The 144,179-nt window shown below is 40.7% G+C and overlaps 2 protein-coding genes and 1 long non-coding RNA gene across 4 annotated transcripts; 2 read left to right on the top strand and 1 right to left on the bottom strand.

Annotated features, from left to right (window-relative positions):
- Nucleotides 1-30,138: 30,138 nt before the first annotated feature.
- Nucleotides 30,139-69,513, top strand: LOC310642230. Of its 2 annotated transcripts, none has more exons than XR_014492853.1 (8): nucleotides 30,139-30,476; nucleotides 31,197-31,295; nucleotides 38,693-38,783; nucleotides 39,520-39,665; nucleotides 55,917-55,990; nucleotides 61,689-61,744; nucleotides 65,322-65,438; nucleotides 69,344-69,513. It is a non-coding gene; the product is annotated as an uncharacterized lncRNA (long non-coding RNA). The 2 variants fall into 2 exon arrangements; XR_014492854.1 differs by having other exon boundaries at nucleotides 61,689-64,173; nucleotides 65,317-65,438.
- PDGFB (platelet derived growth factor subunit B) lies at nucleotides 63,872-97,672 on the bottom strand. Its single transcript, XM_083365784.1, has 7 exons — nucleotides 96,724-97,672; nucleotides 77,320-77,416; nucleotides 74,288-74,377; nucleotides 73,552-73,757; nucleotides 67,348-67,483; nucleotides 66,908-67,075; nucleotides 63,872-64,088 (listed from the first exon to the last, which is right to left on the bottom strand). Exons 1-6 carry the CDS (start codon nucleotides 96,811-96,813, stop codon nucleotides 66,939-66,941), a joined length of 756 nt encoding a protein of 251 aa, XP_083221910.1. The 5' UTR covers nucleotides 96,814-97,672; the 3' UTR covers nucleotides 63,872-64,088; nucleotides 66,908-66,938.
- Nucleotides 97,673-104,748: 7,076 nt separating this feature from the next.
- On the top strand, nucleotides 104,749-118,389 carry LOC310642228 (uncharacterized protein). Its single transcript, XM_083365785.1, has 7 exons — nucleotides 104,749-104,886; nucleotides 105,529-105,636; nucleotides 106,199-106,279; nucleotides 109,072-109,135; nucleotides 110,308-110,497; nucleotides 114,432-114,615; nucleotides 118,024-118,389. The coding sequence occupies exons 5-7, from the start codon at nucleotides 110,485-110,487 to the stop codon at nucleotides 118,334-118,336; spliced, it is 510 nt and encodes a 169-aa protein (XP_083221911.1). The 5' UTR covers nucleotides 104,749-104,886; nucleotides 105,529-105,636; nucleotides 106,199-106,279; nucleotides 109,072-109,135; nucleotides 110,308-110,484; the 3' UTR covers nucleotides 118,337-118,389.
- Nucleotides 118,390-144,179: the final 25,790 nt, after the last annotated feature.

The raw sequence follows: 144,179 nt of genomic DNA, 5'->3' as shown, positions 1-144,179 counted from the left end.
GCGGCAATTTGACAGCTGTCAAATTGCCGGTAGCTAATACGCAGGCGCAACGTTGACAGCTCCACACGCGGACCCGAGCTGTCAGAAACCAACGCAGACGATTGGCCCATCCGACAAGCGGGAAAGCAGCGGGTCCAGGGATTGGCGGAAGCAACGAACAGCGGGCTATAAAAAAGGAGCTGTAACCCCACTGCCTTGACTTGGTGTACCTCAATAAATCTAAGAAGCTGAACCTGCTGTCTCTGCGCAATCCTTGACCCACGTATCTACCAGCCTGGGATAGACTGCATTAGGGAGAGCAAGGAATGGGGTGATTAATTGATTCACTCTCTTAATGACCATCTCGACATGTGACCATAACAGACATAACAATACTATCATAGGTAGAGGAATACCTATAACAAGGTTTGTTTGTTATAACAATTATGTGGTTAAAAATAATTTATTCTGCAAAGGAAATTCCCATCTCTTATCATGAGACAGAACTTTGCAACCAGTCTCTGCTTACAACACAATTTTGCAAGTCTTACTTCCCCTTTGGTGGTTTGTTTGTTGCTATTTATTTACCACACTATTTAATCACTAATTCAAGCAACCCCAGAGCATTCTCCAAGTGATCTCCAGTCCACATGCTCAGAGAACATGGCTTGAACTTGAATAGAATCATTGTTTTCTTTGAATTTCTAACACATAGATATGTCTTAGGGGGGGAGGTATAGGATATCTAGTTATTTACATAATTATTAAACATTGCATATTTAATTATTCAATTTGTATCTCCCTCAAATCCAGAGATTCTCAGTGGTAATAACAGGACTCAAGTGGCATTATTGTGGCTTCTACCAGGTACTCGTGATCCAATATCCACCTTTTTTTTATCAGCCAGGACATCTACACCTTCCTTCCATTCCATTTTCTGTGTTATGCTGGATAAAGACTTTTAGCCACATTGAGCATATTCTTTATTTAATGCATGTTTATATTGCTTCCTATGCAAATACATCTCAAAGTGGTTTACCAACTATAGAATCCAACCATAAAAAACAATCGATTGAAGGAATATATCCAGTAAAATGTATTTAACAAAAAGGAAAGAGAATCAAAAGACACATTTGTGTTGGCATCCCATTCATGTGGGGAAAATCCCAATGAAGAGACAGGTATTTAGTACGTGCCTAAGTAATAAAGAACCACTCACTCACCATTTCAGAGGGAATTTATATTCCAGAATATAAGTGCCCCAATGAACTAGACCCACAGGTACCAGTTAGTTCTCCATGACTGTTGTAGAAGACACATGAAATGGGCAGGGCTTCAACTGTGCATTTGCCATCTTTAATTTTTTGATATTTCCTTTGCCCCTCTGATGCCTTTGGTCTAAATGGATGGACAGAAAGCCTGAGAGGAAGCTTTCCCATGTAGTCCTTTCATCTGTCCCTGATCTACAGTCTCAGAGCTGGAGTTTAGACATGTCTGATATACATATGACTCTTCAGACAGTGCAGGTAGTCCTTGACTTACAACCACAATTGAGCCCAAATTTTCCATTGCTAAGCAAGACAGTTAAATGAGTTGCACCCCATTTTATGATTTTTTTTGTTACAGCGGCTCAGCGAATCACTGCAGTTGTTAAGTAAATCGTGCAGTTGTTAAGCAAATCTAACTTCTTCCATAGACTTTGCTGGTAGGAAGCCAGCTGGGAAGGTTACAAATGGTGATCACAGGGACAGTGCAATTATCATAAATACATGCCAAGTGCCTGAATTTTGATCATGTGACCATGGGGATGCTGCAACAACAGTCATAAGTGTGAAAACTGGTCATAAGTCACTTTTTGCACTGCCATCGTGACTTTGAATAGTCACTAAACGAGTGGTGGTAAATCAAGGACTACCTGTATATCCATTTCCTGCTTTGGGGCAGTCGTATCTGCTTATTGTTTTCGATTCTGATTCATTCTTCAGTTAGCCCCATCTTGAGTCTCTTGACCTCTAGTCCAACAAATGCATGTGTAGCTGCCAGGGTAAGGAAAAGGAAGATTTGAATGGTGTATTGTAATAGGTTGGGACATGAAAATATTTCATCTGCAGTGTGGGAAAGCTTTTTGTTTGGTTTAGGAAGCAATTAGGACTAAAAACGTTACCATATTCTGAGCCATGTGTGTCTTTCTCTCTGCGTGTCTGTATAAATATAAAGTATAAGTGTAAAGCCAGACTTTTTATGATATTTTATTAGAATCAACTGTTCTTGTTTTTTTCCTCCATGTGCTGACATGTCTCAGGGAGGATATTTGATTGTACCCTTTAATTTTTAAGTAAAAATTCAGTCATTTGTGAAAGACAGAAGTGGAAAGAAAAGGAAATCAAGTTTTCATGATGAGAAAAGTGGAGTTGGGTGCCAAATGGATTTATTTATAAACATTGTTAGCCAGGAGAATAGAAATTGTTATGTTTTCTGAATGGGAAATCATGGCTATCTACATGATTCTTTATAAATGGGGTAATGTTATAGCATTACAGCAATTAAGGGGATGGGTCCTTAGTGGGGAAAAACCCCCAAAACAAAATATGGAATTAGCATTTTATTAGGTCCAACAAAAATACAAAAAATTGTGCAAGCTTTTGAGGTTCAAGAATTCCCCACATGCACAAAAAAGAGGCGAAAGAAAATAAATCTATGAATTTAAAGCTATGTCTGCCCAGCGAGCTTTCATTCTGAGTCGTAACCAATTGGTATTAAATTGTGATTAAAAAAAATTCTAGGAAGAAACAACAAAGAAATGAAATAAAAATAGTGTTTTAAGAACTCCTAATGTTATAACAGATAGATTACAGCCTATAAGTTTTCAATCACAATCCTGAGAAAACAATTTGAAGGATCCAGAAAGGAGAATCAAATATAGTAAAGAACAGTAAAACTGCATTAATCAAAAGTAGACTTTCAAGGTTCTAACAGGCTCTAGTTCATTAATATAACTGAGGAAGCCCACTGTTGTACTGGAGTACGTTCTTCTACTTTGTATCTTTAATCACTTTCCCAATTTAGCATACTGGTTAAGCTGTTTATCTTTGATTGGGGTGTTTCAGGTACAGCCTTCCAGGATTTTTTTTTTAGTGGGGGGAAAAGATATCCTCTAAGCCGCTTCGAACACCTGGAGGAAAGATAAAATGTAAACCTAATTAATAAAGGAATACAGTACAGGTGAAACAGTCGTGGTTGGCTGTAGAGTTATTGCAGATTTTCAATAAGCCTTGCTAGATTCCAGTAGAACAGAACTTGGTGGAGCCTTGGTGGAGCAGTGGGCTAATGCCTCCTTAAGTAACACCAGCTGCCTGCAATTATTGCAGGTTCGCATCCCACAAGGCTCAAGGTTGACTCAGCCTTCCATCCTTCCAAGGTAGGTAAAATGAGGACCCAGATTGTTGGGGGCAATTAAGCTGACTTTGTAATAATGCCGTGTGAAAGCCCTAACAAGCAGGCATATACATAGAATGAAGGCTACTGCTAAGCTTGTAAGCCGCCCTGAGTCTTCGGATAAGGGCGGGATATAAATGGAATTAAATAAAAAATAAAATAAACTTGGATTTAATGTAGTCTGGTCCATAAGAAATAGGTGAACATGTTATATTCTAGAATTCCTCAAGTAAAATCCTGACATTTACAAATCATTTCTGTTTGGGATGACATACACTCTCCTAATTGCTCCTGCATGTAAGTAGCCTTAGTATAAAATTTCTGTCAGTGTTAACACAGCCTTTTATTTTAAGACCTAACTTTTTCCCTTATTTCTTTGCCACAATTTTTAAATAATAGATTTAATGCTTCTTTCCCCCCCCCCCCATCTACTTATTGTATTAAAATAGCTGATACAATAGATTTTTTGGAACAGACATTTCTGTTAAACAGCTTTTGGCTAGCTGTCTGGATCTTGCAAGTCTAAATGACCTCCAAATTTGTATTAAAGCTACCCAGTCTAGTTCAGCAATTGATACTCATCTTTCTCTCTCCCTCTTTCAGTTAGTATGTCAGGTTCTTTACCTAGCCAAGCCATAGGTTAAGAATCAAATACGGACACTCCAAATTCCAGACAGAATCTGATTTAAAACAGATTATAAGTCATATTCCAAAGACTTACAACAAAGCTGTTCAGTGGCATCTTCAGATAATTTGCTGCTTAGACTAAGCAATTAACTCAGATCCTTATAAATAGAGCAAGGCACAAAATGGCCTTCCAAAATTCTCCACCAAACTTTCAAAGAATTTGGGTGGATGATTTCTTAGAATTTCTCCAACAATTTCTCAAGGTTAGGAATGCTGTTGATTGCAATAAAACTGTTAAATCTCCACTCCTAACATTCCTTGCTATTAACCAGGATGGGTGGGACGGCTGTTGTAAGATGTGACAATATCTAAAGGGTCACAGATTTTATAACTAGTGTTCATATCTTAAAAGTCTTCTCTGTCGTATCCAGCCAAATAGTCACTTTCAGGACTCAAGTTAGAATGCTATGGCTCCATGCACAGATGCATTGTGTAGTAGTTCACTAAGGCTATGTATTAGAATATTTCCACTGATGATAAACTAGCCTTACTACAGCTTGCTGATTAGGTCTAATTTCACACCTACTGCCATCCAGCATTTGAGCAAGACATTGATCAATGTGTGGGTCTCTAGAAACTGTTCAACTCTAAAACTCACTATTTTTAGCTGCCATGGGCAACAATAAGGGATATGGAAAGTGAGTTGAACTTTTGAAATGCCACATGTTGCTCATCCTGAGAAAAATATGACTGATCATAGACAGCAGACAACAGGGAACATGTGTAAAGCCTTGACTTTGGCATGGATGCAACATTATAGAACAGGTTTCCCAACTAGACTGGTATAGACTATTCTAATGTATATGACTCCTTAGTTTCAGTATGGCATCACAGAGCTCCCCCAAATACCTGTTAAATTGACATCATACTGAGAGACCTGAATATATAGAGTTTAGCCTTTGTTTCTCAAAATAATCTCTTCCATATAATCTCATATAAATAAAGACAGAACTGGTAGAAACCAGTTTTCTGGTTCACTGTTTAGAGATCCAGGATATCATATATTTTCACTTATTCCTTCCTTTCCTTCTGTAAAACTGAATATAAGTATTCAAGGAGAAAAGAGGAAGAGGGGGCAGCAGTCTATGGATGAACATCCAAACAAGACTCCTAGAATAAAATGGAAAGTGTGTTTTGTTCCAGACATTCTGCCAAAATCTTCTGAATTATATATGCTTTACCAAGAACAAAACCTGGAACATTTTTATGTTTGGGATTTTGACCATAATAAAACCTACAAGAGTCTTATAGTGATTTTATGAGGAAGGTAGGATAAGGTGGATATGCATTACTTCCCCCCCCCATTTCCTGCTCAGGAGCTTTCAGTACCGTAATATCATACCCCACAGTTGTCCTTCAGTCTGCTGTTTCCATTTCGAGCCCTTTGTCAGACTTTTGAAATAGTCTCTTGTCTTATCCCCCGTCTTCCTGGGAAACTGCCACTTCACTGTAGTCCATTACACTATACCTCAAGAAAGCAACTTGGGCTTGATTGTTCAGAATGCCTTGGAGGATGAAATATAGATGGCCTCATACATGTGGCATTTGTTTTGTTAGGGCAGCATTTTCATAGTGCATCAAGAGGCAGATGTCTTTTTATACTGCCATTTAGCAGCTATAACTGATGTGGTCCACAGGCTTAAATAATAAACTAAGTAATAAGCAACAGGCCTAAGTAATAACCAAACAATAGCAATAAACAAACAAACAATAAAGTTAGCCACTGGGATTTTCTTGGCTTTCTATTTAGGCAGAATGCAAGAGAATAAGAATTTACCATTAAAGTCTTATCATTATCAGAAAACCCCTGAACTGTTTGCAAACAATCTCTCCCTTTGATATCAAAGAACATCTGCGATGGAGTAATATGCAGTTGTAAAAATAACAGCCTTTGATTTCACTCCTCAGTTACATAAACATAACCACCTCCCATAGCCTTCTCTCTCTCTCTCTCTCTCTCTCTCTCTCTCTCTCTCTCTCTCTCTCTCTCTCTCTCTCTCTCTCTCTCTCTTGAATTTTATGTATGTTTTTCTGTGTGGTGTCTGAGATTTGAGATGCATGTGTTTCTTCACTCCGTATCTGAGATCCCATTTATTCAATAGGATTTCTTCAATGGGAACAAATTAATTGCTGGGGTTCACATACCATATGAAGGGAAACTCAAATATACCCTATTTTGGCTTGTGCAATGGCTGTCTATCTCTCTTTCTCTATCTACCTAGCCACCTTATTTGGTTATTTACTTTACAGACAGTATTCGTAAACTTCCCCAGTTATACTTACTCTTGAGAATGTCTACTACAAAACAGAGTGTAATGAAATAATAACAGAGGCAGTCACCCCCAACCACCTAAAACTAAAGGCATGCTTGAACAGTTCAGTTTTCAAGTGTTTACAAAAATATGTTAGGCGGGTCAAGGCCAAATGTACCTTTTAGGAAGAGAACTCTAAAGCAGTCTGACTGTCCATTCTGTACCAGCTGCACCTTCAAAAGGAGTCCTACACAACAATCTGTGGCAGTCATTTAGCTACACGTAATCAGGCATAAATTACTACTGCAAAGGAATCCTAGCCTAGGTAGGACCAGGGCTTTTTTTCTCATAGAACGCTCAGAACGGAGTTCCGGCACCTTTTTTGGATGGAACCTTGTAGGGTGTTGTGTCTAGTCGGTTGGGCGAGTGAACACGCTGAGACGGACTGCTGTTATCTTGTTTATTCAAGTACACGTGGCCGAACTGACCCTACCTGCCCCGTTGCTGGTATTTATATGCCCGGCGTGCCCGGCGCTGTCCAACCCGCAGGCTCAGGTTTCCCGCGCTGCCCCTGGCCACCCAACCCGGTGTCCAGGAATTCCCGCTGCGCGGCTTGGCCAATCAGGTGACCGGACAGGTGTGTACCTTACACCCCTTTCCCCCCAATTGAAGCTGTTATTGTCTTATGTAATCCTTTAAGTAAGCTGGGGCCTTGTGCACCCTGGTAGGGTATCTCCCTGTTGGTCTGGCTGGCTCAGGCCCACCTTCCTGGGTTGGTTCGGATGCCCTTAACTGGTCCCTGCCCTGATCCAGCCTCGTTGGCAGTAAGGATTCCGTGTGCTCCCCTTCCCCCCCGTTGGTGATGGCCTCAGGTGTCCCTGGGTCGGATGTGACATCCCTGACTCCCCCCGTTCCAGACGTCCTGGACGTGGGTCCTGTGTTGGCCTGGTGTGGGGTGAATGGGAGTGTGGCTATTCCCCCATAAGCGGTGTTGGGTGGATGCTAGGTCTGCTTATGTGGTGTGATTTCTGGGGCCCTTTTCCTTAGTTGGTCTATGTGTCTCCTGACCTGGGGTTCCCCTTCCCCCTCAATGATGTAAGACAGCGGCCCTAGCTTGTCCACCACTACCCCCAGCAGCCACTTGTCCCCTTGGCTATAGTTCCTGGCCCACACTAAGTCCCCAATGTCCAGAGTCCGGGCTGTGCAATCTTGCTCCACCTCTGGTGTTGTCCTGTCAGGATGGAGCCTGTCAAGTTTGGTGGTGAGTTTCTTGCCCCACCTCATTTCTGCCGGACTCTTCCCAGTGGCTGTGCAGGGGGTGGTGTGTTGTGCCAGTAGGAACTGAGCCAGTCTTTGGGGCCAATCACCGGTGATGATTCTGCGTAGAGCATCTTTCGTGGTCCTTACGTTCCTTTCTGCTAAGCCGTTGCTGGATGGGTGGAAGGGAGCCGACGTCGCGTGCCTAATCCAATTGGCCTTGAGGAAGTCCTGAAATTCATTGGATGTGAATTGGGGCCCATTGTCAGACACAATCACGTCAGGTAACCCGTGGGTGGCAAAGAGTCCCCTCAGGACCTGTATGGTTTTTGCTGATGTTGTGTGTTTGACTGGCACTACCTCTAACCACCGGGAGTAGCTGTCTACCACTATTAGGAATGTTTTTCCTTGGAAGGGCCCTGCGTAATCGATATGTATGCGTGACCATGGGTTGTGTGTGGCCTCCCACCTATGAACCGGTGCATGGGCTTGTTCTGGCCTGGATCTCTGGCAGAGGTAACACCCTGCTACCCTCTCTTCAATGGCCTTGTCTAGCCCTGGCCACCAAAGGTGACTTCTGGCCAGGGCTTTCATGTGTACTATCCCCTGGTGTCCCTCATGTAAGTCACTGATGACTCTTTCCCTTAGCTCCTCTGGAATTATTACCCTGTTCCCCCACAATAGGCACCCTCGGTGGGTTGATATTTCGTCCCGCCTCCTTAGGTAGGCCTGGAACTGTGGTTCCTGACTCCCTTGGCTCCACCCGCCTAGGACCCATGTCGCCACCCTCCTTAGCACCGGGTCCTTACTGGTGGCTATGGCAATGTCTTTGGCCATCACCGGGCATTCAGGGAGCTCTTCTATTGTTAGGATCTGACTGGCTGGGGCTGGGTCAGTGTCAGTTTCTGGTAATGGTAATCTGCTTAGTGCATCCGCGTGGCCCATGTCCTTCCCCGGTCTGTATTGTAAGGAAAATGTGTAGGCTGACAGAAATATGGACCACCTCAGCATCCTAGGTGACATTATTTGCGGGGTTTGTTTGTCTGTGGTGAATAACCCTAGGAGGGGTTTGTGGTCAGTGAGTATTATGAATTCCCTACCATATAGGTAATTGTGGAATTTCCTTACCCCTGCCACTATTGCTAATGCCTCCCGGTCTATTTGGGCATAGTTGCGCTCAGCTTGGTTAGAGTTCTGGAATAATATGCTATGGGCCTTTGATGCCCGTTGCCATCCCAATGGCTGATCACGGCTCCTACCCCATATGGTGAAGCATCGCATGCTAAACAGATTGGCTTCCCCTCAATGAAGTGTGTCACCGCAGGTTTGCTGGCTAGTATGTCCTTAAGGGATTGGAAACTTTTTTTATGTTGTTCCTGCCAGTGCCATGGTGTTTTGTTGTCCAAAAGCCTGTGTAGTGGTTCAGCTATGGCAGCCTCAAGGGGATGAATGTGTGATAAAAATTAATCAGGCCTAAGAATGCCTGTAATTCTGCCTTGTTTTTCGGTTCTGGGGATGCCTTGATTGCTTTTATCTTTCCCTCTGTGGGATGTATGCCCTGTGCATCTATCCTGTATCCCAAAAACTCTGTGGAAGGTACTCCTATGGAGCACTTCCCCTTCTTTAATTTGAGTCCAGCCTTCCTAAACCTTTCTAGGACCCTTTCTAATCTTTCAGCTAGTGTCCCCTCATTTTTTCCTGCAATAAGCACGTCATCAAAATAGGGGCACACCCCAGGTATACCTTTTAGTGTCTTCTCCATCACTTCTTGGAAGATACCTGGGGCTGTAGCAATTCCAAATTGCAGCCTGTTGACTCAGAACGCCCCCTTGTGGGTAACAATCGTCTGAGCATCTGCCGCTTCCCTGGTGACTGTGAGTTGCAAATACGCCTGCGCCAAATCGAGTTTAGCGAAGATGGCGCCGTCCTGGATGGTAGCGAGGACTTGCTTCACCGTTGGGACCGGGTAAGCATGCTGCTTTAATCCGCGGTTTTGCGTGGCTTTATAGTCCGCGCAAATTCTCACGTCCCCGTTAGGTTTAAGGGGGGTGACGATAGGCGTTTCCCAGGGCCCCCTGTCTACCGGTTCTAGCACCCCCTGGCCTACTAGTTTGTCTAGCTCGGCTTCTATCTTTTGCTTGAGTGCGAATGGCACTCGCCTGGCTTTAATTTGGATGGGCTGTACTGTGGGGTCTAGTTTAAAGCTGATCAGTTGGCCCTTGTATTTCCCTAAGGTGTCGTCGAAAACATCCGCGTATTTGTCGCAGACGGCCTGCAGGGTCTGTGTTTGGATGGAGTTTATTCCCCGACCCATATGCCTAGCGGCTTGAACCAGTTGAGACTGATTAGGCTGGTCCTCCAGCCCTCTGTAACTAGAAGTTCGAGGGGTCCATTGAACCCCTTGAAACTGACGTCTATTGTGATGGACCCGCAAACTTTGATGGGTGATTTTTGGAAGTCTGCCAGTTGTATGTGTGATTGCTTGACTTGGACCCGGCCCCTGCTGTTGGCCTCGATGCGGGCCAGTGTCTCTCTAGAGATTATAGACACGGCCGCTCCCGAATCTACCTCCATTTTGCAGGGGGTGCCCTGTTACTGGACCTCAACTTGTAGTTTGGGCCTAAGTACTTGGTTGATGGCCCTTGCCCCCCCGGTCCTGTGTGTGCGTGCGCGGCCTAAGGGGCCCTTTGCCACCATTTCGGGGGGTTACATTACCTGCGGCCCAGGCGTCGATGTCATTCAGGTTCTCCCGCGGCTTGCTCCTGCAGATGCTCTGAATGTGACCGGTTTTTCCGTAATTCCTGCATTTGGCGTTCCTCAACCGGCAGCTTGCGCGTGGATGGTTGCCGCCGCAGCTACCACACTTGGCTTCGGAGTCCCTGTGCCTGTTCGGGCCTTCCCTCGGTGATCTTGCTTGCGGGGAAGGTGGCCTCCTGTTCCGATCGCCGTCGTCCGCTCGCTGGGGCTTCATTGTGGCCTTACCGAACCGGCGGGTGACTTCGTTGATGTCTGTCTCCCATTGGTAGTCCTCCACCCCACCGTCCACAAGGCACAATTGGTGGATGGACCCGGTCGCGCCATTGCTGTTTTGGGGGGGTCGCATTGGCCGGTGCTCTCATAGGTGAGCAGCTCATCAAGGACTTCTTGTAAGTTCCCCGTGGGCTTGGATATGATCCTGTTCTGGAGTTGTTTGTCGCGTAAGCCCAGAACCACTCGGTCTCGAATGCGCACCTCCAGGTTATCATACTTGCAGCGGAGTGCGGCTTCTCTCACTGCTGCCACGAACTGCGTTATTGATTCCCCCGGTTTCTGGTTGCGTTTTTTGAAAATCCTCCTCCAGAACAGTTCGGATCTTTTCAGGGTGAAGTGCTCCCGCAGTTTCCCCAGGAGTTCGGCATAAGAGACGCTGGCTACCGCTGCTGGCTGGCACAGTCCCACGGCGACCTGGTAGACTGGTGTCCCGCTAATCGTTAGCAACGCGGCGGCTTTCTTCCGATCCTCCGTGATTCCGTTCACCAGCATGTACCCCTCGACCTGTCCCACATATTCCTCCCAGTCCTCTGGGTACTGAGGGTCGAATTCCCGGATTGAGCCGACTTGTGCCATTCTCTTCCGCAGGGTTCGGGGTTTTCGCTATTGATGTCTCTTTGAATTTCCCGCTCCGCGTTTGCTCGTCTCGCGCTCTGTCTCTGCTGCTGCCGATCCCACCTTCGTCGCCACTGTTGTGTCTAGTCGGTTGGGCGAGTGAACACGCTGAGACGGACTGCTGTTATCTTGTTTATTCAAGTACACGTGGCCGAACTGACCCTACCTGCCCCGTCGCTGGTATTTATATGCCCGGCGTGCCCGGCGCTGTCCAACCCGCAGGCTCAGTTTTCCCACGCTGCCCCTGGCCACCCAACCCGGTGGGTGAATTCCCGCCACGCGGCTTGGCCAATCAGGTGACCGGACAGGTGTGTACCTTACATAGGGTAGGCAATGTGGGTTGTATGACATGTGTGAGTTCCGGCACCTTTTTCTTTTACAAAAAAAGCACTGGGTAGGATACACTGGTTGAAGTAACAGGTCATATTTTCCACTTCCTGGCTGGGGGGGGGCTTGTTCCCCAAGTCTAATTAAGGGACTTACAACCTTCTACACATCATAATATTTTTGTATAGTATTTTTTATTAACAAAGCATTTTCATCTGAACTCAGTAGAAGCAAAATAAAAATGTAACAGACCAAAATCAACAATATCATAATTTATAGCATTTCCAAGTCCTTGTACATTTAATTTAGAACCATTGATACATACTGCCACTGCAAAGAAAGGCTATTATCGCTTCACAAAAATCCTGTAGAAGTTTAGAGTTTATAGTTGTTAGTATATGATTGTTTATGATTGCTTTTTATATATATACCTTGTATTTAGCTCTGGGAAGTCGGGGGGGAGGGGGGAGGGGGGGAGGTAGGGGGGGAGGAGGGAGGGGGAAGGGGGGATTTTTTAAAGGAAAATTGTATCTTAAAACTTTTCAATAAAAAAAAATCCTGTAGAAGGAATCTTTTAGGACCCCTTTTAATCTCAGAGGATCAGAATGCGACACAGTTCAAGGAGGAGCTGATTTTGAAGGACAGGAGCTAGATGAGAGAAAGATCTAATATGTAAAGTGGCCATTCTGTTGGAAGGAAAAACTAACCAAACTTGATTTTATGAGTGAGACAAACTCAAACAAACATTAATAGTAATCAACTTACTTAAATAACTGGGTGTTCCTGTACAAATGGCTCAAAGGTTTGCATCAAAACTTTAAACTGGTTAATTATCAAGACCAATGTTAGTAGATTATTAAAAGGTTTATGGGTATACAGCAGCTTTGTCTTGATAGGATTTAATCTGACCTTGTTTCTCCCATACAATTTCTAATAGCCCTCAAGAACTAGTATAGAACTTCTACATCTCAGACTTAATCTGGGATGGAGAAAGTCATCCACGTAGAGATGATGCCAAACTGATAGGTGACTTTCCCTAGTGATTTCCTGCAGAAGTTGCATAGATTGTGAACTTAAAAGCAGGAAACTCTTTCTTAATCTATAAGCCAGTTTTAGAGCTTTTTCAGCAGAATAGCAGAATATAAATATTTTAAATAAAATAATGATAGTAGAATTCAGATTTGGATTCTGCCCACCGTCTCCATGGTCTATCTACATCTTACCATGTTTTGTCCTTGCTCTGAGTTTTCTTTTTCCTTTTGAGTCAGAAATCTAAAAAGAATACAAATAGAATACAAATAATAAAAAGAATCCACTCTTCAATAGAACTTGGTCTAAGCAGGGAATTGGCTTACAGGACTTCTAAAGTACTTTCCAATCCTATAATTCTATGAAGTACTGCACTTAGAAGCAGGAGAGGAAACAATATATTATGCTCATCAGTATTTTTCTCTATATTTGCATTGTAGTTTTAATGTTGTCAGATATGCTTTGTGCATAGCAATAAGTACCTGTCTTATCTTTTGTATGTATGTGTGTGAGAATGTGAGGGTGTATGCATGCCTTTAACGTAATGTTGACTTCTGATGACTGCCTTGACTAGTCCCTGCAGTTTTTGAGGCAAGGTTTTTCAGAAGTGGTTTGCCATTGCCTCCTTCCTAGGGCTGAGACAGAAAGACTGGCCCAAAGTAACCAAACTGGCTTTGTGCTTAAGATGGGATTCAATCTCCTGGTTTCTGTCCTGGCACCTTAATCAGTACAATACAGCACACTGGCTCTCTTGTCGTAGTAGGGCACTTCTTAATAATACTAATAGTTTTCCATTAACAAGAGTGTCTGCAGACTGAGGTCAAAAGAGTCAAGTGTAGTGGCTGTGATTATGTACTTGAGGCTGCCATCTTGACTCTTTTGACTGCTTCTCCTTTATGCCCCTGCCTATTTTGCTCTTCAGTTCAGTTCAGGGACTGGTAATTTGAAATAGTTATTGTAATATATGTGAGTTTAAACACTGTTAAACGTTAGAAAAGCAAGTGACAGCTCTTTTGACAGCTGACAGCTCTACACGCAGTTTCCGATGACAGCTCCACACGCAGCTACAGATGACAGCTGAATCTGACAGCTGCACACGCGGTCCGCACGGATTGGAAGAAACCGAAACGGTGGGAGAATCCAAGGTCTGGGATTGGCTAGAGGCTCGCCAGCGCCTCTATATAAGGGGGGTTCAAACTTGCTTGTTCGTTCCTGTGAGGCAATAAACAGCTGATCAAGTTCAAGCCTGCTGTCCTCTTATTTTACCAGGAACCTGCTGCAGACAATACATCTGGCGACGAGGGTGGCACTGCTTCACTGAGCTATATAAGAGCGAAGTCACGAGCTGACTAGTCACTGAGCAAAGTCACTGGGGAAACTAATTCCCGAAATAACCATGAAGCAGTGATTACCGAGACAGCATGGCAGCAGTTGGACAGATCAAGGAGTTCGACCTCAAATACCCAGAGCGATGGGAATCGCACCTAGGACAAGTCGAAGGCTACCTCCTGTTCAACAGAATAACTGAAGACCACATGAAGGCAGCGGCTCTACTTTGCCTCAGCAGCTCAGCCGTATATGATGTCGTGGCCGGCCTCTGCAATCCAGACCCAGTCAGCGCCGTTCCATATGCGGAGCTGAGGGATATGCTGACAAAGCATTTTGTACCTGCCTGATCGGAGCTCTACTGGCGGCTCCAATTTACCCAGCGAACCCAGCGGTCCGGGGAAGCTGCAACCAACTTCGTTGCGGCCATTCGACATGCACGCTGGTGCCATTTCCCGGACCTAGAAGATAGGATCCGTGACCAGATTGTCCTCGGACTCCTGGACAAGCGGCTCCAAAGGAAAATAGTCACCAAACCGACCATGAGCCTCACTGAGGTAGTGAGCGAAATCCGGGCATTCGAAGCCACGCACAATGAACATCAAGACCCCCCACCAATGGGGCCAACAGGTCAGTCCATCAATGCCTTCAAGCCAAGAGCGAGGAGGAAACCATGGAGCCAGACAATGAAATCAACGCACTCCAACAGCAATATACGAAGTCTCAAACACAACGGAATGACAGAAGAGGCCCTAACAGACCACAGATTCCCCGCACAGCAAACTCAGGGCAAAGATGTGCAAGCTGCAGAGCACCTCACCCACGGGCATCCTGCAAATTCAGGAACGCCAGATGCCACGAGTGCGGCAAGACCGGCCACATCTGTACCGTCTGCCGCAGCAAGAGCCCCCAAAGCCCTTGGTACAAACTACAAATTGGCCAGGTAAACCTGACAGCCGTTTAAACGTCCACCAACTGCTGAGGCCCAAGATTAGAATCAGGGTCCAATTACAAGGAGTTCCTTGTGAAATGGAGGTGGACTCTGGGTCCTCCGTCTCAATAATCTCAATGGACACTTTTAAAAACATTTGCGGCCTCAGCAAAAGGAGGATTTCCCTTAAGCCCACCCCCATGAAACTGGCTGATTTTCAACAAGCCCCAATTAGAATTAAGGGAATTGCTACGCTACACGTTAACTATAAAAGATTCCAGGGGCCCCTTGAAGTCCTTGTAACCCAGGGAAAGGGGGCTAGCCTGATAGGACTTAACTGGTTCCAGGCTCTGGGCTTTTGGGTAGGAGGAGTTCACTACACCCAGGCCAAAAGCCTCGAATCCATCTGCAAACAGTTTGCAGACATATTCGATGGCTCCCTGGGGAAATACACAGGAGCCCCAATCTTCCTAAAACTCAAACCCGAAGTCCTCCCTTTTAGAATTAAGGCCGGAAGGGTTCCATTCACCCTCAAGAAAAAAATTGAGGACGAACTGGAATGCCTGATAAAACTGGGGGTGCTTGAACCCGTGGAGGGAGGAACCTGGGAGACCCCTATTGTCACCCCCCTGAAACCTAACGGGGAAGTGCGTATCTGCGCAGACAATAAGGCCACCCTCAACCAGGCCCTGAACCCCCATGCTTACCCTGTTCCTGCAGTGAAGCATGTCCTCTCGGCTATTCAGTCTGGCACCATCTTCTATAAACTAGATCTCGCGCATGCTTACTTGCAGCTCCCTGTCACCAGGGAGACGGCAGATGTGCAGATGATAGTTACACACTGCAGGGCTTTCAAAGTTCACAGACTCCAGTTTGGCATTTCAGCCGCACCGGGGATTTTCCAAGAAATCATGGAGCGAACCTTGAAAGGCATCCCAGGGGTGTGTCTGTATTTTGACGACATCCTGATAGCTGGGGAAAATGAAGAGAAGCTAGCAGAGAGGTTAGAAACAGTGCTAAGCAGATTTCGAGCCACAGGGTTAAAACTGAAAAAGGAGAAATGTTCGATAGGAGTACAATCCACAGAATTTCTGGGATTCAGAATAGATGCTCAGGGGATTCACCCCACAGAATCCAAGGTTAGAGCAATAAAAAAAAGCACTGGCACCAAAAAACAAAGCAGAGCTGCAAGCCTTTTTGGGGCTCTTAAACTTCTACCATACCTTCCTCCCTCACAAAGCAGCTAGGGCAGAGCCTTTACACAGGCTTCTAGATAAAAACACCCCATGGGAATGGACCACCATCCATGAAGCTTGCTTCAGAGAACTGAAGGAGCTATTGTCCAATAATTCGACTATTACCCATTATAATGAGCACAAACCCATCTGCATAGCTTGCGATGCCTCTCCATATGGGGTTGGCGCCGTACTTAGCCATTTAGAGGAGGGAGGGGCCCAGAAACCAATAGCATACTATTCTAGAACTTTATCAAAGGCAGAAAGGAATTATGCCCAGATCAATAAAGAGGCATTGGCCATTGTCGCTGGGGTTAAAAAATTTCACGATTATTTATACGGTTGGGAATTTACGATCTTCACCGACCACAAACCCTTATTGGGACTCTTCACTGTCACCAAACAAACCCCCCAAATTCTGTCCCCAAGAGTCCTGCGTTGGTCCACATTCCTGTCAGCTTATTCATTTAAATTACTCCACAAACCTGGTAGGGAAATGTGTCATGCTGATGGACTAAGCAGGCTCCCCTTAGCTGATTTTGAGCCAGACCCTGCACCCGGGGGACAAATCCTGGCCATCGACGAACTTCCAGATTGCCCCCTGCAGGTTAAAGACATAGCCTCAGCTACGGCCTCAGACAAACTTCTAAGTAGAATACTAGCATGGGTAACCTCTGGATGGCAGGGCCATTGCCCGGGGGCTGAGTTCCAGGCCTATTACAATAGAAAGAATGAATTATCAACACACCAGGGATGTGTTTTATGGGGGAGCAGGGTAGTCATCCCTGAAAAACACAGAACCAAGACCCTCCTAACACTGCACGAGGGTCATCCGGGCATAGTAAAAATGAAAGCTTTATCTAGGAGCTACCTGTGGTGGCCAGGCATAGACCAAGACATAGAAAAGCACGTAGCTGGATGCTACCCATGTCAACAGTCCAGACCTGGGCCCCCTCATGCACCACTACACAAGTGGGAGCCTACGCACAGACCCTGGTCAAGGATACATAGAGATTTCGCTGGACCCTTCCAAGGACAGCTGTTCCTTATTGTAGTGGACAGCTATTCCAGGTGGCTAGAGGTCATCCCAGTTAGAAGTCTGACCACAGCCAGCACTGTACAAGTGCTTAGGGGGCTCTTCGCCACACATGGTCTCCCAGATATTATAGTGTCTGACAACGGACCACAATTCACTTCTGCTGATTTCCAGATTTTCATCAAGGCCAACTTAATTAAACATGTCACCTCGGCTCCCTTCTGGCCTTCCACTAACGGCCTGGCAGAAGTTATGGTGAGAGCTACCAAAGACTCATTATGCCGTATCATCTCTGGCAACTGGCACCAGCGTCAGGCACAGTTCCTGTTAGCACAACACTCAACCCCCTGCATAGCTACTGGCAAAAGCCCTGCGGAATTACGTTGGGACCGTCGCCTAACCACCAGACTGGACAGACTGCACCCGGACAGGGTAACTACTGGACCTGAACTACCAGCCCCACTGCTTCAATTTAACATTGGGGATCTTGTATGGGCCAGGAATTTCGGACTGGGAGACAAATGGCTGCCTGGGGCAATTATTCTACGCACAGGGCCAGTTTCATATCTGGTTGAGGGGGAAGGGGGCTGGCAGATAAGACGTCACCTTGACCAGTTAAGAAAGAGAGGACCGAGTAACCACCCCTCGGGCCAAGAGGCACTCCCAGTTGCAAGGGAACCTGTTCACATTACCCCTAGCACAGTGGAATCGCCTCAACATGAGGAAAACAGGAACCTCCCAGATCCAGAAGAAATCCCTATCCCACAGACAAGCCTCACCGCTGCTCCTGGGCACCCAGACAACCCAGAGCCTGCAACGACCATTCCCCTACCCCCATCCGGAGAAAGGACTAGGGACCAACCCCTACGTCGCTCCAGCAGAACAAGAAGACCACCGGCATACCTGCAGGACTATGTTTGGCTGAAACCCAAGGGTCAGGCCAAATGAACGTCAGAACACAGCACCTTGTAAATAGTTAACTGTTTAATTGTTGGGGGGGAAGGGATGTAATATATGTGAGTTTAAACACTATTAAACATTAGAAAAGCAAGTGACAGCTCTTTTGACAGCTGACAGCTCTACACGCGGTTTCCGATGACAGCTCCACACGCGGCTACAGATGACAGCTGAATCTGACAGCTGCGCATGCGGTCCGCGCTGATTGGAGGAAACCGAAACGGCGGGAGAATCCAAGGTCTGGGATTGGCTAGAGGCTCGCCGGCGCCTCTATATAAGGGGGGGGTTCAAACTTGCTTGTTCGTTCCTGTGAGGCAATAAACAGCTGATCAAGTTCAAGCCTGCTGTCCTCTTTTTTTACCAGGAACCCGCTGCAGACAATAGTTACTGAGTGCTAAATAGTGCTATCAAGGCCTTAAGTGTAGGTATGCATCAGGGCTTCTAGGCAGGAGAAGAAAGTAGAGGGTTTGGATTGTGCTAAAGGGAAGAGTTCACTGCTAATATAACAGTGATAACAAGAGCAATAATCCAACCCCTCAGTACCTTTAATATAAGCAAAAGCCAGTAAACATTTTCTGATAATAACACTGAGAAATGAAGAACAGGTTGGTGTAGACAGAAGGATTCTTTCTGGCAACGGAGGGCAGAGGGCTTACACAATAACCCCCTGCTTTCTGGTTGGCAGGAAATCTTTAATATGCATTGTTCTGAGAAACAAAACAGAAGGTCCTTGGCCTTTCTCCCGTTATTTGGCTTCCCCCCCTTTGTTTTCTCTAATTGTTCTTGTAAGTCTGTATGTTTGTGCTTGAAAGACCTGACAATGCCCATAGCAATTTCTCAACACACTTCCTGTGTTCTGGCATGTAGAAAGCCTGGTCATTAGGCCTCACTTCCCGTTGCAGAGACACTTTCTGGAACAACAGAAGAAGATGGCTGTCTGTGTTAGGAGGAGAGAATAGGTTACATCATCACAATGGCAGGAGGCTCTTGTTTGGTCTTGATTGTCTTCAGGAGAAGAGTGGGAAGAAAGAGAAAATGTGTCAGGAGCGGTAGAATTGGAGTGACTCAATACCAAAAAGCAACACATTTTTGAGAGCTGACTCATTAGCTCTTAGGAAAAAATTCCAATCACATTTTTCCCCAGAAAGGTAAACAAGGTCATCACAGTTAGCAAGATCCTGTTTACCTGAAAATGGACATGTTTTTCATAGCGATAAGAATACTCATAAAACCTGGTATGAGTCAGTAAAGTAGAGGTGTTGTATTTTACCTGGGGAACCGAAAGTTTAATTCTTTGTCAGATATGTTTTATAAAGAGCCAATGACACTTGTTTCAGCCAAATTCAGAAAGTACTGTGAACATAAATAGAATATGGACCACAAGTTGTTTTTTTTTGCATTACACATACCTCTCATCTTATTCTCTACTTGTGTGAACAAGGAAAAGGAATAAATATAGTTTATCTGTAGTAATTTAAGTCTTATATTGAAACATGATCTGAGTTTTGCATATGCAATTTAAAGCTATTCTTGGGGCCTAACTTGCCATAACAAGATAGTTGGAATTATGTTTCTCCTGCTTTTTAAAATACAAAATAAAAAACTGTCTCACACACAATTTTATATGAGGACAGCCTTACTACTACTGTTCTCCTACATCTGCCTGAAGTTAGTAATGAACAACAGGGAGTAAAATATTACATGATACTCTCCTCTCTCATATTCCACTTGACACTGATGATACGTTTTGCAATAAAAGTATAAAAAATGTTTTGCAAATGAAAAATGGGCATCTTGACATACTAATAAGACAGGATTTATTGGGAATTACATGAGAATTTAGCTGCTACACAAAATAACTGAAGATTTTTCCTTTTAAATGCCCATAAATTAAATGATTTCACAGATGCCTTATAATGTGGAATGCTTCAGTAAAGCATTTTTCCCAAATTGTTGTTCTCCTTTATATACTGATAAGAAATTCTGAAACTGTAATTAATTACATTGGTAGGACATAAGATTGGGTAAAATTGCTTTACTGAAACATTCCTTTGCACAATACCTGCATTCAAATATGTTGGATATATTCTCACATAAAACTTAATGAGGATTTATTAAACTATAATTGAACAAGCCATTGTGCTCTTCCAAATGATGGTCTCTCTGTCTATTCTTCTAAAAGGTCAGCAAACCAAAGGTTCAAATTATAATTTATCATCAAAAATAACTCTCACCTCCTTTTATGGAATAATTTATATATTAGCCTAAGCCAAAACTCAAAAGAACAGTTTACATAAATTAGTGTTATTCATCAAACAGGCTACAATGCCTTCTTATTACAATACGACTGATATTTTTGTTGGATAGCAACATGCTTTGTTCTCTTTGAATTTATACATAGATATTATATATGAGTTTTGGATAATCTGGATAAACATTAGATGGCAGCAAAGAGAAAGAGACAACTCTTGGCTACCACCTCATGGTTGTCTTAAGATTTTACAGTCCATATATGGTAGCCCACCTTATATTCCACTTTTATGGCAGCTAACAGTTGCTGAGCCCTTGCCAAATACTTTTACCAAGATAATATGTACAGAGTTTTAATGATCAAACTGATTGCCACATGATTCATCAACATCTAATCCAGACGCTGACTGGGTGTTTTTTCCTGATAACAAGACTTGCCTCTTCTATGACTCTGCCCCCCACCCCCTTGTTGGTGTATATCCTGTCCTTGTCCTCAGCTCTAGCTGGTGCGGGAAATTGTAGAGTGACTTCACATTCCTGGAATTTTTGGCAGACAGTCAAGGACCTAACTATAGCTAAGTGGCTTTGCAGGAGAAAGCGTGGCACACCATAGCACTAACTGGATGTACCTGGAAAAACAACTTGCCCTTGAGTAACCAGTCACAACTGTATGAGCCATTATTGTCCCCCTCAAAATGGGAATCCAGCTGGAAGGCTATAGAGTTATCAATGCTGCAAACAAGCTATGTAAATTTTTCAAGAGAATACTTTTCATATGCCAACAGTCCAGAGTGTGTAACTGATTTTTGCCTCTTCAGTTGAGGAAATATGTTATTTTCATTTCAAAATAAGAAATTAAGTGCCGAAGACTAATAATTAAATATGCCTAGTTTTAGTGAGATTTTGATGTTCAAACCCAGCAAGAGTCTCTGCTTTTGCACTGCCTGATTCTGCATAATGCTAAAAAGAATTACTGTAACTTCAGATGTTTAACATCTGTATTTATTCATTTATATAGATTCAACAGTTACAGAACCATTTTATCAATTTTTGAGAACAGGTTTATAAACTAGACCTTATACTAAGAAGCTGGATCTACCTGGACTTAAGTGAGAGAGATTCAATTATTTGATTTCCTACTAGCAGTATGAAAATGAGATTATCTGATCCAATAACTGATAGATCATAAGGGGCTTCTGTAATACTGAATTCTGAAAAGAACATAGTTAAATTGACTTTTTATACCATCCACATCATGATCCCTGGCACCAATGACATCAACACTGATAACATTTTACAATGTAAAAAGTGGCAAAAAAATGCCTATTAACTTGAGGAGAGTCAATTCTCCATTTCAGTCATGGAAGAAAACCAAAAAGCTTGAATTTTGAGAATTAAAGGGTGAATTTACAGTAAATTCTAAGGTATTTGATTTGCTTATAGACTTTTTGAACCTAGCCAGCTGTGATATATTCAATAAACTAGGCTTAAACAAACTATGACTTAACACAACATAGAAATACACAATAAAAATCAACATTATGTTCGTAGTGAGAGGCAAAGCATGATGTGTGTAAAGGCACAGTTTAGATGCTTACTGTGAGGACAAGTAGAATACTTGATTATAATTTCTTTTATTAATAGCTTGATGCAATAAAAGATTTTTAGCCATACGAGGAATGATGGAAAATATAAAAACAGAGCAAAATTTGGAAAGTTAGCATAATTTCCTTAAAACAGGAATGGAGAGCTTCTGAACCTTCAGATATTAAATGCCAGATGGCATAGCCACTTTTCAAAATTGCAAAGACAGTGAAATGTGAAAATCAAAAGTCTACCCCTATACGATTTACAGTGCAAACCCTCCATCAATCTTAATAACTTGTGCTCATTTCTAGGGGGAAGGTTACAGCATACTGAGGAAACCCCCCTCCCCCCAGTACCAGAGAAGAAATACTTAGTTATATAAAGCTCCATATTTCTGGTGAAAGAGGGGAACTAAGAGCCTGCATGGATGGATTTTAGGAATATTCTGTATAGGAACATCCATCAGGGATTGTCTAACAATGTTAACTGGCTAGCATAACAAATTTGGTATGGGAATTCTAAAAGTAATTCTCTGTGGGATTCTAATTTGCATGCATTCCATTGTATACTTTCTTAAAGCTCTCTTTAGATATGGAAAGAAAAGCAATTGTCTCAATAATTTGACACTGAGGATACAAGTAAAGTGTATATTGATTCCTTTCAATTTTGAGAATTCAGAAACAATTATTTCAGTCAAATATTAATTAAATATTAATGATTTCATGGATTTGGTTTTTTGATCTATTTAAAATTTCACTGATGCCTGTATCATTACCTATGAGGGGTTTTTTTAAACAATATTATTACCAATAAATACATAATGCTGATATTTTCCACTCCAAAAAAGGCTATAGTGAAGAAATGTATTTATAGCAATGCAGATGCATGACTATGTATTTACTGTTATTGCGTTCCTATTTAGCATGCCAAAACCACAACAAAATTCCTACTCTCTCTTTTCCAGTTTTGATCCAAAGTGGCGTTTTAATGCCTAGATTATAATGTACCTAATACCCTTAGATAATGATTAAAGAAACCTGCAATTTTGGGGGATAACATTTTTGTAATACTGCATTGCGACATAAAATAAACTGGTGTCAAGGGACTTGGATAGTTTAAAGCTGCTGGTAGTTGCTAGGCAACAACATTCTGTTCACAGGCAGATGAATTGATCAATTTCCTTAGTGATAATGTTGCAGGGCTAAGAATGTGTTTGATGGAATAGGTGATCATTTATTAGCAGTTAGAACCTTGTTTGTAAACAAATAATTTCAAATATCAGTACTTTGCTTTAGAGAGCATTTCTCTTAAATAGGTTGGTATTCCTCAACCTTGAGAAGGCTGACTGAAATTTCTGGAAATTGAAGCCCACACATATTCAAGTTGCCAATATTGAGAAATGGAATAAGCAACATGGTTTGTCGTCCCCCCCCACACACACACATGTGACCAAAAATGCCTTGTCCCATTCTGAATTACAGCTTGAACAGGTCAGGAAGATTGACAACCGAAATTTATATTTGTCTCCTCACAATTCTGCTGCGCCACATTAATAAAAACAGTTTCAGCCCTGTTAAAAGTGTGGATGTAAAGGTGTTATGTAGCTGCTTTTCACCATAAACCAAAAGCAAACAATAATAACCCCTCCTGGAAAATTCTTTTGGAATGGACAAATTATATCATTTTAAAACAGAAGTGATATTTTCTGTGACACATTTTGGATTTTCCTCTTTTAGACAAGTGTTGCTTTCTTGATCCCATCTTTGATTTTAGTAACTTTTTGAATGAAAGACAGATTCCTGAACTCTTACTATTTTTAAAATATGTAGAGAACTAGAAAATGAAAAAGAACTAAATTGTGTGTTCACCAGTTGCAGGTCTATGTATTTTCAGAGAGGAGGAAATGTAACAAATAGAAAAAGAAGGATTTTAAATAGTTATGCAGGGAACATGATTTATAATGAACTGTAAATATGATTTTATAAATCTCCACTCAGAAAACGTTCATGATGTTTTAGGAGCACTTTTCAATGGCATACAGCTTTGATGCTGATAAAATTTATTTATTTATTTATTTTATTTTAATTCCATTTATATCCCGCCCTTCTCCGAAGACTCAGGGCGGCTTACAAGCTTAGCAGTAGCCTTCATTCTATGTATATGCCTGCTTATTAGGGCTTTCACACACCCCCCAAGCGGCATTATTACAAAGTCAGCTTAATTGCCCCCAACAATCTGGGTCCTCATTTTACAAAAGAGAAATTGCTAGTTCTCTTTTCTTCCCTACAAAAGACCAATTCTTCAAAATGCAATCTAAGATGTTGCTGAAAATATATAAAAATCAAATGTCCTGAACTGCAGTGGGTCCCATTGATTCTAAAAGCTTTGCAGGGTGGTTATGCTAGATTTTTTCCTAATTCCTCTTTTTCTTTATTAGCTATTTTGGAAAGAAGAAATTTTGTAGTAGTGTTTTTTATCCTGGCAACTTTAAGATATGTGAACTCCAACTCCCAGAATTCTCCAGCCAGCTTGTTTTGTACAGTATTGAATTATGGAAATTGAAATTTATTCATCTTGAAATTGCTATGGTTGAGAAGCACTGGTCTGTATAGGGTGGCATAGGTGAGGGTTCCAGACTGGTTGCCTCTCAGGAAAATGAAGGAGATCATTCCAACAGTTACCCATTTATTTATTTTTTTGTGCAGGTATGGAAATTGGAGTTGGATCTTTTGTTCAAGATCCCAGGAAGTGCACTCCTGTGCCTTATCCCATTTTCATTTTTTCTTTTGCATTTTATAATTGAATTATAAGTCTTCATTGTTTGCTGTACTTTCATAAGTTTTTTTTAACCTTCTATATCTGAAAAACAAAAATACTTTTCCAACTCCAGATTAAATGAATAATGCTCAGGATCACTGCAGACATTTTGTGTCTCAATGAATGTTTGCAATGCTTGCAATACTTGATATGGGTTCTATGAAACTGTTTTTCTTGAATGTAAATAATTGTCCTATCTCTGTTTAATTTTTTGTCAAGGCTTTCCTTTTCTTCTATGAGATTTAAGAATATGTTTTTCCTTGGTTATCAGTTTGGTTTTGGGGAGGGGACAGGGGGAATAATGTTGAAATAAGCTATTTTTCCCTTTGTGTAATCTTTTACAATTTTTCTGATCACTTTATCCAACCATAATTACAAAAGAAAATGTCAGAAGGTACTCAGCTACATACCTTAGCTGATTTTATCATGCTACTAGAATAGTCCATGGCATTTTGATAGCTTGAGGAAGGAAAGCAAAAAAGATTCCACATAGAGAAATGGATGAGACTCATGGCTGAATTTTAGTTTAGCATCTTCAGACCTATATAACAGAATAACAGAGTTGAAAGGGGCCTTGGAGGTCTTCTAGTCCAACCCCTGCTCAAGCAAGAAACCCTATATCATTTCAGACAAATGGTTGTGTTAAGTATCAGGATCGGTGAGGCATTGACGAGGCGGTGGTGAAAAGCAACAACAGGTTTATTAAGTTAACACAAAAGCAGCCTGAACTGCCACTTAACTTCTATTTATGCAGACCACGGCTAGGCGGTGGCCAATGGAATTAAAGCAGTCTTTCCCACTCAAAACACAAATAACAATTCTGGAGATAAGCAGTCTGGAGTTTAAACACACACAGCAGTTAACTAACAATAACGGTTTCCAAGTATTTTACATCAATACATAACATCCCTTCCCCCTAAATAGTTCACAAGGTCAAGTATTGAACATAGTCTTGCAAATACTTTGGTGGTCTTCTTGACAGTTCCGAATGTCTCGGAACCATTGAAGGTTCCCAGTCTACCAGTTCGCCTGCCAGATTGGATAGACTGGAACTGTGGGATCCGTTTGCTATGGGTAGACTTGAGTCTCTTTGGCTGGTCTGTCCGGGTAGACCTGGGACAGAGTCTGCAAAACTGGAAGTTGGGACCATCTGCCTGTTTTGCTCAGGGGATGCTGACTCTGCATTCAGGAGCGACTCGCTGTCCACTAGTGCCCCGTCTCCTCTTCTGGGAGTCTCGCCACTGCTTGACGACCCCGATGCCCGGCTGCTGTCATGCCAGCCCTGAGTTTGACTTTCATGTAAGTCCTGAGCCAGTGACTGGTTCGCTAGTGTCCTGTGCAATTGGTCAATGTGCCTTTGTGCACTCAACCGTCTTCCAGGACCACTTCATAAGAAAGTATCCCTGACACCTTACCAACCACAGCTACCACCCACAGTGCCCCTGGACCATAGTTTTGTGCCCAAACCCAGTCACCAACTTGCAAGCTTTGTGGTGATTTTGGCTGTGCTGAGTCCGAGGCAACTCGGTCTGGATGCAAACGATCCAGCTTAGTGATTAAGCACCATCCCCATCTTAGTTCTGCTGGGCTTCTGCCCGTGGAAGTGCAGGGAGTCATGCGTTGGCAAAGTAAAAAGTCTGCTAACCAGTGCTGCCAAACGCCGGTTACGATTCTCTTTAACAACTCTTTTGTCGTCCGGACCATGCATTCCGCTTGGCCATTTGTAGATGGGTGAAAGTGGAATGAAGTGGCATGCCTGATCATGTTAGCCCTCAAAAATGACTGGAATTCTGCAGTGGTAAATTGAGCCTCGTTATCTGCAAAGATCCTGCACAGTTCCTGGATGGTCATGTTGACCCGGAATTAGGGGACAGTATGTTGTTGTTGTTAGCTGCGAAGTCATGTCCAAACTATCGCAACCCTATGGACAACATTCCTCCAGGCCTTCCTGTCCTCTACCATCTTCTGGAGTCCATTTAAGCTCATGCCTACTGCTTCAGTGACTCCATCCAGCCACCTCATTCTCTGTCGTCCCCTTCTTCTCTTGCCCTCAGTCTTTCCCAGCATTAGGCTCTTCTCCAGTGGGTCCTTCCTTCTCATTAGGTGGCCAAAGTATTTGAGTTTTAGCTTCAGGATCTGGCCTTCTAAAGAGCAGTCAGGGTTGATCTCCTCTAGGACTGAACGGTTTGATCGCCTTGCAGTCCAAGGGATTCGCAGGAGTCTTCTCCAGCACCATAGTTCAAAGGTCTCAATTCTTTGGCACTCAGCCTTTTTTATGGTCCAATTTTCACTGCCATACATTTCAACTGGGAAGACCATAGCCTTGACTATATGCACTTTTGTTGACAGGGTGATGTCTCTGCTTTTTAGTGTGCTGTCTAGATTTGTCATGGCTTTCCTCCCGAGGAACAAGCGTCTTTTAATTTCTTGGCTACAGTCCCCATCTGCAGTGATCTTGGAGCCCAGGAAAATAAAATCTGTCACTACCTCCATTTCTTCCCCATCTATTTGCCAGGAATTGAGAGGGCCGGATGCCATGATCTTGGTTTTCTTAATGTTAAGTTTCAACCCAACTTTTGCATTCTCCTTCTTCACCTGCAACAAGAGGCTCTTTAGTTCTTCTTCACTTTCTGCCATTAGAGTGGTATCATCTGCATATCTTAGGTTGTTGATGGTTCTTCCGGCAATCTTAATTCCAACTTTTGATTCATATAGCCCTGCCTTTCTCGTGATGTGCTCTGCATATAAATTAAATAGGCAGGGCAACAGTATACAGCCTTGCCAGACTCCTTTCCCAATTTTGAACCAATCAGTGGTTCCGTGTCCAGTTCTCACTGTTGCTTTTTGGCCCACATATAGGTTTCTCAAGAGACAAATAAGATGGATCTGGTATGCCCATCTCTTTAAGAACTTGCCACAGTTTGTTATGATCCACACAATCAAAGACTTTAGCATAGTCAATGAAGCAGAAGTAGATGTTTTTCTGGAACTCTCTAGCTTTCTCCATGATCCAGTGTATGTTGGCAATTTGATCTCTAGTTCGTCTGCGCCTTCGAAATCCTGCCTGTACTTCTGGTAGTTCTCAATCCACATACTGCTGGAGTCTAGCTTGTAGGATTTTAAGCATAACTTTACTAGGATGAGAAATGAGTGCAATGGTGCGATAGTTTGAACATTCCTTGGCACTGCCTTTCTTTGGAATTGGAATGTAAACTGATCTTTTCCAATCCTGTGGCCACTGTTGAGTTTTCCAAATTTGCTGGCAAATTGAGTGTAGCACTTTTACTACATTGTCTTTTAAGATTTTGAATAGCTCAGCTGGCATACTGTCACCTCCACTAGCTTTGTTGTTGCTCAGCTTTTCTCAGGCCCACTTCACTTCACATTCTAGGATGTCTGGCTCAAGGTCAGTGACCATCTCATTGTGATTATCAGGGACGTTAAGCTCATTCTTGTATAGTTCTTCTGTGTAATTTTGCCACCTCTTCTTAATCTCTTTTGCCTCTGTTAGGTCCCTGCCATTTTGGTCCTTTATCATGCCCATTTTTGCATGAAATGTTTCCTTCATCTCTTCAATTTTCTTGAAAAGATCTCTGGTCCTCCCTATTCTATTGTTTTCTTCTATTTCTTTGCACTGTTCATTTAAGAAGGCATTCTTATCTCTTCTAGCTATTCTCTGGAATTCTGCATTCAATTGGGCGTATCTTTCTTTTTCTCCCTTGCCTTTTGCTTCCCTCCTTTCCTCAGCTAGTTGCAAAGCTTCCTCAGACAGCCATTTTGCTTTCTTGCATTTCTTTTTCTTTGGGATGGTTTTAGTTGCTGCCTCTTGTACAACGTTGCGAACCTCTGTGCATAGTTCTTCAGGCACTCTGTCTATGAGATCTAATTCCTTAAATCTATTTTTCACCTCTACTGTATATTCAACAGGGATATGATTTAATTCATACCTGAGTGGCTTAGTGCTTTTCCCTACTTTCTTCAGTTTAAGCCTAAACTTTGCAACGAGAAGCTCATGGTCTGAGCCACAGTCAGCTCCTGTTCTTATTTTTACTGACTGTATAGAGCTTCTCCATCTTTTGCTGCAGAGCACATAGTTAATCTGATTTCTGTGTTGACCATCTGGTGATGTCCATGTGTAGAGCCATCTCTTGGGTTGTTGGAAAAGAGTGTTTGCTATGACCATCGTATTCTCTTGACAAAATTCTATCAGCCTGTGCCCTGCTTCATTTTGTACTCCAAGGCCAAATTTGTCTGTTATTCCAGTTATCTTTTGGCTTCCTACTTTAGCATTCCAATCCCCCATGATGATAAGGACATCATTTTTTGGTGTTACTTCTATAAGGTGCTGTAGGGCTTCATAGAACTGGTCAATTTCATCCTCTTCAGCACCAGTGGTTGTGGCATAGACTTGGACTACTGTGATATTGAATGGTTTGCCTTGGATGCAAACTGAGATCATTCTGTCATTTTGAGGATTGTATCCCAGTATTGCTTTTCCTACTCTTTTATTGACTATGAATGCTACTCCATTTCTTCTGAGGGATTCTTGCCCGCAGTAGTATACCTGATGGTCATCTGAATTAAATTCACTCATTCCTGTCCATTTTAGTTCGCTGATACCTAAGATGTCGATGTTCAGTCTTGTCATCTCTTGTTTGACCACATCCAGCTTTCCTTGATTCATGGATCTTACATTCCAGGTTCCTATGGAGAAAAAATCTTTACAGCTTCGGACTTTCCTTTCACCACCAGACACATCCACAGCTGAGCGTTCTTTCGGCTTTGGCCCAGTTGCTTCATTCTTTCTGGCACTACTAGTACTAGCCCTTTGCTCTTCCCCAGTAGCATATTGGATGCCTTCCAACCTGAGGGGCTCATTTTCCAGCGTCAAATCATTTTGCCTTTTGGTACTGTCCATGTGGTTTTCATTGCAAAGATACTGGAGTAGGTTGCCATTTCCTTCTCCAGTGGATCACGTTTTGTCAGAACTCTCTGCTATGACCTTTCCGTCTTGGGTGGCCCTGCATGGCATAGCTCATAGCTTCATTGAATTACGCAAGCCCCTTCGCCACGACAAGGCAGTAATCCATGAAGGGGAGGGGACAGTATAGGAAATATCAATTGTGAATGTGCAGATGGCCCTACTGTCTTTGGCTGTTGCAAAGTCCTGGATGGAGGGTCATGAAAGGCCAGCAAGGAAAATACTCAATGTCCTAACCCACCCAAGAACATACAATATCTTTAGGGAAACACCCCAAAGGGAACATGTTTGTTACTTCTGCTTTCTTATCTACAGTATGCCAGACTTACTGAGTGAAATCTTTATCATATGCGTGTCAGCTTTGCTGGATGGCTTGCTTATGTAACCAGAAAGAATGAATACAAGAATTTCTTGTCTTTCGGGGCTGCTCTCATTTAGAGGAGCCCGTCTTTTTGTTCAGCTGAATAAAAATGTAAAGCTTGAAGGCAACTTCTGGTTTCCTGTATTTTTTACCAGCAAAACCTCAGAACCTGCATATCATTTTTGGCGAGCCTGGTTTCCAGGAGATGTGCTTGGTTGGTCCTAGGGAGGCTCAGGAAAGGGGAAGGCACTGAGTGCGGTCCGGGATTTCCTGGAGGTGCCCCCTTCTTGACTCTTCATTGTGGTTTTAACAGGAACCAATTTTTTTCTTCTTTTTGGTTACCTTTTACTTGGTTCCTGCATACTCAGGAGGGCTGAAGATAAGGTAGGACACACAGATATACATTACTTTGTTACACTGGCTTGCTTGGTGTGTGTGTGTGTATGTGTAAACGTGTGTATGGTTCCTTGAATTATTTCCCACCATTGACCAGAGCTGGGCGGAAGGGTTAATGCCAGCTGCACCTAGGCCTCCCACTCTTCTTTGGGGTTCTAGGGGCAACTAGAAAGCAAGGAGCATTAATCTTGTACTCTCATGCTCCAACGGGTTGTGAGTGGTGTGTGGTTTGAGGTTTGTGGTTGCTCCTTATATATATATATTTCCCGCTGTTGACCAGGCCTAGCTGTGATACTGATCTTGGCTGAAGGTCAGTGGATCTCTTGTGGCCCAACAGGCTGTGCAAGTGGTGTGAGTGATTTGAACACATGGGCTCAGCTCAGAAAGACCAGTTAGACTGAATAAAAGGACAGTTAGAATGAATAAAAAGAAGGGATGTGTCCTCAGCCCCCTTGACTGTGTCATAAGGAACTTTGGTAAGCTTAAAACCTATTGGGATATGAAATTGAAACTCTGATTAGATACAATGCCCTCTGACACCAGGGCATACCCACTGTTTGGCCCACAGGGGAATCCATAAATTTGTGAGTTTTTGAAACCATGGAGACTGTTCTTAAAGAGGCATGGATCATGATCAGCAAACTTCATATGCTCTTTTGTCTTTTTTGTTTTGTTTTGTTTTTCTGGACCTTACATGTGAATAAGCAGGTGCTTAGAGACTGTGGGCTGTGGTGACCTTCCACAGCACCGCCTTTTCCTGATTTGGCTTCTGCTCCACCACCCATGAGGGGATCTACTCCCTCACAGGCAAGTAGCTGTTGGGGGGGGAGACACTGATGAGGTCCTGGTTCGTACTCCCTTCTCCACATCTGATCTTTATGTATGGGAGGACTGATTGGGTTCTTACACTGACACCGCACACAAATATTCTGAATTGGTTCTGTTTACTAACTAACCATGCTAGATGTCTTTTTAACAACAGAGAAGAGACATCTGATAGGCAATGCTACTAAAATGAAGGAGGGTCCTTGATCTGCAACTTAAAGGTTTCCAAGATATTATTGTCACTGCATTGCAGATTGCCCTCCCTAAACAGGAAATGTGGGCATAATTTATGATGTTCATCAGTTGCCAGCTGAAAGTCCCAGTGACTTCCTTGAGCGCTCCAGATGTTAAGTGTGAATTACAGAAGGTGGAGGGGACTTCAGGTGATGATAGACAAGTTGTTGGAAGGAGCGTATAAAGCCTGCATGACATGGCCAGAAGTGATAACCAGGTGGGCTGCAGAGGGTGAAAAAAACACAGTATTGTTTTGCTGGCTTAAGCTCTGTAACAGGTGCCCTGGTGCGCTGCTTTTCAACCTTTTCCCCCATTGTATTGCTTTTTGGATACAATATTAGTTACAATATTTGAGGATACACCCCCAAAACTCTTATGCAAACACAATGCATCATGTCAGTTGTAGGACAAATAACATGAGCAAGCATTTTATTTCCTCCCTGGATACAGTTCCTGCAGCTGCAAAAAAAGCAGCAAATGTGGAAAGAAGGGGATCTGCATTTCCTTGCTGTAGACAGTGCTTTTTTGTAAAAAAAAAACACAAACAAACCAAAAAGGTGCTGTCACGCAACCCGCCTTGCCTATGCTGATCTGTATGCCGGGACATTTTGGTCATTGTGATACCTGTGCCTGCCGGGCTTTTACACGGGCGATTTCTTCTCACTGGCTTCCTGCTTACTTACATCGCGGACTTCACTTCTCTCTCTCTTGGCTGACATCTGGTTTTTTTGTTTGGGTTGTTCATCCTTTCTTTTTTGGTACTCTGTCTTGTTTTTCTTTCCCTACTCCATGCTCTCTTTTGCGGGGGGATTATGGGCAGTGGTCAGGTTCAGTTCGGGGAGGTGGTCCCCAATTTCCCAGTCCCTCTTTGGGGGCTTGGGACTCCAACACCCATATACTGGATATGCAAGCATGAATTCAGCATTTGAACATAACAGATTGCTGAATCTGCATACTTATATCCCCCACTGGTATACATGGATTGGCCATGGAAACTACACCCTTGGAAGCCTTCATGATGGCCAATGTAACAAGGGGCTGGACACTTCCTGTGTTTGGGGCAGGAAAGTTCTTCTTCCAGAGATAAGTTAGGGATCTATACACCTTGCACAGTCACATCGAAGGTCAGTACTGGCATGTGGGATGATTGGCATAGATGTCATCAGACCTGTGGCCTTGACTACAAGAAGGTCCCCTCTGCTCTTTGTAGTTCGTTTGGAGCAATGGGACTCATGACTTATATGTCTGGTGTTAAGAGCTTATATGCCTAAGGGGTTGAAAGGCGAACCAGGCATTTATCTTGCTAATCACTCAGACTGGTGGTTCCTTTGTGATCAGTTTGCCTGTAAGTCTTTGCCAGCTTACTGATCTGGTACATGTACCATAGGGATTATCTTTCCCTTTGTTCATATTATCTAACACAAGGATACCATTCAGCTCATGGAGGAAGGAATTAGGAATTACCCTAAACATCTGAAGATTTCTACTGATACTGTATGGGGATGGTTTAGGGAATTATTCTTGGTACTCTTTTTGTAGTATTCCTTATTCTTGTATCCTGTTGTGTCATTCACTGCTTGCCCCTATTCACCTCTGCCTGTCCTCAACAATGTGGCCTGCATACTACAGAAGCCCAGGGCTTTTTTTCTCATAGAACGCTCAGAATGGAGTTCCGGCACCTTTTTTGGATGGAACCTTGTAGGGTAGGCAAGGCGGGTTGTATGACGTGTGAGTTCCGGCACCTTTTTCTTTTACAAAAAAAGCACTGCAGAAGCCTATCCCATGTTCATACTTTTGCGCACTGCTCTAAGTATGAAAGGGGGGATTATGTTGACCCGGAATTAGGGGACAGTATAGGAAACATCAATTGTGAATGTGCAGATGGCCCTACTGTCTTTGGGCTCTTTCAAAGTCCTGGATGCAGAGTCATGAAAGGCCAGCAAGGAAAATACTCAATGTCCTAACCCACCCAAGAACATACAATATCTTTAGGGAAACACCCCAAAGGGAACATGTTTGTTACTTCTGCTTTCTTATCTACAGTATGCCAGACTTACTGAGTGAAATCTTTATCATATGCATGTCAGCTTTGCTGGATGGCTTGCTTATGTAACCAAAAAGAATAAATACAAGGATTTCTTGTCTTTCGGGGCTGCTCTCATTTAGAAGAACCCGTCTTTTTGTTCAGCTGAATAAAAATGTAAAGCTTGAAGGCAACTTCTGGTATCCTGTATTTTTTACCAGCAAAACCTCAGAACTTGCATATCAGTCCTGGCAGTAGTCATAGTTGCGACTTAACCACTTAGAGTTACTGTCCACCACAATGAGGAACAGTTGTCCTGTGGGAATGACCAGTTTTTGGCCTCCTAACCTTCAGCTTTCCCAAACGTTTCTTATCGGCCTGTACGTGAATTACAGTGATGAGCACACTCTCCTGGTTCACACAGGATGGCATGTGGAAGGTTTGGGAAACGCTATGATAGAGCTTTCACATATATCTTTTAGTATCTTATTTTTGTAATGATCTCATAGGCACCTGAGTAGTTCTCACTACGTATCCAATTATCACTATGTATCCTATTTTTTTGAGATTGATGGGGTTTATGTAATGTTGTATTTGGTATTCAGAAAAAGGAGGTGAATAAAAGTTCAGCGGGCAGTTGCTCAGGATTTTTTTAGAGAGACGAGGCTGCCTTGCTGGTTCAGAGCATCTCTGTCGACCTGGGTCTGAATTCTTTTCCCTACATGTCCCTGAAAGGGTCCTGCAAAATCAGTGTGGATTCTTGACCATGGGTCTTGCATGGTTTCCCAGCAGTGGACTGGGGCTTGGGGCATTTTGGGCCTGGATTGCTGGCAAATGTAGCAACTGTGTACTTGGGCCTCAATGTCTTTATCCAACCATGGCCACCATAGGTAGCTTCTCATGAGTGCCTTCATCCTGACAATTCCAGGATGTCCCTTGTGCAGAGATTCTAAGACCCTGGTCTTCAAAGTGTTGGGAACTATGACCCTACTACCCCAAAGAATGCAGCCTTTGTGAGCTGACAGCTCATCCTTCCTCCTACTGAAGCTCTGGAAATTAGGCCCCGGAGTAATGTCCGGCCATCCTGTGAGCACCCAGTTCAACACATGACTCAGCGTCTTGTCAGAAGCTGTCTCAGCAGCCACATCCCCAGTGTAGAGGGGAGGCTCCGGCAAATCCTGGATAGCCAGGATGCAAGCAGTTGGAGCCGGGTGTGGCTCTGAATGCAGCAGGGGCAGCCTGCTAAGACCGTCCGTGTGACCCATTTCCCTGCCCGGTTTGTGAATTAGCCTGTAACTATAGGCTGAAAAGAAGTTGGACCACCTCAGCATCTGTGGGGAAAGCATTTGAGGTGTTTGTTTGTTCGTAGTGAACAGGTCCAGAAGTGGCTTGTGGTCTGTGAAGACCATGAATGGGCGACCATACAAGTAGTCATGAAATTTTTTGATACCAGCCACTATGGCAAGTGCCTCCTTATCTATTTGGGCATAGTTGCATTCTGCCAAAGACAGAGACCTTGAATAATAAGCTATGGGAGCTTGTCTCCCGACAGCCATTAAATGGCTCAACACAGCCCCTATTCTGTACGGGGATGCATCACATGCAATGCTGATAGGCAGCTGTTCCTTAAAATGTGTCAGAACTGAGAGTGATGACAGCAGTGATTTGACTGCCAAGAAACTTTTCTCGTGGACGCTCATCCACTGCCACTGTACTTTTTTCTCCAAGAGCCTATGTAAGGGCTTTGCCACTGCAGCCTTGTGTGGAAGAAAGGCATAATACAAGTTGAGTAGCCCTAAGAATGCCTGAAGCTCCCCCTTTGACTTAGGAATGGGAGCCTGCTGAATTGCTTTAAGCTTGGATTCAGCTGGATGAATGCCTGCAGCATCTATGTGGAAACTAAGGAACTCAGTTGAATCTACACCTATTTTGCATTTTCCCCTCTTCATTCAGCCCTGCTTCGTGGAAACACTGAAGGACGGCTTTGAGCCATTCTGCCAAGATTTATACTGACTCCACAGCTATGAAGATGTCATCAAAATAAGGGCACACACCTGGAATGTTTTTTAGCGTGCACTCCATCACACTCTGAAAAAGCCCTGGGGCTACACTGACCCCAAATTGTAGGTGTCTTACCCTGAAAGCTCCCCTGTGAGTGACTATGGTCTGAGCTTCCACTGTGGCATCATCCACAGCCAGTTGCTAGTAGGCTTGGGCCAAATCCAATTTGGCAAATAAGTGACCTCCCTGTAGAGACGCCAGAATATGGCTGACTACAGGCACCGGATATGCATGTTGTTGAAGTGCTCTGTTTATAGTGCACTTGTAATCCACACATATGCACACCTCACTGTTGACTTTAAGTGGTGTAACTATGGGTGTCTCCCACACACTGCTACCTACTGGCTGCAACACACGTTGTTGCACCAGCTTGTCCAGCTCTGCATCTATTTTTGGTTTGAGGGGAAAAGGTATTCTGTGAGGCTTGATCTTGATTGGGGTTACGGTTGGATCAAGGTGGAGGGCAATTGGAGGTCCCTTGTACTTGCCTAAGCTAGGGCTGAAAACATCAGCAAATTCCTTGCAAACTGCCGACAGGTTCGCTGCTTGTGTTCTGTTAATGCCAATCACATGGATGCCCAGGGCATCGAACAAGTCTAAACCGATGAGGCTTGTGCAGTGGTCTTCGACTACCACAATGTCGAGGGGACCCTCAAACTCCTTGAATTGAACCTTGAGCGTAGCTTCTCCCTTAACCACTATGCGGCAATTTTGGAAATCTGTTAACAGCAGATTTGATGGCTTGAGTTTAACTCTTTTGCCACTGCAGTTGCAAATGTTGTTAAAAGTTCTTTGAGAAATTATGAACAGGGCTGACCCTGTGTCCAGTTCCATGTGGGAGGGAATTCCTTGAAGCTTGACTTTAATTCTAAACTTTTCTTTAAGGGGGCGATGGGCGCCTGTTCTAAAAACGTTCCTCCTGCTGGAGCAATAGCCAACTCTGTTCTGCCCTGTACCTTTCCTGGGGAATTCTTCTTGTTGAACATCCCTCTGGTGACCTTTGTAGATGGCAGCAATGTGGCCTTGTTTGCCACATGCCCGGCACATTGCTGTACGGAACCTGTACTCTGAACGCCTGTGTCTGCCTCCACAGCCTGCACATCGAGTGAAGGGAACTGCCTTCTCAGATGGCCACTGCCCTCTATCTGGTAGCTTCCACAGCCGTACAAACTCATTGTCCATGTCAGGGTCATCGGCTTTTTTGGCATCCTCATGGTGGATGGTTTCTGGGCTGGGAGTGTTCTTGGAGGGCTGTAAGGCTTTGACGGCTCCCCTGGCAGCTTCTTCAGCCATTATCTCTTGGAGCTTGTCTTGGAATATCAAGGTTTCCTTCAGAAACAGCTTTTGCTGAAGGTCCCTTTCCTCAACCCGCATACCAAATGGTCTCTGAGTCTCTCTTCGAGGTCTGTGAAATTGCAGAGCGGGATACCTGTTGTAGTACAGCTATACATTCGGCAGCAGACTCTCCTGGTTGCTGCTTCCTTTGCTCGAATGCGTGTCTCCATGCAATGACAGAGAGCTTCAGCTCAAAATGTTCCTTGAGCTTTTTCTTGAGCTCGGAGTAGGCGACTGACTCTATTGTAGCTGGAGTGACTAGGTTTTTGGCTATATCGAATGTCGCCTGGCCACACATGCACAGTAGTGTTGCGGCCTTTAAGCCATCTTTCACTAACCTGGTTAGCTCGCAGATAGTTCTCAACTCGTGAAACATACAAGCTCCACCTCTCGGGATGTGACACGTTGAACTCTGACAGCTTGCCAACCTTGGCCATGGTTAGCTGTTACCGACCTCTCAATGACTTGTGCTGCTAAGGGCTTCTGTGTTGATTCTAGGGATGGGTCACTTAGGATGGGGTTGCCTCCAGTGTGGCTTGCTGGCAGGCAGGGGGGGAACGTGGTTCCTACCAGGGTGCAGATGCCTGGTCTTACCCCTAGTGACTTTTGGCTCTCTCTTCCTCAGCAGCACATCCAATCCTGGTCGCCACTGTTGAGTATTGGGTTCGGTGAGGCATTGATGAGGTGGTGGTGAAAGGCAACAACAGGTTTATTAAGTTAACACAAAAGCAGCCCGAACTGCCACTTAACTTCTATTTATACGGACCAACACTAGGCGGCGGCCAATGGAATTAAAGCAGTATTTCCCTCTCAAAACACAAGTAACAACTCTGGAGACAAGCAGTCTGGAGTTTAAACAGACATAGCAGTTAATTAACAATAACGGTTTCCAAGTATTGTACACCAATACTTAACAGGTTGTTCAATTTCTTCTTAAAAACCTCCAGTGTTGGAGCACTCACAACCTCTGGAGGCAAGTCATTCCACTGATTAATTGAGCCTAGCTCTAGTTGAATTACCTACAAAGCCTGATTTTTAAACAGGCACATGATAGAAGTCAAGAAAAACAGCTGACGGTCCTTTTTTCCCTGTATACTAACTCAACCCAAGCTGAAAAGTCAGAATAAACGGGACTTAGTTTTTGTTTCCTCAAAAACCTATTCAATGCAATCCCATTTATAACGAGGGCAAGGCAGAATTAAGAAAATTAAAATGTCCCTTTATAATTCCATCAAAGCTCATTTACTGGGTTTATACTAGTATAAACATTCTGATTTGTTGGCCACATCAGGATTTCATATATGGGACATTGTTTTTCTATGGGTGGTCTCTCCAAACAGGCTTATTTTCATTATGTCCCCCAATCACATTCCCATTTCATAAAACTGGGAGTAAATGCTGAGAGAAGAAGCAAAAGGAAAGAAGGAACCACCAGCAATGTTTTACTTATGAAAAGCTAACAGGAGGTCCATATGATCTTTCTCAATCAGTCTATCACTGCTTTAAATAGGGATCTGATAGCTGGGCTACAAAAGCCTTGAACATCCATTATATTAGATACTGAAAACTCCAACTCTGTCAATTAATGGCTCACCAGACATTTGCAACCCAGGTATGAAAATGTGCTGAAATATATTCAAGGAAATTACAACTAACTTAGCTAGGTCGCCTGTACTGACTCTACTTTGAATTCTGTGCATTTTTATTGCCTTCCCTTGTTTTCCAGTGAACCCTCTGAAGAAGAGGCCTGCCAGGGATATTTTAAATTATCCCCCCTTCTGGTTTGTAATAAGGTGCTCCAGCAGCTGCCATTTAAGGTAACTGCATCACTCTGCTTAATGGTATAATCAGCCTTTTATTAGGGACATCCTCCTTTTTCCTCTTCTGTGTTTTTTATGTAAACATTTCCTGAAAAAAGAACAAAAAACAACAGCAACCCACAAACCCCAGACCCTGGGGTTGGTTGATTCCCCCCCCTTTTTCAGGAAATGTTTACATAAAAACACCAAAGAGGAAAAAGGTAGAGGATCTCCCTAATAAAAACATTTTTGTAATCAAATAATTGAAGTTTTGCAAGTTTTTAGCTACTTTTTTCCTCAAAAGGGCAAGATTAATTTAGGTGACGCTGGAAAAGACCATTTCTGTAAGTTGAAAGATACATCTTAGTGAGGACATAAAGTGGGAGAAATCCTCTTGACTACTGATGCCATGATCAATAGATGGCTATGATATTGTATGAAACCATAGACCAGGGTTTCCAAACACTTCAGCTCATTGACCCCTTCATAAAGTTTCAGATTGTTCATCAATCCTCAAACGTTTATTTATTATATGAAAATAATTTAATAAATACTATTTTAACCATTACTATCACTACTACTACTAATAATAATAATGAAAATTCAAGGTCATTATTGACCCCATGAATAGTCCCTTCCACACTTTGGGGTTGAAATTGAGCACTTTGGGGAAACCTGCTGTAGACTGTATAGTACCGATAAGATACTGATGATAAGAACAAAAATAGAAAATATTGTTATATATTTATTACAGTTTTCTGCTATGAACAAGGACATCCACGGGGATCAGAAAACATCAAGATGGCAGCTGCAACTGCACAAAGATCTACCTCTTTTTGCATGTATTACCTGTCTGGAAAACAAGGAATCCTCACATTTTTTCCTGTAGAATTCTGTGAGGTAAATTAGGTTGTGAGATAGTGACTAATCTAGAGTCAGTCATGGAGCTTCAATCATAATTCCTATAGACACCTTAGACTGGCTGTTTCCTTTTATGGTGTGTCTGATTTCTGTGAGTTTCCTCTTTTCTTCTGAACTATTTTTTCCTTTTTCTGTGTCACTAATGGTTTTCATGGTGCTAAAATTAAATATTAGCTAGCACACTTATGCAATGACAATGTTGCAATCTTCACTGATTTAATTATTTGCTCTTCTGCAATATATAAAGACAACAGCACACAGAAACTGCTTGGGTTGAAATTTCCTCTTTCAATTCTGCAATTACTTCTCCCAGTGATTCAGGCCTAAACAAATAGGAACAATCCATAATGAGGAGGTGAGACTATGGAGTTTCGTAGGAAGAAACTATTCTGAATGTAAAAGAGAAACAGCAAAGGAACCCCATCAGGTTAACAACCAGGGAATTTTCTTTGTAGACCTTTTGCCCTTTTGACAGTGTCTGATGGCATTCATATTTATTCCTTTTTCTTCCCTCTGGGAAGGTGTAAGGCAATTAAGTTTGGGAACTTGTTAGGGGGGAAACTATCCATGATAAAGATTCGCCATAACAAGAACAAGTATAAAGACAAAAGCAATCTTTCACAAATCAAAACTGATTTCTGACAATTACATGGATACCTTTATGCTGTTTTCTTGGCACTTTTCTTTACAGAGGTCACTTGTCATTCTTCTGCAACGTTATTTCAATGTCCTAGGACCTAGCCTATCACAGTTATCTATGTAACAAACCACAATAGTATCAAAATGGCACTATGGGTATTCTGACATCATTATCCAAATGCTGCAATTATGCATTTTGTCCTAAGGTCTGATACAAGGGCATAAGTCATAGCAATTGTATGATGATGTCACTTGCTTGCCTCTATTCTGGATGCCCATGTTCTGCAGTTTGGGGTTTTTTTCTGGTTTCCCATGTAAATAGCAAACAACTAACCCAATATGGCTTTGTTGAGAGTAGCCAAAGTTAATTAAATATTACTCTATAACCTGAGCAAAAGCTTCAGTGCAGGATACACAATGACATTCCCCATGGCTTATTGCAATCCTCCCTGAAAACCCATGACTCTTAATTACACACAGGATAGAGAAATTGGTAGAATTTTGGATGATCTCATTTCGGCTGATTCTTCATTTTTTATCAAGAGCAGTAATAAAAATTTTGGGCCATTACTATTCCTCTCAATTTAACTTATGCAGTTGAACTGGAAAAAAAACCCCTGAGGATATTCCAGAACAGATATATACATGAATTACTGTGATTACTAAAAAGGTAGTTTTCAGTGACTGGAGGCAGTTTAGACAGTTATCATTTATACTGGCTGGCTGGCTGGCTTTCTCTCCAGCTCAAGCTAGAGTTACACTGCCTGGTGTTCAGAGACCTGTTCCAGCTGTGGAATGCCTCTAGTCCAGTTGTGACACTTTGCTTCATAGCCAACATCCACTTTCTATTTCTCCCTGAGCTCCTTGATGGCTGCAAGCTTCTGTTAGGCAAAAGAAAAAGAAGGCTGCTACCTTCTGTTGACTCAAATTGTGTGTGATAATTTCTAGCAATGGCTTCTAGGCGTTATACAAATGTTTTCAAATGATAAAACACAAACAAATGCCTAAAAGCACAATATAAGTCTGCCAGAAGAAAAATATAGACGCAAATGCAAAACAAAACCAGTTGCTTGTACTGTTATAATGCAAAGTCAATCTGATAAAATTCAGAGTGAATTAAGAGCTAAAACCAGCTGAGAGATAAAATGACAGGTAATTTTTGTTTCTTCCATCTACAAAATATATTAAATTTAAAATCCCATCCAAACCTCAATCATTACTAAACATGTTCTTAACTTTTAAACTGATGATTTCAACAATTTTGGGGCTACATGGAAAATAAAAACTATGGTGAATAGGAGAGAGTGCCACACAGTATAGATTTAATGTTAATGTTATATTATCTGACAGTGGAGTCACTTTTCCCAGCCTTGGATCTAGGCTGACTTTGCACAATGAATATGTGGAAATAAAAGTTCCTGCCTTTCAGGTTTGAAAGGAGAAGACTCCGTGGTGTCCATTTGTTCTTTTTGTGATGTATTCATCACTTTTTTTTGGTGAAAAATGAAGTTACACACAAAATGTACTGCAATCCCCCATGGAATTAACAGCGGGAAGGGAGAAAAATAAGAGAGAAGCCTTGTCAATGAAAAAAACCTAACCCCTTTGATTGCTCCTTTCTCTTTCTTGGAGTACAGTGAAAAGTACATAATTGAACTATTGTACTGTTCTTACCCTTCATAGCTGAGCCAAGGAAAGGTTTTCTGTGCCAGAATTGAAGATGGCCAATTTCAACCTCTGAAAAAGACTGACTTTATTATTTATCTGTGACATCAGGATGTTTCGGTGAAATTTCTGTCACAAGATATTTCAAGGTGCAGTTCTTGAATATCATCGCTCTGTCATATACAGAATTAATTATTCAAATGTATGCATTATTAATTTGAGCATATAATTAAATCAGTATTTTTCATCTTTGACAAGTTTAAGAGGATGGACTTCAACTCCCAGAGTTCCCAACCAGTGCCAATACCATCAGTGTTCTGCTTTTTCAAAGTCCAACTTTCACTTCCATAGAGTGCCATAAGAATAACATAGTTTGCACAGTTCTGATTTTTATAGATAAAGACACTTCATGACATTTGAACATCTTTTCCATGGCTGCTCTACCAAGTACGAATCTGAAGAATATTTCTTGATTGCTTGTTCTTTTACTGTTGATGGTTGAACTTAAAAAGTAGATTCTGTCCATCAGTACCTTCACTGTCAGTTCTAAGGTTGGTTGTTCTATTGTTGTCATTAATTTGATCTTCTTGATATTTAATTTAAGTCCCATTCTTTTCACTGTGCTCCTTGACCTTTACTACTTGAGCTTCCAGATTCCTGCATTTTGGCTATCAATGTAGCGTCACTAGCATAGAGCAGGTTATTTATGTTTCTGCCTTCAGTTTTAAAACCACATTCAACTTTTCCCAATCTAGCTTCTCCTAATATATATTGAGCATATAGGGTGAATAAATAAGAAGAGAGTACGCAGCCTTGTCTCATTCCTTTGCCAATCTGGAAGTAATCTGTTTCACTATGTTCGGCTAAGCACATTGGTTTGTGCTTAAATTGTAAGCCGCCCTGAGTCTTCGGAGAAGGGCGGGATATAAATGGGATTAAAATAAAATAAAATAAATAAATATTGTGGCTTCCTGACCTATAAGTTTTTCATAAGGACAATATAATGTTCTGGGACTCCCAAATTACAAATTAGGATATCTAAGTGGTAATTTCGGCTAATTTGAATTCTGGCATCCATAAATCTTCTTTGATACATCCATTTTGTCTATGATATATCCTGTACATTTCAAATCAATAAATCTTAACCTGGGAGTAGCAATGAGAACTATGCCAAAACATTCATTAATCTGGAAGGCATGCTCATACATTGTAATTCACCATTGTTACAAACATTGCTTTAGGCTTTCCAGTACAGAGTTTATTTAGGTTAAAATGTTTTGCCTGTGGCTATCAAGTTTATGGGACATCAGGGATCCCTTCCCTTCCGTTCCTCCTGCTCACCAGACAGAGGGTTTTTGTTGTTTTATTCTTTATTTTCTTGATTAATGGAAAAATCTGTACATGTAACGTGGAAGGGAGGTATTCTTTCTTTCTCTTCTCAATCATTAGTAAAACAAACACTTTCCATTATAACAAGGAAACACACTCTTTCCATGTAAAACGTTCTCCATCCAGCTTTAAAGAAACAGCTCACACTTTTGCACAACTCCATTCTACTTCCTCTTAGAAATTATCTGACAGTTGTAATGATGCAGTTCATTGGGCATCTTTTTTGCAGGGTCAGTTGTTCATGGCCTGAATCTAGCCACCCTCGATGTATTTGAACATTCCATGTGCATTCCCAGATAGTTTCAATCTAAATATTGCATTTTACTTCTGAGATAAGCATAGAGAGAAGTCCTCTAGCAATTTCAAAGGTGTTATTTCAAAGCAGCCAGTACAGCAGCCAGTAAAACACAATTCCCATGATGCATTTTCTGTGCCATTTCTTGCTAAGCATTTTTTGAGTTAGTTTTTCTTACCTTCATTTTATTCTCCAATGTTTGTGGCTAAGAGGCTATAGCAGCTTTCACCAATCTGGCGTCTTCTAGGACAGGGCTTTTCAACTTTTTCACCGATTGTACCACTTTTAGGATATGGCAATATTTGAGAACCACCTAGCAAGGTGTCAAAAACTTGAAGACCAAAAAAAAGGAAAAAAGTGATAAAGTACAGGTAGTCCTCGACTTACAACAATTCAGTTAAAAGTCCTGTTCTAGGATATTTTGAACTAAAAGCGCCATCAGTTGCAGTTGGCGTGAGAATAAAGTACTAGAATTGTGATCCAAAACATCTGGAGGGAACCAGGCTAGAGAAGGCTGGATTATGGAACATCTTGGCCCCTGGAGTGAGGTCAGCTCCAATGCTCTTGACCTCCCACAAGAGCTTAAACCCCTGCCTCTACCAGTTGGCTTGGGACTCCAATAGGGCGGATGCACATTGGAGGTGGTTAACAGATTAATAACAGATCCCACCTCCCATCCCACTCATCCTACTCCCTCCTTCTCTGTTTTTTAGTTAGTTAGGGCTGAGTACTTATATTTTAATAGTATTGTGTTCATATTGTGTGTAGCTTTTGTATAATTTTATCCTTTTAATATTGTAAGTTGCCCAGAGTTATCCTGTGGTAAGATGAATAGCCAATAAATAAAGAAATAAATCTTACTAAAATGGGCAGAAGTTCATATCTCTATATCTAACTTATGAGTCTGCTTCACTGCAGTTTATAAAGTACTGACCAACTGCTGTGGGGTTATGATGTTTCATTAGCCAGTGCTCCAATATGCTCTTTTGCATATGTGATGGGTTTGCCAACCCAGAGTGACATGCTTGCCTTTTGCAAAGATTGAAGATATTACATGCTATTAAGATGGTAGGTTGTGTTGGTAATAAGCCAGTGGTTGTGTTGTGCATTAGTACTAATGGTATGAAAGAAATTAATCAGCCAATCTTAAAAGTCAAATTTAGGTTGATGGATAGAATATTAAGATACAGGACTATCAAGTGGACTTCCTCAGAAATGCTCCTTGTGCAGAGCTAATTAGGAAGAGTGAACAGTCTTAATTCATGAATGAGTTGATGATGCCTGGAGGATTACTTAGATTTGTGAAGCATTGGATACATTTCTAGCCAAACAATAAAATGGATTGGCTGCACTTTAACCTGGAAGGTGCATTAGAGCAACCAACTTTTAACTGATTACAATGAAAAAAGCCAACAGACTGAAAATGATTTTGGAAAAATCACTCCTGAAGGATGAAGGTAAAAGGGACAGTGTCAATCTAGGAAATGATATACACACTCAGAAAGCCATACAGGCACGTAGACAAACACACACACACACACACACACACACACACACACACACATACACACACACACGGTAAGTTTGCATAGGTACTTACAGAGCATTCAGAAATTATTCTGACACCCTTCACATTTGTCAATTTTGTTATGCTGCAGCCTGATTCTACAGTTGTTGAAATTCATTTTTTTCTCATTAATCTACTCTCAGTACCCCATAATGACAAAGTGAATACAGAATTGTAGAAATCTCTGTAAATCTATTAAAATGAAAAAACTGAAATATCACATTGGCATAAGTATTCAGACCCTTTGCAACAATACTTGAAATTTAGCTCAGGTGCCTCCTGTTTCTCTTGATTGTTCCTGACATCTTTTTACACCTTGATTGGAGTCAACCTAAGGTAAATTAAATTGATTGGACATGATTTGGAAAGGCAGACACCTCTTTATGGAAGGCCTCACAGATGACAATGCATACTGTAGCATAGCAAAAGCCATGTCAAAGGAACTGCCCGCAGAGCTCAGAGACAGGCTTATTGCAAGGCACAGATCTGAAGAAGGCTACAATAATTTTTTTGCTGCAATGAAGGTTTCCAAGAGCACGATGGCTTCCATAGTTCTCAAATGGAAGAGGTTTGGCACAACCACAACTCTTCCAGGAGCTGGTTGCCCGGGTCAAACTGAGCAATTCGGGGAGTATTTAGTAAAAGAAGTGACCAAGAACCCAACAGTCACTCAGACTGAGCTCCAGAGATCCTGTGTGGAGATGGGACAGAGTTTCAAAAGGACAACCATCAGTGCAGTCTCCACTGATCTGGGCATTATGACAGAGTGGCTAAATGGAAGCCTCTCCTCATTGCAAAACACATGGAAGCTCACTTGGAGTTAGCAAAGAAGCACCTGAAGGACTCTCAGACTGTGAGGAACAAGATTCTCTGGTCTGATGAAACCAAGACTAAACTGTTTGGCCTCAATTCTAAACATTACATCTGGAGGAAACCAGGCACCTCTCATCACCTGCCCAATATCTTCCCAACAGTGAAAAAATGGTGGTGTCAGCATCATGCTGTTTTTCAGTAGCAGGGACAGGGAGACTGGTCAGGGTTGAGGGAAACCTGAATGGAGCAAAGTAGAGGGATATCCTCAATGAAAATCTGTTCCACAGCACTCAGGACCTCAGACTGGGCTGAAGGTTCTCTTCCCAACATGACAACAATCCTAGGTATACAGCCAAGGCAACACAGGAGTGGCTTAGGGTCAACTCTGTGAGTGTCCTAGAGTGGCCCAGCCAGAGCCCTGATTCGAACCCTATTGAACATCTCTGGAGGGACCTGAAAATGGCTGTCTAGTGACAGTTGCCATTCAACCTGACTGAGCTTGAGAAGATTTGCAAGGAAGAAGGGCAGAAAATCCCCCAGTCCAGATGTGCAAAGCTTCTTGTGTCATACCCCAAAAGACTTGAGGCTGTAATTACTGCCAAAGGTGCTTTAACAAAGTACTGAGTGAAGGGTCTGAATACTTATACCAATGTGATAATTTCAGTTTTTCTTTTTAATAAATTTACAGACATTTCTAAACTTCTGTTTTCACTACGTCATTATGGGGTACTGAGTGTAGATTAGAGAAAAAATGAATTTCAACAACTGTAGAATCAGGCTGCAGCATAACAAAATTGACAAAAGTGAAGGGTGTCAGAATACTTTCTGAATGCACTGTATATGCAAATTGTTCCAAGCCAAGGTGGGAATGTAGAAACACTAGATGTTAGACGGAAATATAGATACAAGCATGAGAGAAACCTGGTGAAGTGGATATAAACAATGGGTTATAGTTTGCTCTGGATATAAGATACTCTGAAGAGACAAGAAAGAGCGTGCTAGGGGCACCGAGTCTCATAAACCAGAACCTAGAAATGGATAAACTATTTCATTGAATCACTGCAGACATCCACATTAGTCCCTTAAAGCAAGTTACGGTAGCATGCTATCACCAAGTAGCTAAAGTTAGGTTACAAGTTAGAAAATCAAATTAGAAAGTGACCTAAAAACAATAATAACTGTAATGGGCAAATTCATTGCCCTCAGATAGCCTGGGATAATGCATATTCTGGACATGACTTCTTAAAAAACTTTAGCATGAAATCACCGATAAAAATATGCAGTTTCTAACCTTGCCCTATGTTTCCAAGTGCTGGAAAATAGCCAGTTTGACCTATAATTTTAAAAGGGGACTTTGCAATGGTAAACTTTATCTCATTAACTTTCTAGAATGTTTTGAGAGTGTCAGCAGGTATATCGACCAAGTCATATCGATAATTGTATACTTGGATTTTCAAAAAACTTTTGAGAATATAGGTCTTCACCAAAGAAAATTCATCTGCGGTGTGATAAGAAAGTAGGTACTCTTGTAGACTGGTGACAGGTTTAAAACAGGAAGTAGAAATAAACAGGCCATTTTATATTGACAAGATATGCATTGTAAGATCCTACAGGGATTATGCTAGGGTTGTATATAAATAACCTGGAATTAGGATTGAGCAATGAAGATACTAATACTAAATTGTTTAAAGTCAGAAAGGATTATGAGGAGTTCCAAAAGGATCTGGCCAAATTATGAGAGTCAGTTTCAAAATGGGAAATGGCATTCTGAGTAAACAAATATAGAATTGAAATAAAAATACATTAATGGGAACTGACAAGGAGCCCGTAGGAGTCATGGTGAGCAGCTTGATGAAAATGTAATACTAATGTTAAAAAAAAGAGAGATGGTGGCAAATTCATGCTTGGAGTCATTAGGAAGGAAAATGAAAATAGAATGACCAATACAGGTAGTCCTTATTTAGCAACTACAGTTGGGACCAACAACTCAGTCATGAAGTTGCTTCAGCTTTCCTTTGCTTTACAACTTGTGAAGGTCATCATGGGCTGCCAATTCAGACAGCCAGGAAGTTCCTCCTGATGCCTGGCCTGAACCTACTTCCCTGTAATTATTCCATGGATTTGGTTTACATCCACTCCCTCTTGTATGTGATAACCCTTCAGATATCTGAAGCTGCTATTTTACCTTTCCTCACCATACCTTTCATAGGCCAATATGGATGGTTTTAAAAGGAAGAGATTTGCAGATCAGGCCATCAGCACCTAATAAGATTTGGTGGCTGTTTGCTACTCTCCAAATCATTAAAGCATCCATTTAAGTACAGTTTGTTGGGAAATAAAAATGGAAAAAGAATCCAGTCTAGGATTGAGAGCAGTTTGAATGCATTTAGTTGACCACTCAGAGACACAGAAAGCTGAACTAAAAGGACTTTTACACTAATCCATGGAGCACTTCTTATATTTGTTTATCAGACCAGTGGTTTCTTGAATCAAATGGGGTTAAATGAACAGTTTAGCATAAAGGTGTCTAGCAGAAGCCTTAAAGCCATGCAGCCTTCAAAAGCCTTGAGTCGAATAGCTGCAGAGATCACCAACTCTGAACACCATAATTTTTATGGTGAAGAGGAAAATAATGTTTGATTGGAGAATAGTCGTATTAATAATCACATTATCTATGTTAAGTTTTAAGTAAATATAAATGTCAATGAAAGTAAATCTTTTCATTTTGCCTTGACTAAATTCTGCCTGAAAAGAGTTAAGCAGTCCTGGCTTAGCATGATACAAGAAATTTTTCTATGTCTGTCTGTTTAGCCATTTATATATTCCACAATCCTCTAGAGTGCTTTTCTTCTTTAGAAAACAAAAGGCCATGAATGTGAAAGAAAACGTTTTGATTCTTGTGGAAATGGGAAAAGTTCAATAATAAACAATGCATTTTTTTTCTTTGGAATTGAGCATTATCTTTGGTATTTCCCCAACAAATCAGGAAATGTAGCAGTACATCCCACCCCACATGTACATATTGTAACTTCACATTGGCATAGTAAAAACATCTCTGAGGTTCTCAGGAATTGAAATGCTTTTTTGGATAACAGTTTCCAGGTAGAGATTGAATAGGTTAACTAAACTGGCAATGTCAGGCGTTGAATAAATTGGACAGAATATTGGCTGACCAATTTAGAATATTATACTATGGAAAAAATAATGGATTTGTAACATAACAAATTATTTCCACATTATTACCAATGGGTTGTAAACATTTTATGTTGTTTTAATTAAATGAAACCTGATTGATCCCTTTCAAAGTAAACTATAAGAAATAAAATACCAGGGTTATCTGCAAGGATGATGAAAAATGTTAAAATGGCAGCTTTGATCTTATGATTGTGGCAGCCATCTTGTTTTTGTTTTCTCACCCATCCCTCAGTGGATATTCTTAAAAGCTGCCCCATGTTCTTCTATGTTCTGCTCCTTTATTAGTGATCTGGAGATCTATGGAAACCCCACAAGCAGGATGTCCTGCCCATATTGAAATGATTCAACTGCTTTGGCACAATCCAGATTTCAACAGTGGAGACATTGCTGCTATTCAGATTCAAAATGGAAATGCAGAATTAGCATTTCAGCTTGAAATGTGTCCTATTTCTCTATGATTTCAGACAAATTTCCTCAAAACTCAAGAAACATTTGAAATTAAATAAGAATTTACTATCAGTGTTCTAGTAACATTTGGGCTACCAGATATCCATGATTAATCACTTCCAAATTCAAAGTTCCTGGAGCACTGGGGAACTACCAGAGAACTGGAAAGAAGCTGATGTAATTCCCAACTTCAAAAAAGGAAAAAAATGGATCCAGGAAACTACAGCCCTATCAGCCTGATCTCAATATCTGGGAAGATTCTGGAAAAGATAATCAAGCAACAAATCAGCGAACACCTAGAAGCAAACAAAGTCATTACCAAAAGCCAACATGGTCTTGTCAAAAACAGATCACACCAGACAAATCTTATTGCATTCTTTGACCAGGTGACAAAATTAGTGGACCAGAGGGATGCTGTGAATATAAGTAAGACTTTAGTAAGGCTTTTGATAAAGTAGACCACAACCTACTACTTGATAAGATAGAAAAATATGGGTTAGACAGTATCACCACCAGATGGATTCGTAGCTGGCTGACAGGCATGTGGTCCTCAATAGAACTGCATCTACATGGAGGGAAGTGTGTAGTGAGGTGCCCCAGGGCTCTGTTCTTGGCCCAGTGCTCTTCAACATCTTGCTCAATAGTAGTAACTGTGAGAGGGATCTTGGAGTCCTAGTTGACAAACACTTAAATAGGAGCCAGCAATGTGCTGCAGCTGCCAAAAAAGCCAACACAGTGCTAGGCTGCATTAACAGAGGGATAGAATCAAGATCACATGAAGTGTTAATACCAGTTTACAATGCCTTGGTAAGGCCACATTTGGAATACTGCAAACAGTTTTGATCACCACGATGTAAAAAAGATGTTGGGACTCTAGAAAGAGTACAGAGAAGAGCAACAAAGATGATTAGGGGACTGGAAGCTAAAACATATAAGGAACAGTTGCTGGAATTGGGTATGTCTAGTTTAATGAAGAGAAAGAGGAGGGGTGACATGATAGCAATGTTCCAATATCTCAGGGGTTGCCACAAAGAAGAGGGAGTCAAGCTATTCTCCAAAGCACCTGAAGACAAGACAAGAAACAATGGTTGGAAACTGACCAAAGAGAGAAGCAACCTGGAATTAAGGAGAAACTTCCTAGCAGTGAGGACAATTAACCAGTGGAACAGCTTGCCTTCAGAAATTGTGGGTGCTCCATCACTGGAGGTTTTTAAGAAGAGACTGGACAGCCATTTGTCTGAAATGGTATAGGAGAGGGTTGGTCTAGATGATCTCCAAGGTCCCTTCCTATTATTATTATTATTATTATTATTATTATTATTATTATTATTATTATTATTATTATTATTATTGTTGTTGTTGTTGTTGTTGTTGTTGTTGTTGTTATTTTCTTATCTGAAGAGGGCATCATCGTACAGTATGTACTGTAAGCTTCTGTTCAATTAGGGGTCCAAAAGAGAGCTTGCTACCTGAGGAATGAATCCCAAGATCTGCTGAACTAAAGTTACTGCTACCCTTTATTTACTTAGAGATGGCAGAGGAAGTACAGCTTCTAATATAGTGGCTTGCCACCATATCATCTTATTTGTCCGTGAGATATACAGTGTTTACAAATATAAACTATTACTTCTTTATTGGAATAGTTTTATATTCCATATACCACACCAAAAACAATGAAGTTGCATTATATCTTAGTATGTGTGAATCGTGGCCATATGCTGAGAGTTCAGGCAGAGGAAAAAAATGGGTAGCAACAAAGCAATAAGGAAAGCTGACACAAAGCTGACCAGAAAAAGAAATATAATTCATCTCCATGTGTCAAGCCATTGATAAGTCTTTGGACAAAGACTTCAAAAGACACTGGACTATATTCAGGATGAATCTGGACAAACAAAAGAATAGAAGTATTGTGACTCAGAACTATCTGGCTGCTTATAATGTAACTGTCTGCCAACAGTCAGTCTGATGTAGACAAAAGAAGTCATTGTGACTCTGCTGTGAACTTTATGGCAAGGTTTCTCAATTCTGTTATTTTCCTCACTAGAGCTCTGGATTGGTCATTCAAAAGCATCTTGAGTGTGATGACTCTAGTAATCCACTACAACTTTCCTGTCTATCCATCCGATGGGGTAGGAGGTGGGGGTGGGGGTGGGGGTAGAGAGAGGTGTATATCTTTCCTAATTCACTGTAGGAGAACCATATTAATCTATGGCAGCAAAAGATCAGAAGGAGCTTGATAATACCATTTCCAATTAACACATTTTATTAAAAGGCATACGCTTTGGTGAGCTGCAGCTCTCTTCCTCAGATGCAGAAAGCCACTAGATTGATGTAGTAACAATATTGCATTCGGATTGCAGCTAAATAGCAAGCTAATGGTTAAGGTTGGGTTTTCTGTTTTGCCAACTCTGCTAATATTCTGTTTTCCTAATGAGTTTTATCAACAATCTCTGTAATGGAGAAATCACTGATAAAATCTAATAGTAAGCTTTTGAACTAATGGGATCATCAGGACACAGAATCATTGTTATTTTAGCTTCAGTTCCTCCTTTCAGAGAAATTTAATATCTGTACAGCTCATACATTTATGAGGTATTTGAGTGTACATGTTTTCAGATGCAAAACAATCCACATGTATATGAAACAGAACAATCGAGTTTATTCCCGTTTTTGAGAAACCTTTGTGCACTGCATTTTTTAAACTTACTGTCTCTAAAAATTAATCTCATTTTGAAATATGTGAATGCAATGAATATTATCTATTCTGTTGCCCTTCACTGTCATATGCTGTAGGTAATCATGCACCCAAGATTGCAATAGTCTTGGAGAATATCCTTAAGCATCACTAGCACCAGCAGTGGCAGACTAGGCAAGGTCAAATAAGCAGTTTAGTCTGCAGAAGTAGTGAAGGCATGGCAAATATCTCAAAAGGGACCCACCCTGATTTCTTGGATTGTAAATGGGGGGGGGAGATATACTTTCAGACTTGCAAGATCCTGTTATTGTAATCTTACAATAAAGCAGTGGTGGGATTCAGCCAGTTTACACCACTTCGGCAGAACCGGTAGCTGATTTTTTGTTGCCCAAGCCCCGAATGGACTTCTGGAAGTGGCATCCACACAGAGAAAGGGTTGTTCACATATTTGAATCTCACCACTACAATAAAGGTAGTGTTACTATTTATGATTGGTGCTTTTGCCTGGATTACCTCTAAGAGCTGACCAAGTTGTAGATTTATCCAAGATGTAGACTGCAGACATAGAAATCATTTGTGTGAATACTTCTTATAGCAGAAGACTAGACAATGCCACATACCATGTTGATGAGTGAACTCGGTAGATGTAATATACCATATCTTGGTAGAGCTTTCATTCATTATGCAGCATTGAAGCAGCTATCAGGATGGATAGTGCAAGGTGAGACAGGCAGCAATGAAATATTGGATGAGACAGTTGTGTATGCGGTATGACCTGCCCTGTGCTCTCTAAACTTTTCCTGCAGTTCTTAAACTTGATGAGCGGCACATCCTACACTCAGTGAAAAATTCAGGAAGGGGCATCCCCCTGCAAGAAGCCAACCTACCCTGAGCTCCTCCTGGGAAAAGCTATTAATTGTTCCCCACCTCCATTAAAGGAAGGGAGTAAAGGATAGGAGATGCTATATTTCCATTGCACCCAGGCACTGTGAAATGGTCTCCCTTGGAAAATTATATCTGTTCTTTAATAAAAGGCATTCTGAAAAGTGTTAAAAATAAAGTTTTTCCAATGCAGAACTGTTGCCACAGTTTTATTTGGATTATTCTGGGTGTATAATAATTGTTTTGGGAATTGGTGGAACAGTTGATGGATTGATGGATTGGTTAATTTTAAATATATCTGTTTGAGCATTTTACATCTTTCCTATGTACAGTATTTTTTATTATTGTAAACCCTGGGTATCTGCAGGTGATTTGGTGAGTTATAAAATTAATTAAGAAAGAAACTAGCGAAATGTCTTCTCAGTTAACTAAACTGCTATGGAATGGTGGAGGCAACATCTTATCACTCCTGTAGCGAGCTGGAGATCAAACAGATTCCTAACCAACCTAGCTGACAACTTTGTCATCCAAAAGGTGGAGGAGGGAACTAGAAGCACAGCTATACTGGACTTAACTCTTACTAATAGAGAAGAAGTGATAGAGGGGGTTGAAGTTGCCAGAACCTTGGGTGAAAGTGACCACACCATACTGGAATTTAATATAATGCAAACATTAGCAATAGAAAACAATCCAGCCAGTGTCTTAAACTTCAAAAGAGCTGACTATAACAAACTCAGAGAGAACCTAGGAAAGATCCCATTGATGAAAATCTTAAAGGGGAAAACAACTCAAGAAGCATGGGAAACTCTGAAAAATGTTATCATAAAAGCCCATACCAGCACAATATCACTGAAAAAGAAAAACAAGAAATTCAAGAAGAAACCAGCATGGCTGCACAAAGATCTCTCTGACAAACTAAAAGACAAAAAGGACAAATACAAAAAATGGAAAGAGGGGCACATAACTAAGGCCAATTATCAGCAGACAACCAGAACATGCAAAGATGAAGTCAGGAAAACAAAGGCTCAGAATGAACAAAGACTTGCAACAGAAATCAAGAATAATAAAAAAATCTTCCAACATATTAACAACAAGAAAAAAGTCAAGGAAACTGTAGGCCCACTAAAGAGAGAAGATGGCAAGGAAATAACAGGCAACAGGGAAAAAACAGAACTGCTTAACTCATTCTTTGCATTAGTCTTCACACAAAAAGAAACTATAGCCCAACATAAAACCCTAGTAAGACCACACCTGGAATACTGCAGCCAATTTTGGTCACCATATCACAAAAAAGATGTTGAGAGTCTGGAAACAATTCAACTAAGATGATCAAAGCCTGGAGACTAAAACATACAAAGAATGGCTGCAGGACTTGGGTTTGGCTAGTCTAAAGAAAAGAAGAAATAGGGGAGGCATGATAGCAGTATTTGAGGGGCTGCTACAAAGAAGAGGGGGTCATGCTATTCACCAAAGCACCAGAGGGCAGGACAAAAAACAATGGTTGGAAACTGATCAAAGAGAGAAACAACATGGAATTAAAGATAAACTTCCTGACAGTGAGGACAATTAACCAGAGGAACAGCTTGCCTCCAGAAATCATGGGCGCTCCATCACTGGAGATTTTCAAGAAGAGGCTAGACAGTCACTTGTCTGAGATGGTATAGGTCCCTTGATGTACCTCAGTAGTGAATTTTCCCACATCCTTCTGAAATATGTTGTTATTCAGTTGTTAAGTCATGTCCAATTCTTCACAACCCCATGGACCATAGCACACAAGCCCACATGTCCTTCTCTGTCTCCCTGAGTCTGCCCAAACTCATGCCTATTGCGTCGATGACACTACCAAATCATCTCTAGTTAAATCTCATTATCCTCTGCCATCCCCTTCCTCTTTTGCCTTCAGTTTTTCTCAACATCAGGGTCTTTTGCAATGAGTTCTCTCTTCTCATTTCATGGCCAAAGCATTTGAGCTTCAGCTTCAATATCTGTCCTTTCAAGGAACAGTCATGGTTGATGTTCTTTAGGATTGACTGATTTGATCTCCTTGTAGTCTAAGGGACTCTCAAGAGTCTTCTCCAACATCAGAATTTGAAAGCATCAATTCTTTGGTGCACAGCCTTCCTTATGGTCCAGCTCTCACAGCTATACATTATTACTGGGAAGACCATAGCTTTGATTGTACACGCCTTTGTTGGCAAGGTGATGTCTCTGCTTTTTAATATGTTGTCTAGGTTTGCAATAGCTTTCCTCCCAAGGAGCAAGCATTTTTTAATTGCATGGCTTCAGTGGTCTTGGAGCCAAAGAAAATAAAATATTTGATTGCTTCCATTTCTTCCCCTTCTATTTGCCAGGAAGTGATAGGATTGGATGCCATGATTTTAGGTTTTTTTTAATGTTTAATACTTTTTAGTAATCAAGCCAACTTTTGCACTCTCTTCATTAAGAAACTCTTTAGTTCTTCTTCACTTTCTGCAATTAGAGTTGTATCATCTGCCTATCTGAGGTTGTTGATATTTCTCCTGGCAATGTTAATTCCAGTATGTGATTCATCCAGTCTGGCATTTCACATGATGTTCTCTAAATATAAGTTGAATAAGCAGAATGACAATATACAGTCTTGTTGTATGTTATTGCTTTTCACAGATTAGGCATTCCAGATTGTGAGTGAAACCTCTGAGAAGGAACATTGACAGATTCCTCTTTCCATTTCACATAAGGTAAGCACCTTCTTGCCTTGGAAAATAGCACATGCTGAATCTCTGCCAGGAAAGATGGTTTACTGGGAGCTGAGCCATGTAGAGCTTTAAAGATAATCACCAGCATTTTGAACTGGATCTGGAACAGATTGAAAACCAATGCAGGGAGTTGTTGTGATTCAGGGTCAGCCTGTGGGTTCGGCAGTTGGGTCGGACGACTCAGAGGAGGAGGGGGTGTTGAAGAGCTTGCTGAGGGGGTTGGAGAGCTTGCTGATGAGAGCCCTCAGCCAGGCCCCTCCCACCTGGTCACGACGCAGACTCAGCTGTGTGAGCCTGACAGTGTGGATGAAGATGACCCACAGCTGGCCCTGTTCAAGGACGCCCGACGCAGGAGGCAGTCAATCGGGAGTAAACAGAGGAAGGCAATGGGGCACCTCGGAAGGAGGCAGAGAGAAGCCACGCCCTGAACTGTATAAAAGGGGAATGCGTGGGAGGGCTGGTTTGCTGAAGGCAACCGCTTGAATAGCTCCTGTTTCATGGTTCGTGTCTTGTTCTGTTTGCTTTTGTATCCATAAATTTGGCAGGCTTAGTTCCAGCCTCTTGCCTTCTTGTAAAAGGGGTTGTCCCTGCCTTTTCTGCAGGGCCGGTAGCAGGCTGGTACAGAACAGGAGTCTAGCCTTAGTGTGTAGTACTAAATCTGCTATCCTTGATTATCAATCACTCAACCTTACTTTCACTCAACCTTAGGAACGAAGCAATGGCAAACCATTTCTGAAAAAACTTGCCAACAAATTTCAGATAATTTTGAACAAATGTATTTCATAAAGTTAATTTCCAAAATGACTTTCTGGACAAATTCCAGAAAGATAGCCATGTTAGGGAGATCACCTATATCGGGGTAGGCAACCTTGGTCTTTTATGACTCGTGGACTTCAACTCCCAGAATTCCTGAGCCAGCTGGCTCAGGAATTCTGGGAGTTGAAGTCCAAGAGTCCACGAGTCATAAAAGAGCCAAGTTTGCCTCCCCCTGATCTATATATTCATCATTTAGTACTTGATGAGTCCATGCTAACTGTTTCGCACTTTAAAAATTTAGGTTGGATCCAGACCAAGTTAGTTGCTCTTTGTTTCATTGACATCCATAAAACAAATTAGCCATGGCTAAACCGCACTGAGCTTATAAGGATATAGTTCAATGATAACTTAATCAGGACTCTACCAATTGTGTTTTAGGTTTATGAAAACATTTAATATGTAATCCCATTCCTCATAAATCATGCATCACCTGATATTGGACTCATATTAAAGCAATGGACTTAGTCTCACAGCATGTATTTTGGAGGTCTGAGTTTCCATCCTTAGTTCTGGAGTGTTGTCTAACCAGTTTATTGAAAATGGATCTACATTTTTCTGCTTATTCTGGACTTCTTTCTGAAGCTTGTCATGGTATCCTGGGGACTGGGACTGTGCATTCACTCTGAGCAGGCTGTTGGTTGTGCCTCCTGTATTATTTTCTTGCAGGGGAGTGCCTCATGATGAGAGGCCAGGACAAGGTGCAGCTTAGAGTAACACTTTCGTAAAATTGCAAAAGTGTATCCAATTCCCTTACATTGAAGTGTGAATGACGAAAAGTAACTGTGCTTGCAAATAAGGAGAAGAGAAAATGGGTCTGGATTGGTTTGTTTAAAGAGATGTATGTGCCCTCTTCAACAAAATGTTGCATTTCATTTGCAAACAAGAGGCGGACGGAATAAGAAAAGGACCTGGAACCAGTTGTTGGAACTGTTCGTTGCCTAGATCAGAAACACCCGTTTGGTGCTTCATGGAACATCTGGCCAAGCCAGTATTGAGACTATGAGGTGTTTTCAGATGTTTAAGATCTCATAGTTGTTCAGATGAAATGTGTATGTTGTCTCAAACATCTAGACCAGGGGTAGGCAACCTCGGCTCTTTTATGACTCATGGACTTCAACTCCCTATGCCAGTGGTAGGCAACCTCAGCTCTTTTATTACTTGTGGACTTCAACTCCCAGAATTCCTGAGCCAACATGGCTGGCTCAGGAATTCTGGGAGTTGAAGTCCATGAGACATAAAAGAGCCAAGGTTGCCTACCCCTGCCCTATGCTGACTTAGGAATTCTGGGAGTTGAAGTCCATGAGTCATAAAAGAGCCAAGGTTGCCTACCCCGATCTAGACAGAATCTGATGAGTCAGATAAACTAATGACTGGCTTCATATTCATAAAGCAGCTTCATATTATGACATATAACTTGAGTTCTTTTTTGCAGTAAAAGAAGAAAGGATGCAGCTGATACTTCTACTCTAGAAAATCATTGCAAACTTTCCCTATTTCATTTAATATGAGTCATTTTAGGCAATACATGTATTGGGAGGTCAGGTTGCTTGAAGTACAATAGACCAAAAAAACAAACAAACCCCAAGCCTAGAAACAAACATGGTAGAAGTTAGCAAATTATTTCCACTGTCATGCACAAAACCAAATGTCCATTTCAAAAGATCCTATTAAAATTTCAGATTTATTTTTCAATCTCAGACCAATACTGAAAACCCAATGTTGGGCAAGGGAAGTAGTGAAGTTTTTTTTTTAGAAAAAAAGATTCCAGTTGCATTAACGGAGCAGGGTCTTAAATAGGCCAATACTATTGATATCTATCTATATGCTAATTGCATTCTGGCATTGGCTGGCATACAGATACCAATATATGGAACTACATTCTTTACATAAGAGGAAGTGACACAACATGGACTTTTGAACTCAGATGAGGTGATTGTCTAGACACTAAGGCAAATGCATTTGCTTGTTTGCAAGGCTTTGAATAGCTTAAAAAGTAAAAGGAGACAGGTTCTCAGGACTTTCAAATACATTACGGCAAGGACTAGAATGAAAAAAGTGGTCATTATTCTGAGAGCTGAGATGAAAAAGATTATACAATAGTGAAGATATACTAGATTGTCATTTCAATTTAGATGTGTTTTTCAAACTATCTTCTAGGCTTAGAATGAGGACTTCTAAAGCTGGAGCTTATAGTTGCAATTTGTTCTGTGGCACTGAGTGTGAGGTAGGAATTGCAATTTAAGAATAGTGTACTGAAACAGGTTTGGCCTCATGACCTTTAAACTTAATTAAACATGTGCAATATATAATTATTCTCTAGCTATGTATTTCAGAATTTTGTCTTACAAACTCAGTGGATTTGTCCATGGCTAATTTGTTTTACAGATTTCTACAAAATAAAGAGCAACTTTGAGCTTGGTTGTTTTCTTGCAGACATTGCATTGCCCAAACTAGGTAACACCATCAGTGCTAGTCTAGACAGTGATAGACTAGACTAGCACCGATGATGTTACCTAATTTGGGTAATGAACCATTTATCAGAAAACAACAAAGCTCAGAGAGTGCCAAGGACCACTCATTTCAAACCTGAGATACAAATATTCTCCTTTAAAGAGCAACTAACCTGGTCTGGATCCAGCCTAATATTTTCAAGTAGAAACCAGTATTATTGATGCATCAAGTACTAAATGATGAACATATATGTAAACATGCCTAACATGCCTACCTTTCTGGAATTTGACCAGCAAGTCACTTTGGAAATTAACCTTATGTGATACAATTGTTCAAAACTATCTAATCTTCTGCATGGATAGATGCATCAGTCATCCAATGGTTAATTTATTCTGTTGTACCAATGGCTTGCACATATTGAAACATTTTTATATGAGATCGCTATTACCATAGGTTAAAGGAATACACTGTGAGCTCTGCAACATTACAGTTCATCATGTGGCCAAATCATGCCTAATTCACTTAGTACAGCACATTTTTCCTATGTTGGCTTCACCAGCACCAATTTCCAAATGCCATTGGTGTGATGGTAATCACACTGTCCAGTGCGCTCCCACAGAGAGGGCCTCCTCAGGGTGCCTCTGATCAAAGAATGCCGATTGGTGGCCCCCAGGGGGAGAGCGTTCTCTGTGGGCGCGCCAGACCTATGGAACTGCTTACCGGTCGAGCTCCGGATGGCCCCCGACCTTCGCTCCTTCCGGCGCGATCTCAAAACCTTCTTTTTTGAACAAGCTGGCCTGGTCTGACGGGATGGGGTTGGGTTTTTTATAATTAGTTTTAATTTTTAATATGTATCAATTACTACGGGCATAGTTGTTTAATCACTTTTTAATTTTTGTATCCTGTTTTTTATTGTATTGCCCTGTTCACCGCCCTGAGTCCTTCGGGAGAAGGGCGGTATACAAATTAAATTATTAAATTAAAATATAACAGTTGTGTGCTCAGTCCTCCCGGAAAAGACAGATTTTGTTTCCTTTCAGTAAATTCAATTTGGGAATGAAGCAAATATGACAGTACTGCACTTTATGGTGTGTAAGAATTTGAAACCAAAGGTACTAAGACCTGCATTTCCCCATTCCTTTAGCATTTATCAGTGATGCTGAAAAAACTCCATCAACTACCTTCTGCTGTTGGTGGTAAAACTTCACTTCTGGGGTGCGTAGATGATAGAGTGGTGCTAGCGATATTGGATTATAGAGGAAGTGTTTTCACCAGAGATGACAGAAGTTAGATGGTGGAATTCTCTTAATTTCAGCTATCAGATTGCTGTTAGCAGTACCCTGCAGGGGTATCTGCAGGGCATGATAAAAAAAAAAAAACTCAAAATGGCCACAATGGTATGATTCAAGCTCAGTCTATTTCAAGAAAATTGTGACATGTATAAAAAGCAGATAGAGCTTCAGTTGTACCATCACAGCTTTTATCTTGATTTTTAACCCCCATCCCCCAGGGACACCCCTGAATTTTGAATGCAGAACACTTAGGGAAAAGAATGACTAGCAATAAACAATAATGAAAAACAACATCTAAATATAAAATATAGTTTGGCTTCTAAAACTTTTCACTTTCTCTTCAACCTGCATAGTGGAATTGAATCCCAATGAAACATAAAACCATTAAGACTTTGGGTTTTAAGATTTTTTAAAAACAATTTTAAATACAGTACAGAGTATAAATTAATTGTACATAAAATGGGGGCTGATGAAAGACTTCTCCCACTTTACAAATAAAAGTATGCAAAAAACCAAAAACAAATGGACTTTGAAAACAAAGTGAAATAGGACTGAATAGCAAGTATTTTAATGTCAGAAATAAACCATTGAGTATAAAATGAGTAGACAGGAGATGCACATTTCCAAACTGTTTTGAGCAGACTTTTCAATACATCTTGGTGCCGTGGAATTATATTGAGAGACCACAGCTATAGTATTAATGCTTTTTTTTAAACCAGTACAATCTGGCTAAATGCAAGTAGTTTATTAATGATCACAAATCTGTCTTGTCAGGTGTTAGAGAACCATGTTTTCATATGAGAAAAAGTGGGCTGAAGCAAGATGTGTCATAAAAGTTGATCTAGGCATGGGTGTCAAACTTGCTGCGTCACGTGACGTGCCACGATGTATCGTGACTTTTTTTGCATTGCTGGAGCTGGGGTGGGTGCTGCCTCCCTATGATGCAACCGGGCCACGGGCCAGCAGTTTGACATCCCTGATCTAGGGCATCTGAACATCAGTAGCATTACTCAAATGAAAGTAAAGGAGGAGATTATTGACCCCCATTATCTTTGGACAACAAAAACTGGAAGAGGAGATAAAATAAGTATCCCAACTAATTTTCCATTTTGTTTCCATAGGTAGTTGGACTGAAAATGGAATGAGGAAAAGGTGCATTTTGAGAATCCTTCATCAGGCAAGGGAACATGACAGAAAACAATTTTCTCCTGTTAGAACCCTAGTGGCTCCATGTTTCTGTAGTAACTACTACTTAGTTTGCCCAACTGTAGCATCTTTCCTTTTGTCTCAACTGGAGTAAATTAGACTGTTGTTCAATTTGCACATCATACATTATTGGGTGGGTTGTTGCATTTGGCTTTAACATGTTGCACAGCCACTGTAATCTGTAAACCATGGCTAATAGTTCAGAGCTAGGGACAAACCCAAATGTGGCTTACCCAAAGAATTTAGAATTATCACCTGAGATGCAAAAATCTGGGCTAGACAATAGTATAGTCATTACAGAAACTCTGTTCTGCCATCTAATGATCAGCTGGGATTTTGTGGCACAGAACTGCATAGCTCATTTAACATTTTTTAAAGATTGCAAAAGACCGTATTTCTTGTCTTGATGCCCCCTTACCAAGAGTTTTTAATAGTTTCAGTTATTTAGACAAGATTCTTTTAACAAAGGTATTTGGATTCTATCATGTGTTCAGTCACGGAGGATAAAACTAGAATGTTTTCAGTTAAGATTTAAGCACAATTTCCCATCATGAGGCAAGCAATAGTAGAGAAATTATAGAATTAGACCTTAATTGCCCCAAACCTCAGTCAAACTCGACCCATCTATAACCTCAGCAATTTTTGTTTTGTCTCTCCTCTTTTATAACAACGCAGTAAATAAACAGAGCTAAAATGTAACTGGAAAGGGGACGTTACACATTCACATATCCCTTTCTTTTTTTGTTCGGTATTCTCTCAGTAAAGGTCCATAGGCAATTAAACTTTTTTCAAAGGCTACTGTCTCGACAGACTTCCAGTGAATTTTGCATTTAGTGACAGGGAACAGCTTATTTATCATCTTTTTAAAGACAGCAAATCCCAAGCTGGAGACCCAAGGACAGAGAAATCTGCCAAATCCATCAGATGTTACCAATTGGACTGGGATGGGGCCAGCAGCACTTTGTGCAATGATATTCAGCACCACTTGACTTTTATACATACTCAATACATTGTGCAGCATGGTATGGCTTTTCTTTTACACAGCTTGGTTTTCATAAGATTGGAAGATATTAACCTGAGATTAGTACTGTAAGACTTGGGGAATCCAGGAGTGGGGTGGGATCAAGATGGCAAAGGCAACTGCCATCTTTACTTCTTTTTACTTCTGACCCCTTACCCAACTCCACCGATGCCCCTGTGTAAGACTGCATCTGGGCATAAATGACTATGCTAGGTGGGGGGGAAAATGACATACAAATGAAGGCTGATGCTGTATAACTATATCCTATCAATGATTGGTCGGAACTGCTGCTATTTACCTAGAGTAGCAAGAGGTCTCTGTGATCCTAAGTAGAGACCTCTTTGCCTCAACTGGCATCTGAGATCATTTAGAGAGATGCTGCTGCTGATTGCCTGTATACTGCCTAATCTTAAAACAACATGCTGAAACATTACTGTGGCCCTGCTTACTAAAAAACAATGCTTTATTCTAGCAACTACACAGACAGCAGTTGCAAAAACAGCACATCAGGGATGCTAGAAGCCCCAATTTGTCCATGAGTCACAACTGTTATTTTTCCCAATGTAAATTTATTAACAGAAACATCTCTAAACTCAATTGACAGGAGAAGCCAGGTCTTTCTTAACGTCAGTTTCAGAAATTACTTCTTTGACCCATGAGGAAGCTTTGCATGGGAGTGAGTAAGATGGACTCCCAACATAACTGCTCCCTGCCTGTTTCCAGAAAGTGTTAGGAATGGGAATTCAGCATTGATTGTTTCAATTCCCCAAAGCAATGCTAGGAAAAATGAAATATACACGAAGACATTAAACATATCAATGGAAACGTGACAGTAAAAGTCCTTAGTGCATCTGCTGTCACCGTTTGCCATACTGACTCTCTTGACATGCCCACTACCACAGTAAACAACCTGAGGCCAGTTAAGTCCAAGATGGGGAAGAAAAAAGGAGGAAAAATAACCTTGTTATATTCCCGTTTTCCCCAAACCCACCACTTCCAAAATGCGTTAGAACCACAAGTCTTGCAACATTTTGATAGTGTTTGTTGCAGCAAAAAGCATCTTGTCCATCCCCATTGCTGTTGTTTTGCTCTTTATTTCCTCTCTCCTTTTTCTTCTTCAAGAGGTGGATGTAATGCCATTATGAACTTAAATGGCAAACTTTGGTGAGAAAACATTCAGCGAATGAAGAATTGGGAAGCACCGTTGGCCGTCCAAAAGGGCATTGAGGCAGATGGACGGAGAGTAACTTTTGATAACCCCACAGGGGCTATACAGCAAATATATTAAATAAACCTGAAACATAAGGAAAGAACAAAAGGAGGGTTAGCATTTCTTTCCAGGGAACAAGTCATCAGCTCATGGTGCCTAAATGAGCCAGGTATGATGCTGATTCTGGTTTTCTTATACCACTTCACATTTTCATATCTAGAAGATTTCTGTCCTGACAGCTAAATTCAAGGATTGCTTCCATATAAAACACAGTCACCAGATGGGTAGCATATAAAATGTAATAAATTCATAAAAAATGAAACAAATCTTCATTGCTTTTCCAGAAGTCTGGGATTTTTTTTATTACAATTTTTTTTGAAAGTATCCAGAAAAATCAGTATAACTGTGCTGGATCAGACCACAACATTTTGTGTCCAACATTTTGTCATAACAATAGAATGGTGTGGTGACCTAGTGGTAAAGACACTCGCTTCCCACTTGGAAGGTTGAAAGTTCAATCCTAGCTAGCGACAGATGTTTCTCTCACAAGGTGCAAAGAAAAAATATCTGCTAGGTATCAGGAATGGCAACTGGCCAGTAAACGCTCAACTCCATCCAGTCAACCCAACTCTACCCCGAATTAAGGGACTACAGGGTGGCAAACAGAAAAAAAAATCTGTAATAAACCGATCAGATGTCTATCAGGACATGATTGTGGGAACACTCTACAGAAATTCATACTGAGTTTCATAAAATCTGCTAATAAAAATCGTTCAAGAATATCCTAACAATTTTTATGTCGATTTGTAGCATTCTCATTTTCCTAAACTGTCTTGTCATGTTTTTCAGTGATGATTTATGACAGGATAATTTTGAATCTTTAAAAAAAGCACTTTTTTTAAAGCTAAAGGCTAAAGGCTTATTTTGGTTTGATCTTTGCAACTTTCTCATGAATTATATATGAATTTCTTGATTTGGGCTGGGTGGGCTTTAATAACTGGCTTCATTTCATATCCCACAAATAAAGCTTGAGATAGTAATGGAAGATTTATCATTATAATTTTACTGTGCTGACAATATTACAAATAACATTGCACAGCAAGTTTGTCGAACGGCAGTAACTGAATACTGCAGAACATTTGATCATGTCAAGGGCATTGCTGGGCAACTGATTGGCTGTTTCAAGTCTCCTGAGCTTAAAACACATATGGAACAAAAGTACATCATTTTCAGTGTCTTGGGTGCCGTGATTTACTGTTGTTTCTCAGATTGTGATTAGCTTACTTTATCCATTTCTTTTTCCTTCTACAAGCATAGGAAACACTCATGTTTCCACTGCAATAAGCGGATGCTTGACAGGGTGAGGAGAAAGCAATAATTGAAAATGTGGACAGGCAGAAGATAGCTTGCAGCTGCCTGCTGCCAGCTGGACTGGTAAGTTACAAATTTAAAAATGTTACTGTACAGGGAATATAGAGTATCTGTGGGCGGTTGGATTAAACTGTGTTGGCCTCTACTGTATTTTGCAGAGAGGCTATGCAAAGGTTTCTTTGCAAGCACATGCTACTGAACTTTAGATACAAGTGTTGGTAATATATTTAAAGTTTTGTACATGCAAAGAGTACTAATAAAAACTTGGCTTGGTTGGGCTGTTAAGCTTTCATGTGCATGCATGCTTTATATGCATGCTGTATATTTTTGTGTTGGTTTCTTGAGCTTAACATGTTTGCTTATTATTGCAGTAGTGTTAACAGAATTTTTGCAATAAACATTTTTGCAGCAGCTTCCATCGTCATTTGCAAACAAAAAAACAAAAAAAATCAAGGAGTTCAATTTGCTGAGGTTATATTTGGCAATGAGGTACAAAAGAAAAAACACATGCCAAATCTACTGATTGATCTTACAAAATAGCTGGTATAAAGATTATAATCTAAACTGAATTTGCAGTGGATGATTGCAAAGTTAAATTCCCATTGCTTGCTTTAATAATTTCAAAAACATTTTAAACTCATCTTTTTGGTTAATTTCCCTAAAATTTAGCTAGACAGAAGGCGACACCATAGTCAGTCATCTTTCATAGTCTTTTGGATCTGGGATGAGAAACACTATTTAATGGGGCTTCTTCCAAATTCACAGTGTTTCTTATATTCCTATAATCAGAATATTTGAATTGTTTTAATTTTAGTTCAGCTGGAACACAGCCAACTGTTTCAACAGAATGTTTCAAATTGGGCTGTTTTGTCTCAAACTCATAACAAACACACACATTTTTGCACTTCCCAAATGAAATAAGGAATTCGGTCATCTGAATTCCTTCTCCAGCCAACTGTGGAAAAACAATACTTCAGTAATTCAAATGGATTTAGTGTGAAAACAACCTTGGCTGAAGAGGTTCCCAAAATACAGCAACCAAATAAGACAGGTACAGACTCCAATGGATAGTTACGACTGTAGAAAGAATAACTGCAACCAGCCTACCTTGCATAGAAGACTTGTATATTGTGCGGGTCAGAAGAAGGGCTGCGATATAAACTGTTTCAACTCTTCCTCTCAGGACACCATTATAGGCCAATGCATGGCAAAACAACTAGACCATCACTCTGCTGAACACCTAATTCTCACAGTGCTGTCTAACATTTATTAATATTTACCCATGCAGCGTGGCTGTAATATTATTATTTATCCTTCTTATTATCCTCTTTACTTCCCTTATTATTATTATTATTATTATTATTATTATTATTATTATTATTATTATTATTATTCTATTGCTTTGCATGTGCACTAAGTGCTTCTGTACTAGAGACAAATTCTTTGTGTGTCTAATTACACTTGGCCAAATAAAATTCAGTTCAATTCAATTCAATTCAATTCAAATGAATGATTATATCTGGTACATTTACCTGACATTTGTACTTCTGCCTGCCAGCATTTTTATGCTGGGAAAATTTCTTTCAGTGTTTTTTTATCATGTACATGTTTGAACTTTCGATGCTTCCTCTTTTGTGGTGGGAACCTGTGTGCTCTTGCCCTTGCTGGAAGAGAAGTTACAGCATTTACTGGGGGCTCACCTGCCAAAAAAAAGAGGGTGCACAATAAACATCAGTATATAAGAGTTTATTGACACTGACAAACATATTTTTAAAGAAATCTTTCTACTTATTATTTCACACGTTTCTTCATGTGTACCCAGTTCTCATATTACTGTTTTTAATAGCTGTTTTATTGTTGTGAGCCACCCTGAGTCCTTCGGGAGATAGGGCAGCATATAAGTCCCATAAATAAATAAATAAATAAATAAATAAATAAATAAATAAATAAGCATAAATTCTACATTACTTACCTCTGTGCTCACGTGAATTTTCCCGCCTGGGAAGTCTGGGTGATACTGGCTCACATCGACAAGCCAGGTGGTCTTCTAAGGCTACAATTGCTTTATTAAAGACTGGCTTCTTTTCAGCAACTTCAATCTTGTTTACCTATCAAAAAGAGAGTAAGAACAAACTCTGTGATACATAACACTATGACACTATCTCAATTCAGGCAGCATTATTACTATTAAAGATTTTGTTTGCACATTTTAAAACTTGTTATTGCCTTGTGATCAAGCCCAGATGTAGCCTAATTAATCTCAGTCAAAATAGCATCTTAGAATAATCCATTAGCATATCCTAATGAAGGACTGAAGCTAAAGTCCAAACTGGGGAAACTGGAACATTTCACTCAAACTATCAAATTCTCCTGCTTAAAATATCAAATTAATTCACTAAAACAAATTGTAAAAATGCATCATGAAAGACAGTGCTGGCTCCTATTCGTTGCTCAAGATAATTCCTCTTAACTGATCCTGTAATACCTTTATGGAGCTGAAGAAGACCAAGAAGTTATTGAACTCATTCTCCTTGCAAGAAATTATCATTTGTTTACTTGCCTGTCACCTCCTGTCCCCCTGGATCAAACTGTAAGTCGCTGTCACAAGTGTAACAGCAGATTTCTTATCAGAAGACAAAGGAAAAACTCTACAGCAGACTACTCTAGCTAAAGGCTTCCGATTTTCTTAGCATTTGTTCCATAGCATTGCAGGGTCTGCCTGTATTTAGTTCTTACAGCAAAACATTCAGTGCATGATATAACAAGTTTTTCTTTATCACCAAGCCTGTCATATTGATTAGGGCTGAGAGGGAGTAATTGGCCCAAGCCTCATTTAGCACCTGGATCTCCCCATTCCTAGTCCATATCTTAAGTACCACACAACATGGGATCTCTGAACTGCCTCACCTAAGAGTAAGAGGGTTAAATCTATAGAGTGACTGCAGGCTAAATAAATACTTTAGGGAAGAGAGGGATGTAATTCTACTGAAGTCTGTTTTAAATGTGATGTGAAGCTATGGTCTGCACAGCACTCTTAACAGAGGCATTTCTGGTCCTACATGACATGGAAACCCAGTACCTAATCAATTCAAGGTCAGCAGAAGGACCATTTTAATCTTCGAATTTGGAGTCAGTTGTTACTCAAAGTATGTTTTTGGATAAAGTATGTCACACAAATTCAGAAGCCCAGAAACACCTATACCAGTCAGTCAGTCAGTCAGTCCTCCAATGAAATGAGACCAAAGCACACAACTCTGAAAAAAACAACATGCTGCATTACAACATTCACTGGCAAGGTCTGACAGTCACAAAACATACTTTTAAAACAGTGAATGTCTGCAACATCCAAACTGCTTGTGTGGCTAATAGGGAAGCAGCCATGAATGTAATAAAGTTTTGCCAATATTTTCCTGGCATAATGGGACAGAAGAAATGGATGGGATCCCTGTTCCTCCGTATGACAATCCTTCAACCAGGTTGCGTGACTGATTGGTGCCCATCTAAGAATAAGGAACTACAATTGTGCCTGTCTGGTTAAATATGTTATGCAAATGCAGACATAAACCATAAGTATGATCTTCCCAGGAACCTAGCAATGACCGAATGTCCCCTCAGTTTAATTTTCTTTAAAAAACACATTTTACTATAGCACACAAATTGCTTAGTAGGCATTGTTTCTGAATAAAAAATACAGGCTTTTTTATTTTCAAAGAAAGTATTTCAGGATCATGTTCATGGACTATCCTATGAACTCTTTGGGTCTTTCCCCCCAAAAAAACTATCACATCTCCTTCATTCCATCCATTCATTCTCTTCTGCTTCATAAAGTTTTATGGAGAAAGGAATTTCCCACTTAGAAATGGTGTAACATTTTCTTTCCTTTGTGCATTGTTATATGAAAAATCCAAGGAATTTGTTCTCATACAGATGTCAAGCAAGGGATTTGTATTTTTAAATGATTTGTCCAGGAAGAAGCATAGAGGTTCATATTGATTGGAAACCGAACAGCATCAGAAGAGGTCATTTGCAAGATACCCACTTTCAATACATCCAGAGAAGATAACTTTGAAGAGCAGCTGGGGATATGATATTTGTTAAGGTGCACCAGCACAATAAAGAATCGAGCTGTTTGTTAGTATGTTTGTCAGTAGGTTCATTTCTGCCAGTTCTACCATTGTACTACTGGATTTAATTATTTTATTGCATACTAAAGGATAATGTGTTAGAGAGTACTCCTCCTTTATGAACATAGTAGAAGCCAATACAGAACTTAACATGGCTTTTTTAAAACATGCATTTATAGGACTGTATTATATATGAAATATAATTGGCAATATCTGATCCAAGCACAATGCAGGAATATTATCATAAACAACTAAATCCTTATTAAACTTAAACTGTGAAAGTATTTATATGCCATTGAATCAATTCCTGGTGTATACATGACTTCCATTTCAACTTGTCTAAAGTCCCAAACCAAAATGTTTTCAGGGACATTACAACAATATCCCTGAACCCATTAATCTATCTTATCAATTGTAACACCATTTTTCTTTTTCCCTCAAACATGACAAGCATATTAATTTTTATGGTCCACTTGCATTATTTGTCCATAGTAGGCGAGTTTCTGCTTGCTAATCATCATCTGTAGCAAACAAGTTTTCTTTTCAAGACCTTTCTGCAACCTATGGCACCCTTAATGACTGCCTGACTGCGCATAATTCAAATACAACTAATTTTTTTCTGCGTGATTTTCTCAGTGTCCACCTTTCACAGTGGTACAATATTTGACTTTCATAGCAATGGGGGGGAAATTGTTCCTGACATAAAAAAAAATCCCCTAAACCTTTATGATCTTGCCTGAGTTTGTCTTTGCCTTCCTTCTTAAGATAATCTATTTTTCTCTTGTATACTAGCCATCTTTATCTATTATTCACCCCAAAATCCAGAACTACTGACCTTACCTGTAAAACCACTAAGCATATTTAATGCTTTCTTATGTTTAACTTTAGTCCAGGTTTTTCATTTTCTATTTTCATTTTCCTAGTGAGCTCTTTGCTGTTGTTTGTACATCTCAAATTCTTAGTTCAGTTTCCAATTTTTACTTTACAATGTCTACTGTCATTTCTTCCAATCCCTCTATTCTTATAACATATTTATCATATAAGTTAACAAATGAGTCAATATACATCCATTTCCTCTACCTTTCTGAACTACTCTATTTTTCCAAATTCAGTATTTATAATACCTTCATTGTGAAATTTATTCAAAAGAATGGCATTCTTGCATGCCCATTAGCCTTAAAATGTCCCACTGATATAATCTACAAAACAAAAAACCTTACTGTAGTCAAGGAATAAAGGTAAATACCTTTCTTAAACTTTGGATATTCTCTGACATTGGCTTTCTTCAATATAGATATGTACATTCACATTTCCAATCTTTATGCCTCACAAACATGTCCATTATTTGTTGGCTATAAATTCAACTTTCTTTTCCCTAAGCCTGTAAGCAGTTCAATGGGCACTTCATCTATATCTAATGCTTTTATGTTTGACAGTGTTCTATTGCTTTGCATCTTACTTTCTCACCGAGTTGTTTCCTAAATATATTACCTGCCTTCAAATATCTCTATCATCTCATAATCCCATTTGTAAAGAGTTTAATTAATTGCTCAAGCAATTTTAGTCTCATTTATTTCAATTAGATCCCTTGCATAATTACTCTTGAATATTCCTATAACCTTTAATTTTTTTACGAGCTCTCTGATTTTCTTAAAAGTACCTCTCATCTCTCTTTTCTTGTTATTTTCCTCTTTGGGTTGAAATTCTTGATTGACATATCTTTCCTTGTCCTTACTTGATGCTGGAAGTTTGCGATTAGTTGCTGTACTTCCTTTTTGTTGCCCAAGGCTTTATAATGTCTGCCTGTCAAGATAACTTGTTCTGGAAGCCATTTGAATTCTTGACAATTTGAGAATCTTTTTTCTATATAAATTTTTGTGACTCTTATTTCTCATTTCTTCTCATTTCTTTTTGCTATAAGTTAATCATTACATTGATCTTAAACTCTAATTGTACCAGGTCATGTTGGCATAAATACTCTCTTTAATTTCCAAGGTTTAACTCATATATTTGACACAATAATTCATTATTAGTTCCTCAACATGCACCTGGAGGTTCTGGCTGACTGGATTGTACTTTCCCATCTTCTGTTTCCTATACGTAGCCAATTTGATTGCAGTGATATATTTCTGTTGCTGCCCAGGTGTGCTGTTTCAGTTCTATTGTTTTAAACAGGTGTTGGCAAGTGAACAAAGAGTTATCTTTGCACTACAATATTAACCTACTTTCTGCATAATTTTGACTATACATTGCATCATGCTGTCTTTTTGTTCTTTAAATTTTATCTTAATTCTTTTGAAGGTCTCATCAAATCCATCCAAACATGACTTTCTTGGTCTTCCCCTTCCTCTCAGTGCTTTGAGTCGTCTTTCATATCTTCTATACATGAATTAGTGTTTTATTTCTTTACTAAATCACTTCAATATATTTTGCTTGTAGTGGCCACTCACTTTTGTATTCAGTGGGCATTCACTCACTCCTCCAGATATAATCAATATTCTCATCTCCATATAACAAAGTTGGAGGAAGCATGCTCCTGCTTGCAGTCATTAAGCAATCTCATGGGTCATTAAGCAGACAGAGTCCCAGGTAAGGTGCATGGGGTGCCTGAGGGAGGAGAGAGGGAGACTCTGGGACTCCAGTCAGGAAATGAAAATCCTCCCTGCCAAAATCCACATTTGCACAGGGAAGGGAAGAATGGAACATGTTTTCATACCCAGCCAAAGGAGTTCAGCATCCCTTAACAGATAAACAAACAAGTGGCCTCAATGACTCCCAAAAAAGTGCTAATGACTAGATGACTGCAAGGTATATAAATCTTTCCATCTTCCACCATTCAGTCAGAAATGAAGAAGCTTCTTGGATGAGAAGTGAAACATCTTCAAGGAAAAACAAAGTCCAGTTGCTTTTTGAAAAAGCACCTTTGGGACAATCATGACCTGGATGTCTGAGAATCTCCAAAGACATTTAGCTTGCAACTGTCCCTGCCTACTTCCCCATTGATTTTCTGGGGAGGCCAGCAGAGAAGATTGCAAATAGTGATCACATGACTGCAGGGTACTAGGCAATCAGACATAAGTGTGAACAGATTGCCAAACACTCAAATCATGGTCACGTGACTGTAGAGGTGGGGTGCAATGTTTAGAAATGGCCTAAAGTGCTTTATGGTCCATAAAGACCCTTTCCAATGCTATTGTAATTCTGGGCCATCTTTAAACATATGGTCATAAGTCGAGGTACCTGTGCTACCGTTTACTTCCCTATCAGCACTGCAAATCTTACAAATTGTCCATTCATTTCCCCATGTTCAGTTAACATTCTACAAACATATAAAATTTGTCTATTTTTTCACACTACATGATTTGCCATTGTGTTCTAGGGATGTTTTTAAAGATCCTTTTGCTGAATGAATTTGTTTCCCTCATATCTGCAGAGTTCCGTGGCCCTCAACCTTGTTACGGATTGCATTTAGATTTCCCTTCCTCTTTTGACCTTACAACAAAAGTAACTCTATCAGAATTCATGCTCCTGCCAGTACTGTTCTTGGAATTATTAGAGCTACTCAGCCATCTCACCATCTCAAAGCAGTAACTCCTGAAATAGTAATGCATCTGCTACAAACAAAATAAAATAATCTGCTCTAAAATCAGATACAATCAAAGCAGAACAACATGAAGGTTCCCCATTTGATAAAGCAAATATATCAAAACTAGAAATAGTGTAGATGCAAATTAAGCAATTCAAGACACTGTTTATAAAGATAACTGTACAATAAAGATATATAGGTCTAGGGTTAGGTCAACAACTGAGATGCCAACACCAATTCTGGTTGTAAGTCGAGGACTGCCTGTAACTTACTCAAGGAACATTCATAACCATTAAAGCCAAATTTATTCCAGCACCAGGAGATAATTTAGGCAGGGTTCAGGAGCCTAGATACTAACCTTGTTTTCAAAAGATGTCAGATATGTTTATTGCACTCTATCAACTTTAATGTAATTTTTCAAAGAGGATTGAAAAACTGGGGGAGAAGAGCAGAGATATCTGTATACCTGGATATGTCGCACCCGAACCTGCATGGGACGACATTGCATTGCTCGGGTATTGCAACAGCCTGTGCACCGTTGCACTTCCACACAGGGTGGCCACACAAGAAAATTGGCATTTGTTGAATCCACCATGCTCCGGGAGATTTCAAAGACTTCAGACCGTGTCTTGCACTCAGCAATTACCGCTGGTTCAATAGGTTCTGCTCCAGCTAGAAAAATCCAAAAGAAAATTTCCCAGTGAAATCAACCTTGAAACTCATGACTGTTTTCCTTATTGCATGTTTTACTGTGTCTCATTTTATTCAGAAGTGTTTGGGAGCATTTCTGCTATGTATTTTGAAGTTGTTAGGAGTCTTTGTAAGTTTTCTATTGGGCAAGAGATGAAAATATGTCAACAAATATATATCTTAGTTATTTAGCAATTATCTTACATATCCCCCCATTATAAGCAAACTTATTATTCTGCTCTCTTAAAAACAAACTATTTTAATTAATTGATTCAGTTAAAGGATTATGATCTTCCATTTGCAGAATCTCTTTTAAATGCATGTAATTAACCAATATTCTCATCTCTGAACTGGCAACAAAGCAGATTCCAAAGATTGAAACTGTAAAGAAGACTTTATTTGGTTTGGTAGAAGATAGTGCTGGTTTATATCTGCAAAAACTCAAGTATTTCTGGACTAAACATAATCCCGTACTTTACTTGTTGAAATACAGTAGCCAGTCTACAGCCTACCTAAACTTCGTCTTCCACGGGACAAAGGAACAAGATTTCCACCAGCATGCATTTGGGTAAAATTCATGTATGAACTAGAGGTATCTTCATCTGCAAAAAGAGAAAATAAAAACAAAGTAATTAAGTAAATTAATATATAAGTTGCATCACTACAGCAAATACCCGAAGGTTCACAAAATCATAAAGAGAGAAATGACTGGTTCCAGTTTAGCAAAATACTATAATTATCCATATTCAGAAGGCCAAGAATTACAGGCAATGTGATACTAGAATAATAAACTCAATAAAATTCTATAACCTGTAGCCCTACCAACTTTCTTAATTCTGCTCAAGATGTATTATATAAAATAAAATATATAATTATTCTGCATAAGTATTTTGAAATTAGGAGATGAAATTGTGCAGGCATTTTCCCCTGTAAGAAGGAATCATAAGTGATAAGCAATGATATACCTGAAGACTGCAGGGAAAATGCAGTGATGCAAAGATAAGGATTCTTCCCACCTTAAAAATGAAATTATTTTTTTTTCAACATGACTTAAAATGTATTTCTAAGCAAGGAGAAAAATAAGAACGTATGTTTTAGATTTTCATTTTTCAGCTACAAGATGAGACTATCATTCTGTAGTAGAAACCAAATTCTAGCAATCTGAAATTGTGGCAATGATCTCAAAATCTGCAGTTCTTATCATACCCCTTAATAGCTGCAGTGGAAACTATTTGACAATTTATTTCAAGTTCGGATAATGTGGTACTTAACATCACAAGATCATTTCAGTGGAATTTGGTAATAGCACAGCAAATTAATCTGATATAAATTTTACAATATATTTCTCCACATTCTGTGTATATTTTCAGATATCCTCAGCTTACATTACAGTATATCTTCTATTTGTTTTATACCCAATAAATCATTTTAATAATAACATTTATTTTTTAGATTACTAATATTTGCCTGTAACAAAGTGTTATATGCCCTGGGCATATTTTAGGTTGCTTCTTAAAAAAAACCAAAATTGTAAATATGAATAATACCCAAATAGTAAAATAAATGACTGATTTCAGATGCCTTTGAACAAATCTGACTATTTATTCATCTATTCAGGTCTGTACTTTGTCAAACTAATAGAGATACTTCAAGATTTCAGGCTTTGTAATTTTATCTTTCCAAAGTAAAGATCGTAGATAAGTATAATAGTTCTGTCCCTCCTACTGAGGATGTATTCAGTTTTAGCCAATTGGGTCTTCTGGGAGATGGGTAAAAGATAAGTCTGCCAGCTTTTTTTATAAACATTCTCTAACATTTTCCCATAGGAAATGCTGAACAAAGCAATTCTCATCACATCAGCCAGAGCTTCCTTGGAGTCAACAAACCCCTCCAGATTCCAAAGTCAATGGCAGTATTTGAAGACAGTTCCTACACAGTTGCAGGCTACTTAAAGTAAAGCAGGGCAGGTTTTATTTCTGGGAAATAATTCTGAACGTAAGAAACAAGGAATGGAAAGCCTATAGGAAAAAAAGAGAACGAAGGCAAAGTTTCTACAGACTGAGCTCTGTGTTTAAGGCTAAAGGAAATATAGTAAAGCCTCAGGTTTTCTACATCAGGTTCTGCAGAAATCAAGACTCAAAGATATGTTGGAGATTCAGTGCCCAGCTATATAAATTTTGATTCTACAATATTCTAAAAGTCTATTATTCCCAGATTCATTGTCCCTAAAATCTCCCAACTCCCAAGACCATGACATCAAAGCTTTATCGCTTATTCATACCATTGAACTTAATTGGATCTTCCCATCTTCTTCCATCCATCCCCCATTTTCTGGAATTTTATCAGGGCAGGGCGGGGGCTGTATTTGTGCAAAGGTTAAACAGACAAGGGGAAAAATAGCAATGCTGTTGACTTGAAACAAATCTTCTATTGAAAAACAGAGGTCTCCAGTTAACCTCGCCCTTCCCCCAAGAGTCTTTCCAGATAGGTCAGCAAAGCTACTGCTGACCAGGGCAACAGGCCCAGCTATGAAAAAGCCAGTGCTGCTAATTTTGGAAGGCACACCATTGTATGCCTTGTGTAGTCCTGGACAGGCGGGTGGAGAAGCCAAGCAACTTTAAGAGGAACAATAGCAGAACACAGCTGGTGCCCTCCCTCTTTTTTTTTCCCTCCTCCCCTTACAGGCATTTTGAAAGGGAGCGGGAATGCTTTTGAGAACGTGCCAGTGGTTCAACTGGCATCGGAAACAAAGACAGGAAATTCTGTTCCCCCGTAGATAGTGTCTCGGCAAAGATTACAAAGCTACCAATAGACAAACACAAGAGAGAAGGCAGGGGGCGGGGAGGGGACAGGCAGGAGGAGAGGTTGGATCAGAATGGAATCTGTGAAGAAAATGTTTATAAATACATTCCAGGGCCAACCCAGTGGCCATGACGCGTGCTCACATTCCTGCACGTGCCAAAGCCTATTCAATCTGGTCTGTGACCTCAGTCCTGAGACAGGTATCCCCAACTCTCTCTGCAGCCTGGTCCAGTCACCACAGTAAAACAAAACATTAACTCTCCTCTCATTACCTGATTTCCTTCATTTTTCCTTTTATATAGACCAAAAATCAAAAGCCAGGGAAAGGAATAATGGATAACTGATATCTGATTTCAAGCACAGAAGATTATAACATCACGGTCTAGTTTTTTTTCAAACATCAGGAATCATTACAGACTGATTTAAAAATAATAAACATTACATTAAAGCCTATTGCGCATGTAATATTTCTGCCCCTGTTACATTACAAATGACATGTTAGACACCTAGTTCAAGCTAAACACCAAAATAGGCTATAGAATTATTCTATGGGTAAACTGCCACGTACTATCTTGGGAGAGGAGCTTTTCAACTCAGATATAACCTATGGTTTTACTTCGTGTAATCTGAATCTAGAAAACACATAGTTCACAATGGCATTTCTCAGGTGGTATACAAATGCAGCTTTGCCGTTATATCTGTTGAGATTTATTAAACAGGAACATTTGGTGTGGAAATTTACCTACGGATTCTATCTGCAGCACCTGCTGGAGGTCTTTGATGGAATGCACTGAGCTGCCACGCAGCAATTCATATATTTCTTCAGGAATGGGGTCTCCCTGCCAAACCAAAAAGAAAAAAAGTTATGTTAAAGAGCTCTCCTATGTTAGTTCTGTACCAATTTTACACATTTCTCACAGAATAAATTCTTATATACCCTTTTCCAACTTGGTACTCTCCAAATATGTTAGAATTGCAGTTACAAGATTCCAAAAGCAGAAAACTTCAGTTTCATTGCACCTTGAAAAATATCTGATTAAGAAAGGCTAGATTAGCAGAAAAAGAGAAAATAATATGGAGAAATGTACACAAGTGTATTTTAAAGTGCAAACGTCAGGAATGTCAGTGTGTTCACCAACCATGAAATAATCTTTCACATTTTCTCTTTATGAAAAAGAAGTATAACTTTGGAGACCTTTACAGTCATACATCCAAGGATTCTGAATATTCCATTAATCAGATGGTCTTGGTACAGTTCCAAATACCCTCTATCTGGAAATGGTTATTATCATGCATATTTATATAGGTCTACCAGCATATGGTCTTCCCAGTTGCAATGTATGGCAGTGAAAGTTGGACCATAAGAAAGGCCGAGCACCAAAGAATTGAGGCCTTTGAACTATGGTGCTGGAGAAGACTCCTGCGAGTCCCTTGGACTGCAAGGCGATCAAACCAGTCAGTCCTAGAGGAGATCAACCCTGACTGCTCTTTAGAAGGCCAGATCCTGAAGCTAAAACTCAAATACTTTGGCCACCTAATGAGAAGGAAGGACTCACTGGAGAAGAGCCTAATGCTGGGAAAGATTGAGGGCAATAGAAGAAGGGGACGACAAAGAATGAGGTGGCTGGATGGAGTCACTGAAGCAGTAGGTGTGAGCTTAAATGGACTCCAGAAGATGGTAGAGGATAGGAAGGCCTAGAGGAACGTAGGGTCGCGATGGGTCGGACACGACTTCGCAGCTAACAACAACCAGCATTTATTGGAGTTTACTCCCCTGCTTAATACTGCCACCTTATTACATCTCTGATATTAAAGCCAATAAATGGTTCTCAATCCACAGTGCAACTTGATGTTTGCATTAAACTGTTGAGCCATTATATTGAGATCATGCACTATTAAAACTAAGAGTCTTTTTTTGCATTTGGAAGGAAAAGCCCAAACAAAAGCGGTACCTATTACATTAAACTATGTTGCTTCTATCTAAAATGCTATCACATACATTTTATCAAACACTAGACTGTAATGTCAACAAAGCTGGATACTCCTTTAATTAAGAAGTGAATTACACATGGGAAACTCAGTGTAATTTGTTTAAAAGAAAAGCAGTTTTAAGACAGAGCAACTGAGCGTACAGGATAAACTGCTGGGGTGCTACATTTTCTCCCAGAAAATTTCTTCACTAATGTTTTTACCAAAATCTTATTAAATTTCAAGTGCAAAACACAAAAAAGCAAAGAAAAAAGAATTAGAAATAAAGTGGGAGGAGGAGTGAAAAAGCAAAATTGGGGAATGTGGGCAAAAAGGTGAAAAAAGCTAGGGCTTTTTTGACTTTGTTTGATACAGATAAAAACCTAAAAATCAATGACCCTTTAAACTGTAATAAACCATGAAAAATAGCACTTCTATCATTATAAACAAGCCTAACAATCAAAACTCAGTTAAATTTTCCTTTCTTTCAGTTTCAAACAAACTAACAAAAAATTCCAAGAGTGGTTTCCAAATAGAAACTAATCTAGATAAAGCTTTAATCCAACCAGTCAATTTTGCCATCTCATCCAACTCCATTAATTTCACTATCTAATCTTGAATGAAATTAGTCCTTCCATTTCTGGACATAGAGAAGCCTTGCTGCTATTGTCATATATAAGAACAAAGTTCCAAGTTTTGTTTATTGTTTGAGGGGTTTTTTTTAGAATTTCTTCATTCTAAATAATAGTTGGTAGTTCTGCTATCCCCAAGAGGTTCTTCCAAATTAAATGCACATTCATGTGGGGACTACTGGGATAAATTATTTGAAAGGAAAATATGGAACATGGGAAAGGGTTAGTATTTCAATGTTCTTTTTTATTTACCACAGTTAGCAGTTACAAAACTTACAATAGTTACAATAGTCTAACATTTGTTAGACTATTGTCAAATGCATACCCTTCCCTCCCATTACCGTACTTCTAGGGTATTAGCTACAACAACATTTTATTCATACAGCTTTGTACATGCAATACATGCAAAATTTTCACTAGTTAATTCCATTTTCAGTACTGCAGATGGTATGGCTGAGCATGCTACAACTCTTGAACAAGTGCAAGCATAGCACCTCTCTTTGATTCAGAATTGATAATACATGCCTTCTTTTAGGCTTCTGTGTGAGGCTAAGAAAAGATGCAGCTGCTCTAAAAATCAGTTTAAAGGTAATTACTTTAATGAGTTGATTTTGCAAAAAGACCAGGTCCCTTAATAAGCAACAGGGAGGTGCTATATTTATGTGTGGCCAAAAATTAAACTGTAATGCAACAACAACCTGAAGAGCTTTGCAGTTTTGTATCATAGGACAACTGTACACTTTTAGTACGTGAAATGTTGTAAAAATTGACACACAGCTTAATTTTGTTTTCTTCAGTTGTTAACATCCTAATACTTTATACAGCCCAAACTATTCTAGATGGTGTTTTGGATGCACGAAATTAATCCTCACCTTGATAAAGAGGGGAGCAGAAATCCCTAGTATGTGATATCAAATACAAATTTGTTTTTTTTTTTTAAAAAGTAACCTAGTCTTCTTTCAAAAATCATCATCATCATCATCTTTTTCTGATAGTGATTTGAAAAAGAAACATAGCTGTGAGACATGAGAAGCTAGGATCAAATTGAAGCAGTTCAGATGCCTACTTTAAAGACTTGTATGTATAACATATTGGGCTTGACTTGCTAAGAGGTTCTGCTCACCTCAAAATTGAAATCTATGGAAGCCACTTAAAAGAAGATAATGCTTCAATACTATGGTCAATACTATGGTCAATACTATGGTCAATACTATGAAGCTCTAACAGGTTATGGGTGGAAGGAGAAATCAACTTGCTAACCTCGCTCCGATTTTTGCAGGCTACAGAGCTTCATAATCACACTGCCAAAATACAATGACAAATGGTGATGTTTGAATGGTGCTATTTTTTGGTCTGTAAAAAACAGTTGGTATGCTGTAACATAAATCTGTTACATTTCCAGAAGATTTCATGTATCTGCTTTTGTGTTAAAATGTTAATTCTGTGCTCTTGAGTGATACCTTCACATCACTAAAAAAAAAAGCTCCTTGTAGCCCTCAGCCCAAAAATAACTTTGGAAATAGAAATGCATCCTCTGGAACAGCTGACCAGCTCTGCATTCGATTTTGCTCCAGAGAGCCTCCTCTTATTTTGCAATCATGGTCAATAGCATAAAACCCAGTATCCATAGGAACGTCTCTTGGGCTGAATCAGATCATTAATAACCCAACAGTATTTAAATTTTCAGACAAGAATCTTTCCAGGAACTGAGCCTGGGACTTTTTGCATTCAAAGCATGTGCTCCACTACTAAACTATGGCATCTTTCCTAATGAATAAGTCACCAATGTTTTTTTTTCTTTTAAGAATGCACTGCATTAGCTTTAACCTTTGTTTTTACAATAAATTGCGGGAGATCTATTTTTATGATACAGTCCTCACAATTAGAGGCCCAACCCTGATGTATTAACTGTCGTTAAAGACTAACTGCAGAAAACAATAAGGAAAAAAATTCTGCATAAATGTTTATTTATGATCACTGTATTCCCTATTGTTTTCCTTAACTGAAAAAACAATGTTTTAAGTGCTGTACTGGGATGTGAATGCTAAAGATTTTGCTGCTACAATTCAGGATGTAGCATGTGGGTTAAACTAAAGTACTTTGTAGGGCAAAATAGGCTCCATGCAAAAAGGACATTGCCTGCATTTGAGTATTATCTTTATGAATCTTTCCCATTTCCTCAATATTTGGATAGATTATCATCAGAATTACAACATTAGGTGTGGAAATGTACAGAATGTCATCAATTCATCATGTTTCCTTCATTCCAGATACCCAAATTTAAGGTATTAATCCCAAAATAACAAACTGGATCAACAGTTCTAGTTTTGCATGTAATAAGTTGTTCACAGCCTTCCAACAATACTAGCTTTTGAGCATATGTATGTAAAATATTTGTTTCTGGATATACTTTACATGCCTGAATTATAGATTGCATTGTTTTGGCCTTGATTTGGAGATGAAACAAGAGTGTGTTTGAGACTGCTAAATTATTCAGGAGGCATTTCCCTCTCTTCAGCAAGATTAGGCATCTTTTGGTCTTTACAGCAAGATTGTCACTAGATTATTCAGAAACAGGAACTTTTTAAAATTTTAAATATAAAATAGGACTAGGCATATCTAGTTCTAATCTTTACTTGGATATGAAGTTTCCTGAGTAATTTTGAACCAGTTACTAACATACCAGCCTCTTACTTTATTAGGAGGATAAAACGGGATGAAATGGGGGGATAAAAGCATGAATGACATGGCTGGACTGATCCTCCATATATTATTGAATTACAGTCAGCATGACAAATAAATACGAGCAGTTTCGCAGAGCTGCAGGATTTCAAAGGATTAGTTTTACTGTAGCTTCAAATGCAACCCAGCTGGCTCAATTCTCAAATATGCCATTATTGTGGGAGAAGAATAATTGAGAGTTGCTTTCGAATTGTTGAAGAAGCCTTGGGTAAAAGGATTTTCAGAGTCATAGTTTATTAATATCTACAGAACCACAGATTCATCTACCAGTGATGAATGCTATCGAGTTCAATGGATGAAGCACAAAATATAACTAAATGGTCAATCAAATTAGGGGTAATTTAGATATATATCTTCTCTTTTCTGTAATAGCTTAAAGCAGCTTCTATGGGCATCTCCTTTTTTTAAAAAAAACCCTCATCAATATTATTGCATTTTTATCCTGCCTTTTTCTCTGGGGGTTCACCATGGCATAGACAGGTGTCTCTATTTTATACCTACAACAAACCCCTAAAGTAAGCTGGAAACAGTATGACTGGACCAAAGCCACCCAGCAAATATCATGTTAGGGCTTTAGAAACAGACACATCTGGAATTTTAAGAACATATGGTATGTATTAGGGCTAGCAATGCTTTGGATTTGAAGGAGAAAAACTATTTCAGAGTGTACATGGGTGCACAAGTTGCACCTGTTGACAACTCCTTAAACTAAATGTCTTTTCCCCAGGATTATGCTAGAGATAGGCTCCCAGGAAAAGACCCAGCTGTTTGAAGGAATTGTCCCCACCCCCAATCTGAAATACCATTTTCCCTTCAGATGCAAAGCCCTGCGCTGTCCTAATGCACGCTCTCACAAAATGGATGCCAGGGATGACTTGTCTATTTACAAACTGACTGTACAGTCAATCATAATGCACAATTTTACTAGAAAATAAGCTATTGTCCTCAGTCTGTTAAATCCTGTTGTCTAGGTCAACTTAATTTTGATTGTTTGATTGTAATTTTGTTAAAAAAAACGCTGGCTGGCAGGCAGGCATATACTTCTCTTCAAAGCACATGGTAGCAGTCACCAATGGGCAGCTATAGGAGGAGGAGCCTGGCCTATTTGGGACCAAGAGCTGCTGAATGCCATGCGGAAGAAGCTTAGAGAATATCAGTAGCCAGAACAGCCAGATAGTGAAGCCTGGGGGAGGAAAAAGTTAATCCATGGAAAGGATGGCAGGATAAACCAGGCAACATGGTGGTTGTGTTGGGCAAAGGAGATATGACAAGTGATAGAAGTGGACTAAGATGCTTGGCAGAGGCCATGAAGGTAGCTGTGCCAGGCCACCTATATTGGTATCCATACATAACCTTTCCCTCTTGGCAACATTATTTTTCCCTATTGTAAAATTCCCTGGGATGTAAGAATGATAATTAACATAGGGAAAGAATAAGAATAAGCCAAGCAACTTAAGCATCAATAGAAACAAATTTTAAAAAGTTTGCAGAGATCTGAAACATACAGTACTGTTTTGATAAGGGAAGTGTTATCAATTAAGGCTTGGGATTATGCTGTTACTGGTGAATGTCACTATAATAATTGTTTTTGCCACTTGAAATAAACGGAATAGTTCTGAAACCTGCAAGTAAATTGTGTGGCCACATAAAAGATACCAAACCATCCTGATACTTAATAGAGAAGACAGAACATTAAAGTCAAGATACTCACAATTGCCGGGCAAGTGTTGAGTGCAAAATGCTAGAAGTCAGGTGACAAAATGCATTGTAATAATCAGAAAAAGGGAACTTGACAAGCATTTATAGACCAATGCTCAACTACAAACAAACAGATTGTTAGAGGGCAGCCTTCTGAAGAATAGATTATAGGAAAAAGCTCCACTCCCTGTTCAGAGAGGTATGTTTAGGTGCCAACTTTTTCTTGTCAGAGATGTTATCAGTTGGACCAAAGCATGACAACACACCCAGCTTGTAAAGTTCTTTATCCTCTGCCTCAGAGAAGGGTGTGCAGCCCTGGAGTACAATGTCTCTTTATTCACTTTTTGGAGTAGATCTGAGGGTTGAAGTCCTCTGCACGCATGTATGTACCACTGAATACAGATATTCTTTTCAGTAAACAGTACATTAGATAGTGTTCAACTATGGAGATTAACTTGTATACATTTTTATGGTTCTCTGTACTTAGCAGGAAACTGGTCCACTTTAAAGTGCTTCTGGGAAGGGACATAATCCACTTCAGAAAAGGGTCTGTGTGCAGGAGATGATATACATAAGCTCCAGGCAAGGAGGTACTCAAACCTAATAAGGAAACATATGATCTGCAAATTACCATGGGAAGAAAGGTATAATGGAAATGAGGAGGTTGATCCATGAACCAGTCAGAGTAGTAAAAGATATTTTTTGCTCAGGTGCTATGAAGGTAAGGTTGCGTATACAGAGTAGGTTAATAATCTCCTTTTAACTGTTGTTTGAAAAGGGGTCTTGTCTGGTTAGTTACTGAGTGCCTTGGAGCTGGCCTTGCATCACTGCAGGGGTAAGAATGCCTAACCCAGAGGGCTTGGTAACTTCTTTTATTTCTTTGCCTTTCCTTCAAAACTTTCTTGCAGTGTTCCCGTGAAGAGGATCTACTGACATGCCCACAAGCTAGCAACCACACACATTCAAGAGCATGTGTGTACACCAAAAATGGCTGATGGACTTTACTATTATAAAAGTCAATGCCATCTCCAGTAAATTGCTTAGTGTTCGTGCTTGACTCAAGGTAAATAATATTCCTTCCATTTCAGCAGGCAGCAAGGACAAGCTGTCAGGTAGAAATCAATTTCAGTGTCACATTTTTCAACGAGTCAGCAATTTTGCCATTATTAAGTGGGGAGGGGGGGAGAGATTGAGCCAAGTTATTATTTGCTTTCTCCACTTATATCTATTTTGGATTCACAAATAAAGTAAGCCAAAATATGACTTACTTCCTTTTGCTTAGGGCATTGTACAAATCCAATCAATGAAATTCTGTCTGGAAATGCCACCTTATCACAAGCATACAGGTTTTTATCTTTAAAGCATACCTATTAGGGCAATATGTGTATCCCACAGGCTGACCCCCCCCCTCATTCACAGACATTTAACTCATTAATGTGATCTCCCCCCCCCCCACTCTCCCATAAAGATCTGGATAAATATCAACCACTTTTCCATAACTATTACACTTGTTCTATGCTAAAAGCATGATTGTATGATACAGGCAGGGCTTTTTTTGTCACAGAACGCTCAGAACGGAGTTCCAGCACCTTTTTTTGGATGGAACCTTGTAGGGTATGCAAGGCGGGTTGTATGACATGTGTGAGTTCCGGCACCTTTTTCTTTTACAAAAAAAGCACTGGATACAGAGATATTTCACTGGAATTGCAAGGGAATTAAAAGGGTAAATTCTCATTTATTGACAACAGTCTTACTGTAGTCCAGCTTGAGTGAAGCCTACAAAAGGCATATGGGACACATAAAGGCCTAGTTTATACATTAAATTATAATATGATTTGTTAACTAAAGTCAAGTAGGTCTACACAGCTATCCAAAAGAAATCCAAATAAGTGGATTATTCACTTTTGAGTAATTTGTACAGGGTTATATGTCTCCATTTCTCTTTTTTCACATACATATCACTTTATTTTTCCATCTTTTGGCTGCTACAGCTGATGGAGGAGCTGGCAGTGCAAGAGTGCTGTACCACCTCCCTTGATAAGGGTGCCACTGAAGCAGAATGCTTTGATATGGCAGAACCAACCATCATCAGAGACTATTTCTGATCTAATGATAACAGAAACAGGCTCATATTTATGAACAGCTTCTGTGTAAAGCAGTAATGCGTCTACATTTTCCCCGCAGAGAAAACATTCTCTGTACTTTGTATTGTATGCAAAATTATAATGATACAAATGCTGCACAACAATTAAGTTCCTAAAGATATAAATGACAGAAATGAAGAATAAGGTAGATCTGTTGAAAATCAAATCAACAGAACCTCACGTTTGACTTGCCTTCCCTCCTTAGTTGCAAATAGTCTGTACAATTTGATTCCCTTTATATTATAATCATTCTTTTTGATGTCACTGTTCTAGGAATGATACATAATTCTTTTCAAATTAATCAAGTTCTCTCCTTCCACAGTTATTGCAATTTTAGCTTAGGCTATTTTTTTTTCATAGGCAGATATTTGCCTAGCTACATGAAAGTTTGCTTCCTGGTTTATTTAAATCAACTCTAAGATGCAATAACGTGATCAAAAGTTTTAGCCTTGAGACAGGCTGCATGTGGAATCTAATAGTCAAGGTGAAAATAAAAAGCCCTACAACCACATTTCCTCTCCTCCCACTAGTAACAAATATAACAACAATAACTTGTTATTGTTTCATAACAACTCCAATTCAGCTGCTTAAAGTAACTACTTCCTTCTTTCTTGTAGTGGGGCCAACCCTGTATTTTCATTCTCTATCACTCTTTGTATATCAGATATCCCGGAAAATGCAGAATATCTGCTATGTAAACAGGAGAGAAAAAGCACTCTGTAGGTGTGAAATAAAGGCAATAGTATGGGAAAGGCTAGGAATTGCCTTTGCACAGGATTTATGTGAAAGGTGGAACATTATAAAGCACTGGGTACTCCCACTAATCAAAAGCATAAGCAATAGTGTTACAAGATTCTTCTAAATTATTAAAAGTTCAGCTATTCATTATAGTTATTCTAAACTTGCCAATGGAAATATATTCCATTTCTACATGACTCCAAGGAAACATATGAAACTCAAATAGGTTGGAGATATTTTTAAAGATGCTTCCTCAAAGGTTGTTTTTTGATATTGTTAGGACTGGTTTTGAAGGGAACACAACTGTATTTTAAACTGTTTTATTTGGATGCTCATTCTGAATATCCATAATGCCAAATCAGGGCATGAAAGATAACAAGGAAGAAAAGAACTTTAAGTTTGTAAGTTCTTCCACTCCAGCCCCTTTTCTGCCTCCCAAAATAAATTATTTTATTATCTCATTATTAAAGTAAAGGGAAAAAGAGATAGAAACAGAAGCAGAGCAAAACTGATTGAAAATTAAAGCAGATGAATTTCCACATATTTTGATAATACCAAGGTATTAAGGTAAAAGGTAAAGGTTCCCCCGCACATGTGTGCTAGTCGTTTCTGACTCTAGGGGCCGGTGCTCATCTCCGTTTCAAAGCTGAAGAGCCAGCGCTTGTCCGAGGATGTCTCTGTGGTCATGGGGCCGGCATGACTAGATGCCAAAGGCGCACGGAACGCTGTTACCTTCCCACCGTAGTGGTCCCTATTTTTCTACTTGCATTTTTACGTACTTTCGAACTGCTAGGTTGGCAGAAGCTGGGATGAGTAACAGGCGCTCTTTGCTACGCGGCCCTCAGGATTCGACCCGTCAAACTGCCGACCTTTTGATCAACAAGCTCAGTGTCCTAACCCACTGAGCCACCGCGTCCCTATAAGGTATTAAAGGCTGCCCTATAATAATTTCTTTTTTTCCCAACAAAACAACTCATCTTTAATGCTGAATAGTCCAAACCCAACCTTGAAATCCACTTTGACATTCACTCATTCTCTTGTGCTATTCAAACACTATGTAATATTTTGAAAAAGGGTGGATTCTTGTTAAGCCAACACATTTCCTTTCTTCAAAGGAAAATAAAAAAATAGACTGAAGAAAGATGGGGGCTGTAAGAAGGGACAGAACACAAAGAATGAAGCATGAAATATTATCCAGGCTTCAATATATGCAGTCCACTAGCTTATCTATCAGGTCCCCACTAAACGTATGTAGACTAGTGTTTCTTACAATAATTTAAAGTTATGGCTTTGTGCTAGATCAGGGTGCAATGGGTATTATGCACTTGAATAAAGAGAAAAAGAAAGCAATAATATACCAAATAGATATAAGCATGCATATACCTAGACACAGATGTTCTTCACTCTGAAAATTGTGCTTGAGGTGGTAGTGGGAAAATACCATGACATTCCTCAGCACAGAGTAACATCAACAAGTCCCAGCAGAACCTGACAAGAGATACTTACCTGTCTTAACCCCAAAAGCCCCAGTTTCCATGGCTCAAAGTATGTCTTTAACTCTTCTGTTGCCATAACCAAGAAATGGTAACCCCTGAAATTTAAAGTATTTCCACTCTCACATGTTGGTGGACAAGCCTTTGTGTTTTTCAAGTTGGCTTCCATGAGTATGAAATCAAACACCATTTGAAATGCTATTTTATAAAATAAGAATATTTAAATCAAATTCTTCTATGGCTTTATATGCTGAACCAATATACCAAACCACAAACTAGGCAATCATCTTTTATTGTATGAATCTAGCTCATGTGATTACATTATGTTTCATGTGTCATGTGAATACAGAAATACGTGGTTAAGCTAGGTTATGGAAATTCAGCCTTCTAATTTTTACTCCCCTTCTAAGATTATCAAGAAAACAGTTCCAGCCTGCCTCTTTCAAGGAATGGCACATTCCAAATAAAAGCAAAATGGAGGGTCTGTCCCAAAAGCTGGATGCTTATATATATATATATATATATATGAAACCTGGTAAGAATGTCATTCATGAGGGCTCATCACATTCCAAGTGCAACATTAATTTGTTTTGCAATCTGCTATCTGCTTTAGGATGCTGCAGGCCCACTCTTTTCCAATCACTGGGCACTGCCCTCCATGGCCATTTTACTTGGGTTACCGGACATCAGGCAGATGCATCTATCCATCTAATGCCTGAATGGAATTACAATGGGCTCCTTATATATGCCAATTATGTACTTCCCTAGAAAAGTGCTAGACTTATTTCTGAATACAGTTATTCATCTTTTGAAATAACATTAGCTTTGTCTTTAAAAAGATGTAGCAACCTAGCCCATTTAAACCACCAAAGAGTCCAGGTTGTGCCAAATGTGGTGATGGTTCTATCAGCAATAAGTGCTTTCCCCTGCTTTTGCCAACAAGTGGCTAGTACAGCCTTATTTTTTACTGCTATTTTGATGGGGGACACCATTTTGTACCCCAGAAGCTAATTCCAGGTGCAGCCAGCTGTAACCCTTCACTTCCAGCACTCCCATTCTCATAAGTACTTACCAATTAGGGCTGGGGTGGAATTGAGGACAATTCTACCCCTTTCCAGAGTGGCATAGGATCAAACAGGAAGGAAATCAACGCAACCCTCCCCTAAAGAGTCCAAATAGCCACTGACAGGTTAATAGAGCAGAGGAGTGCACAACCCTCCTTCTCTACTCCACCATTAAAAATCCACCACTAAGAGTCCTCCAGGTCATATACTTATGTTCAAAAATCATCCAAGTGACAAAGGTGCTTTTTCAAAAGGCAACTGGATTGTTTCTTCCTTGAGGAAGAAGATGTTTCGCTTCTCGTCTTCTTCAACAAACAGGAAAACATAGTCCAGTTGCCTTTTGAAAAAGCACCTTTCAGACAACCATGTCCTGCATGACTGAGAATCTCCATAGACATCCAAGTGACAAGTCACCAGGACATCACCAATGACCTGCTAGTTTGGACAGCTTGAAAGCTGGTTAAAGTTTCTGTCTCAGACACTAAGTCCCAGTTACCCAAGTGTGGCCAATCACATTATCAGGACAGTGACTGGAAGTTGTTGGTTTATTTCTTGCTGACAATTGATGTTGTATCAAAGGAGAAACACAGGCAGAGAAATCCATTGATTGCTGCCCTCATCTTCAGAACAGAAAAGAACAGAATGACTGAATTGGAAGAGACCTTGGAGGCCTTCTAGTCCAACCCCTTGCTCAGGCAGGAAACCCTATACCATTTCAGACAAATGGTTGCCCAATCTCTTCTTAAACACTTCCAGTGTTGGAGCATTCACACCTTTTGGGGACAGGTTGTTCCACTGATTAATTGTTCTAACTGTCAGGTATTTTTTTCCTTAGTTCTAGGTTGCTTCTCTCTTTGGTTAGTTGCCATCCGTGGCTTCTTGTCCTGTCTTCAGGTGCTTTGGAGAATAGCTTATTCCACATTAATACTGTAAGGGCAGCATCAAAGGACAGTTTTACGATAGAGGCAGTAATCTGTCTGTCACAGCCATGCAAATTATGATGAAATAGTTTTTTGCTGACTCAAGGATGAGTGAGCAGGCACACTAATGTGGTGGCCACAAGGAACATTCAACACAGACACCCAAATAGACATATGAATTGTCTGTTAGCCTACTTTAAAGCATTTCTCTCACACTTTGACAGAATCTCTGCTCTTGTTCATATTTAAGACTGGAATCCAAAATGTTTGATAAGTATACATATAAGCAAATTGCCATTGCTTTCTCAACATTATTTTTACCTTCATCCCAATCAAAAGTACCCAAAATCCTTCCTTTAGTTCTCCAGAGTATGTAAAAGTTGCCTACAGCAGAGTACTGAAAATAATTAATAAATATGGTTCATAAGAATAGAATAGGGCTTATAATGAATCTTTATAGAAATCTAGGTAAGAGACATACAGTTTAGAAGTCTTCTATACCCTCAGACACATTCCACATTATATATATATATATATATACATATATATATATATATATACACACACACACACTCACAAAAAGTCTGAAATTTCATTCAAAATGCAAAAACTATAAAATTTAGTATGATTGGAGCAATAAACAAGCCTTGTTCTATAAATTACCAAAATAAAAACATTCAGACACTACCAAATTAAAATTCAGACTCTGGCAAAATAAAACATTCAGACACAAACATTTCTTAATTCTCATCTATGCATTTTGACATAGGACAGTTTTATCACAGACTTATTCCTGTGAGAACTATGTGCAATTAAAATAACAAATGGCAATGGAAAGACCTTCATTGCAGTGAACACAGAACTCTAGATGGCCTTCCCTGGCATACTGAATGAAAGTAGGGATAGCCTAGTGGGCAGGTGACATTTGGAGCAAAGTGATATCATGCACTGGGATAACATATACTGCCAAGGGCTAGAATTCCTGCAACCCTACCCTGCACACAAATCAAAAGCTCATGAGCAAGCATCTGAAGGTACAAGCTTAAGGCTGATATGTATGATTAGCCAAATGCTATGGAAAAGCATGTTTTTGAGACTTAGACTACAAGAACAAAGGAAGGAAATATAGTTGATCACATATGTACAAACCAGTAAGCCCAAATCTTTAACCACATACCCTTTATGGCTTGTGTAACAATGAAAATGACCACTTTCTAGCGGCCATAAAGGATTTGTCTAAAAGGAAGAACTCACGTAATTCTATAGAATTTTTAAGGAAGGAAAATCCTATATCCAGGATCCACTTGTTCCCACTCTATTTTACTATGTCTTCATAGCCTTTTAGACCAGGCATGTCAAACTGCAGACCCGCGGGCCGGATGCATCACGACGAAACCGCACCCTCCCCATTGCTGGCAATGGGGAAAAAGTGGCGATATGTCACACAACGCCACGTGACGTCGCGAGTTTGACATGCCTGCTTTAGACTGTTAAATGTAGTACAAATATAAACAGCTGAAATGCAGTTAGGATTTTCAAGACCCAGGACAAGAGCACCCAGGAAGATTTTTAAAAGAAGAGGGCTATGCAACTTGCAGCCTGGGACCATATATCCCACAAACCTTTTATTATTTTTTGTGGCCCCTAATTTGACTGTATATTCTTGCATACTCCTACATATGAGTAACGTACACACTGTATATAGCACTAGCACTATAGCATTTAGACTTATATACCACTTCATAGTGCTTTACAGCACTCTCTAAGCAGTTTACAGAATCAGCATGTTGTCCCCAACAATCTAGGATCTCATTTTACCGGGCTTGGGAGGATAAAAGGCTGAGTCAACCTTGAGCCAATCAGAATCAAACTCCTGGCTGTGGACAGAGTTACCTTGCAATACTGCATTCTAACCATTGCGCCGAACCGGCTTTTGTGTATAAAAGAATAACAGTACAAACTCTTGGACAATGCCATAATTTGTTGGCAAGTTCTATCTAGAAGTCAAAGAAATATATCAATTGACATATCAAGCCTTTGGATAGGCTTAGCCCATTTTTAATTAGGAGAAGCCAGAAATCCTCAAAAATGAAGGGGGTGGGTGGGAACCCAGCCTACCCACTTGCTGCCCCATCTAATCCAAGAAACCTCAAGCAAGATCCATCTCCTCCTTAGTGAGCCACAAGTTCAAGGAGCTGGTAGATCTACCCCACAGATTTGCAAAGGTGTAGTCACAAGTCAAGAAAAGCCAGCTCAAAAGGAGTGTTTCAATCAGGACCAAACAGGGAGTGACCAAATTGATCTCATGTCTATACCAACCTCAGAACAAATGTAAATAGTAAGAACTCTATCCTTATTCTGAAAAGCATTGCAATAGACTTGTAGACTTTGCATCACTGATTCATGTGTGTAAACATATGTTTCCCCCTAAAGATGATGTGTACCTGCTTGAAAAGCTGTTCCTTAGTTTAGTTTAGTTTAGGTTAGGTTAGGTTAGGTTAGGTTAGGTTTAGTTTAAGGGTGGGCAATTAATTTTCCCAAAAGGTCACATGTGAAACCGGAACTGTTGTGGAGGGCTGAACCAATATGGCTATGAAAGTGTGTAGGCACTCACACATGCACATATGTAAATTGAAAAAAAAATAGCAGCTGCCTTAAAAAAAAAAAGCAATGCAGTTGTATTGAGTGCTTGGCATACATTTGATTTCTAATTTTGGATTTAGCTCACGCAGGCTGGACTGTCAAAGGACTGGATGTGGCCCAGGTGCCATAAAATGTCCAGGTCTGATTTAGGTGAGCAGCTGCCCTATTGTACAGGGTTTTTTTGTCATTCTTTCCTCCACTGCTCAAGATCCCCCACCATTTTATTTCTTGAAATAGGCAAAGCTTTTTTTTGGAAACTTTTTTTAATGACAATTGTATGTTCCTAAGGTCAGGGAATCTGCCTTTACTTGTCTCTTGCATATTCTGGGATACTTAAAAGCAAGATGCACATGGCATCTGAATGCAGGTGTTTGCTGAAATATCATTCACCTAACTATAGACAAAATAGATGGCTGATTTAGCCTTAAGCAACTCACATGTATATGTTAGAGTGATATCCAGCTCTGTCTTCAAGAGATCAAGGTGGCTTATAAGGAGATTTTATTTTATCCAAACAACTACTGTGTGAGGTAGGGTGGGATATGATTAATCCAAAATTTCCATACTTTTTCCATAGCTGGCACCTTAACTATCATATTGGCTCTGTTGGTTGTATTTTAGCATTATTAAAAACAAACAGCTTTATCTGGAAAGTTAATTTTCCTACTGGAACAGTAATAGCAGCAGAATACTTACCTGTCCCACGAGCTGAGATAATTTATCAGCAAACAGAGGCCCTTTTATACTGTTCAAATACCAAATGTAGTTTGGATTTTTCAGAGAACATACAATTAAAATATAACTCTTATGTACTTTTTATAAATGTATGTGGATTTGCACCTTATTCACGCCTTTAAAGAAAGTGGTAACTACTCTTAACTATGGCAACTTCATTTGAGAAGACACCAGTTTTCCAAAAGAGAAAAAAAGGTAAATTACAACACATCTATTCACAAATCAATTATCTTCTATCTCTAGGAAGAATTCCACATGGAATTTTAAAAAGGTCACAACCTGTATTTTTTTTTAAAAAACACAGCACAACTCCTAATAAAATTTATGGTGGCTACACAGGCAGATGCTATATCATTGCATTGCAACCTAGAATGCATGTATTTAGAAGAGACACAACACTAAACCTATGTACTGATAGTTCTGAAGCGTATTATAAGTCTGCCAAGAGAACGTATCAATATGCTATCCTTTTTCTTACCAATCCTGCACACAAACCAATTTTATTTTTGCTAATAATAAAGGTGGATGTTCAGTGGCAGTTGATGTAACCTTGGAAAACCTGGAAGGCCAGGTAAGAGAGAGATGCCTTAGAGAAGGTCTATCTATATATGTTCCACGAGTCTCCACACCAGCTTGATGACACAGACTCCACCAATGTTGAGACAGGGCGGGAAGGTCATTTACCGCACAGAAAGGGTCTAGGAATTTTCACTGGGGCCTCAAGCCCCTTCACTAATTGGCCTTTACCTACTGTTAGTAACGCACTACTGTAGTTTACATTTTTTAATAGGTCACCATTCAACTTGCCACTCCCTGCCAAGAGAGGCGCAGCCGCTACTACTGTTTTGCTGGATACTTAAAAGCTCAAGAATCACCGCAGCAAACATTTATTACCAATAATTAGCAGGGAACTTCTGAGGCGATCAGGAGGACTGCGGCAAGGACAACAGCATCGGAGAGGTGCTACCGACCCAGGCTTTTTGCCACTGGAGGCCGAGAGGGCTGCCAGCTCTGAGGAAATCTTTCCCCTGCCTTTCCCCCACGCTCTCCCCCCCCACCCACCCAGGGTGTTTCGGTTTAGCCCGGGAGAAGAAGCGAATCGGGGCCTGGCACCGCCCTCGAGCAGCGAGAGGAGGACCCGAGGTGCGCCGTCCTCCTTTCTTCCCCTCCGGCTGGATAAACCCCGGGCGGGTCCGGTGGTTTTCGTTGCTACGACCACCTCCAGCGGGATTCAGAGCAGCCCGTCGAGGAGTGCGTGACGCACCCCCTCCGCCCCTCCGCTCTCTTCTCCCGGAGAACAAAAGAAGAATTCTTTGCACAGGTTTGTGGGCACACAAGTAACCTGAGGTTTGGCAGCCTCCCAGATACTCTCTTGCTCAGGAAACTGCATACCGATTATTATTTTTTTAAGTCTATAAAACAAATCGTCTGGTAAGGGAAGCCTCTGTCGCTCTAGGAAGAGGGGGGGGGGAAGGCAAGCCGCAGCGACCCCCGGAGGAGAATTCCACCCTGCATGGGTTCGCTTATACAGCATTTCATCAATTTCTGGGCCAGTCTTAGTGATAGGTACAAATTAAGGTCAAACGCGAAGCTTTTTGTTGGCTTCCCTCCACCTGCTTTATTTGGCGAAAAAGGGGTGTGACATTATACAGGTTTATTTGAGCCTCTGTTACTCTCTGTAAATGGTATTGCAAGATTGCCTCTTTCTCTGAAAATGGAGGCAGTTTCCATTCTTTAAACAATCCTCTTGTGCAGTCTCTCCCTAAAACTAGACATTTCCAAATCTGCTGCGCCTCTCTTGCCTGTGTGCTCACGACCCCCTTTTGGTTATTACTCTGCCCATACATGTGTGCCTAGATTCTATTACCCTTCACAGGGTAATGGTAATCATCTTGCCATCTTTAGAGTGGTGAAGGCAGCACACCTACTAGGCATTAAGAAACTGGAGCATGCCTCTTAAATTGGTGTGTTTGGTTCAAGGCAGTTAGTTTGGCTGTACCCTTTTTCTTCAAGAAGAAATCCGAAGAGTACCAAAAAATCTCCAACCCCCACATAAAACAATTTGATTTACTCAAGTACCAATGAATCAGAGCTGAACAGGACCAAAAGTAATGCATGTGGAAATTGCAGGGACTGTTTTTTCAAGATCAAAGGGAAATCCAGCCGCTCTGGCCCTTTAAGAACTCCTCCCTAGCCAATCTTCACATTCCCTGTCTTTCCTCTTGGGCATTTCTTTGGAACTGATACAGGATCTCTCCCGTGGCAGCTCCAACTTGGAACAGCTGGAAGACTACAACCCCAGCTAAGTATTCCCCTGTTGGAATTCAGCTGCCAGCCAATATTCTGGCTTCTCCTTTTAGTTTGACCCTCCCACTGTAGAAGTGGGTGAGAGAGAAATCGTTTCATTCAGACCAGCTCCCTTGGGCAGCATAAGAAATATGCCAGGCTCTCTCTCCCACCCACCCCCCCATATTAACTAGCAGAGACTCTTCCTCTCCCAGGTACCTGGGCTGACTCCCCAAGTAGCATTGTCCAATTCAATCAATGCCCTATGTTGGGGATCTTACAAGATCATATGGTATATGCTGCTTTGTACAAGATGCTCCTTACCTTTCAAAAGTGTAACAGACCATAAGCGTTACCTAGCAGCTTGGCTGGAATATACTGGAAATGAGAATGCCAATACAACTTTTTTTTCCTTCAGTATTTGAGAAATAAAAATCACAGATTACAAGTGTATCAGTCACCGATGGACAAATGGGTATCCCAGCATCAACATTATGTTCTCATGTAATATGATATTGATAGCTTAACTTAAAATCTTAGCTTGCAAAAAAAAAAAGGTTTCTAGTTCTGACAAGCAGGCGTAGGAGCATTTTTTCCATGTTAGGAGAAAATGAAAAGGCCACATGGACTGTATTTACCCAGACTGGACAGTACCACCAATCATAAACAAGGCACCTCCAGGAGCAGCTGTTTGACAATTATTATGATTAAAGTCCAATTGTATTACCACTTTCTGGGGAGCAAATCACATTTAATTTCTTGGGAATTCCAAGTAAACATGCATAAGATTGTATTGTCTTTCTTGATATTGGAATCAGTAACTTCCCCCCCAGAGAATAATTCTTTCAGGATTTTTTTTTCCAAAAAAAGTGACCAAGATGTCAGTTTGATTTAATGGATCAAAATTAATTTCTGCACTCTATATAAAGAAAAAGTGTATGTCCTGTGGAAACCCTTTTGCACTTACACCTTGCTGGTGGTAATCACCTACTTGAAGTGTTTCCTACCTTTGCATATACTTTTATGATTAGTTTTATGTTATGATTAGTTTGTTTCTATTTTTTTAAAAAGCCAAGAACTTACCTCACTGCTGATGAGTGGCAGGTAACAGAGAGACACGAAAAGCAGTCCAAAATTCATGCCGACTCCAATCCCCAAAAGTTCAAGACACATTGAAGGAGAGTCTTTTTAAAAAAACACACAACAAACCCAAAGAATTAAGATTTCCCCAGTTCAGGCAGACTGAGAGTGAGAATCTGCCCTTACTGTAATTGGCTGTATATCAAGTGTAGAGTTCTTCACTGCCTCATTTCAGTCCCAGTAAACTTTCTCCAAAAAATAATATATATTCTTAGCTGAAAAAATTAACAGCTCCAGAGTGGAGAGACTTGATTACTAATCTGCCTTCTCTGTAGAAAAGAAAAAGGTATTTGTAAAAATAAAAATTTAGTCATGTCCCCATCAAAATCTTAGCCATCCAAAGTCGGTCTGTTCCATCTGTGTGTCCCTAGTAGTGCAGTGTAAGGTCTGTTTCCCTAGATTTGGCAGTACAGGTGAAATCAGGTCCTCTAAAAGATAAAAAAAAGTCTGCTGGCAAAGGCAAAATTATTTAGACTGTTTCTTCAAAGCATTCAACTTCAACCACTGAAAACCCTGCAGGGAGAATGAAGATCTTCCTTCAAGTGCCTCATTTTTTCTGATTTGACTTCTTAAACCAGCCCTTTGCTCGGAATCATTTGGATAAGCTCCCCCCCCCCCACTCCCCAGCCGTTTTCCAAAGAGCAGTGGTAGCCTTGATTGAGGAAGAGTTGTTGAGGCTTCAGTTGTTATGTTTGCAGACAGGTGAGCAAATGGTTCCTGCTGCAGCAAATATGTGTGTGTGTATGTGTGTGTGTGGAAATAAAGTCTTGCAAAACCTCCTAGAATTGCTGCAGTTGTTCTCGCTGATCCTTGCACTCAGTTGCAGCAAGGAAGCAAAAGGTCCGCGCTCTCTGGTGGAAGCAGACACAGCACCAAGGAGAGAGCAAGTTTGGGTCTCAATTTTAGTCTGCAAGAAAATAAGGTGCTAGTATTACAGTTCCTTCTTTTAAAGGAGATGAGGGGGAGGGAGAGGAGAGGGGGAGGAGACAGGGCTGCCAGGAACTCCTCTCTTGGCTAGGAATCAAAGAGGGGGGAAGAAAAAAGAATTTAGTCTCAGTAGAATTTTTCAAAATCTTTAGCTAACAAACACAGTGCGAATGGAGAAACACCTCTGCTTTCCAAAGGGAGGACCTGGGAGATTCTGTTCCTTCAGGGCAAAGGGAGAGGATAGTTCTCAGCCTAGCATTGCTGTGTTGTAGTTTTGGCTCCTAATATTCACTGTTGAAGCATAGGTACTTGGCGATTAATATATGTTCTTTCAGCTCTGCTACTTCAGTGAATCTAAAAAGGAAGAGCTTGAATATCTTTGATCTACCTGCAGAAGAAGCTAAAGGAAAGCCAAAAAGATATACATGATATTAATAAAATAATCCACCGAAGTTGGCATGTGTCATTGCCTTCAGTGCTGGAAGGCAATTTGTTGTTATAGTAATAATTTCCAGAATGTAATAAACATCCAAGCTTTGGAAAATTGAACAGAAGACATTTACTGAGGGAAGTTGGGGTAATTAATTGTTAAAATAAAACAAGAGTCATCATTTTCTATTAAAATAAAAGCATAGCTCATCAGGGTATGGAAACTACATTTGATGTTATTTCTTTTCTCACATTCCAAATCCCTGCTCAAGAGGATTAATTCAATTTACACATGTTAAGCCCTAATATGGGTTTATTTTGGCTTATGATACTATATTATGAAAATCCGGCCAGTAGCTATCCATTTGCAAACCAGAGTGATTTGTTATGTTATGGGAAATGAGCCAATGGTGGTTTACTTAAACCACAAATTAAACCACTATATGCAAACTTGTTCATAAGCTATTGTAGACTCCACTCTTAAAACGTAATGCTGGTCATATCTGTGCATCAATTTCATCTGGTAGATTGCTAAGATCCTTTTCTGCTATGTCTAGTTATATAATATATATACTTTATAATTTGTTACTCTGCAAGTAAATACATTGAATAAATAAATTCTGTGTCTTTTTGCAAACTCGAGGCATTACTTGATCTAACTTAGTATTGTCTGCTGCAACAGCTGCTGCTCATGCAGAACTCTTTCTAAGTGCATCTGTTCAGACTCTTTAAACTCAGTGTGTCTAGGGTGGGGGATTCCATATACAAAATATAAGCTGCATTGTTGAGCTCTAAACATTCTGCATGTGAAATCCAAGGTGCTGCTTATTATTTTTCTGGCAGTTTCATGATGTTTCAAGGCAAGTGATTTCAGAGCAGCCCCCCCCCCCATGGTATTTTTAAGACCAGACATATGCACATAAATTTTATATTATATGGCTTCTCAGTATTGGAACGAGGCACGAAGTCTCTGCTGTAAAAGATTGATTAGATGCAGAAACCAGGCAGCATTACTGCCAACCACTTTGTTGCTCTTTAAATGGAACCATTTTTACCCTGTCATTCCTTTTTCAGCAGATGTCATCCTAAATGTTTTCTTATCAATATGTCTGGATCTGAGTGCAAGCAAGCACATTCTAGTAGTTCTGCCTTCTCTCTCCTGTGAAATGATGTAGCTACCTACATCTCCTTCCATTGGATGGTAAAATGGCCATCCATTAGCAGTGAGCCATCCTGAGGATGATCAGTTTAGAGATGTAGTACTATGGCAGCCAGAAGAATCACTGAAAGAGTTTTACTTATTGTGTGATAAAGACAAACTGTATAAGAGCAACATAGAGAAGGCAGAATGATTTTGACAGTAGCCCTAAGAATCCATCTATTAATCAGTGGCTTTCAGGATTATGATCCTGTACTATGGATGTTTCCAACGATTTGCAGAAAAGGGTCAAGGGTGAAACAGCATAGTGCAACTGGAAGCAAATGGATTACACAGTGCTTATTTGAGGAGGGGGGCAGTATTTAGTCTATATGTTCCTCTTCAGTTGTGCCTTAAATAGAACTATAAGGATTGAGTAGATTCATAATAGCTCAATAAACCAATTCGTATTTATCCAATCTGGACAGCTCAGACATAATAAGTGGCACAAACCTCCATTCTCCTTCTCCATCAACACATTGACTCTTGTTAGATTATAGAATATGCTCTAATGTCAACTTATATCTTGGGATTTAGACATTCTTTACAAGGCAGAAACTAGTATGGCAGAAAACAAAGCCAATTCAACAAAGGACCTGCAGCTGTGGCAAGAGTTCAGTTGTCAACATCAGTTGCCCATTTTGTTAGGGCTTTGGGGTTGTCCTGTTATCTATGTAAAACCTCAGAACATTTTGTTTATCTATTAAGGTTTTTCTAAATGCTATTTATCTGAGCCATTCATTCTTTAGTAGGCTCTATTGTGACTTCACATAAGATCTAGAGTTGCCGGGGATTCAGAGATTTACATGATTGTACATGTCATAACCGGGTACATAACTGCTTCATAGAATCTCTGATTCTGGAACGGAGCTCAGAAGGAGAAAACTGCAGTAATAGAGGTTGGTAATGAACACATTCATGGCTTGCTTAATTATAGTTTGATAAATAAACCAAAATGAGCTGAGCTGAGCTCAGTTTCCCCACCACTACCACTTTTCAGCTGCAAAGTAGCTTCACTCCCAGAATTTCCCATTAACAATGCTTGTTGGGAATGCTAAAAGTTGTAATCTTACTATGTTTGGGAAACATTTCTAGTTTTGCGACCTTGAGAAAATTCTGTTGCCTTCAATTTGCATTTCAGTACAATGATAAAGCTCCAGCTGGCCATCACAATGATTGCTATTTAAAGTATGTAAATGATACAATTGGCACCTTTAGTTCCATGCAGTTTTGTTGTGGGTTGTAGAAGAGAACCTTGGGGCATTTTAATTTCTCACCACTTTGCTCCAGCAGCAGCGGTTAAATTTTATGTACTTTGCATTTAGGATGAAGAGATGAAGAGCTTTCCAAGCATTGGAATATCCCCTAGAGGTTACAGTGGGAGGGATTCCCTCCCACCCACCTCCTCCAGAAAGAAAGAGCAGCTGGTTTATAGCCCACAAAAATTGGACATTTCACAGTACCGCAGAGAACATAGCCCTTCACAGGAAAAAAAAAAGTTTCCTTAACCTTGCTTAGCCTGAATTATTAATGTATTTCCATGTTCTTTTCCTACATTGCGGGCATCTTCTGACCAGCAATGCTAGCACTGCAACTTCCAGAATTCCCCAAAACCTGATTCTAAAAACAAAACAAAACCCCTTTTTTAAAGTGTTTCCTTATATTGCATTTCTGTGACCCTCAGAACATAGTCGAACTAAATTACTTCTAAATACAACTTTATAGGAGCACTTTGTTAAGCATCCAGACACTTTTCTCTAATCTTCATAAGTGTTTGCCACCAAAATCAGGTGAAAAACTTTATTTTTTCATGGTGTGAACTTCATAATCCCTTTTAAGTACATCAAAGTGAGAATGTGCAAAGTCTAGGGTCAATATAGTAGGAAGAGTGATATTTGTGGTATGAAAATCCCAAGTTTTGTTTTTTAAGTCTTTGGCGTACTGTCTTTTCCATATCCGGCTAAATTACGTGAGATCTAATATAAGGGAAAAGGTTATTTATTTACACATGGATGATGTGTGGCAGAATTTTTAGAATCATAGCTTTAAAGACAAGCTAAATCTTAGCAATTCAGACAGTGAGGAAGAGGATGTTTAGAAAAAGACCTATAGTTCTGGATGGGTCTTGAGGTAAATACAATTCAAAGAGCTTAAGCTTTCCGTGACTATTTATTTATGTATTATTTGGTAAATGTGTACAGAATATAAAAAACGATATTTATTGAACATGAGAATAAAATACATCATCTTTACCTGTAGGAAGATAGATACTAAAAATCAGTTGTTCTTGAAGACTATATTGTAGCTTCTCCAAAGCACACTTCTCAAATCTGGCAGGTTCTAGATCAGGGGTGTCAAACTCAATTTCATTGAGGGCCACATCAGCATTGCGGTTGCCCTCAGGGGACCAGGTGGGTGTGGCCTGGGTGGGCATGGCCTACTGGGTGGGCGTGGCTAGAGCGCGTATGGCCTACTGGGTGGGCATGGCCAACTCTACATCGTTCGCATCAAGGGTGCCTATGGGGGCCTGGGCAGGAGTGGGACAGATCTGAGGGTCTCTGGCAGAAGGAGGGTCTCTGGGCCAGGGCCAAGGCAGTGGGGGCTGTTCCCTCACTGTTTCCAGGATGGCTTTGCGGGCCACATGAAACCACTTCACGGACCGGATCTGGGCCCCGGGCCTTGTGTTTGACATGTCTGTTCTAGATTTTGGGGGAGTGAAATTTTAGAGCAAATGTGTCAATGTCTTTTGGCGTAAAGTCCTCACATGGCCAGGAGGTTAGGCCAAAGACAAGATATGGACAGAGTCAAGAGAAAAATAAATTTAAAAATAACAATAAGTAAATAAAAATTTTAAAAAAATAATGTTGATATAATTTGATTGTAAAACAAGTTTATAATTTTGATTACTTCTATATACTTTATTTCTTCTTACCTCATATAAAAATAGAATTTAATGCCAATCTGGGTTGCTCTTAAGAACTGCACGTAAAACTACACAGCTATTTGTAGAAGTTATATTAAGACACAGAGTTTCTTAGGACAGATAAGTTGATTATTTGCTGGAACTGGTGGCACAGTGCTTAGAATACAGTGTTGCAGGCTAACTCTGTCCACAACCAGGAGTACGATTCTGACCGGTTCAAGGTTGACTCAGCCTTCCATCGTTCTGAGGTCAGTAAAATGAGGACACAGATTTTACAAAATGCTGACATTTGTAAATTGCTCAGAGAGTGCTGTAAAGCACTATGGAGTAGTATTTAAGTGCTATTGCTATTACTATGTCAACAGCCATCAGTCACTAACCTCTAAGACTGAGAAACTCAAGATAGAATGTCTATTAATCTGTGGAACAGGCAGGGAAATGAACAGGTATAAGAAGGGCTCCACTTTATGTTGACAGAGAGTGATATAACTTAAAGATTAAGCTTATTTCATCCTATATACAATATAAATTCTTATGTTGTCTGATATGACAACTATTTGGATAGCTTCTGCCAAGTTTAAGCTAGAGAATCTGACATCACATGTGTTTTTGAGACACAGGCGTTTGTAGCCAGCCACAGTGATGCCAAGATGATGAAATGTGTGTCAGGATATCACAATATAAGCTCTGCCCTTTCATACTTGTGAATCTGCATGCAAATATGTGAAGGCACAATTTCTGACACAACGTACATGTTGTCAGTTGGCTCTTACTTGTTCCCCCACTGCAGGTATCCATGCTGACACATCAGGTTGTAAAACCTCTTCTAGAGTATCATAGTCATAGTGAAAGCAGATGATAAAGTCTCCTGCAATTGAAGTCCACATAAATGAAAACTGTGCTTTTTAAATCCAATACTGTGGTTGTTCTGATTGCTACAACTAATAATCTCCCCCCTCCCAGTGCTTCTAGATAAGATATGTGATGGTAATTAAGATACTGATCACATCAATACTCCTGAGCAACCTATTCCAACCTGGTATCTTCCAGTTACCATGGACTATAACTTTCATAATCTTCATTTAGCACAACCTATAGCTGGAGCTGAAGAGTTATAGAGACCGGGGGGGGGGGGATGAGCTCCTGCTTAGAAAACTGCATTTTAGTTTTAAAGAGGTGTGGAATATTGACATATTGGATTAAGACATTAAAGTATCTTGGCGATGAGTAATCTGTTCTTATCCTGAACCTGGAAAAATGAAGGAAGGCTTTGGGATCCAAAATCTTTCCAGGTGACATTGTGATTGTGGCATTTGGGGCAGTGTGACAGAAAACATCACCAGGGTCAGAGACCAAAACTGTCTCAAGCCCACCAGTGACCCATGTGAACTAAAGCAATTGGAAAACCAGTTCAAATTTCTCAGAATGGATTTGGAATTCCAGAAGGGGAAAAATATTTTAAAATGGAAGTGGAGAGAGAGGAGAAGAGAATTGAAGTATGAGGAACAATTTCAAAGTTTGGAACTGGAGAGAATGATGGAAAACAAGGAGCAGGCATATTAGTTAGGAACTGAGAGGTAAACAGAGGAACACCAATACAACATTTTCCACTGCCCCTATGGAAAAATGGCAAGTTTCCAAGGTGAAATTAGTTAATGTAGGCTAAGTGGTGAACCGTACTGCTGTGAACCTTACCAGAATTTGGGTTTGAAGTTTTATCCATGAGAAAGACGGATGTCCCTTACATAACTACTGTATGTGGGTAGCACATCTTTTCTTAGGTACATTTTGGAGGTGTTCTGAGGGCCAGTGGAATATATTTGCCATTTTATATCAGCTATACTTTTGGAATTCTTAAGTTTTCTCCTCTTGAGAATGTAGAGGATATAGTGGCTGTTCCATCACCTAGTGGTCACATCTCTCCACCACCATCCCTCCTTTCCAAAGTTACTGAAGGATGAGATTGCATATAGTTTTGTAGATATAGAAGGAAAACACAATGCATATCAAGGGAGGAGAGGAGAGGAAGATAGCTTTCCTCAAATGTGTCTTCTGCTCTCATGTCTCCCTGCTTTCATCCACAAAGAACTAACAACTTTCCCCCTAGAAAGTTACGCATGATTCTACTTTCATTTTTCTCTTTTGAGCTTCAGGACGGAATGGAACTCTTCAGCCATGAAGAGCATTTGCTCAAACAATTTTCTATCACTGCTAGTTCTTTCCTGTTTTGATGGAATGAAAAAAATACCCAATTTTCCTTCTTTATTTTTCCAAAGAGCCAAATAACACTGGAAAAGAATATCGCCCACCTGCTCTCCTTTCCCTATTAATCCGAATACAACAATCATTTATGTTATTTGTGTGTATGTTAATTTCTGATGTACATCATGTGCTGCTCCTTTGGGATCTTAGCATATTAATCTTCCTGATTTGGGGTGGGCGGGGGAAGAGCATTTAACTTCCCTTTTTCCAGTCTGCATCACTCTCCAGTCCTACTCCTTCTAACCCCAGTTCTTCGTATTTGTATTCTTCTGTGGCAGCAGCTGAAGAAAGGAAGCCTGCTGTATAAGAGTAAAAATAGATCCGGCAGTTACTCAGCTCCTGAGAACATGATGGTATGACTCATGAGGTAAAATAAAGAGATGTGAAAATCAAAAGCTGTTGCATCCCCCCCCAAGCATTACACACATACCCCCCTCACTTTCCCTCCTACCTGAAGAAGTTTGTGGCACCTCAAGCCTAAAGAAAACCAAAGGGAAATAAATTGTTAAAGTTCCAGATAAAAGCAACTAGGTTGGAAACCCCTAAAATCCATCTATATTTCTATATTCCGCTTTCCTACAAATTTTGTATTGTCTTGGAGGAAACCATGGATGGGGGGCTTCATTTAGCTTTCTTACAGGGTCCTTTATATTTAAACCAGTGGTGGTTGAGGATGGGGACTTAACTGCCCCTGCATACTTTGTCTTGGAAATGTAGAAGATGATATGCCTCACCTCCAATCCATGGAGGTTTTATGCCTTTGTTTTCAAACTTGGCAACTTTAAGATGGGTGGATTCCTAGAATTCTCCTGCCAACATGCAAATTTGAAAAATACTGTTTTATACTGTTTCGTTGTATGTTTCAGAGGACTGAAGTAGTACATCAAGTAAGAACATCCTTTTATATTCACACACAAAACTGCTGCACTCTGGATCACAATTACTGTACCTCTTAAAAATATGCAACTATTTTAATAACTAACATGAAAATACGTTTGCAAACTTGCAGGGCATATTTTACCATCTCAAAGCCATACGTACCTGGAGAACTTCATATTATTAATGTAACCTTCCTAATGTGGTGCCCTCTGTGAATTGAATGCAATTCCTATAACAGGTAACCTGATGTGTGGGGGTCTCCTCCTTTTTCCCTTCCCTGAATTGTTTTTTTTTATATGTACTGATTAAAGATCTGAACCTTTTGATTATTTTATAAACTAAGCCATAACTTGTCTAACGATAAGGTATTGGATTAAAGAATTTGTAGAAGAGACTAAGTCACAATTCCTGGTTTACAAACTGCATCTTCGTCATATACCAAAATAGTTTATCTCAGATGGCTAGGTGAACCTAACTACTATATATAATATATACAGTATATTGTAGTACAAGAGATCTTGTACTACAGAATTTCCCAGCCTGTATAAGTTTGCAACCCCTGCAAATAGGGAAAACACAATTGTCACGTTTCTAGTTTTTGCATTTTCTTTTCTTTCTTGACTTCAAAAATCCACCTTATTTTTTGAAACACTTTTAGAAACTTGAAGATTTGCAACCTCTTTCATAAATCTATCTCAGCTTGACTTAATAATGGTATTGCCTTAATTAGGAACTTGGATTTTTTCCCCCCTGTATGACTAATAGAGATAATTCTGCTTTTTCTACATGGTGGTTGTCAGAAATCCTGTCTACCATACGTTCAGTCCTTAATCTTCCTTGTGAGAAGCAAAGTAGCCTTTTGGAGATATAGTGCTCTTTCAGTAAGTTCATCATTCCAAAGTCATTTTCACATCATCCTCAATTATACAAATGAAATACTTCTCTGCTAAGAGTAACAATAATGAATTTTGCCTATAAATCTAGTGAGGATTCCGTCTATCCCTATATGTTTGTGTACATTCTGTTGATCCTTTGTATCTTCCAAGTAATCTAATTATCACTTTACATTTCTTCTTTGGTGAGTCTTTGTACAATCTGACACTATTTTTGTAGCTGAAGAAATGGGATCCAATTTGTTCTTCTGATATTGCAGCTAAAATGTAAACTGGTAAAGAGACAACTTTTCTACCTTCTGCTCCACCCAAGTCCTTTTTAACCATTTTGAGAAGAACAATAGCCCAACACATTCAACACTTCCAACCAGATCATCTACTCAACCAAAATGCCCCCAACGCACATCCATCCCATTGGAGTGGGCTAGCATGTCTTACCTCTCCCTCCCTGGCTCCCTGGGCCCAGACAAAGTGGCATCTCTGCAAACAAAGACTTTCAATAGCTCTCCTGCCCTCTGCCCTCTCCCAAACAATGCAAAGTTACAGAATATTGTCCACAGCTGAGTAAAAAGCCCTAAATATAGAACCTCTGATGTATTCTTGGTTTCCTGCCTGTCGGGCGTCCATCTCCCCCCTTGCTGTTGGCTACACTGTCACTAATCTTACACACTCAAACTAACACAAAGGGAGTGAGATCACCAAGACCACCTCCTCTCCACCTTAGAGACATAGGGGATTTCCAAAGTTTTGTCCTTGCTTTTAAGCCAGAATTGGAGTGGAAATAAATGTCACCAGGCACAAGTACTGCATGAAAGGAAAAGCTCACTCTCAAACAGGGAGCCTTTCACCCCTCTTCCTTTGCACCCACGTTTAATTCTGGACCACCTACATAGTCCTGCCACTGTAAGTGGCCTTTAAGTTCCATGCTGGATCTCTGCTCCATTCTGTCAAGCCACGTTTGCTTTTTTTCCCTTCTGGTTATTATACTCAAGTTAACATTTACAAATCAGTCATACAAATTTGAACAGGGATAATAATTTCACCCATAGTTCTAATCTCTAAGGCCACTACATACAGGCAAAAGTAAGTCCCTGTATCTGGATTACATTTTTTTTTTTTGAAATTCCATTTATATCCCGCCCTTCTTCGAAGACTCAGGGCGGCTTACAAGCTTAGCAGTAGCCTTCATTCTATGTATATGCCTGCTTATTAGGGCTTTCACACACACACCCAAGCGGCATTATTACAAAGTCAGCTTAATTGCCCCCAACAATCTGGGTCCTCATTTTACCTACCTCGGAAGGATGGAAGGCTGAGTCAACCTTGAGCCTGGTGGGATGCGAACCTGCACTAATTGCAGGCAGCTGGTGTTACTTAAGGAGGCATTAGCCCACTGCTCCACCAAGGCTCATTTTGTTTAGTTTTGAGGTAGTGTACATGAATTCAGCCATTGAGTTGATGCTCAGCATGTGCTGTCATTTGCTCAACAAATTGTTATTTTGAAAAAGTGAAAACTCAATATATGAGTATAATTTCTTATTTATTTGGCAATAGGCTGAGAGTGCCCCAAGACATCTCTGTAGAGAGATTAGTAGATATTCTACTAATCGGTGATAAACATCTAGTTTGGAATAATAGAACATACTCCCAAAGAGTCTGAAAAATTCATCATATGCTGAAAAATCCAAATAGAAGGAATTCAGTTTTTGTCATTTCTCAGGACTTCATTGGGACTTCTACTTCATTGGGAAGTCAGTTTCCCAAAGAGGCTGGCTTTCATTTAAATCATACCCCTTTTGTAAAACTGAGGATAATTACTTAAAAGGGCAGTGGGCCTGCCTACAAATATCCAACAGGAAGCTCAAATGATACCTTTCTAATCACCCTCTCTGTAATGAAGCTGTGTCTGTTCCCTATCATCGCCTTTCCTTGCTGGTTTCTGAAGAAAATTCTCATTACAATATTTCCCATATGCAAGGCTGCATGTGTACAGAATTGGTATAGGATTGATCCAAGATTGTTAGATACTGCATTTCAGGGCTGAAGCGAGTTCTGCTAAGGTTTAAAGGTGGTTATTGAATACAGTAGTTGCTGCTCTCTTCAGAATAAAGAAAACAGCATTATGGCATAAGAATACAAGATTCACTCTTTTGGGGTATGCATGCATCATTGCAGTGCAGGTAGAAAAAGGGCAGAGCTTGCATGTAGTGATGCTGCAATGCTTCTGATATCAGGCTGGCCTCCTTGTCTCTTCTCTTGCCACAGAGGCTGTTGTGTCTGTGTAAATTTAATAGAGATGGTTGAGAGAATGCTGGTTTAATGGAAGAGAGGGACTTTAGTGATATCTCTATATCTCTCTCTCTCTCTATCTATCTATCTATCTATCTATCTATCTCTTATCTATCTATCTATCTATCTATCTATCTATCTATCTTTCTATCTATCTATCTATCATCTATCTATCTATATATACTGTATGTGTGTGTATACATACCTAAATCTCATAAGTTCTGTGTATGCAATGGGATGTAGACTTGTGCATATATACAGATAACTGTGTTCTTGAGGGCTGTAATTATATTTTCAACTCAGTGAATTATTCAGAGCATTGTACGTACCTTTGAGCATGCATGCATCTGTGATTCAAATCACTTTCTATGAATCAAAAATAATAATGCATGAGAATGCTGGAATTAAGGTATCAGTATGCAAATCAACTGCTAGAACACAGTAGAGCTTTTTACAATTTTATCCATATTGCTTACGGTATTCATTTACAGATCACTGAAAGATGATTCTTTATACATCTATAATAATCACCCAAGCCATCACTGCAAAGTAAATGTAAGTGTTTCAAAGCATTATTGCTTATAGAAGTGTTAAATCTATACTTTGTTGACAAATATTCCACAAATATTTTGCAGTAACAGAGGAGAAGACTTTGACGGGAGGTGGGGAACCCAGTCTCTAGAGAGTTTATTTAGTCTGTAGGCCTCCCCCTTGTTCTTTATCATGACAGTTTTTCTCTTGAGCAAAAATGGAGAGAGAAATTGTATGGCTGAAGGGTATTACTTTAAAAGGGATGCTTTGGAAAGCATGTGAGTGAAGCACTCCTTCTTGAAGCATACATGTATGCATGCATAGACAATACCTCTGGGACCACTAATGAACCAAAGTGCCTATATGTGCAAATAAATCTTTGAAACAGTAGCTTCAAGTTTTCCAGAAGATAAGGCTGCTTTAATGTAATTGAAGGGGGGATGCTTTCCTCATGATATCATTGTAACATCCCCATGGTCATGTGATCAAAATTCAGGCGCTTGACAACTCACATGTATTTACCTCAGTTGCAGCATCCCAGGGTCATGTGATCACAATTGGCAATCTTCCCAGCCATTTTCTGATACACAAAATCAAGTGGGGAAAGCCAAGTTTGCTTAATGACTGCATGATTCATTTAATAACTGCATTGATTTGCATAACAACCATGGCAAAAAAATGGTTGTAAAATTGGGCATAACTCAAAGAAGTTTGCTTTGTTGTAAATTCTGATCCCAATTGTGGTCACAAATTGAGGATGACCCTGTAAGGCAACCATTTATTAAAATAACTGACTGCATTAGGCTTTTGAGTCACCTGAATTGCTATTCTGTTTTTTGCCATACGTAGGAACAGATAAAAACTGTGATGTATGGCCCTAACACAAATAAGAAACAATACTCCCTTTCCACACGCATTCTTACATAATTGTTTTCCCAGATTAACTCTTACCCTTTATGTGTGATAGCCCCTACTCTTCATTAATGCAAAACGTGGTCCTTGACACCCCAGTTGCTGTCCACTCTTTTCTTAATAGTCTACTTCTCACTGGGGAAAACAAGCTTCTAATTACACTGACTCTTTACTTACAAGAAAACAAAACCACAGGTTAAAGAAATCAAACAAGTCGCAGTATTTTACATATGCATCATCCACTCAGCTCCAAATGCTAATATGTAATGTGCTTTCTTTTACAGATTCTAACATTTGGAATTTTTCAGAACTTTTAATTAAGGACTTTGTAAAGAGGAGTGTGTGAGTTCTGTTAAATAAATACAAAAGACTGATTACCACTTAAACAAACCCCCTTGTTTTGGAAACTGTAGCCACGACCAGCCTATTTTGCCTCTCTCCTCATTCCTCATTCTGTGTTCATGCAAGGAACAGGTGAAACATGCTATGCATTCTCAGAGTCTTTTTTTTTACTTGTAAAAGTTTAACATTTTCCTCTTTTTTTGCCAAGAATGGAAAAGGGAGGGGACATTCCTTTGGAATGTGGCTTCTATTTCCCATGGTAGTTGACTATCCAATTCAGCAGAAGCATGGAGGTGGGGGAAGCACCAGATCTGTACTATCCAAGAAGCGGGGGAAGAAGAAACAGCAGCTACAATCTGAATCACAGATGGAAAATAAATAACAAAACTGAGGAGCAGAAAAGGGGAGAAATATAATTTCCTTTAAGTTATGGGGAAGCTTCAGGTAAGAGATGAAAGACAAGCCGCCTGTGGGCTATGCAACCAGTGATCCATGAATCACAGTTTCTAATTCTATCCCAGACAGAGGACCAGGCAAGCTATGATGGAGAATAATGATATAATGAGGGATCAGTGGTGAAGAATGAAAAGCACCGCTTAGAAATTCTTTCAAATTTGGATGGAGTCCTGGAGGAGATTTGATGCACCTGGAAGATGCCCTTAGAGCACCAGTAAACAGACTTGTTTCCCTCCCAAGATAAGATCCAAGTCAATTAGGTGTCTGCTGATTTGAGATTTGTGGACAATGACTGAACCTTTATTCCAATGTAATTTAGAAAGAAGGGAGTTCATGTGATGCATGTTTTCCTAAGGGGTAAGCAATAAGACTTCTGCCAACCTAGCAGTTCGAAAGCACGTAAAAATGCAAGTAGAAAAATAGGGACCACTACGGTGGGAAGGTAACAGCGTTCCGTGCGCCTTTGGCGTCTAGTCATGCCGGCCACATGACCACGGAGACGTCCTCGGACAAACGCTGGCTCTTCGGCTTTGAAACGGAGATGAGCACCGGCCCCTAGAGTTGGAAACGACTAGCACACATGTGCAGGGGAACCTTTACCTTTACCTTTAAGCAATAAGAAGTGAGGCTTCACCTTCCTTACATGCAAAGGCTGACACACAAAGGCTGTCATACAAAGGCTGCCACATCCATAAAGCTACAAATTCAAGCATTGTTTTTATTCAAAGACATGAATTATTCTGCAAATATGCCAAAAAAGAAAAGCTGCAAACTCATTGCAGCTGCACACTAAACAGCCGAGTTTAAAGTGAAATAATTAAACTGAAGACATTTTCATCATTTATATTGATTGTAGAATTTGCATTCTCCTTGTGTGTCTACAAAACAGGAGCCACCTTTCTCTGCCTCCTTTTGCATGTTGTTTGTTGCTTGTCAGTCAAATGTTTTGTGTAAAGGCCGTGTTCACTTGTTCAGCAGTCAGAACAAAGAAGAAACACAGCTAGTAAGATGCATTTGAATTAATTATTTTTGAGTCATATTTCCCTGCCTTTTGCAAGATGCTGGGCTGCCCTTGCCAAACTCCAGGTTAAGAAGCCTTTATTTTTAAAATTGCAAACAATAAATGAGTAGCTGTTAAAATCCTGGAGGAAAATTATATATACATTTTAATCAGCTCCTTTGAGTCAATTTCCCTTCGCATCATTCATTAGCAGGGACAAGTGCCAAAATGACCTCTAACACCTTATCTATCAGTGGAATAACTTTATTTCCTGGAACACCTGGCATTTATTTATGGTATGATGGGTGCTTAAATCTATTATCACAAACAGCTCCAACAGAGTATCTCAGCTTTCTGAATTCACATTTTTATATTTATTTATTTGATTGGATGACTGACTAGCTGACTCCAAATTAACTTGGGCACTTCACACTAAAAAAAAAGAGTTAAAAGCCACTTTGATTACCTTAAGGCAGGGCTTTTCAACCTTTTTCACCCATTGTACCACTTTTAGGATATGGTAACATCCGAGTACCACCAGTTGCCTAATAAGGTGTCCAAAACTTGGTGACCAAAAAAAAAAGGAAAAAAGTGATAAAGTACAGGTAGTCCTCGACTTACAACAGTTCGCTTAGTGACTGTTCAAAGTTACAATGGCACTGAAAAAAGTGCCCCCCAAGCCACAGCCAAGCAAGACATATGCCTGCCCGTCCGGCGGCGCTCTTCCTCCTGTCCGAGGTTTTCATTGTTGTGAGCATTTCTGTTGAGGATTGGCAGCAGGGGTGGGGTAGGGGGTGTTTGGTTTTTATTCCCCCCCTCCTGCTGGGTGGTTGCAGCAGGTTTTGGTCACTTCACATGACCTTGGGACACTGTGACCATCATAAATATGAATCAGTTGCCAAGCATCAATGTAAATCACAAGACCTGGAGATGCTGCAACATTCCAGCTGATTGGCGCTTCTTCTGGGCTCAGAAATGCCAGGATCAGCACTGAGCTCCAGCTGGAGCCTGGCACTGATCCTGGTGCTTCCGCTCAGCCCTGACAGCCCTGCAGCTCCAGCCGTCTCTCGCTCAGGCTTGTGCGGTGCTGCCACCGATTCAGCTCATTCCCCTCCCCTGCTACCACTTTTCTAGGATGGTCACGTACCACCTGCCAGGTGCCAATGTACCACAGGTGGTACCTGTACCACTGGTTGAAAAGCCTTCCCTTAAGGTACAGAAAAATGCAACAAAATAAACAAGATGGAAATCTAAACAACCAACATCAAAATGCAGTAAATGCCAAATATTGTTCTGTACCAGCCTGCTACCGGCCCTGCAAAAAAAGCAGGGACAACCCCTTTACAAACGGCAAGAGGCTGGAATAAAGCCTGCCAAATTTATTAACATAAAACAGACACCAACTATGAAACAGGAGCTATGAAACAGGACTATTCAAGTGGTTGCCTTCAGCAAACCAGCCCTCCCACACATTCCCCTTTTATACAGTTCAGGGCGTGGCTTCTCTCTGCCTCCTTCCGAGGTGCCCCATTGCCTTCCTCTGTTTACTCCTGATTGACTGCCTCCTGCATCGGGCGTCCTTGAACAGGGCCAGCTGTGGGTCATCTTCATCCACGCTGTCAGGCTCACACAGCTGGGTCTCGGTCGTGACCAGGTGGGAGGGGCCTGGCTGAGGGCTCTGCGGAGCCTCAAGGCCATCATCAGCAACCTCTTCAACACCCCCCTCCTCCTCCTCTGAGTCGTCCGACCCAACTGCCGAACCCGCAGGCTGACCCTGAATCACAACAAATATGTCCAAGAAAAGCTTCCATCCACTATTACCTCAGTGGCTGGGAGAACTGACAGGACTTCAGAACTTTCCAGAACACCATCAGAGTGGGAGTCATCCAGATCTCGGGGGGGGGGCATCATTCCAGAGAGCAAATTAAATTTGCAGGCAGAATGTGCAGTAGGCTAACACTGCTGTAATTGGACAGTATTGCCTTCTTGTGCTGATCTTCCAACATCTTTTATATTATGAACATATGCATCATACCAAACTACATTAATGCTACCCCATGCATGGTCACTAACAAGACTGCCCTGTGAGAACTTTTGACAACTTTCTCTGTAGTTTCTGTAGCATGAATGGCTAAACTGATTTTCTGAATCAATATCCTGAATGAGTATTCTCTTGTAGCTGAAAAGATCCACAAAATACATTAAGCAAGATACAAAAAATGGGAGGTATATAAAACATCAGTTGTATGGATTAATCTGTATTGTTGAAACCCTGTTCTAGATTCTTGTGAAAGTGGCCACCCACTCCCCAGAAAAACAAATTTTTGTATTTCCCCGTATCATGTTTTTGAGTCAGAATGGAGGGACATTTGATAGTTAATCTCAAGTGAGCCCTTTTAAGTGCAGTAGCTCCATGTGAATGCTGATTCATAATCATGTTAGACAATGTTACTGAAATCCAGGACACTGGCTAAGTTTATAGCTTCCTCTAATTGCTGATGATTTTATTCTTTCCTAAACTTGGCCAGACATTTGATCAGATGCACACCTTTGCTCTGCCTTGCTATTGCTCTTAATATCTGTTCATTGCAACTTCCCTGTCCTCTCTAGGTATGCAAGTAGAACAAGGAACTGAAATAGCATCTTCCATTCACCTGGCATTCTCCCCAGAGAGACAGACTCTGAGTCATGGATGTGCTATTTTTCTCAGCTGGGGACCACACTTGACATTGAGTGCCATGGTGGGCAATGTGCTAAACAAAATAGATGGGGCCAGGGAAAAACTGTGGGTGAGGTAAGATCAACAATTAAATTTAACATTTAATTTACTATTCAGGAAAAATAAAGTTGGGGTGATTTACCCTCAGCGTGTTCCACAATTTTCTACTCCTGCCACATTAAAAAATATAACTTTATTTTTCATCAGCTGATGTCTCCAAGTCACAATTGAAGGTCAGTTTAGACGCAAAATATTGGCTCCTGCCACAACTATAGAAGGAGTCTGAATAGGTCACTCTTATCACAAGAAAACATAGTGGTAGCCAAACACAACAACTAAGCCAACTAAGTCCCTGTGCTTGTCACCTTCTCCAGCCTTCCTTACAAATACATTTGTGCCCTTTTCCCTCCTTTCTTGCTTGGGCTTCATCATAAGAAATCCTTTGTCACACCACCTAGCTGGTGAGCAATGCCAGTGAAACAAGTGGGGAAAAAGAGGTCCTTGGGTGGAAACAGTCCCAATACCCCTCTGGGAGTCTGGCACCTGCTGCTCAGTTATCCTGATTTAAAATAAAATTTAAAAAAGCCTCTGAGCAAAATTCCTCAGCCAACCCAAGAATGCCACTTGGAACAAGAGAAGCAAGGCTGGAGAATAAAGTCATGCAAATAAATGAATTTTTGCGCTCTCAGAACAAATGCATGTCCTATTCCTGTTCTAAGGGAAGAATGTTTTCTGATCTTCTCTTGGGATTTAATTGAAGCCTGAGAGGCTGCAGATTCATGGAGATGTGATTCTAGAATAAGGTAGGATATTCACATTTGTACATCTCTTGGTCTGCTCATTAGTGAATTAATTTGAAAACACAGCACTTCCCATATGAGGATTTCAGTGAAATTCACTTTTTTGTTGTACAATAGTTATGCAGTAAATTATGTATTGTCAAACTGAATCAAACTCATATAACTTCCCGAAGCAGTTTTACTTAGTGTCTATAGTTCCAACTTTCTTCTTCTTCTTCTTCTTCTTCTTCTTCTTCTTCTTCTTCTTCTTCTTCTTCTTCTTCTTCTTCTTCTTCTTCTTCTTCTTCTTCTTCTTCTTCTTCTTCTTCTTCTTCTTCTTCTTCTTCTTCCAGGAGATAATTAGCAATTTTTTTACTTCAAAGACTGTCCTGCATAACTGCTGTTAAGACCCAGTTCCATTGCCACATAACATGAACCATAGCATTCTGTTCAATAAAATCTATTCAACCAATATCCACCTGGGCATTTCACGAGAAAACAATTCCCGTATAGAGGACAATTAATGACTGTTAGACTTCTTGAATTCCATTAGGAACTATATAGTCTATAGCGGTAGGATGACAATAGCAAAAATAGCTTAGGCTCTCCCAGGCCTAAGCAACCTTCTTGCAGTCACTCCCTGATAAAAAGGGAAGAGGAAATTATGCATCCCCTTGGGGGCAGAGTGTGTACAGTATGCTGGTGAGGGCAATAAAGTTCAGTCACTTCCCTATCTTTGTTAATATGCAATAAGAATCACATTATTATATGTAAAAGGCATTCTCTGCATTCCAATGCTTGCAGCTCATAGTTACAATTCATGGTTCATTGGTATGCTGCATGGTGGCCAGTCTGCTTCTGAAGAAACATTTCTATCCTCGGAGGAGAAACCTCTTTGCCTGCAATATAAGACTAAGACTTTAAGACTAAGACTAAAACTTCCAGCTTCTAGCCTGCTGCCATTAACCATAGCACCAAACAACTCTCATTCCTTAGCATTACTTATGTGCTTCAATAATTCTCACACTTTTGTACACCTCTTCACATCTGTTTGATACTACTTTTCTCAAGTTGGAGAAGCAACACGTACATTTCTGTTCAATTTACAGAGGAGTTTGCCAGGAGATAAGAGAAAGGGTTGAGGGTAGTCTCACGTAGCATGTTTTCTACTGTCAATGAATTTTCCTCATTTGCCTTACTTTTAATTTCCAAGTCCCCCGTGTCATTCCTCTTCCCCTTGCCATTTCCAAAAAATAAAATCCATAACAAAAGGCATTAAATGTGTTTTCTACTTTGCTCCTCTGTTCTAGCTAAAATACAGTAATTAAATTTCAAGCATGGATTGTTGTTGAAAGCAACCATAGCACATCATTGAGAGATAAAATATAAAATTATGTAGGTTAAAGAAAAGTTTGTAGGATTCTAACTGGCATAAAAATGTTACGTTAATTCATTAACTATGTATATATTTGCATATAGCTGGCTCAGTGGGTTAGGACGCTGAGCTTGTCGATCAGAAGGTCGGCAGTTTGGTGGGTCAAATCCCGAGTGCTGCATAGCAGAGTGAGCGCCTGTTACTCGTCCCAGCTTCTGCCCACCTAGCAGTTCGAAAGCACTTAAAAATGCAAGTAGAAAAATAGGGACCACTACGGTGGGAAGGTAACAGCGTTCCGTGCACCTTTGGCATCTAGTCATGCCGGCCACATGACCACGGAAACGTCCTCGGACAAGCGCTGGCTCTTCGGCTTTGAAACGGAGATGAGCACCGGCCCCTAGAGTTGGAAACGACTAGCACGCATGTGCGGGGGAACCTTTACCTTTTTAAAACTAGAAATATTTGTTTTAAAATAAGGAGAAAACATGATACAGCATAATAGTGCAATCTTAGAAGAACCGTATATTTCCCATAAGAAAGATGGAATGCCTCTTCTAAAATCTTAGCTATCATACAAGAACGTATCATTTCCAGACTTTATAAAGGATTAATTGAAGAAGGCAGCTCTAGAATTTTCACAAAAGTATACTATCTTGCCATTTTAGGGAAGTTCTCAGCAAAGTAAGAAATTCTGCTTTCACTGAAATGTCAGCTTTTAAATGTATCTGTCGACTCAGGCCTTTGCTTACCCCAGTACTGCTGGATGGTGTTGTCCTGTGTTGACATAGTTAATTTTCCATTGTACCCATTTTAATTGAGTATTCTTACATTTTTTAAATAGAACGGCCACTTTGACAGTGTTAAAAATGTAGGCTATAATTTTATTAAATAAATAGATGTACTATGGAAGTGTTGCTTTGTTATACATCACTTTGTAATAATACCTTTAGTCATGATTATGTGCTGACAAAATGCCAGAGAATAAATTCCAACCTTCAGATTTCTCTTACTGGGTTCATGTCCACTTATTTTTACTGCCTCAACAGAGGTTGAGTTCTTCTCCAGCATGAAAGATAGTCCCACTATAGCCGAGCAATTCTAGTCTCGGGGGAGTCAGAAGGAAGTCAAGTCCACCTACCCGCCACCCCGCCAATTATGATGTAGATAAATTTCATTTCTTCCACTGGAACCAAATTTGCTAGAGGAGAAGAGAAAATAGCATAATGAAGATCGGTGACATCAGTTTGACCCCAAACCCACTGGCATAAGGAAGCAGAAATTGGGTTCAATGAAAGGAAAAACTTCCTTTCCTTTTTTTTTCTTCCACAGCATCTCTCCCTTCCCAGCTGTATTGAAGCAAAGCAGAGCCTCATGGTTTTGTCATGTCCAAGACCAAGATCAATGCCTTTGCCTTGACAGTCACATTTGGCATTCCCAATCAATTTCAATGGCAGCTATTGTCCTTGGAAAAGGTCATCCGTTTTTGCCAGACATTTTGGCTGGGCCCAGAGCTGCAGAAGAAGTTTGTCTGGAAAAGATATTTGACTGGAAAAACAGAACTGGAACTAAATATGTCATTAACCCAGTTACTCCATATGATAGCTATACAAATTCTGCAGTCTTCAAGATTCACTGCATCTAAATTTTTCTTCTTTATTCATTGAAATATTTACCTTCTGTAAAACAAAAGCTTAGTCCTCTGAGCCACATTGCATAGTTGCTGTATCTTATCTATCTATCTATCTATCTATCTATCTATCTATCTATCTATCTATCTATCATTTATTTATAAATAAATAAAATTTATTGGTTGCCTATCTTACCACCAAAGTAATCTGAGTGGCTTACAATCATAAAATATTTTACATATGCAAAATAAATTAATACCTGCAAAGGCTATGTTCAATTACAGATGAGGAGGGTAGAGGCAGGGTGGGAGGTAGGGAGGTGGGATCTGTTGTTAATCGATTAATCACCTTCACTGTGATGCTCCTCGAACGGAGCCCCAAGCTAACTGGCAGAGCCAGGTCTTTAGGCCCTTATGAAAGTTCAGGAGGGTTGGGGCCTACCCAAAATCCAGGGGCAAAATGCTCCAGAGGGATGGTGCAACAGTAGAGATGGCCCTTCTCCTGGACCCTGCTAGTCAGAGTCATCAGGCTGACAGAGCCCACAGCATGCCTCCTGTGCTGGCATGAGTTAGACGGGCCAACCCAGTGAGATGAGACAGTCCTTCAAGTAGCCTGGACCTATGATTTCCTCCAAAAGTTCTGATGTAATATTTATTTGAAGCAATGTTTGACAGTGTTAAGTGGTGCTTAGCCCTTCAGTGGTCACACAGTGGCAGCTGAAGTCTACTAAGATTGGTGAACAGAGGAGATATCTATAGACTAAGATCAGGATGTCACTGTATTGGCAGAATCAAAGGGACCTAGATTTCTACCTATCCTTCTCCCCCACAAAGACCCTTATGCCATGGTGTGTGGGTGTGTGTGTGTGTGTGTTTGTGTATGTGTATGAATATGTATGAATTTCTTTTTGCTGACAAAGAAAGAGTTAAATGGGAGAGTAGAATAGCTATTTCGAGCTATTCTAGTCTCCCGTTTAACTCTTAACTCTTTGTCAGCAAAAAGAAATTCAAATACACAATGGATTGCAGTAGCGACATGAGCCCTGCTTAATGCTCCTAGGTTGGAGATGCAAGGCAAAAGAAATACACACACACACACACACACACACACATCCATGCCTGTGCATGCTATCACTGACATGTAAACATAGATGAAAACCCAAAATCTACAATTTTATAAGGAAACATATTGTTTAAAGGATTTTGAACAAAAAAAGTAGACTTACTGTATATTTAGAGAACCCATAATTATTAATGGCAGTCTTCTAGGTAACTTAAACATGAAGTATACACAACAATAGTTTTCTTTTTGAGAAGGAAGAATGCATAGAATGAATCTCACTCCTGCATCCTGTGCTGCAGACAAATGTATATGATGCTTACTCAGAAGTCAGCAGGGTTTTCATACCTTGGAGCTACGCAAAAGGACTCTAAAACATTTTAAAGGCATTGTTAAAAAGGGGTGAGTTCTGCTTCCCAGTGCTAAGAAACAATGACTCTTCCAGAGATTTGCAGTTTCCAGGAATTAAATGTATACATCTAATTATTCACACGTCTTTTGCATATGGATACAAAAATCCTAATGAGTTCTAGTAGCAACAAACAGGGCTGTCCAGAGTTTTGCAACCCAGATCTGGTAGACCTGAATTGTATAAATATTGCTGAAAACATTGGTTTTCTGTGAAATGTATTTTTGCATACTTAACTGTTCTGTTTGGGAGAGGAGAGAAAATGAAATGAAATAACAAGAGCAGTACCACAAAGTATTTGGGAGGTGTCAAATGCCTTTGATCCAAGCGTGTTTGTTTTGTAATCTTTCTGCTGATATATTTTTCATATTCATTCTTTATTAAGATCTTGGCAAGTCTGTCAGCCTATTGGAAGTCATTGCATCAGCCACTTACACCAAGGATGGTAATCTATAGCCTCTTGCTTAATTTCAGGCCCCATCTCCTTAGTTTTCAAAGATTGGATTAATAGCTATGAGTCCCGTGCGTATGGTCTACTGCCAGGGAGAGAATGAAGAAAATATCAGAATAAAGAAAAACAAAGTATCGTGCGCCACAGAGAAAATGGACATCCCCATTTATTTTTTGTTTCTTTCATCCCAGTTTGCCAAGTTGCTGCCAAGGGATTATCCCAGAGGAAATACAGCTCTCAACACCCATTCTGGCATATGCTCTCTAAATCTAGGCTTTGAAAGGGATAGCAAAATGGATACAGAACGCTACTTTGAAAAGGATTACATTGCAGAGCTAATTAGTAGAAAGCTCACTCACAAACAAACACTGTAAAGTTAGTTTATTGAGACTCTTTCAGTTTTGAAGAGCAATTGACATTGTTCAGTTTAAGAGTTATGCTTGCTTTTTAAAAAAACAAAACAAAACCATACGGTATATTCAGAAAGTGTACACTTAACATCTGGTTCTTGGTATCTTGCATAGGGCATCACAGGTCTAAATTTTCACTTCTGGAGTTCAGAAGAGCTTGATACTGGCCCCTGTGAGCTTAACTAGCAAGGTTTTTAGACTTTTCATATTAAAAAAGAACAAGAACATCAGCAGGGTTGTCTGTTGCTGAATACAGAGAAAATCAGGAATAGTATGGCTGATCCATATAAACTGTGAAGAAATGTGAAAATGCTGGGGATTTGTTTAATTTAAGAAAACAGAAAGCCTGATGATTTATTAATGCAGTGTGTCTTACACCTTTCAGTCCCTGGAGCTCAGAGTATTATGTTTTAGATTAAACTGAACTGTTTGAGCAACTCATTACAGTTGCTTTTGCAACCATGCTGCTGCCAGCTCTCCACAATCTGGTACTCTTGATGCACCTTATCCAGCCAAAAGGTACATAACTATCAGCCAAACCGTCTGAGAGAGAAACATCCATTTTCCTGATGACTTAGAGCTCATTGTTGGTATCTTTGAAGAATTTTAGTTGAGAATTGTAAATGACAGGAATTGTAAATGACAGGCATCCAATTTGTTTGTTTTTCCGTCTGTATCTGTTATAAGTATATGCATGCATCTATTTGGGTTATTAATGTATTTTGAAATTTACGGTAAATCATTAAGATGTAAATCTGGGTTCAGTGAGTCTGCACCAATGTAGCTATATTATAAGGTCTGGATGCAGACATTTCATATAACCTTCTTCAGAGAAATGCAAACTATTCAGTTAGATAAAGCAGTTTGTATATGTTCACGATATTAATTGTACAATATTATCCAAAAAATAAACCTGTCACATGGCCTGGTTGGCTCTGAATGTTTGCAAACTCTTTTGGACTAGGGACCATACTCAGTCTTTGGCTGAAAGAAGGGTACATTCCAAAAAAATTAGCTGAATGAAATTTGATTTGAGTTATACTTAATTAGTAGCACAGTCATTAAATGAAGCTAATACGATTACTCCCTGTATAGGTAATCAGTCCCCCTCTGGCCACATTAAAAAGACTATTTCAAGCCCAACACATCTAGAGTCCAGAGCGTTGGAGAGCACTGTCGGGGGTAAAGAAGGAAAGTTTCATTTGAAAGTCAAGGTCACCCAGAGAAATCTGTTCCACAGCTGAGTTGGTCCCTTGCTTTGTGACCCTTTAGCAAAGAGTGTGTGTGTATTCTCAGAACTAGGCTCTTTAAAAAGCTGAAATCTTTCCAGATACTAGATGTCTATGTGCCTCTTAGCACAGCAGTTAGCCTAGTAGTAATCAAGTAGGGGTACGGAGTACAAGGGAAAGTGCTTGTACTTTGGGACAAAAACTGTGTGTTGAGCGACAACTGAGTTACTCAGGTGAGAAGGAGGAGAAACAACAGCACATTGAGACCACGGTATCTCTCTGGGGCAAAGGAAACGGAAAAGATAAGGAACTGTTTTGGATCAAGAATTCCTTCTCACTTTCCCCTTTCTGTTTGTCTTTCACCACAGATAAAAACCTGTACAATTTACCTGTATTCAAAGCTGCCAAATCTAATGTACTTTCTGTTACAATTTCCTTAAGCTGAAGGATTGTTGTTTTAATAAATAGGCACAACTAGGCCTGGGAAATGGCAGCTGAGGGTGATGGGAGTTAGAGTCCATCACGGTTGGAGGTCACCAGGTTGGGGGAAGACAACTGCTGTGTGCTCTGCACTTGCATTTCTTTTCTTGGTGTCCTCTTGAACCCTGCATCATGTCCAACTAATTTATCTTGGGCTGCTGTAACTGGAGGAGTGATTCGGAAAAAAACAGAAGCAAAGCAAGATAGCAGACAAAGAAATAGGGCGAATTGGAAAGCCAAGAGGGGAGAATGTTTGGGTAGAATTTTATTTGTCACCTGTGTTTGCTGTTGCAAGGGCCATACAGGGAAGGGTACTGTGAAGCTCTATGCAGAGGGCAAGGGCAACTGGATTATTCAGGAGGCCAAGCCAAAGGCTCCTCTTTTGTCTTTGAAATGGGGTTTTCGCTAAAGTAGTTTAGGGTCATAATGGGCCACATATTGCTTCTATTTCCACTCTGACCACTGGTCTGAATTTTGCAACTTTATTTTTTGCCATCTCAAGGTGGAAATAATTACTTCCAAGTTTAAATGATAGATTTTTCTAACAGTGGATTATAGAGGTAAAGGTAAAGGTTCCCCCGCACATGTGTGCTAGTCGTTTCCAACTCTAGGGGATGGTGCTCATCTCCGTTTCAAAGCCGAAGAGCCAGCGCTTGTCCAAGGACATCTCCATGGTCATGTGTCCAGCATGACTAGACACCAGAGGCGCACGGAACGCTGTTACCTTCCCACTGTAGTGCTCCCTATTTTTCTACTTGCATTTTTACGTGCTTTCAAACTGCTAGGTTGGCAGAAGCTGGGACGAGTAACAGGCGCTCACTCTGTTACGCGGCACTCGGGATTCGACCCGCCAAACTGCCAACCTTCTGATCGACAAGCTCAGCATCCTAACCCACTGAGCCACCACGTCCCTTGGTGAACAAGTAGATAATTCCTTCCATTTTTAGATGGATAGTATCTGAATCCTCCAATTTTCTTCCTTAGTTATCAAACTCTACTTGTCTATAATTTTTTTCTTCTGTTCCTACTATTGTAAGAACAGAGCTGTAGTTTTAATTTTGGACAAGTTCATTCTTTTATTCTTTGTGGGACAGCCTCTATTCCACCAGTTCAGGTATCCTTTCACTGATGCTATTAACAAAGTCTTTTTCAAGCTTCTGATTCAGTGACAGTAGAGTTATCTGATGCCAAAAATTCATATGCAGTTTGTAACTTCCATAACACTTTATCATCAGCATCAAATAGGTGTGTTTTGTGGAGCAAATTAACCTGAGCTAGCCCTCTTGAAATGATTTAGGGCAGATAATATATAATTTTACTAAACAGCAAATGAAGGCTTGCTTCACATTATTGTTTCCTCATCCCATAGATAGAATGAAATGATTTAAGCTTGGTAGGGCTGTTAAACAAAAATTCAGTATTTGGTCCCTCCTAGAAGCATAACTGCAACTCACAGGAGACTTTTTCATTCAATTTATTACAATATGTTAATGGTTTTCTTTGATAACATACTACATTAGGAAATTGATGGACTACTGCATTTTTTGACTTCCAGTTAAACTAGAGAAAATGACAGACTTCTCAATTTTATTTTTGGCTTGTTTGCCACTGTTCTAGTTGACGTAGACAGTCTAGAAGTTAAGGGAACACAGGAAGGCTGATGAGTCAGCTCCAGTAGCCAGATGGTGGTTCTAGCTAAAGTACACCTGAAGAACTCCAGCGGGACAGGAAAGAGATCGTAAGGGTGAATATTCCTAAGGGATGGATTTGGGAACTCCAAAATAATAAGGATTTCCCTACTTTATTGTTTGCCTTTGCATCTGGAAAACTCATCAAGCTAATGCATTGAGCTGAGCTCATAGAAAAGCAGGCAACAGAGTCCTTGTATTGTACCAAAGATGAAAATACCCTGATGGAAATACAGGCATAGGTTATACAGTATGTTGGCATTCTCACTGTTTACTGATCTGCATGTGCTAAACAAAAGCCCTTCTTTGGGATTACAATGCTTTTTTCTTTCTGAAATGTTTTTATGAGATCTGATACACAGAAATGTAGATGGAAATCTCCCTAATTTAACAATACATCTAATTTCCATGAATTTGTCAGCCTTCCCAGGTAGACCAGAGAGGAAACACAACCAGGTGAACTAGTTCTAATTCTGTATTAACAGAATCTTGCAAGACAAAAATCTCCTTTATGGACCTAGGAGCTAGTTAGGATCCCTTCTGAGCATTTCTCTCCTCCCCTATTATGCAGCTGTGAGTTATGGTCTTCCTTATCTGACCATTCCTTAGGCAAAATTTCTTCGCCCCACGCTCAAGGTCTTCCTCACATGCCATTGCAGAAATAGACTAGACAAAGAAAAGTAGGAAACTGACCTAGCTATCTTGTCTTTATTGTGCTACAGAATAATAAAAGTTAGCAAATGGTATTTGTATCCAGCATTTTACCATATATCTATAGTTCACCCTTGATAAACTCTCAGCACAACCAATCCAGTTTCCCATATGGCTTTGATAACTCATCTTCCCATGCCTCAAGCAGCTCCTTGTCATATAATGTCAAAACCCTGGGGTGGAGCAATGATTTTAAGATTATCTTCAGGCATCCTAAGTTCTTTGGAAAGTTATCAAAGGTTATACCATGAGAAAAGCTTCCCTGAAAAACAAAATCGTCCCATTTTATCAATCTTTCCTACAATGAAAAGCCTTGGAGGAGCGCTGGGAACATTTTAGTTAGGTAGGTGGGAATTTTATGGTTCAGCAAACAGCTCATTCATCATGGGTGATCTCTTCTCTCTTAAAAACTGCCAAGCAATCTCAACATACTTTGAATGTCTCTTCATTCAGGCAATCAAGAACTGGTTAAATGCAAACTAATTCCTCTTGAAAAATGTACCAGAAGTTCCAGATAGCCATCTATATGTGTTATTAGTTTAGTTTAGTTTAGTTTAGTTTAGTTTTATTGGATTTTTATACCGCCCTTCTCCCGAAGGACTCAGGGCGGTGTAAAGATCTGATTGGGCAAAGCTCAGGGAACAGATGGATTAACAGCAATTTATTATAAAAAGTTGTTGCCTGAAATGATTGAACCCTTAAAGATTTTGTTTAGTGAAATTCAGACTGGAGGCACAGTTCCTCCATCATGGAGGACAGCTTTTGTATCGTTGATCCCAAAGGAGGATCAAGATCTTACTCAACCTAAAAATTATAGATCTATATCGCTTGGCCTGGCCTGAGGGGGGATTGGTGGGGTTTTTTATCATTTTTATTGGGGTTTTTACTATGTATCAATTGTATTTTAATCGGGCATGTATTTAATTATCTTTTAATTTTTGTACATTTCTGTGTTTTATTCTTGCCCTGTACACCGCCCTGAGTCCTCAGGGAGAAGGGCGGTATAGAAATATTAATAAATTAAATTAAATTAAATTAAATACAGATTATAAGATTTTTGCTAAAGTATTGGCTAATAGATTAATGCAAGTTTTGAAACAAATGATTCATAGTGATCAATCGGGATTTTTATCTGGGAGGTATATGAAATATAATGTAAGACAAATTGTTAACTTGCTTGAATATTTGGATAAGAACAACCAAGTCTCCGCAGCATTGATTTTTTTGGATGCAGAGAAAGCCTTTGACCAATTGAATTGGCAATTTTTATTAAGAGTTGTTGAGGAGATGAATTTTGTAGAAGGTTTTCTACATGCTATTAAAGCTATATATCAACAACAAACTGCACAAATTATAGTTAATGGGGGATTAACAGAGACTTTTAAAATTGAAAAAGACAGGGTTGCCCCCTATCACCATTATTGTTTGTTTTAACATTAGATATTTTACTAATTAAAATTCGAGAGTCCTCTTTGATAAAGGGAATTAAAATAAAACAGAATGATTATAGATTGAGAGCTTTTGCTGATGACTTGGTTGTGACAGTATCCCAACCATTACAGTCGGTTATAGACTTGATGGAAATTATAACTCAGTATGGTAAGGTTTCTGGGTTAAGGTGAATAGTAATAAGACTAAGATATTATCCAAGAATTTATCTATGAGTGAAAGGGATATGTTATCTAAATTAACAGGTTTTGAAATAGTGAAGAAGGTTAAATATCTAGGAGTATATATTGCAGCCTCAAATGTAAAATTGTATAAGAATAATTATGAAACACTATGGTTGAAGGTACAAAGGGACTTAAATAATTGGAAAAAATTACAATTATCATTACTGGGAAGAATTGCAGTTGTTAAAATTAATGTTCTACCAAAGTTTCTCTTTCTGTTTCAGATGATACCTATATTGAAAAAGGATGCCAACCTTGATCAATGGCAGAAGAGTATTAACAAATTTATCTGGGCGGGGAAAAAACCAAGAGTTAAATTCAAGATTTTACAAGATGCCAGGGAAAGAGAGGGACTCAAGGCGCCGAATTTGAAATTGTACTATGATGCGGTTGCCTTGACCTGGGTTAGTGATTGGCTTAATCTAACTAACAAGAGAATACTTCATCTTGAGGGATGGGATTTGGTATATGGATGGCATGCATACTTGCTTTATGATAAGAAAGTAGACAGGGCTTTTAAATCCCATATTCTTAGAAGTGCTTTATTGCGTGTCTGGAAAAAGTATTATTATAAGTTAAATTATAAAATACCAATTTGGGGAATTCCTGGACACGCGATAGAGGGCGTATCTATGGGAGTGAGTATGGATATGGTTTCTTATAAGGAACTACTTAGATTGCAAGGGAATGATTGGCAACTCAAACCAGTAGAGGAGTTAAGACAAGAAAACATAAGTTACTCTTGGTTTCAATATACCCAATTGAAAGCTAGGTGGAAGTCAGATCAAAAGGTTGGCATCACAACTACAGATCAAAATTTAGTAAAGCAAATTAGAGATTTAAATTGTGCACATATAAAGAGGATATATAATGCTTTAATTGAATTGGATTCAGAAACGGAACTGGTTAAAGACTGCATGATAAAATGGGCACAAAATATTCAGGAACCAATTTCGTTGGACACCTGGGAGATAATTTGGGTCAGAAATGTTAAATTTACCCAGGCTCAAAATCTAAGAGAAAATTTTTATAAAATGTTTTATATATGGCATCTGGATCCCAAGAAGTTGTCCAACATGTATCCTAATTTACAGTCTAAATGTTGGAGGTGTGGTAGTTTAGAAGCTACCTATTTTCACATGTGGTGGACTTATAGAAATATAAAAGCTTTTTGGATTAAAATTTGGTGGAACATTCAAAAGATTTTTAAGAGAAAGATAAAGTTTTCCCCGCAATTGTTTTTATTGGGCATTGTTGTAGATTGTGATGTTAAAGAAACTAACTTAATGTTGAACATGATAACGGCAGCACGATTACTGGTGGGACAATATTGGAAGAAGGATAGTTTGCCCACTGTAGAAGAATGGGTGTTTAAAGTTTCGAATCTTGCAGAAATGTCTAAGATTTCTGCTTATCTGAAGGATCATTCTCTAACCTGGCATTTCCCAGTTGTATAGGATAACAGCTATTATCCTAACCCAAATTGAGGGAGACTAATTTAAATGTGAAGAACTTTCCTTTCGATTATCCTCATTAGTTTGCTGTACATTCTGTATTTTTTAATAAATGCTTTCAAAATAACTACAGTTTAGCAAGGGTTAGGAAGGGAAGAAATGCCAGAAGCTAGTGAAAAGAGTGTGTCATTTGATTGAAGAATTCTCTCGATGCCCTATATAGTATAGAAGCAGCAATTTTTCATTTCTTGGCTCAAGAAAGAGATGGGATATCCTTAGCATCTTGTCTAGTATCCGGCCTCCTATTGCCCTTGCTGAGTTCCTGTGCCCTGGAATGTGGGTGATGATCTAATCTTTCACAACACCACAATGATACCGGAGCTTCCACTGCTGTCCTCGGCAAATCAGTGCCATCCTGAGCCGGAAATAAATCTGCTACTTCATAGGAGCTTTCTTTTTCTCTGTCTTATTTCTTCTAGACTACCAGCTTCCTGTGATTAAATTATAACTGAACTCTATTTATGCATTGAATTTGACTTCTTTATTTGAAGTAGCAATCTGGTCCTAATCCCAATGGATGCTTACTATGATCATTGTGATTACTCCAGCATGCCTTGCTAATGCAATTCAGCTGCTCCCACTTGCAAAACTTGTGGCCTACAGTTTTGTGGCCTGTGGTCATGGAGATCCTAGATTCTCAAGCACTTTATTTTCTTATATATCTATAAGTTCCATTGCTAAGGTATTTCCCATCCCATCCCTAGGATGGTGGGGAATGGCAGAAGGTGCACAGACAGAGGGCCATATCATCACCGGGAGTGTCATCTCCGCTCTGTAAAAGCGGTGAGACGCTCCGACCCTCTGTTCTCCCCCGGAGGACCCGGGAGCAAAGGTGCGCCCCCTCCCATGCTAAGGCTGGTCTACCTGAATGCAAGGTCCGTAGCTAACAAAGCCCACCTCATTCGTGACCTAGTGGAGAGCGAGCATGCGGACCTGGCTTGCATCACGGAAACCTGGCTAGGCCCAGAGGGTGGTGTTCCTCTGGTTGACCTCTGCCCGCCAGGTTTCCAGGTGCTGCACCAGCCTCGGGCTCATGGGAGGGGTGGGGGAGTGGCAGTTATCATCAGGGAATCCCTTAGCCCGCGAGAGACCACCGTCCCTCAGATGGTCGGGTGTGAGTCTCTCCTACTGAGATACGGCCCAGGGGCACAGTTGGGCCTGCTGCTGGCGTACCTACCACCTAATCGTGCAGCGGCGGCCCTGCCCGAGCTACTCGATGCCCTCTCAGGGTTGGTGGTTGAATTCCCAAGACTCATGGTCTTGGGCGACTTTAATCTACCGTCCCTGGGAGGATCGTCAGAACTGGCTCGGGAGTTCATGGCTTCCATGGCGGCCATGGACCTGTCGCAAATAATTTCTGGACCGACTCATGAGAGAGGCCACACCCCAGACTTGGTGTTCTTGTCTGGACGGTGGCTTGATGATATCGGTGGGGGCACCACAACTGTTACGCCCCTGTCATGGACCGATCACCACCTCCTGCGGCTAGACTTCCCCCTTGCCACCCCCCACCGTGGGTGCACGGTGCCAGTCAGATGGTACCGCCCTAGGCGCCTAATGGACCCTGATAAGTTCCAGGCAGCGCTTAGGGACACGCATGCACTCCCTGCTCACAGCTCGGCGGATGCCTTAGTGGAAGCCTGGGAAAAGGCAGCCACGGAGGCTCTGGACCGAGTTGTACCCTTGCGGCCTCTGACCCGGCGCAGATCCCAGCGAGCCCCATGGTTCACCGAGGAGCTCCGGGAGATGAAGCGTCGGAGACGGGGCCTAGAGAGCCGTTGGAGATCCAGCCGATCCGAATCCGACCGATTGCGACTAAGAATCCTCACCAGGTCTTATCTCGCTGCGATAAGGGTGGCAAAATCCAACTATTTTTCCACCCTCATCGCGTCCGCAGATAATCGCCCGGCTGCCTTGTTCAGGGTGACTCGCTCCCTATTAAACCAAGAGGTGAGGGAGGAACCCTTGCAGGGTCGAGCCGAGGAATTCGGTCAATATCTGCTGGATAAAATTGCTCGGATTCGAACTGGCCTGGACTCCAACTGGGCTGAGATGGAAGAAGAAGACATGGACAGTCTTGTCGACGTCATCTGGGATGAATTTGATCCTGTAACTCCTAAGGAAGTGGACAGGATTATGAGAAGGTTGAGCTCCTCCACATGCTTACTGGACCCGTGCCCTTCCTGGCTGGCCTATGCAGCTCGAGAGGGGACACGTGGATGGTTCCTAGCGGTCATCTCTGCTTCTCTGAGGGAGGGTCACTTCCCCACCGCCTTGAAGGAGGCGGTGGTGAGGCCTCTCCTCAAGAAGCCCACCTTGGACCCATCCTCTTTAAATACGGTAACTTTCGTCCAGTCTCCAATCTTCGCTTCCTTGCGAAGGTTGTTGAGAGCGTGGTGGCGCACCAACTTCCTCAGATCCTGGATGAAGCGGTTTATCTAGACCCGTACCAATCGGGTTTCAGGCCGGGCTACAGCACGGAGACGGCATTGGTCGCTCTGATGAATGGTCTCTGGAGAGCCCGGGACAGGGGCTATTCCTCTGTCCTAGTCTTATTAGACCTCTCGGCGGCTTTTGATACCATCGACCATGGTATCTTGCTGCGACGCCTCAGGGGACTGGGAGTGGGAGGCACGGTTCTGCGTTGGTTCTCCTCCTTTCTCCAGGGTCGCTCGCAGTCGGTGCTGACAGGGGGACAGAGGTCGACCCCGAGGCCTCTCGCTTGCAGAGTCCCTCAGGGGTCGGTCCTCTCGCCTCTCCTGTTCAACATCTACATGAAACCGCTGGGTGAGATCATTCGCAGTTTTGGAGTAGGGTTCCATCAGTATGCTGATGACACCCAGCTTTTTATCTCAACTCCAAACAATATCAGTGATGCCCTAGACGTGATGTCCCGCTGCCTGAAAGCGGTCCGGGAATGGATGGGGAGGAACAGGCTTCAACTGAACCCGGACAAGACTGAATGGCTGTACGTTCCGGCAAACCAGGATATTCAGAATGTCCCATTGCTTAACATCGGGGACATGTTACTACCCCCTGTTGATAGGGCCTGCAACCTGGGTGTCCTCCTAGACTCGCAGCTCTCCCTAGAAGACCACATAGGAGCTGTGACCAAGGGGGCCTTCTCCCGGGTTCGACTAGTTCGCCAACTACGGCCTTATCTAGACCTGGATTCCTTACGTACAGTCACCCATGCCCTTGTGACCTCTCGCCTAGACTATTGTAACGCTCTCTACATGGGGCTGCCCTTGAGATCCACTCGGAAGCTTCAGCTGGTGCAAAGTGCGGCAGCACGGACACTCTTGGGAGCCTCCCGATACTCCCATATCACACCTCTCCTCCGTGCGCTGCACTGGCTTCCGGTTGCCTTCCGAGTGAAGTTCAAGGTGCTAACAATGACATACAAAGCCCTACATGGCATGGGTCCGGACTACCTACGGGAGCACCTTCTGCCGATGTCAGCACCCCACCGTCCTGTGCGCTCCCACAGAGAGGGCCTCCTCAGGGTGCCACCGCTCAAGGAATGTCGGCTGGTGGCCCCCAGGGGGAGGGCATTCTCAGTGGGTGCGCCGGCCCTCTGGAACAGCTTACCAACCGAAATCCGGACGGCCCCCGACCTCCGTACCTTCCGTCGCGACTTAAAAACTTTCCTGTTCCAGCAGTCCGGCCTGGCATGATAGCGTTAATTGGGGTCCCAGTTTGTTTTCACTATTGTTTTTATTACTTTTTATTGTTCATCTGTATACCTTCCTTCCTCTGTACACCGCCCCGAGTCCCTCGGGAGAAGGGCGGTTTATAAAAACTAATAAATAAATAAATAAATAAATAAATAAATAAATAAATAAATAAATAAATAAATAATTTCACCTTGCTGTTCCTCTTCTCTGCAGTTTTCATGCTACCTGAACAAAAATATCTTACCATATAACAGTGTGTTGCATGTCATATGTTTTCTTCTCTGATTCTGTTTCCCTGTCTATATACACCTTCATCAAAAGTTTTTTTGGCTCTGGAGATTTGGGTACTGAATCTCAGATTTTCTGAATGCAAAGAAAATGCTCCACCATGAGTTGAGGGGGGGGGGTTTCTACAAAAATAAGAATGTAGAAAATTGCCAACTTTTAAGTTGAACTACTGACACACTAGTGTTGTAATTCAGTGTCAGCCTGTGGGTTCAGCAGTTGAATCGGACAATTCTGAGGAGGAGGAGGAGGAGGAGGGGATTGGAGAGCCTGCAGAGGACAGTTCTGAGGCATCGCAGAGCTCTCAGCCAGGCCCCTCCCATCTGGTTCCTCCTCAGACCCAGCTGTGTGAGCCTGACAGCTTGGACGAAGACAACCCACAGCTGGCCTTGTTCAAGGATGCCCGAAGCAGGAGGCAGACAAGCAGGAGTAAACAAAGGAAGGCAATGGGGCACCTCAGGAGGAGGCAAAGAGAAGCCACGCCTTGAAACTGTTTAAAAGGGGAATGTGTGGGAGGTGCTGGTTGCTGAAGGCAACCATTTGAACAGCTTCTGATTTAGTCATGGTTCGTATTTGTTTTGCTCTGTTTGCTCTGTTTTGGATCTGTTTTGTGTAAATAAATTTGGCGGGCTTACTTCCAGCCTATTGACTTTTGAAAAGGGGTTGTCCCTGACATTTCTGCAGGGCCGGTAGTAGGCTTGAACAGAACAGTTTGCCTTCAGCAATTCACAGCACACCTCCACACAGATGACACCGTTCTTGGCCAATGTGGGATATCACCCCCGGTTTTTCCCCCTTTCTCCAGTGGACTCACCGGAGCCGGCAGTGAACGACTACATGGCAGAGTTACAGGCGATCCATCAATTGGTGCGACGTCAGTTACAGAAGGCCAAGGCCGATTACAAAAGGTTTGCTGATCGGTCAAGGCTGGATACGCCTCCACTATCGGTGGGAGATCGGGTCTGGTTGTCCACCAGGAACCTACCATCAACACGGCCAGTGAGAAAGTTAGATCACCGATATTTAGGACCGTTCCCAATCGAGGCTGTCATCAATCTGGTCGCCTATCACTTAACTCTGCCACATTCCCTGCGCGTGCATCCAGTCTTTCATCAGTCTCTGTTGGTCCCCGAGCAACCGGCCTGTCCACTCCGCCGAGCGGAACCTCCCCCATCAGGACATCATGATGGAGACAGCACCCCCGAGTACGAGGTTGCCAGCATCAGGGACTCCCATTGGCTGAAAGGTCGTTTCCAGTACCTGATTGAATTGAAAGGATACAGACCAGAGCGTTCACCTGGGAGGATACAACCACCGTTCATGCTCCTGCTTTGGTGTCTGCTTTTCATGAACAATTCCCATCCCGACCGCATCCAGATCGGCAGACCCGGGGGAAGGGCCCTGCGGTGCGGGATAGTGTTGTGATTCGGTGTCAGCCTGTGGGTTTGGCAGTTGAATTGGACAATTCTGAGGAGGAGGAGGAGGAGGAGGGGATTGGAGAGCCTGCAGAGGACAGTTCTGAGGCATCGCAGAGCTCTCAGCCAGGCCCCTCCCATCTGGTTCCTCCTCAGACCCAGGTGTGTGAGCCTGACAGCTTGGACGAAGACGACCCACAGCTGGCTTTGTTCAAGGATGCCCAAAGCAGGAGGCAGACAAGCAGGAGTAAACAAAGGAAGGCAATGGGGCACCTCAGGAGGAGGCAAAGAGAAGCCACGCCTTGAAACTGTTTAAAAGGGGAATGTGTGGGAGGTGCTGGTTGCTGAAGGCAACCGTTTGAACAGCTTTTGATTTAGTCATGGTTCGTATTTGTTTTGCTCTGTTTGCTCTGTTTTGGATCTGTTTTGTGTAAATAAATTTGGTGGACTTTTGAAAAGGGGTTGTCCCTGACATTTCTGCAGGGCCGGTAGTAGGCTGGAACAGAACAACTAGGTCCTATATTATTGATACTGATTTACAGTGATTCTGCTGGATTTCTGAACAAATTTACTCCGACCATTCAGATTTCATGGTGTATTTCAGGTTCAAAGACAATGCTGCACCACTGAGCTTAAGGTCCTTTCTGCAAAAACAGGAATTCAGAATGTTACCTATTTTTAAGCTGAACTACAGGCACATTAGGCCCAATATTATTGATACTGATTGAGTGACTTTGCTGGATTTCTAAACTAAATTACTCCTACCATTCAGATTTCATGTTGACATATTTCAAGTTCCCTGTACTTTCTAATTTTCTATTCTTTGTTATGTAGCACCCACCCACACCCCTAAGCAGGCTGCTACATTTTGCATGAACTATAGTTTCTGGATAGCATTTCAAATACAGTCCCTGATAAAGAATATAGATTTATTTATTTATTTATTTTATTTATTTGTTTTTATAAACCGCCCTTCTCCCGAGGGACTCAGGGCGGTGTACAGAATAAGATAGGCATACAGAATGAACCGTAATGAAAAACAAACACTAGTAAAATACAAACTGGGACCCCAATAAGAGCTATCAGGCCAGGCCGGACTGCTGGAACAGGTAAGTTTTTAATTCTCGCCGGAAGGTGCGGAGGTCGGGGGCCATCCGGATTTCGGTTGGCAAGCTGTTCCAGAGGGCTGGCGCACCCACTGAGAATGCCCTCCCCCTGGGGGCCACCAGCCGACATTCCTTGAGCGGTGGCACCCTGAGGAGGCCCTCTCTGTGGGAGCGCACAGGGCGGTGGGGCGCTGACATTGGCAGAAGGTGCTCCCGCAGGTAGTCCGGACCCATGCCATGTAGGGCTTTGTATGTCATTGTCAGCACCTTGAACTTCACACGGAAGGCAACTGGAAGCCAGTGCAGCGCACGGAGGAGAGGTGTGATATGGGAGTATCGGGAGGCTCCCAAGAGTGTCCGCGCCGCTGCACTTTGCACCAGTTGAAGCTTCCGAGTGGATCTCAAGGGCAGCCCCAAGTAGAGAGCGTTACAGTAGTCTAGGCGAGAGGTCACAAGCGCATGGGTGACTGTACGTAAGGCATCCAGGTCCAGATAAGGCCGTAATTGGCGAACTAGTCGAACCCGGGAGAAGGCCCCCTTGGTCACAGCTCCTATGTGATCTTCCAGGGAGAGCTGCGAGTCAAGGAGGACACCCAGGTTGCGGGCCCTATCAACAGGGGGTAGTAACTCGTCCCCGATGTTAAGGGATGGGATGTTCTGAGTATCCTGGCTAGCCGGTACGTACAGCCATTCAGTCTTGTCCGGGTTCAGTTGAAGCCTGTTCCTCCCCATCCATTCCCGGACCGCTTTCAGGCAGCGGGACATCACGTCGAGGGCATCACTGATGTTGTTTGGAGTTGAGATGAAAAGCTGGGTGTCATCAGCATACTGATGGTACCCTACTCCAAAGCTGCGAATGATCTCGCCCAGCGGTTTCATGTAGATGTTGAACAGGAGAGGCGAGAGGACCGACCCCTGAGGTACTCCGCAAGCGAGAGGCCTCGGGGTCGACCTCTGTCCTCCTGCCAACACCGACTGCGAGCGACCCTGGAGAAAGGAGGAGAACCAGCGCAGAACCGTGCCTCCCACTCCCAGTCCCCTGAGGCGTCGCAGCAAGATACCATGGTCGATGGTATCGAAAGCCGCCGAGAGGTCTAATAAGACTAGGACAGAGGAATGGCCCCTGTCCCGGGCTCTCCAGAGATCATTTATCAGAGCGACCAATGCCGTCTCCGTGCTGTACCCCGGCCTGAAGCCCGATTGGTACGGGTCTAGATAAACCGCTTCATCCAGGATCTGAGGGAGTTGGTGCGCCACCACGCTCTCAACAACCTTCGCAAGGAAGCGAAGATTGGAGACTGGACGAAAGTTATTCAATGAGGATGGGTCCAAGGTGGGCTTCTTGAGGAGAGGTCTCACCACCGCCTCCTTCAAGGCGGTGGGGAAGTGACCCTCACTCAGAGAAGCGGAGATGACCGCCAGGAACCAGCCTCGTGTCCCCTCTCGAGCTGCATATGCCAGCCATGAAGGGCACGGGTCCAGTAAGCATGTGGAGGAGCTCAGCCTCCTCATAATCCTGTCCACTTCCTTGGGAGTCACAGGATCAAATTCCTCCCAGGTGACGTCGACAAGACTGTCCATGCCTTGTTCTTCCAACTCAGCCCAGTTGGAGTCCAGGCCGGTTCGGATCCGAGCAATTTTATCCAGCAGATATTGACCGAATTCCTCGGCTCGGCCCTGCAAGGGTTCCTCCCTCACCTCTTGGTTCAGTAGGGAGCGAGTCACCCTGAACAAGGCAGCCGGGCGGTTATCTGCGGACGCGATGAGGGTGGAAAAGTAGTTGGATTTTGCCACCCTTATCGCAGCGAGATAAGACCTGGTGAGGCTTCTTAATCGCAATCGGTCGGATTCGGATCGACTGGATCTCCAATGGCTCTCTAGGCCCCGTCTCCGACGCTTCATTTCCCGGAGCTCCGCGGTGAACCATGGGGCTCGCTGGGATCTGCGCCGGGTCAGAGGCCGCATGGGTGCAACTCGGTCAAGAGCCTCCGTGGCTGCCTTCTCCCAGGCTTCCACTAAGGCATCTGCCGAGCTGTGAGCAGGGAGTGCATGTGCGTCCCCCAGCGCTGCCTGGAACCTATCAGGGTCCATTAGGCGCCTAGGCGGTACCATCTGGTTGGCACCGTGCACCGTGCATCTGTCTATGGAGATTCTCAGCCATTCAGGTCATGGTTGTGCCAAAGGTGCTTTTTCACGAGGCAACTGGACTTTCTTGTTTTTCTTTGAAGATTTTTCACTTCTCATCCCAGAAGCTTCTTCAGTTCTGACTGGATGGTGGGGAATGGAAGGATTTATATTCCTTGCAAACAGCCATTCATTGCATTGTTTTAGAGAGTCCCTGAGGCCTCTTGGGGTCACCTAAGTAGTTCAAATGGGTGTGAACCCTTCTTGAAACTGCTGAAAGGACTGTGTTATGGAGCTGTGCTTTCTGCAGGATGTTTTCTACCCTGTGTCCCTTTGCTATTGAACAAAGGTTCAGGCTGTTAGGGATGAGTCTATGTTATCTGCATCTCAAACTGAAGCGCAAATGGTTCCGTTCCCCTCCATCCAGTCAGAGTTGAAGAAACTTCTTGCATAAGAAGCGAAATGTCTTCAAAGAAAGTCCAGTTGTGTCTTGAAAAAGCACCTTTGGGACATATAGTACTGCTAGTTACTTAACAATCCTCTTCCTTGACCCTCTTTGACCCCATTCAAACTGTTGCAAGCAAGGTATATCTCTTCCCCTGGGTATATTCGTAACTTTTAGTGTTATATTATATTCATGAATATTCATGAATACCTTTCCTTGTATTATGTATTTCATATTACATTTCCTGCTCCACATGTGATTATATATTTTATTTTTTTTGTATTTAATTTACCCATCATACTTGTATTATAATTACAGTTTAGATCTCATCCTTTGTTAACATTTCAAATACAGTCACTCACGCTTGTTTTGACTTTAATAACTAGACACCCACAATGAAATGGCAACTTCTTCTCCTCAATTATATTTGCTGAAATGAAGAAGCATATCTAACCTGGCAAGGCCAACTCTATTATTAGGCAGGGTGAGGTAGCTGCCTCAGGGTGCAGATGCTGGGTGTCTATATGTAAAACAGTGGAAGCACTTATGGCTGTTCCTTTCCCTTTCCCACTACAGACCTTTCCCTCCCTTGAAGTAAGGAGTGATGTATTGTACGGTAAGTGGACTGCCTGGTACTTACAAAGCTACTTCATGTATTGCTCAATGAACATGCCTAGTATTACACTGTCAGTCAGAAAGAGCATAAACTTTTAATTTGCCTAATTTTGTGTGATTTTTGCTCATGTAAATAATTACCGAACTAAAGCCTTCTGGGTGGCCTGGCTATAAATCTCAACACAAACAAACTCATAAAACCTTTCTTTCTCGTAAAGAGAAGAATACATGAAATCAGCTATTACCGAGTGCCGCAGTTCTTCATGCTGCATTTCTGTTTTTTTCACCTTCCTGTCAATTTTTCATTATACGTAGAAACATCTTAATAGTAAATTTATTTTTTAATGGGGCTCCTTATGAACCATCAGTTTCATGAGGGAGATATTAAGCAGTTTCCATGTAGAAAAAGAATATATCATGCAGGTAGTGCTCATGTTTTGGCCACCTAAGGAGAAGAGGGGACTCATTGGAAAAGACCCTGATGTTGGGAAAGATTGAAGGCCAAAGAAGAAGGGAACGACAGAGGATGAGATGGTTAGATAGTGTCACTGACACAATGAACATGAATTTGGACAGATTCTGGGAGACAGTGTAGGATGGGGGGGCACCTGGTATGCTATGGTCCATGAGTCAAACACAACTTAGCGACTGAACAACAAAAAGGGCTTCCTTAACAACTGCCCCATTCAAAGTTGCAATGGCACTAAAAAAAAACTTTACAACCAGACCACAAACTTAAAACTATTGCAGCATCTCTGTAGTCACAAGATCACCATTTTCATACTTTGCTGCTGGCTTCTAACAATGGACAAAGTCAATGGAAAAGCCGGCAGTAAAATCATAAGTTGCAGTGACATGATGACTTGCTTAACAACTGTTTACCAATGGAATTGCTGGTCCCAATTGTAGGGGTTGAGTGATGTCTACCTATATAAAAGTTACTTTGTAGTCATTTTAGTGGTTATCCCAATTGTTTTCGTGCAGTTATGGGCTACCGCTGATTGGATCACCTTGGCTCTAGTTACATTCAGTCAAACTAACACAGCTCCTTTGCCAATCATTCAGCTATAAGCATGAATTTTTTTACATACAGCTGGACAATGTAGAACATTGGAACAGGACTTCATTTTTGCACCCAGATTTTTTTTCTCTAGTTTAGGCCTACTTATGAACCTTTTATGAGCTAGCAAAATAGTTTGTTTAGAAGTGTTTGCATGCGTGCAGGGTGGAAAAACCAGAAAAGATCACACTTTGGTGAAACATATAATCTGTACTCAGAACAAATTCTTGGCAGGCTTAAATTCTCAGAGTGGCAAGAAAGTGGGAAGAGCCAGAAACAGTTATTTAGGCCCCAGGAAGCCAGCTGCAGCTGTTATTTATCCCAAGCAGGAGGTAGAAAGGACTCTCTTGAAGGAAGTGATGCAACCCAGCAACTAACGGAAGTCCGTCTAATTGAGTTGCAGCCAAGATGAGGTCAAGGGAGACAACCGGAACAATTCTTAAAGCTGCCAAATTCCCCATATGGTAATTTCTGGCTTCCTTGAAATTGCACAAGAAAGGGCAAAATCTTTCCTATGTTGTCCATATTTTCTGAGACATTGAGATTTCAGTTTCAGACCATCACCAAAGAACAAGTGACAAATAGATAGGACTAGGTATAGGATGAACTGCTCAGCTGTTTCATTGGCAGCCAATGTAACTGGAGTTGTTACAGAAGTTGCTAAAGATAAGAACTTTATGAAGCTCAAAGACAAGTCTACACTACATGATACTCTAGCTAATCCCTCTGTTCAACTTTTGGAGCTTTAGAGACTAGTGATATGGCACATGCTTTCACTTTCTCAAGCCTTGCTTAATTGCAATCAGTCAGTGTAAATGCATAAGTGAAGAAGATGTTTTACTATCAATTTTCTACACATGGAGTTGTTTCTTGGAGCTGTAAGATGCTACTAACTGCTAGAAGAAAGGAAGAAGAAAGGAAAAGAGAAAGAGAAAGAAAGAAAGAAAAAGAAAGAAAGAAAGAAAGAAAGAAAGAAAGAGAAAGAAAGAAAGAGAAAGAAAGAAAGAAAGAAAGAAAGAAAGAAAGAAAGAAAGAAAGAAAGAAAGAAAGAAAGAAAGAAAGAAAGAGAAAAAGATGCCTGCAGTTAGCAGAGCCATTTTTTCTTTCCATAAGCAAAGGCTGCACTGGAAATTGAAGCTGATTTTACTCCTGGCTCAGATTCTGCACCAGACTAAACTATGAAAGTACTGTGTTGCAACATTTCCTCTCCAGCTATGGGGCAAGCAATTAGTGGAAATGCATTGATTGTCCTGTCACCTGGGATTCCTCCCCACACCAGCCTAAGCCCCCCATGTAAACCTGCTGCCATCTCCCCTGCATTTTCTCTGGCCATTCTGAGGAATGGCATAACTATTAGGACAAGGATGTGGCCAGCAGAAGAGGATACTCAATAACAACATGAAGGAATTGAACAGAATGATGGCGACTGTGGTACAGCAGCAGAAAGTTACTAACATGAAACTATTTGGTACCTCTTTAAACAAATCATGGAAAAAGAATAGCTCTATATAGATGTATATATGAAAGATACAGAGACAAGTGAGACTGTTATCCTAAATGTTTTGTGAGAAAAATTAGACTTTTTTGTAGCCTTTCTGCTCAATGTTTTCCTTTGTGCACACTGGACAGAGAACTTGTTGTATGCCTCAGGCTTATGAACAAGATAGCTGTTTTGGCACAGTGAACTGGAAAGCAGAGCCCTTTGAAATGGCAGAGAGACCTTTGCCCACACCCTGAAGAAGGGCTACGAGTTATAATTCCCATCTCCATTCCAGCTGTGACCAGCCAATCTGTGGTTTTGTGGTATTTTTGTCTGAGGTAACAGCTGCATACAAGCTAGAAACAAAAAACCTCTTGGGATCTCCTGTTCCCAGTCCAATTTTGCAACTGGACCTCCAGTAAAATCAGGGAAATCCAACACTGGATAATTAATGCTGATCTAGTGATTGTATCTATGGGTTAGATACAAGGAGATATAAAGAGACTGATTCCCATATTCTGTAATTTGCAGAACTTCTGAATATATAGATCTTCTTTCTTGTCTGCAATAAGGTATGGATTTGTGAGATTTCTGCTGTTAATTGTTTACTGAAAGCGGGTTCAATTTCTGATGCGTCAAAATGCCTGGCATGAGGCCTGACAATAGGTGGAGGACACTGGCTAAAAGAATCCTGATCAGTCAAACATAGAAGACTATCCTAGGTGGGAGTAGTCTATGATCAATCCATATTACTCTTGAGAACTAGCTTGGCCTAAAAAAGTGGACCTGCTACAAAAATTTCATTGTACGCTCAAAAATAATGCATTCAAATGATTACAGATGCATATTTGGATACAATCAGAAGATATAGATATTTAGTTTCTGGATTCTTGCAAAGTCAGCAGTTATACCACAGGCTCTAAAGTGCTCTAAACTAGGTTGGTCAACCACGAAGTACTATCTTTTTGCCTTCAATTTCTTCCTTTGGGTATTTTTTTAAAGCAGAAAAAAATATAATATCAATACCTACATTTAAATAGAGAATATTTCTGCTATCAGCATCCAACTAAGAAGAATTTGGAGAGGTGGGGGAATCCCATACTAGAATGCCCTAAAAAGGAAAGAGAGCCCTGAATATTTTGTCAAAATTGTGAACATGGATCTTTCTGAATCACATTGTTTCTTGTTGGCATCTTTGAGCAACCATTCCACTTGTGTCCTGTAACTTCCTGTATTTCCGATTCTCCCCATCTCCTCTAGTACACAAGCAAAACAGTAGCATGAAAACAGGATCTGAGTTTTTTGAGAAGTCTCCTGCTGCTAATCTACTGTCTCAAGGTCATGAATATCAGTGATATCACAGTCATCTCTGTGGATGCCAGATGTTTGCAGATCCACACGGATACCCTCAGTAATTTTGCAGAGGAGAAAAGATGGCTGAAATTTAAAGAATAAATGTCCAAATACTCTTCTACTTAGCAACGCAATACAAGGACAGAGCTGTGCCTGGAGAGAATTTTCCTCTCCGAGTACTGGAAAGCAGTAGAGCAGCAACTATAAAGTACATACTGTTTGACTCTTCTTCATAGCTTCATAGCTCAACATTATGGGAATACCAAAACTGCAGGAAAATCCGTTGTTCATGCACGATGATACACTAGGCAACTCTCTTTTATGAATAATAGAATCGGATGTGAAGCACAATTCTGTTCCCGTAAAAATGCTGAATAAATTAATCTTAGAAAAAAAATTAACATTTGTGTTCTAGGATTGGAACTTTACAACATGGGGGGGGGGTGTTTGCCCTAAAAGCAGAGACTGAAGAGACTAAATGTGGAAGTTTTGTTCCCCTGATAGGATGAATACTAACAATAATAACTAGTGTTCATTTTTCACTAATATATTAAACACGGAGTTACAGTATTTTTAACATGCCTAAATTGTTCTTAGCATCTTCCATTCATCTTACCTTATTCTGAGCTTCAGCTTTGCTGACACAATCTTGATAGATCCAGGTATCTCTACAGTATGTAGCTCTTTAGTAACTAATCTTGCTTTTGATCTCCTATTTGTTATCTTTTGTTTGGGAATCTTCATTAAGATTTTATTGTAGTCATATTGGTTTCTGCTTTCCTCCTTTTTCTTTATTAAAATGTTTGCTGTTGTTATTTTAATATTTTTTAAATTAACTTCTTTCCCAGTGTTGACCTCCTGCTCCCATTAATTTATTCTCCATACAATACAACTTATGATTGTTGTGAGTTTATCAAAACTTGATTTTGTTCCTTTAAAGTTCAAGATGCAGACATGATAACATGGCTTCATTTTCCTTTAAAAATCAAGAACTTCAGCAATCATCACTTTTCTCCAATGTTTCTTCCACTTGACTTCCTCAACGATGTAACCTTTCCCCATTGATTCATGTGAAATCAAGGATGGCTGAGCCTTTTATGTTTTTCCCCATCTCTGAAAGTTGTCAGTAAGACAAGTCAGAATTTTCTTCAAACTACCATGCTTGGCAGTATTTGCTTCCCAATAATTTTTTATTCTTAAAGACCCCTAGCATTTTTACTTTATGCTTCTTTTTAAAAATTCCAATTTGCTTTTGGAAAGCATTATTTACAAGTTCTCCTTGACTAGATGGACAATAATTAATACAACATAATACACTTTTAGTTGTTTGTTCATTCATTTATTAAGGAGCCCTGGTGGCACAGTGGGTAAAATGCAGTATTGCAGGCTACCTCTGCCCACAGCCTGGAATTCGATCCTGATGGGACTCAAGGTTGACTCAACCTTTCATCCTTCCAAGGTGAGTCAAATGGGGACCCAGATTGTTGGAGGCAATATGCTGCCTCTGTAAACTGCTTACAGAGGGCTGTAAAGCAGCATCCCCCAACCTTTTGGGTACCAGGGCCCGGTTCCATGGAGAGAGGTTCTTCCATGGATTGGAGAAGGTGTGCTTTCGCATACTGCCTGCATCCCATAGATGGGGCTTTGCTTATTTGCACAGCCATGGCCCAGTGCCAGTCCTTGGACCAGGGATTGGGAACCTCTGATGTAAAGTACTATGGAGTGGTATATAAGTCCAAGTGCTATTGCTATTTTAACCAAATTGCTGTCTATGATATTACCATGTTTCTTCACTTAGATTTCTAAGCAAGTTTTGGTACTTAGAACATGCAGTACAATTCCTCCTTTCTTTGTCTTACATCTGTTCTAGTTGAACAAATTGTATATAGAATTGGAATATTACTGTAGTGAGATGTATCCCAGCAGATTTCACTTAAGCACCTATTACAATAGTTCAAGCTAATTTTATGTATTTACTAGATAGATAGATAGACAGACAGACAGACAGACAGATGATTGATAGATAGGCAGACAGACAGGCAGACACCAAAACCCAAGTAATTTTATGAAATTTATATGATTGGTTGCACAGTCATCCAAATGTTTAGACTGGATTTGACATTTTTATCCACCTATTGAATCTTTCCCAAGGATCTGGGAGAGGCAGATTTTTTTGATGTTGTTAAAGGTGTTGTTGCAGAATGTAAGCTGTTCCAAGTAAAGCTGCCTTTTGCAAGTGACTGATGGTGACAACTATGATATCACAGTTGTACATTATATATCGCTACTGCGATACATTGTGTATTCAAAAAGAAATTTGAATATACATTGAATACACAACATGTGTGTGTGTGTTTATATGTATGTGTGTATATATATGTGTGTGTGTGTATAGACACACACACACACACATACATATATATATATATGTGTGTGTGTGTGTGTGTGTGTGTGTGTGTATAAAGGTAAAGGTAAAGGTTCCCCCGCACATGCATGCTAGTCTTTTCCAACTCTAGGGGACGGTGCTCATCTCCATTTCAAAGCCGAAGAGCCAGCGTTTGTCCGAGGACGTCTCCGTGGTCATTTGGCCGGCATGACTAGACACCAAAGGCGCACGGAACGCTGTTACCTTCCCACCGTAGTGGTCCCTATTTTTCTACTTGCATTTTTACG

Source organism: Vipera ursinii (genome assembly GCF_947247035.1).
Source record: "Vipera ursinii genome assembly, chromosome: 6".
Taxonomy (NCBI): Eukaryota; Metazoa; Chordata; class Lepidosauria; order Squamata; family Viperidae; genus Vipera; species Vipera ursinii.
This window is presented reverse-complemented; position numbering and strand designations above follow the sequence as displayed.

Bases quoted from the DNA above. Each gene is read 5' to 3' on its own strand.
- PDGFB (XM_083365784.1), bottom strand. From the start codon at position 96,813: ATGTGTCTTGAACTTTTGGGGATTGGAGTCGGCATGAATTTTGGACTG. The intron at 74,378-77,319 runs GTAAATTTCCAC...CTCTTTTTGCAG, and splicing joins GCTGCAGATAGAATCCGTAG to ATGAAGATACCTCTAGTTCA. The intron at 67,484-73,551 runs GTATACAGATAT...TCTTTTTGATAG, and splicing joins TTCGGGTGCGACATATCCAG to GTAAACAAGATTGAAGTTGC.
- LOC310642228 (XM_083365785.1), top strand. The intron at 114,616-118,023 runs GTAAGATCAACA...TTTCTTCCACAG, and splicing joins AGGGAAAAACTGTGGGTGAG to CATCTCTCCCTTCCCAGCTG.